The sequence below is a fragment of the Micrasema longulum genome, unplaced genomic scaffold, assembly GCF_059751315.1.
Source record: "Micrasema longulum isolate JH-2025_06_02 unplaced genomic scaffold, ASM5975131v1 h1tg000576l, whole genome shotgun sequence".
NCBI classification, from domain to species: Eukaryota; Metazoa; Arthropoda; class Insecta; order Trichoptera; family Brachycentridae; genus Micrasema; species Micrasema longulum.
In genome coordinates this window covers 114,305-236,200 of record NW_028277772.1, presented here as the reverse complement: position 1 = coordinate 236,200, position 121,896 = coordinate 114,305, and the positions used below count along the sequence as shown (strand labels likewise).

Genomic DNA, 121,896 nt, shown 5'->3' with positions numbered 1-121,896 from the left:
GCAAAACATAACCTATTCGGTATTCGCAAATCCGTAATAGCTGCTATCGTTATCAAATTATTATAATTTAAATATAGCTTCTAGAAATATAATCAATACACATAACGAATCCACCTACAAATGGAGCGTCAGAGTAAATTTTTGAGTGCTACCTATATGAGGTATCCTTTGGCCTTCGGTGGATTCATCGGATTAATTTGCGTAGGTTTTCTATATCGGTAAGCCATATTTTACCGCTTCACTATTTATGTCCTATGGTACTGTCTGATTTTGGATACTGATGGGGAAAATACGCTAAACGGCTTGACGGAGGTGATAAAACCGGTATGGAACCCAAGCTTGTTGGCTGATCCAACAAACATTAAAGCGTTTGTCCATTTCGTGAGCGAATAGATGGAAAATGGGAAGAATGGGGTGAAGGCTAACCATGAGTATTGTATCCCTTTTAAACAATAAATAAATGCTCGGGTACTTGCATAAGTTTTCTGAACTAAACGCTTGCCCGTCTGTATTGTTGTTGTCCCATCAAAGGGAGATAGAAATTGACTTTACGATTTAGAAATTTGATGCACTCTCAAAATTACTAGCTATGATCACCTACTTCTTCTCGGATGTAATTTTCATGTATTTTTTACTAAACTCTGACCATATTGCAACAATACCAGAGGCATGAGATGCGACGAAAAACATAAGGAATATAAATCAGGCTCAGGAGCTACATTTCTCAAAAAGTACAAGTTTTATGAGCAAATACGGTTTTTATGTATGATAGTGAGTCATCGACTAGCTGTTTCAAATATGCAATCTACTCAGTGCGCGAGCATTAAAAATACTAGAAAAACCCTTGAAGATGTAGAGGATGACAATGGAGTCCTGAAAAAGAGGAAGATGAAAGAAACAAAAGAGGAGCATTTGGACAGCAGTATTGTAAAATTGATAGATTCTGTTGTCAATGAAAATAATTGTAGAATGATGTATTTTTAAGCGGTATTAAAAATACATCATTCTACAATTGAAAAATTATGTGATGCTGATTGTGGAGTTCTAGTTTGAGATTATAAAATAGATAATTAATATAAGTCAATTATAATATAATAATATCAAACACAACTATCTTAAATCCCACAGAATTGTTACCCAGCTTTATATTATTCTTCACAATTATTTCAAGTCGCTAAGAATATTTGTCAAAATTCATATCAGGGGACATCCAACTAAAGCCTCAAGTTTATCTACATATCATCGTGATTCATCGACATCGACTTTCTTTTATATTTGATCTTAAAAAGGTTATAAGAACGCTTTATATTCTAGGTTTGAAAAAATATATATATAACTAAACCAAGTATCAAATTATATACTTTTGTACTTATCATGTTTTGACGTAAAGTCTCAAAAATAATTTTAAACCACTCTCGAGTTGTGGTCCCGTGGCTAGTGTCTCGGACTCACGGCTCAATATTCCATGGTTTGAATCTCACTCTACCCCTACTTGATTCCTATTTTCTAATATTGAGTTATTCACAACTCATTGAAAATGGCCCTCAAAAGTAAATATTTGGGTAAATCATAGGAACGTAAATATTTATTTTTCTATAAAAAAAAGTTGAAGAAAATCACATACGTTGTTCTACAATCATGATGATATAATAAGGAAAACGAGCCAAGCCGATCCCGTAGACATGAATCATTCAACTATCTCTGGAAAATCTCCGCTGACTGCAAAACATTCTAAAGAATCTGTTTCCAGTCCAGTCATTTCCAGCATTAATTATAATTTTTAAAATCACCCAATTTCTACAAATTCATGATTAACTGAATATTTGAAAACATTAATTTATAATAACAAGCTTATGATTTTCACAATAAAGTAAAACATTAATAATAAAGTAAATTATACATACTTCATGGTAACAGCTAGCCTTTCATCTGGAGTAATGATAATATAATACAGGCGCCATGGCGCAGTTGATTAGCGGGTTCGATTCCCGCCAGTTGCGAGAAAAATCCAGCAAAGGTTTTCTCTCAATTGGTGTGGGTGTTGTGTATTCATAAAATCCTTCCATATCCTTTCATTCCTACCTGCTGACAAGCCACTACAATAAAGGCTTAGCGAGGATGTACCCATGACTTTCTCTTTTTAGTCGACATTTGAAATGTGTCCACTCACTTCTCAATTTTAACTATTTTGTTGGTGTCAACATAAGTCTTGTCTGTTTTTTTCCAAATGAAAAAAACAAGAGTAAACGACACAAAAAAAACAATAATTCATATCATTATCTTCGCATATTTCGCGAGCAGTATTGGCAACTTTATTCCCTCGATAGAAGGGCGATGTCAAAAATGCTTAGTTTCGTCTACTTGATATTCCATTTTGAAGCCTTTTAATAAAATAAAACAACATATGTAAAGTAAAAGCAAACGCAATATCTTGTAGAAAAAAGTTTCTTTCGAATCATGTATAACTAGGGTTGCCAACTCAATCCACCGAAAATCCAGGAGGTAAAGTTAAAAACAACTAAAATGAAATATTAGTTAGTAGATTGAGATAAATGGATAAATCCAACATATTTTTAATCCTTTCCCGCATTCATTTTCACCAGAAAAGGCGGATGAAAAATACGGTTCTGTGTGTGAAATAGAACCAGAAAATATACCTGTTTTATGGTTGTATTTATCACATTGTATATTATTGTTAATAAAGGTTTATTATTATTGTTATCCTGAATAAGGAGATCGGGTGGAGATAAGTCCGCCTCGTTCTGTAATAGTTGGTGCGTTTACCTATCATTCTCGAAGTCTTGGGTTTGATTCCTGGCAGGGTGGACTGTTTAAACTGGAATGTTTCATTGTCCCAGGACTGGCACCTGAAGCGTAAGATTAATCACCTTACCTTACTTAGATGATTGAAATACACTGAATTTTTACGCTTAGTTTACAAATGCAGTGCCCCTATGCACCACGGGATGCACGGAAAGGGGAATGATGATGATGACATTCATGGTCATCATACAGGAATAGATTAATAACAATAATAATCATGGTTTTCTAACAAAAATAATACTTTATCTACTACATACACACTTAGGTAATAGATTCTGGATCTTGTCTAGTCTGACTAACTAGGTATAACCTGTTTTACTCCGAGTGATTTTATCTGCATGTTGGGAGTCAGGAGATTAAAAAAATATAAACTTATTCCCGGGAGGATCCCAAAATTCCGGGAGGGTTGGCAACCCTATGTATAACCCTTACCATCTTGTTTTACTTATGGTGCTCATTTTTAAATAAACAAACACAACTAATGTTAACACCTAATACATAAATAATCAAAAACTCTACACAGGCTTAGAATTCAAGAAATAAAGAAAAAAAACAACTTTTACTTGATATTTACATTTTAATTTTGAATGCAAGTATCCAATTTTTAAAAAATATTCCAAAATTGTTTTTTCACACCCAAAAGGCATAATTGAAAATAATTTTAAAAGCAAATTGAAAATTCAAATAAATTTTGCAGTCTGGAAGGCAAAGATTCAATTTAATGAATCTCACTTTCTTACCACTCATTCCTATATTGCGCCTTCTATAATGATAACTTGTTTTGTATCAGAACGTTTTATTATGTAATATTTGTTTAACTTGCATTTGTTTGGTTTGTTTTTCAGAAAATCCTTCTTCGGTGATTTGGATGAACAAAGAAAGAGTTTATATAGAAACGAGGATTTAATTGGCAAAAGGTTGATTGAACAAAAAATAATAGAACACAATAATAAAGTTTAAATTATCTCAACCTTTATATGTAGAAAATAAATAATATATTATTTTTTTTGGTATTTATTTAAAACAAATCTCCGAGTGATTCCTCCATAAATTTTTTGTACATTGACATAAACTTAGCAACAAAAGCTTCGAGATGAAAGATCTGCTTGTTTCCTTGATGCATTCGATGCTCGTAAAATGCGGCAAAACTGGCTACCTGACTCTTCATCTGCATATCACAGTTCATAACTAATTCTTTCAACAACCCCCCGAATATCATATCTGCTGGAATTCCATGAACAAGTAATTCATACAACTTCGCCCTGACTTCACCGAGCTTCTTCGGCGATTGTTCTAAAAGAATCATCTTAGCTGTGTCTCTTATGAAAACTTGCCAGTCTGGTTCCGAAATAGTCTGGTTGGCTGTAAAGGGATACTGCTGCACTTTGCAGGCCTCGCACATCAACAAAGCTCTCCTCAAGTTGCGTGACGAGCTCTGCGATATCCTGACTGCCAACTCTGTAGGCAAGTTCAGTCCCTCTTTCTTGCACGTGCTCTGCAGAATGGTTACAATTTCTTGATCCGTCGGCGCGGGCACTCGGATGCCCAAACACCGAGATCGGATAGCGGGAATTACTCTAGACGTCGAGTTGGCACATAGTATAATTCTACAGGTAGAGACATACTTCTCCATTGTGCGGCGTAGAGCGTGCTGGGCATCTTTAGTCAACTCATCCACTTCATTGAGAATAACAACCTTGAATTCACGCTGCCCAGATGAATCCAGTTGATGAGTCTGGGCAACATTCTTTACAAGATCCATAATAACAACACGGTCGTAAATTCCAACATCTGAAGGATTAACTTCTATGTGATAATTGCTGCTTATTGTCATAATTTCCAATTTCTTTTTAGATGGAGTAGTAAAGCTCATATTTTCTTGTCGCAGCCTTTCAACTCCAGACCCGTAAAGTTCCTTCAACAAGCACATGATACGAGTCTTTTTTCCTGCCCCACAAGGACCATAAACGAGTAGATGTGGAAAATCTCCATGCTGAACTAACCTTTTTAATTGTAAAGCCTGTTCCTTATGATAATCCAGTTTTGAAAGATCTTTCGGGCGATGCTTATCTACCCACAAACTCATTTTTCACTAATGTTTTTAATATAAAATCACCTTAAAAAAATTGTAAAATGCTGATAAAAAAATAGCTATTTTGCGTGATAAACTTGATAGCTTAACGAAACCGATACGTTTGCCGCCATTTAGAACCAGAGATTTCTGTTTTTACTGCATTGTATTTTGACATAAAAATCATAAGACAACATTATGTAAATGGGGTACGTTCAAATCCACCGACTTCTATTCTACCGAAACAACAGATCATCTATGGTCGGGGGAGCCAGATTGTTTCGAAAAAAAACCGTGAAGGTGGCTCCACGAGTCCACAAGCTTGCCAATATTTGCCAATGAGGAAGTTCTTTTAAAAACGTATTTTATTCATTTTTCATACATTTTCGAGAAACTTCGCCGTACAATGAAATACTTTAATGTTTACCGTGTGAAAGAAAACATTTTTTATTTCTAATTTCCCGTAGCACTGAACTTCCTGATTGCTAAGCGTCGACAAGCGCAAGCGTGTGTATTGAGCGTTCGTCTTGCCTTGCAGACGCTTACCGCGATTTGGGACGGTACCAGTATTTTGTGCACAGATCAAAGGAAGGCACAGATGACATATTTATATATGCTGTTGGATTGATATCACAGTCATATCAAGTCTTCCATACGCGGGAAAAAAGGTTTGAGTAAAAAAATCGATTTTTCAGGAGAGCCAATCAAAGTTTTGAGTGTGTCTTAAATCGATAAAACAGCTCCCAAATCATAAGGATTCAACTGTTTTGAGTATTTTATGTTTTACAGACTTATATAATTATCCTTAAAATTTTGGGTTTTTTGAATTTTGCATTTATTCTTTTTCGACCATTTTATGACTTAAACGGTATTTAATATACTGTGCTTAAACGTGGCTTAAACTTAACTTTTTCGCGCGCACGGAAAAAGTCATGTCATAATATGTCATCTCATATATATTATACATCTTTGGTTTCGGCTGTTTCGGGTAATTTGTGGGTTAGGGGTAACGTGATTAAAAATAATAATTTACAGAGTAATAGTGTTCTGTTTTAAAACCAACTTGTGTTATGTTAAAAACTCTATCTTCTTGGGCGCAGTGCTCGGGAAAAGTATACCAGTACTCTTCAGGTGTTTTTTTACTATTAATATTTTATTTCATTTTATATTCATCGGCATAATTTTTCTATCCGCACCTAATGGTGCATAGGCCACTGCATTGGTTGTAGTGAAAATAAGAAAGACTTGTAGAACAGCTTTAATCAGCAAAAATGATACATAGTTCTGACTTCTGACGGTAGTGATAACAGAAAAACAAACGAACAACAAGTAATATTTATATTTATAATGTGGCACCAAATTTACCGAGACGATGGAGACCAACTGGTACTGATGTAGAAGTACAAAGAGATGCTGTAGAATTTCTGGAGGAACGATGAGATTTTGACTTACATACCCTTTATTCATTTCGCTTTGTTATATAATTAGAATCCTGAGCAGCAATAACATCATTGTTAATGTATTGGAAAACATTAGTAGATGCAAAGTTGCATAGAAGTTGAAACTTGTTATCTTCTGTCATCTGCTTGATTTCGCCCAGAAAATTAATCCAATGTTTCTATTTTGATTCGGTACGGACACATGTAGGATCCACATCAATTTTTCTGATTTTAGCAGTTGTTCCATTTTGTGCAAAATAAATATTAGTATAGTTGTATGTTTCAGTCAATTCATTCTAGCACTTCATAAATTTTTGCTGATTAAATTGTAATTAACAGCAGCATATCTCAATCACTTTTGTTCCATGAAGGTAATGCGATCAGTCTTACGCTTCAGGTGCCAGTCCAGGGACTATGAAATATTCTAATGTAAAAAAACCTTTTCAAATAAATGTATAATGTTAACCATGTAGTGAATCGAACCCGAAACTTCTCGCATGATAGGCTAAGGTACTGACCATTATGCCACGATGCGACAAATATTATTATACTGCTATACTTTAAAATGCAAAAAAAAAACTGCTTTTTGGCAGGAATTAAATAAATGTTCAAAAGAATACTTATGTAAAAAAAGTTTAATATATATTTTTTTTAAAACTGCGGCTTCACTCGTGTGGTATTAGGGAGAAATTAGTTTTGTCATTTAACAATTTGAATTTTACCGATAGAATAATGCATTTTTTCAAGATAAAAAGTAGCCAGATCGATTGCCGGCCCTCCAGTCTGCAAACTTATTTAAAATTAAAATAAGCTATTTTTCAAATCGAAACGTTGTGAATCCCGGTGGTAGTACTCTTTTATCACGTGAGATTTCGTGTGGCTGTCCTCAAAGCTCTGTTTTGGGACCACTTTAGTGGAATGTATTGTTCAATGATTTTCGCGAACGTCCCCTTGCTTTATCTTGTATGATTCCGGCTTTTGCCGATGATGGATGTATTTTGATTGAGGGCAATAGCCGCAGATCTTTGGAGGGTGACGCAGCTAATGTATTAAATAAAGTATCCGATTGAGGTATTAGAAATAAATCAAGTTTTGCTCCTCAAAAAATCCAATTTTCACTATTAAAAGGCAATCTTGTGTGTCCTCCTATCAAATTCCTGGGCACTTCTATTCGAGCTTCAAATTCGGTTGCAAACCTTGGTGTAATTCTTGAAAAAAAATTGTCTCATACTTCCCTTGCTAGGAATCTGTGAATTCGGGAAAGATGGCTTTCCACAGTTGTCTTTTGAAACTTCAACGATCTATTATAATTTCCTAGGCATCGTATGCTATGCAGCTGGCTGTTGGGCACACCGATGTAAGTTGCAATATTTCAGGCAAATTATTTTACCTTTCTTTTTTTTTCCTTCAATCCGTCAGTGCTTAAAATCTTCTTGGGTTATCCCCGATCACTGGACAACGCGGTTTTAATCAGGTCATGGTAAATTTAATGACAAATTCTTTGTTTTCAATATTGTTAATTCCCCTTCGTGCTGCTGCAAATATCCTAATCAGTCTTCTGAACACACCCTGTGGTCTTGTCCCTTTCCCCCTCTCTGTGATTACCGAATGTAGCTTCTCGCTACTATCCGAGGCCCTGTTATAGGTCCCGTCGAATAAACAGATCTGGTGGCTTCCATTATTCTGGATTACTTTCTTTCAACACAAAGATGCTAAGGCTACCAGATTACAGAGAACTCCTTCGGGCAGTTTTTCTCGTTTGGCAACGAGCAAATATTCCGTGTATGTGGGCACCGCCAAGGAGACTTATGTCCTCAGATGCGGCGTGTGGTGGGCAAGCTGCCAGCCCTCCAACTATCACTTTGTAAAAAATATGACAATCTGTAGCATTGTTATTCTAATCTAATATTAATTCATTTTTCTACTAAGAATTCACTTTCCCACTGGTAGTTTTCCTCAGGGAATAATTTTTTTTTTCAGGATGAAAAGTAGTATTCGACACTTGTCAGCTCTTCGGTTCTCCCTATGCAAAAAATCACATCGATGGGTCCCTCCGTTGTGACGTGAAAGAAACACAAACAAACAGACAAACACACTTTCGCATTTATAATATTAGTATATTCAAATTATTAATGAGTTTTTTTTTTCTTGCAGCTTCTTCATCAAAAATGGCAAGTGCTAAAGAAAATATAGTGTGGATAGACATGGAGATGACTGGGTTGGATATAGAAAAAGATCATTTGCTGGAAATAGCATGCATCATTACAGATAGCCAACTCAATATCTTGGCTGAAAATCCCGAAATAATTATCCATCAAAATGATGACATTTTAAAAAACATGAACGATTGGTGTATTCAACAGCATGGAGAGGTATTTCGTATTTGATACTTATTCAATCAATGACTTTTATTCTTATTTTTTTAATGCCTTTTTTCACCTCCCCACTGGGGTGTTTTAGCCAGTGTCGAGTTGATTTGTATTATTTCCATTTATTTATATATTTATTTGACACTTTAGATACATATACAATAAATATACATATAAGGGCGGGCATATTGCCTTAAGGCAATTTCTTCCTACCTACCCAAACCGTTCAGTTTAAGAAAATTATAAATACATGGACATATTGAATCTTACAATTTTATACAAAAATTAAAAGCAGATTAAGAAAAATAAATATATATTTTTAAAAAATTAACACTATACTATGAAGAGTGGAGAGGGGATGGGGAGGAAAGAAGAAGGATAAAGGAACAATTTAAATATTTAGATAGTGACATTTCAATCTCGACTTAAATGTAAATAAAGAAGGGGCGTCTCTAACATATTTACATGTGTGTTGGTAATATAGTATACAAGTAGTGTGTTAATTCAGTACCTACTTATCACACTATATACAACGTATCACCAACAAGCCACAAAAAGTGATTTGGTGGGAATTTAGTTGTTTAAATTTGAAATGTTATAAGTGCATTATGTATCTTGATGTTGATAAATATTTTTTTTTAAAAAACAATTATAGTTAGATATTAAAATAAATTTTTTATACAAGTTTATTATGAGGGAACAGGATAGTTAAAATATTAGTAGGGAGTGGAATGTTGAAATTGGAGAGGTCAGATAGAAACTCAGCATAACAATAATTTATTAGGCATCCAATAAAATAGAAACACGGTTTAGATTGAGATCCTCCTCTAACTGACATTTGCACATGGCAGAGTCTAACACATAGATTCTGAACAAGTGAGAACCAATACAGTAGTGTCCAATGTACATTCCTTATTATCAAAGATTTTAAAAAAAAGATTGTCTGCAATGCATGTCGATCAACACTATAAAATTATTATTTGTTGTGAAGATGGATCATTTGACCTGAAACCTATGATTAATTCAATGTTATTTAATGTATATATCTACCCACTTCATGACCAATAAAGATACTACATAATATTACCATTTTATTAGTGATGTAAGCAATGTTAATTATTGAAATACGAGTTCCAAGATTATTTATTTTTATTTATCGAGTGATTTATTAAAACCATGTACTTTTTACAATTTGCAGAGCGGTCTCACTAAAGCTTCGGGAGATTCTACTATTGATGTTAAAACTGCAGAAAACCAGATATTGAAATTTATCAAACCGTTTGTAGTGAAAGGCAGAAGTCCGTTAGCTGGCAATAGTGTTTATATGGACAGATTATTTTTAATGAAATTTATGCCAAACGTCAACTCATACCTGCATTATAGAATAATTGACGTGTCAACTGTAAAAGAGTTATCTAGAAGATGGTATCCAAGTGAATTCAAAAATATTCCTATGAAATCATTTCAGCATCGCTGTCTTCCAGACATAAGAGAAAGTATAGAGGAGTTAAAATATTACAGACAAAATGTATTTAAATAAAACAATTTTAATAATTTACAATAATAATATAACAAAACAAAATACTGCTTTTTATTTGAACCGTTGGGGTGGAACATTTATAGCGCCATCAGGAATCCTGTTACTACGACGGCGGCAGCTAGCATGGCATAGCCAGTGCTGTAGACCCCTTTGATAGTCAAGAACCGTCCGGTATCCCAGAGCAAGTGTCGGATGCCATTACACCAGTGGTAGCTTACTGGGAAGGCCACCAAGAATTTAACGGTGAAGAGAAGTGCCGGGGAAAGATTCATACTTTCCAACATTGTGACGTAGTGGCTGATGTCATTCGGCAGTGCCAAGTATCCCACTCCCAAAACAGTCATGTAGGTGGACAGTGCCATACCTGAAACAATTTTAGTAATTAAGATGTATATTCTGTGTCTGGGCGGGTGAAGAATACAGTGAAATAGAACCAAAGCCCTGGAAAACTTGCTGACTTAATGGCTACTTAGGTATAAATCCTGAAAAATGAAATTGAGTAGAGATAAGTCTGCCTTAAAGTGTAATGAATGGCGCGTTCGCCTACCTTGTTTGAGGTCCTAAGTTCGATTCCTGACATGGTAGATGTGAATATTGGTTTTTAAGGTAATTCTACACTAAGATGTAATATTTTATTATTCCTGGACTGGAATCAGAAGCCTAAGACCGATAACCTTCCATGTAACAAAAATGTTCAAGATACACTGTGATTGGAGTAAAAATGCAGTGCCCTAATGCCTCACTGGATGCAGATAGGAAAACGATGATAGCAACTATTTTTATTTATAATACCAAAATCATCCTTTTCCACATCCGCTCTTAAGTGGAGGACACACATCACCAGACGCCTCCAGGGGACCCTATCGTCAGCCAGCACTATCACCTCTTATCACATCAATCCCGCATCTCTTCGTTCTGCTGAATAAAGCCGAAAGATCGTCATCGACGGCCTTCCAGGACGGCGGGAGCCCGCAAGCATAAAGAAAAGGCAAGTTGGGTTTAGGTTCTCCTGAGACGTGCGCAGCACGCGTCTAAGCCAGGTCCACCGCCACATTCTCAAAACCCTCATTATAGAAGACTGCTGTGTCCATTCTCAGACTTGTTGGTTATGAAATCGAACCACATTATGCCTAATATTCTCCTCAAGCATTTACTCTTAAAACTCAGAAAATTGTTTTTTTTTTGTTCTTTTAGCAATAAGTCCACCAAATGACATATATTTTTTGTATTTGAAGATTTAAATAAATAATTGTAATCAGTTTCTCACCAGAAATCCTATGTGATATGGACAGCATACTGGTAACCTGCGGGGAGTAGATGGTAAGATGTGGCGACTGGGGGCGGCCGATTCGGATGTTTTTGAGGTCAAAGTCCTCTCCTTCCTCCACTTTGGCTTTGTGGACATTCATAGTCACCCCGCGGCACATAATGCGAGGAACGATGGTACCACTCGGCAGCACATGGGAATTGAGTGCACGCCCGAACAGACAACTAAAATAAAATGATTCATCAAAAGAAAAAACTTTATGGATCAATGTAAAATCCTTCCCGAGAAGGTGATCCGTTCATGTTATTTTATTTATTTATAATTTTAAAAACCTGATAGGGTTATATAAACAAAACATATTATAAGTTTTCAGTTAGGGCTCTACTTTGGTACAACTTAATTTGTCAGCATGCGTCGCACTCGGAGTATAAACACAAGTTGGTACATGATTACAACACCAGGTTTACTAGTATGGAAGGGCTCGCTGTTCCTAGATATTGCAATAAATATGGCAAATGGACAATGCAATACAGTATACCTAAAATATTTGACATGTTACCAAACAATATTAAAAATACTGAGTCAAATACAGGAGTGAAATGTATGCCCAAATTATGATTAATCGAAAAAAGATTTTTGTATTAATGATAGTTTTTAGTTTTTGATGGTGTAATAAAATATGGTATTATATGTAATGTTTTTCAAGTAAAATTATTATTAATGTAGGTTAAGTATGAATAATGGAAGCAATTTATAAGAACCTGCTGACGAGTTGTATTTATACAACTCAGTGGGACTTTAATTTAAGACTATTATGTAAATATTTTTTTTTTAAAAACATTTTTTTTAAATAAGGTGAAATCAACTGGGCTTGGAGGGGGAGATTTAGAAAAATGAGAACTCTCGCCCTCCATACAGCAGCCCGGCTCTTTAAAGACCTGGGTTTGAAGGGCAAGAACTGATTCATGGAGACCTATCACAATAGATCTTCACAGGTTGCAATGACGTCAGGAGTTTTTTTCAGTCATTTCAAAAAATAGAATAGAAGTCATATTATGTTTAGTGTGGTTAGAAAAGAAATGCTTAAAAAGCATTGGTTTTAGATAAATTAAATCAATCTACATTTCTGTTTGTTTGCTTACATGTGGAGTCGTGGAAAAGGTAAGTACCTGGCGTAGTTTGAACTATGTGAATCGACAGGTTATAGACTACACAGATAAGGTACAGCCTAGGTTTAACTGAGTTACACAGTTTAAACCTGTACTGTGCAAGTAGGTTCCCTACAAGACCTTGAATGATTTAAAATTATTGATAGTATAATAATCAACATTGACTATGTTTATAGTATACTATACCGAATTATATTGTTTATTTATTTACACCTTTTTATCAAAAACAGAATTTTACGTTCACTTTATAGTTTTAAATAGTATTATTATTATAAAAGCAAGTAGTAACAAAAATAAGAAAACCTAAGATCTTTAGAAAATGAAAATATGGATGTGAATTTTAGGTTAGAAAAGAAGTTCTTAACTAATCAAATAAAATACTTTAAATTCATACTCAGAAGAGTAAGGGTCGCCTAAAGTGTATTGTAATATATTTACAACGCTTACAAAAAATGTATCACTGTGAGCAACAGCTGTCACTCATGAAATTATAATCTGGTGCATTACATAACGAAAAACTACAGGTAATAATAGTCTTTCTAGTGTAAGATGAAAGCATCATATATAAAAGTAAACATTAATATAAAACGAGATTATAACGAACAGCAATCTGTTAAATATATTTCTTTATCATATTTATTACCTTCTCAATAACATCGACATGTCAAAAGCGCGGAAACAATCTTTTTTTTTAAATTCAGTTATGTTGCCAGTCGCTAATACAGAGATTACGCCAAAGCTTCTCATAATGAGAAAATATTATAGCCTTGAGTTTTTTTTAATTTAGACTAGGAGAAACCGGGGATGAAAGTAACAAACTAGTTTTAAAAATAAATTATTTTCTCGTTCAAACATTTCTGCTACTATTATGCGCTTAGAGTATATACATATATATACTCTAAGATTATGCGTATTCTCTACTCTTCTCTCGCCTCCATCGTTGCCAACTTCCGTGAAGGTAAAATAGATAGATTCAGAAAAATAAATTGGTAGATTCATTATCAGCTAGAAGTGTCGAAGGATGGGAATGTCAGGAAGGAATAGATTGTTTTTGTGAAATAAAAATAGCAAGTAAATCGTATAGGTGTTGGTAAAATATAGAATGGGTTTTTTTTTCAATGCTTTATATTTCCTTAGATAAATAAGTTATTTTCAATACTTGTCTTAAATATTTAAGTAGGAAAGTCTGCATTTATGTTTCATATCACAAATAATATTTTTTGAAAACATGTTCGAGATTATGCTGGTAATTTCTGGTATCAGGTTAAAGTTGTTTTTTCCATGTAATATTTTAATCATATTTTTTAGGTGAAGGTAGAGAAAATAGAACTCCATTTGAAAATAAAAGAATACCTACTAAACAAAAAGAAAGAAACTGTCAGTGTCCGAGATGCTTCTGCTTCGGAGATTGCCCTACTCTTACAGTTAAAACCCTTTTATTCCCATCAAACTCTTCTGCTGAATTTTCCGTTCTAATTAAATTAACAGCTGATTTTACAATATGATCCACCACCAACCTCATCCACCAAATATGATTTGTAACTCAACTCTGACATCTACTTCATCATCTAGTCTGGGCACTCAACATAATTTATTGATTTAGCAGTTCCATCTTCTTCTTTAATTACTGAACAAAGTTCAACAACTAATCTTATGATATTGAATCCATATCAAAAGCAGGACATCACAAAACAATGGAATGGGAAGGATATGTAGAAAATTGGCAATAATGACACCCAAACTTAGAAAATAGAAATTTACGAAGAAGTAAGAAAACGGAAGGCTACACCAGTTAAAAGGTCTGTGATGAGTAATGCATAGAATATTGATAAAAAAAATTGTTTTAAAAACGTATAAAACAAAAGAAAAAAAGATAAAAGTAAAAGAGACGAAGAATATTTTTGATTTTTGTTGAACTGTTTTCAAACACTAAGACAGCTGAAAAGTGGGTGCGGTGTTTATTAAAAAGCCAACTGCGGTCTCACGTAGCTTGCACTTATAATGAACTGATCTACATTTAGAGATTTTTTTTGTGCAATTCCTATATTTGGCTTCATTGAATATTAAAAAATATAAATAATATTTATTTTAGCATTGTTTAGTTTTTTTGCGTAGCATCGACGCCATATTTTTACGTAGCATCACGTGTCTAATCATGGTCATGAAAGTCCGTGAATGAATGAAGGCATGGCAAGCAATTACCCACGAATCGAAATGACACGCTTTTTTAACGCGTCTATTTAATTACACGTCATTGCGGGTTCAAATAAGTTTTTTTTAATGCATAGGCACACTATTGACACGATTGGTGACTTTGTACGATCAAATTGGTAAACGAATATTTTTTTCTACGAACCAATAAATTTTAAATTTAATAACATTTCGCGTAAAAAACGGAAGGTGGAGGAGAAAGACAAGTGGACTGATTCATTCGTTCAAATGTGTTTTAAACCTGATTAACGTATTATCCATGAAGATAATGCATCCGAGTGTATTTCAAATTAAATCATCCTCTAGCCCTGTACCACCCTGTACTAGTGAAGTAATTGATAGTATTGCCCACTACAAAAAACATAGTGTCAAGCCATTTGATTGGTTGGCAAACGCGTGTAGACTAGGCTTTAGAGATGCTAAAGGGACAGGGGAGTTTATTTACAATTCCCTGTTGACGTTTTCTTATATTTTCGATTATTAGTAAATTCACGTGTTTTTTTATTAAACTCTTATGCTCAAAACGTTGTCCAAAGTGCACCCTTTGTATTATAAATGTTTTTATAATTTCCACTTATGTTTATTTCGACAAAAAGATGGTTGGAAATCGTCGCTCCGCCGATTCGGCGGCCGTGCTAACTCCAGTTTAGTTTCCCCAAATACCCAACTTGTGTATTCTTTTTTGTAAGTGTTAAATTTTACAATATTTAACTGTATTTGAGTTGACGACGAATAAACTATATCTCAACTGTTTTGTGACAGCACAGCTGCAACTTCTTAAAAAAAAATATTGCATGGTTGTCGATTAAATTTCACACCGATTTCACGGCCCCCAATTTTTTACCTTAAATATACCCAATTTGTACTATTATTTTTGCAATCACTAGATGAATTAAACAGTAGCGTATGAATTAATACAAGGCAGTGGTCACAATGATCGAAGTAATATTTGTCTAGATGTCGGAATTACAATCGTGTGTATTGTATACTCATGTTTCCATTGTGTTGAATACTTTACATAAACTTTGGATTTATAATGAAAATAAATCTGTTTCAAATATGTTATTTTATTACTTACTTAATTAAACTTTGTGAAATATGTCTATATAACAATAACATGAATCAGTACAAGGTATTCTTAAATAGCTTAATTTGCATAATTTTTTTGTACAAGTAAAGTGGTGAATATTAAAATAAATTCTTAGTATGTTGTTGGGTTCATAAATCTGTCAATAACGAACATATCGCAATCAACACAAACACATTTAAATGCGGATATTTATTTTTTGTCTGTGATAATCATAGTTCACCCGTGAAATGATTATCATGTGTTTTAAATTAAAAATTAATTTCCTTCCAGGTAGGAATTGACATATTAAGTGTGTGGAAAGCCCCATCTCGGATTAGTTGTATTGGCTTATGGTAAATATGGCTTCTCTTTCTGCATTTTCCCCCTCAAAACTGTTCCTTGCACTTAATGAATCTCGATGTTCCACAAAAATACCAGACTAAACATGTGGAATTAATGTCTACAATTTATTCTTGATTTCACTAGCAATGGAAAAGTATTCGAAATTTCTTCTCGGTAAAACAATAATTTTATTAAATGGAAATAAATGTAAAATGACATTATGTTCCTTAAATATTACTATACACTGGAACCTAGTATGCGCCCAGCCGCCGAACGGGCTGGATGTGGAATATAGTTCCTCTCCAACTTTTGCTTAAAATTTGCAAGTATGTCTGTAATTGTTAAAAAACATTGAGTTAATATTTAGAAGCCGCTAATGTGCAGAAACGCTATAAGCATCAAGTGGCGGCCTCCGTGGTGTAGTGGTCAAGACGCTTGACTCACGCACGGAAGGTTCCGGGTTTGATTCCCGGTGAGAACACAAAAATTAAAATGTGATTTTTCTCAAGCCTGGGTGCTCTGTGATGTAATTCACCACTGTAATTAGGCCTCCTGGCCTGTTGTGGTGCAAAAAAAAAAAAAAAAAATGTAAAATGTAAAAAAAATGTAAAAAAAAAGTGAAACAAAAGAGACTATTCATGTATAGCTATGTTTTAACAATTTTTATATTGCGCGCTTTATTCTAACCAAAATATATTTAAACAATTTGAACTCGTGATTTTATAACCATGCTCCGGTTAAAACTGCTTAAGAATGTGTTTATTTGTGACGATAAAGTGCCTAAATTTAACTATCTAGAACAGAATCCATATAATATAATAGCGCTACTTGTCTATGTTTTTTGAAAAAACAAATAATTATTTTTTATATTATCATATAAAATTACTCAAACGTCATACGTAATGGTTTCAAAATAACACAGTACAAAAATTAAATCAAATTTTATATAAAAAAGGTAGAATATATAGTTAACATTTTCATTTTATTGAATAGAATACTTAGAAGAAATTTTCATACGATGATATTTGTTTTTTTATCCAGCGTTGTTCTTTTTTAGTATATTTTTTTTTTACATAGTACTGTGTGGAACATATCCCCTGCGTAAAAAGATGTTCCAGTGTACTTCCCTAGATATCTTACTAAGTGAATAAAGGGTAAAACATGAAATAAATTAATGAATTAATGATGATATTTTAGGTAATTTGATCAAAATTTTTGGCTGAATATGTAATTTCTTTTAGTATATATGAGTTGTGATGTTTTATTATATTCAGCCAAATTCACTTATGACCAAATATTGACAACCAACAAAACTTGCAACAACAGTGTTGTGAATATTATTTGTTTTTTTTTGGGTTAAAAATGCATTCTATCACTAGAATATTTTTTCAATCTGAAAGTATTTTAAGCTATAATTATTTTTTTATTAGGAAATGGCGTCTCAAGATGTACAAGCCGGCCAACAGCACCAGACTATGGTCGTCTCCGTACCAAACTCCATGGGACAAACCCACCAGGTACGACTCCTACCTGTTCCTTGCCTTGCCACTCATAGCCCTTAAACCGGAAGTGTTTTTTTGGGGACAAGTCAAATGCTTGATGTGACGTGTCAAACTCAGTGTACTCGCCAATGCCACTCGCGAATGTCCGCAAGTGGCGAATGGAGCTCATGCTCCAACTTGTAAATGCGGCTGTAGGATTACAATGAAAGTGCCCATCCTTTCCTAAAACTGTATAACTACTATACCAGCGACAACGTATGGTGGCATTTTTGACAGATTACAATACTATTGTGACATTTTTTTCCTTTAGATTTTTGATATCAATTTTTGAATATTTGGATCAAATAGCGTGAGTAGGAATTGGGTTTACATATTTATGACTAGTTTAATTTAATGCTGACTAAAAATGCGGCATTTTTTACTAACCCCGCACATTCTATTCACCTCTATAATTATAATAATAGTAATAGCAATCAGTAATAGAAATGTTCGGCATAGAAGCGCCCACAACAATGAAGTAATTCATTTGTTCTCTACACTTAGCTGTCAATATTTACTGCACCTCATGAGCATGCAAATGTCAAAAGTGCCATTATATGTTACCTGCCCTCATAATCAAAAAGGCAACTACATATTTGCAAAAATCGTATTTTGAGATATGGCACTTATAAGTATTTGTCAACTTTATGAACATTTTTAAAAACTGTAAATAATCATAGGTAAAAACACAGCATGTCAATTGTTTCTAAGCATAAAACCTGTGTATGTCATATCTACACTGTGTTTTTGCTTATGATTCTCTAGATACTGTGTTATTGCTTAAATTAAAAAAAAAAAAAAAAACAACACCGTTTTTCATTCTGAAATATTTTATTTACTGCTTTTTGCTTTATATCAAATGGTTCAAAGTTTCTTATAAAACAATATCTCATATTTAATTCATTTTATGATTTTTGACAAAAAGCTGCCTTCTTGCCCACGAGGGCAGTATAGTGTTTTGCACATTCAATATCAATTTTTCATGGGTTACTCAATTTTGAACCGGTTCGAAAAGACAGAACTCTTTTAGCTGTGAAGCTACATCTCAAATTTCTAATAGGCGGCTTACAGCTCACAGCGGTACATTGTGAGTTTCGTTCGATTTGTCGAAAATTAAATATCAAGTCAGTTGACTCAGCGCGATAGCGGTGATTCCGTGCGTACATTTATTTTAGCTAAATGGTGCGACCTGTATCAATCAGCTCACTGTCATAGTCGTTTCGTGCCTGAGCTCGCGACTCGCGGCAGTCCCGTCGAATAGTGTGAGCTGATCTCCGAGTCTGTTCAAAACTCCAGCTCAAGTACTTGAGCTGCGAGCTGAACTGTAGCTTAAAAAATAATCTTTAGTTACCCATGCCTACTCTGGGGTTGTGAAAATCATTAATTTTTCAGGTTCTCTGTATTTGCATGACATTACAATCAATATTTTGTGCAAACAGTTTTTGTTATAGGCATAAAAAATAATCCAGATTAGTATTGCAAGATTTAATTCCCTATTCTATCTGAATCAAATATACAGGTGTGTTCAGAAAATAAAAGGAATTTTCATTTTAAAAATACATAAATTATTAATCTGTCTACATTAATGTTGTCGCCTTTGTTCTTTCAATACATGAATTGCTTCACGCAAACGGTGTTGAACTTGTAGGTAGTACTTCTTATTGACCGTTTGACCTCGTGGCAAGAATTCATGATGCACTATGCCATTAAAATAGAAGAACACAGTGAGCATCACCTTTACGTTCAACCGCACATGTCGAGCCTTTTTCGGTCTTGGCGATCCAAAATGCCTCCACTGGGACGATTCAGCCTTAGTTTCGACGGCATATCCATAAACCCATGTTTCGTCACATGTTATAACACGTTTCAGTAATTCTGCATCGTCATTGACTTCATTTAGTGACACCTGAGCAACTTCCATTCGCCGCTGTTTTTGTTCTAAACTCGACAATTTTGGAACAAATTTTACTGCCACGCATTTCATACCCAAAATATTAAAAAAAAAATCAGGACATATACCAACATCATCAGCGACTACTCTGATTGTGATTCAGCGATCGCTCATAACGATTTCATTCACGTTTTCATCAGTTGTTGGTGTGCTTGGGGCGTCCGGGCCGTTTGTCTATATATAGTTGGATAATTTATATAGCGCCATTTTTGTGAAAATCACCTCAAGGGCGCTTGTCATCTTCAACATCTTCACGGCCATCTTGGAATCGCTTATACCACTCGTAAACTCTTGTTTTACTCATAGCAGACTCACCATAGGCCTTTGTTAACATTTCACACACTTAGTTACACTTTATTTCATTTTTTAAATAAAATTTTATACAAATTCTTTGATTCATTTTTTTTAACAAATGAATATTGCCGAGCTCATAAAGACATGTCTAACCTTAGCGATTGCCACAGACAAAGTAAACAATGAATAAAGCTGAAAATTTTAGTATACTTCAGGAGCATGTATACCAATATAATAAAAACATTGACTATCGGACTCTTCCGAACCCGCAAAATAAAAAAAATCCTATTTTCTGAACACACCTCGTGATTTTGCTGATAAATAATAATTTTATTTCCATTCTCTTTGTCTTATTTTGCTTCTATACTGTTTTTGATATTTTTATGTTCCATCATTGCCAGTGTGGCAGCAACCATTGTGTGTATCGTTACATACTATTGTACGCTGACACAATGTGATTAATAAATATCAAACTTGTTTTCCAAACACCACTTAGTATGGTATTTTGGAATATTCTGGTAAACGTATAATCTTCTCAAAAATGTACAATTTTAAATTACAAGAATTCAAAAACATTTAAGTTACTTATTAATTTTAATAATGTAAATTATGTATATAAATTAGGTAAATATGTTTAGTATACTAACTTATGTTTTCATTTATTAATTATTATTAAAAAATATGTTTTCATTTATTGAACACATCATATCAATAATTATTTAAATTCTCAAAGATACCTTCCACGACATTTGGAAATTAAGTATTAAACAAATGAATTCCGCAATATGATTTTGTAATTATGTCTAAGCTATTAAAAATCTTGTTTTGAACAATTATTTTTTCATTTAATTTTTTCAATAAGTCTTACTATTTGCTTTCTTATGCTTTACCCAAATACTTCAATTTTGCTACAAGTTGTAAATAACTCACTATTAGAAGATGGGAATCAATTGGTGTAGAATGGGATTCGAACCTCGGATCTCTGATCTGTGAGTCCGCAATACTAGCTACGGGACCACAACCGGATTCGTTTTATTTATTAAACTCCTTGCACAATTTATACGTATATCAACGGGCTTATTTCCATTAAGAAATATCTCCCTACCAAGCAAAAACAGACTATTCTGGGTTGTTTATGGTTTGTGCCAATTGTAAATCCGTTTGGAAATTACGGTTCCCTGAGTCTTCAACTATTATTACAGTTGGTGGGCGGTGGTATGCCCCAGCAACAGCAACAGCAGCAGCAGCAGCAACAGCAACAGCAGGGGGGCGGAGGAGTGGGGGTGGCACCGCCCCAGGGGGGTGCGGCGGGGACTGGTGGCGGAGGGGGCGGTGGCAGCGGGGGACCCTCCCCCGCCTCGGCGCCTCCTTTACCCATGGCCCAGCTGCAGCAGCTGCCACACAACCAACAACAGATAAGGTACCCCATTTACTTACAGACTATTTATTTATTTTGAAAAATTTTCAACAGTTTTACATATTTATAGTTAACATTAAGAAATATTCTATTGACTAATGTAGGCTTCCACAAATTGTAGAAAGTAAGTAAAGGAGTATAATGCAAATTCATTTTAACATATTGTTGCCTCGATTAGAATATAACATAAGTATTTTTTTTTCTGTATTTGATGATGATTTAATATATTTCGCTGTTCAAAATAGTATCCATCTCTGTCATTTGAATGAAGAAATTGTTAACAGAAAAGAGATAAAACACATTTTAAGAATAACGCGTATTTCAAAAAAGATGTATATTCCTTGGAATAAGTCAGTAGAGCTGTAGTTTAGTCAGTCAGTCGTTCCCTTTCTGCACCTAATGGTGCATAGGGCACTGCATTGGTACACCAATTGCAGCGTATCTTGATCATTTTTGTTACATGAAGATAAGATGATCAGTTTTACGCTCCAGGTACCAGTCCAGGCACTAAGAAATATTCTAGTGTGAAAACACCCTTTTAAATAAATATTTCATATCAACCATGTCAGGAATCGAACCCGAGACCTCTTTCATGGTAGGCAAATGCGCTGACTATAACGCCACAAGGCCGACTAGTTACGCCATAAAAACAAAATATTTGGTTAAAAAAAAAAACACTAAAGTTTCATACAGAATGACTGATTTATGATGTTTTTATTGTCTCCTGCGAAGTTATCATTTAGTCATTTACGTTGTATTCAAATTAAGGAGACGTGACAGGGTATGATGATTACTAACAGGTGTATAGTTATTCCAACAGTGGCAACGACTGGGGTGGGGGCCGTGTGCAGGTTATACAGCAACCTCCCACGTACCTTCACCAGGTGTACAACACTAACGGGCAACTTCTCGTGCCTTCCAACATTGCGCTGCATCCCGGAATCAACCCCCAGCAGATACAGGTACTGTACTCAGATTACACGGGCGTCTTACAATATTAATCGGTTCGAGAACTCAATGCTATTACTAGGTAACTTAAATATCAGCATTTTTGAGTTAACCGCTAAAAACACAACTTTATATCCTCCATAAATGCTATAAGTTAGTGGTTAACTCTATCTATTAACATTTTATTTTTTTAATCGCTGAGCTTCCTCATTTGTTTTATTTAAGCATTCTCGGTACATGTAGTATATAACAGTGCAAATGGTGATTTTATTTACTGGTAAACTATAAAAAAATATCATATATTTGTACCTACATAGGAGGTACATAATATAATGCAAGTAATATATACTATAAATTGATATTTTTCTGTGGTTCTGTGTGATATAACAACTTTCATCCATGAAATCAACTCAAACTATGTAACTTTGTGATATGTTATATTATGTAGATATATTATCCATTACTTTAATATATAATTCACTAAAAAATAAATAAAAAATACCACTATGAATTCAGTCGATATTAGGTATTCAATTGAAATGTCAACTGGCCGCATTTTTCTAGTAATTAATAGTGCTAAAAATGGCCGCATGGAGCGCTATATGTCCTGCAATATGACGCATGAAAGTAATTATGGTCTTATGTAAAAAAAAACATCTTAATGAAAAGTAGTCCTTAAGAAACAATGTTTGAAATACTGTTTTCCAAATCAAGAATCTTCAAATAATTTGTGTAATCTGCAAGTTTAATCTAAGAGTAAAAACCCGCACTGGGGTTAATACATTCAAAATATAGTATACTTTTATGTATGAAAAAATAAGCTGGAATAATCGGCTAGTTTCTTGGCTCACCGTAGGCGCGCTTTATTCAAATTTATATTTATATTAGGATAAAAATACGAACGGTGGAAATGAAATTTATTTATAAATTATAAATATTATAAATATTTAAAATATTTAACTAACTAACTAACTAACCATCACGCCATTTCCCCAGAGGGGTAGGCAGAGAGGATAGAACGCCACACCACTCTGTCCTGGCACACTTCCTTTGCTTCCTTCACATTCATACATCTTCTCATGCACGCACGTCGATTATTCCGACTTTTCACATGACCACTTTCAAGAATTTGTTGTACTTGATCATGCCATGTCTTTCTCGGCCTTCCTCGACTTCTACAACCAGACACATTCGCATCATAAATCTTTTTAGCCGTTCTTTCATCATTCATTCGCTCCACATGACCGAACCATCGCAAAAGACCTTTCTTAATTTTGTCGATAATGCTTAACTCAGCCTTGCATTCTGCTCTAATTTCGACATTAGGGCACCTATCATACATTGTTTTTCCGCACATTCGCCTGAGGGATCGCATTTCAACAGCATTCAGTCTACTTTCGTCCCTTTTTTCCAACTCCATGCTTCGCTTCCATACATTAGGGTTGGTACCAGAACTCCATTATGAACTGCTAATTTAGCCTCTTGCGATAGACACTTATTTGCTACGACAGACTTTAAGGCACCATTAACTCTGTTACCGGCACTAACCCTCCTTTCAATATCCTTGTCCATATTTCCATCTCTAGTAAACATACTACCCAGATATACAAATTCTTCGACCTGTTTCAAACTATCTCCATTTACTACAATCTTACATTCAGTCATAGTTACATTTCTTTCAAAGACCATGACGTTCGACTTTTGCACATTCATTAGCAAATCACTCTCCTTGCACACTTCGTAAACCTTTGTAACCAAGGATTGCAGTTTATTTATAAATTATAAATATTATAAATATTTAAAATATTTATAAATTATAAATTTCAAATAAATGTTAACTATTTATTTGTTTTTCTGTAAATAAAGTTACAGTTAAACATTATTATGGTTAGTCAAATATAATGATAAGCTGCGCATAATCGCTTCTATACACGGTTCGCCCCTGGTATATAGCATCAAAAATAAATGTAATAAAAAATCTATTCAATTATTATGTTTGTAATTAGTTACCATGGCCCCGATTACAATAGGAAGTTAAAATTTATCTTCAATTTTATCTACAAAGTAAAATTAAGTTTTCTGTATGAAAAGCAGAATATGCATACAATTTTTTCTTCTAAACATATTCTATTATAGGTTACGGGCGAAGATACTTTAAATTTTCATGCAGATATACTAATTTTCGTAGACAAATATCGGTTTTTTATTTATAGACAGTAGAAGATAACTCTGTTAACTTCCCATTGTAATTGGGGTCCAGGCACAAAATTGTAATGACTTACTACTCTTCAAAGCCTGACATTGTTATTCTCATTAAAGAATTGCACCGTATCGGCGTGGGATTGTTTAGCATTCAAAGCAGATAAAATTATCTTGATAATTGGTCTGTGGCATTTACTAATAATGATTTTACATTGTCTCAAAGGTTATAGCGGCCGGGAAGGCATTTCAAGGGGGTCAGTTAGCGCCACACATGCTCACCACGGCTCAGGGAAAACAAGTATTGCAAGCTTCACAACCTGGTAGGTTTTATTATTTTTTCTGACTGATAAAACCATCAATTGATTGCATCATGTTTCATCCCCGTATTTCTTCTTTGTCACCTCTAATAGATATTTTCAACTCTGTTGTGAATCATCATGTACAGATCGGAATTTACAACATTTAAATTTTTTGACAGATACATATAATAAACTTTGTATTATAGATGAAAAAGAATTCATTTCATGGCTGATTTTAATGTTTCACCTTATATGTACTTTATCATCAACGGCAATTTATCACCACGTAACTCAATTTGTGTCAATTTTAAAGGCAAAATATTTTTTTATGAGTTGTAACATTTAAATCGGGTTCGATTCCCGACACGGTTAAAATGAAATATTTATTTAAAAGGGTGTTTTCACACTAGAATATTTCATAGTTCCTGGACTGGTACCTGAAGCGTAAGATTGATCATCTTACCTTCATGTAACAAAAATGATCAAGATACGCTGCGATTGGTGTACCAATGCAGTGCCCTATGTACCGTTAGGTACGGAAAGGGAATGATGATGACATTTAAATCTTACTTTACAATTGTATATAATGTTTTTTTGTTTTGTTTTGTTTTTACTGGAAATGTTTGAATATATTTACCGCCAAATAACATAACTAGATGACTTCGGTGGTGGTTTTACGTGCGCGGTGATGAATTGCCATCGACGTTATGTTCCATGTTTGACTTTAGCATGTAATTCCCATACTAATCGCAACCATTTTTGCACTGATGACTTTAGATTTAACGAGACAGATGGTACAATGCCCTATTAATTAATCTTAAACAATTTTTTCATCATCACTTTTGAACTGATCATCAAATTATTATTCATCAAACATTTCAACCAACTGTTTTATAAAGTTATGTTTTTACCTAATTATTATAAATCTAGCCGTTCTCTGACCTCTTCAATCCAGAGTCATCCAAACCTTTTCGTCCCCGTTCTTGATCTGAATATATTCTATTTCCTAAGACGTATCTATACAATGTGTAAACATACTTAAGATTCCAAGTTTAAACTACATTTCTACTGATATTTTCAGTGAATTTTTCAGGTCTCACCTTGCAGGATCAAGGTTTTTACACACTATTTATGATGTCATTAATAGTTGTATCGGATGTATTTATTTGAGTTATGTTGTCTTTTGTACCTGTTCGTCGTTGTGATTTTATAAATTTGTACTCAAATACTTCATTATTTGTCTTAAATATTATTTTATTTATTGGCTGTGCGCATTTTTTTCAAAATTTCTATATCTTCGACTAATTATTTATTATTTCTGCTTTGGTTCGGCGTTCACGATATAATTTTTAAGTGTTTAAAAGTAATTTTGTTTAAGACAACTCAATTTATTATTGTTTGGTCAGTATGTTATTTAAAATATAATCTTCAATAAGTTAGCTTATCAACTCGTCAAGGAAGTCAGATTAAAGATGTAAATTTAATTTAATATTTCAAAAAACAAATTTACTGTTATGACCGACATTTCTTGTTTCTATATCTCTCTTCACACCCCTTATTTGATACATTAGTTTGTTTTATAATTTTATATATGTCTTTCAAACAAATCTAAATGTAGTTTTCTGAATGTTTGTAAGAGAAGTGACCCAAATTTATTTCTCTTCGTAATATCATAAACTATTTTTTATTTAGTGATATAACACAAACATCAGCTTTTTGCAAGGAAGTTTCGCGTTCGATTCCCAATAAAACATAAATAATGTGAATTTTCTTAATTCTAGATATTCTGTACACTAATTCACTATTGCGACTTAACTTCATGGCCTGATGTGGCAATAGAAAAAAACTGAACTCGATTATATTCTATTCTATTACATATTTTTAAATTTGGATGAACTCTCTGTATTGCTAACAATCAAATTAATCATTTTGGGCCATTTCTCGTTTGTATCGTTGAGTGAACGGCATGAGCTTAGCATGAGTATGTTTGGCGTGAATGATTATAATATCAATAGATTTTAATATATTCAAATCTAATCTATTATTTATTTTGTTAAATATTGATGTTTTGGATAACTTCAAATAATCAAAAATTATTTCACCCTCTTCCATTAAAAATCTATCTCAATACTTTTCTAAAATGCATACATTCTCGCATTATGTAACTTGTATAATTGAATTCAGAATTGTTGGATATTTTGCAAAATATTGTGATTTTTTGCATTCAAATTTTTAAAAAGGTTTTTTTGTAATTCCTCAAATTAATATTGTTTTGTTTGTTTGTTTTATTTACAGTCAGTCACTTGTAACCCTTTTGGATAAATAATACATAAAAAATATATGCTTTGATTTTTTTGCTATAAAATATGAAATTAAAGGTAAAATATATGTATCTAAAAAATTAAAACATATCTAATAATTTTATTTTATCAGCGTCTTTCCCAGGTTATGCCACAATACCTACCACACAGAATCAGACGTTTGTTTTTTCTCCTTTGAGTGTGATCAGTTCACAACCCAATATCCTACCGGCACACTCCCAAAACAATTCGGGATCACCATCACAATCGAAGCAGGGAGATTTGCATAAGGTAACATTTATATTTTCATATGGTAATTTTTACCTGTAGAAGCAGCAAGTAGAAAAAATAATCGCAAATTCATTTTTCTTTTATCAAGGATCAAATAAGTGTCCATATTACAATATAACTGCTGTTGGTGTACTCGTAATGGTTATTTGTGAAGGAGAAACATACCGGTAATCCCATAAGTACCTGACCTGACGTATAGATGGCGGTTGTTTGGAAAAAAATACTGTGGTCAAAAACACCAACTTTAAAAAGCTCAAGTTCAAAGTTTCAGGACATTACGTTGTTTAGTATTTGATTAACAGCCATCAATAGTAAACGCTCTCGGTGAATTTGTAAACATGGAAAAAAATGTCATCGTTATGTGCTATGATACTTTAATATAAAAGGTCTCAGTCCAACCGATATCAAAGCCTAACTAGATTCTATTCTGGGGGAGTCTTCTCCTTTTTTTACAACAGTAAAATATTGAGTGGCAGAGTGTAAACGAGGCCATACGAGCTGCCAAGATGAATATCACAGTAGCCGACCGAATGAGGCGATCATGCCAGAAATGATAAGGAAAATTCACAAAATGGTGTTGGGCGACCGTCGGACTGAAAGTGCGCGGGCTAGCAGACATGGTAGGAATTTTCAAAAGTTCTATACATTGCATATTGACTTTGGAAATGAGAAAGCCGTGTGCGAGATGGGTTGAATTACCATTGACGCCGATATGTTTATACAATTTTGTAACATACAACATAATATTTGGTTTGGCCTTTGTAATTATGCATTCTTGTTTTCATAGGCCCAGGTAATGGGGGGCCAGAAAGTGGGAATGACCACCACTACAAACAACCAGCAAGCTTCTCACCAACAGGTTCAAGTCTCGCAGCCTAGTGCACAGATACTTAGTCCCTTGCAGGTAAATACTTCTGAATCCTATTTGTTTCTCTCCTTTATCAACTCTACCAATTATTTTATAATTTTATCTACTAATTGAATTATGTTAAGTTTTCCCAGCATCTAATATTTTTAATCCAAAATAGTGGCACCAATTTTAAGTTGAATATGAATTTCACTCTTAGTTTATATCGATCGTCCAGTCAAACGAATGAAAAATAAATATTTTAATATAGTATGCAGTTTTATGCCAAATTTTCTTAATTACGTGTACGAGATACTTACAATACAAAATGCCACAACAAACTTCAAGCGCAAATCAACAATCCATTCTAGATTTAGGGTGGCCATTTAATTTAATTTTTCTAATTTTCTCCAAACTTGTAATTTGGAAATGTCTGATTAATAAACTGGTCTATCTATATGCAATAATAAAAAGGGTGATATTGCCCGCTGTATAAACCTGTGCCCATTTGCAAAACCAGCAAAAAATGTGTAAGTATTTATTAGCTTATAAATGTGTAATGATTTGTCTTTTAGCCTGGAGGACAGACTGTGCAGTTTGCCCCATGGCAGGTTTGGGGGGGGATGCAAGCGTCGCAACTCCTGGCTCCCAACCCAATCTTCATTAGGGGCCCGGGTCAGGGGGACGCCAATGCTCACCCCATGTTCATCCAATCGGCTCAACCCACCCAGCAGACTATGTCACATAACCGTAAGTTTCTCTTTATATTAACCCTTCCCTTACTGTGCTAAAAAAATCCGCGCGTTCCTATGCTGTGTAGTCAATACACATGGATAAATGAGAGATTTAAATTTTGCAAAATGAAATATTCATAGGCAATAATTGCTTCAATCAACTACATATTTGAAGTTCATAGTGACATACACCGCAAGACAAAAAAAATTACGAGTTTACCTGCTACCGCGCCCCTTGACTTTACTGAACCCTTTTTCTAAGAAATCCTTTATCGATACCTCTTTCTTTTGTTTAATAAATTAAGGACACTATGTGTCACCTTTCTACAATATTTACATTTTAAAATGTCTCAACAGTCTTGTTTTACCCGCGTTTGAGTGAACATAACACAACAATCATGGAAAGTGCAAAGCAAATGTCGATTGCGATAAAATCCAAAATAATCACATTGTCGCAAGAAAACATATCTAATTGTGAAATATCTCGTCGAGTTGGGTATTCAGAAGGTGCAGTGAGGTTTTTATTAAAAAAAATCCAAGAAACTGGATCCATAGAACGGAAAAAAGGAAGCGGACGGGGGCGCGTGACATCTGCCCGAGATGATCGCTTAATAAAAAAAATTGTTATGCGCGATCGATTTTTAACGGCACCTGAAATACACGCAGAGGTGCAGTCTACCAGCACATCAACATTTTCAGTAAAAACAGTGTCCAGGCGGCTGTTGGAGCATGGTTTCCAAGCACGGAGTCCCGCAAAGAAACCATTACTCACGGACAAAATGAAGAAGGCTAGACTGGATTGGGCGAAAGAGCACCAGAATTGGACCTTGGAGGATTGGCAAAATGTTGTTTTCTCTGATGAATCAAAATTCAACCTTTTTGGTCCAGACGGCAGAAAGATAGTTCGACGAAAACGTGGGGAAAGATATCATCCGTCGTGCGTCACTCGAACCGTTAAACATTCACCCTACGTGATGATTTGGGGGTGCATGACAGCATACGGTTTAGGACCTCTAAATTTTGTACAGGGTACGATGAATGCCATTCAGTACAAAAAAGTGTTAAAAAAACATATTATTCCAACAATCGAGGACATTACGCAGTATACCGCGGACCCAATTTTTCAGGACGATTCTGCGCCGTGCCATAGAGCCCGCACTGTGAGTACAAATATATATATTTTTAAATGCATTTTGTGACCACATGATAAATAATTTATTGTTTTTTTATAGATCAATGAATTCAAGGAGAAAATTGGCTTAAAATCGTTGACGTGGCCCGGGAATAGCCCTGATTTGAACCCGATAGAAAATTTATGGGCGATTATGAAAAAAAAAGTCGGGAAAAAAAAATCAAAAAACATTGAGGAATTAAAAAAAAACTTAATTCAAGTTTGGGAAGAAGAAATAACATCAGAAATTTTAGATTCGCTTTACGCTTCTCTAAATAATAGAATTTTACATGTTATAAAAAATAAAGGTGAATTCACTAAGTACTAAATATTTTTAAATGTTATAAATATGTTTAAATGTAAAATACTTTAATTTAAAATAAAGCGATAAGAACCTACTTCTTAAATATGAATTAAAAAATAACATGTCTTTTATTATTCCATCACAAACACTCGACCATAAATGAACCGTTATGGGTCTCTAAGGTTCGGGTAATCTGATACCTGATATATAATGGCAATTTCTAAGTACAATTCATGAGTAAGATTTTTTATTTTAACCTTGAAATAACGAGTAGTCATCACATATGTCAAACAATATAAAAAAAACTAATTAAATATCAAGAATAATTCATTATATGTCAATTTTAGTTTTTTTTGAGAACTCGTAAATTTATTTGTCTTGCGGTGTATTTAAAATGTAATCGCTAAAAATATTTTTTTAAATGCATTTGCCAAAGCATCATAGACATAGATAAACAAAAAATAATAATTATGTTCAAAAATGGGAAATCAGGGGTGCAATTAATTTAGTGAACGCGCATTTGCGATCGCAGGCCCTATGGCATGGTATGCTCTCCCAGCAGAAGTGCGAGGCTGTATATTAATTAATTTAGTGAACGCGCATTTGCGATCGCAGGCCCTATGGCATGGAATGCTCTCCCAGCGAGGTGAGAGGTGCGAGGCTGTAAAAGTGAAGTGATGTTTCGGAAAAAACTTAAAACCCAATTGTTCTCTAAATCATTTGAATAAATCCGTAGCATGTGTCAACAAAATAAATTGTTTTGATTAAATTACACATTTAAAAGCTTCAATAAAAAAAAAATGAACTATAGAATCACTATGTAAAGCGCCCTTGAGGTATTATATTACGAAAATGGCGCTATATAAGTTATCCATAATAATAATAATAATTATGAATCTTCTCTATCATATATCTATATCAATTATGATATTTATTTTTTCCATGCGACTAATTTTTGCTTTATATATGGCCACACTGATGATTAAACTTAAAAAAATATGAACACTTGAAATCAAACATGATGATTTTCATTTAGAACATTATTGCAAACTTAGGTATTACCCAAAACACTTAATTAGGTTAAATGTAGGTTGAATTGACCAAACCATATTAGTTTTATTTCCGTTTTTGAGGCAGTTTTATAGGCCATTTGACATTTAATCATTAGTGTGGCCATTATAAGCCGAGAATATCTCATATTAGATACAACCAGCGAATTAGAACATGCTTGGATGATGTACTATGATGTACATGAGCTTAATTCTGCTAGTGTACCTGTTAATATTATGGGCTTTTCCCTCTTAGTCAGTGAGCTGTTGTGTGTTTCAGCCACATTAACCTTACCATGTAGCGTGCAGCCCATGGGGGGGCCCGCTGTGTCAGCCGGGCAGGGGCAGCTCCTGCCCCCCAAGGGGCGCGAGGGGGGCGCGGGAGGTGCAGGGACCCCCAAGGGTGCCGGGGGCACACGCCCCCTGTCCAACATCCTACCCACTACGCAGGGAAGCAGCGTCTCCACCCAGACACAAGCCATGCAGACTGCCGTAATTTGCTAATTTTTCCTAATTTCAAACCTATTTGTACGGAGAATATTTCATCGCCATTCAGGCAAAAGACACTAACCCTGAAAAAGTTAGTTTTTGCAAACGTCATCAAGTTAAATTATTTTTCAGAAAGTTTCGTTAAACCGAATGATTTGTTTTTCACTATGTGCCTTTCAATAAAATCTCAACATGCATAAATCACTAAAGGTAGATAGAATTTATTGTCAATTAATGCAGATTTTTATATTTTTTAAAGTATGACAGTTTTCTTCTTAAAATCAACATTTTGTTTGTGTTTAGGTTTTTCTATTACAAAACTTTTTTTAAAAAAAATTGTTTTTAACCACAAATTAAGATCGTACTCTTAATTTGAGATGTCAATATTATCTATCTGACAGAATAATGTAAACGATGAATGTAAAATGCTTTTGTATCTCAAATCACCTGCTCTTTTTATCAACTGAATTTCTATTCCCTGAAAACTATCAGAAGATCCAAAATTATATTTTTTAAAAATATACAGTACTTCTCTTCCGATTTATAACTATTCCTTTTCTAATCACATCTTCAAACCTAAAATTTTACCCTCCATAGGCATTAAAAATAATTCTAATTCCGTATCTTTATTTTACTCAATCATTAAAGATGAATGGAAACACTGGTCATTGAAATTACATGGATAATTGTACTGGATCTGCATTTCTATTCCATAAAAATGGAAATTATTCCCAGTGCATTACAGTATTTATGTACATAGGAGTGCATAGCCATCAGAGAGGCTCTTAAATATTTTGACACCAACAGCATAAATAAAGCCAAAAAAAAAACAATATTATAAGTTGTAAGTAAAGATTATAAGTTTTTGTTATTATAATTGAAATATATAATATGTAAAGGTGGCTGCTAAGCAGACAAAAGTCCGCGGCAAATCTGCCGTTGTGAGGACAATGGGAGGAGCTGGTGCTGGTGCTCACAAACAAGATGCTGCTAATCAAACTAACAATAAATCGGGAATTCTTCCAAAACAGTAAGTCATTTAATATAATTAAATTATCAAATACAGTTTCACCGAATGACGGGGAAGCTCAGCAAATATTTATATTTACTTTTTTTTGTAATATGGCTTTATAATATTGTACAATTTGGGCATCTAAAAAAAATTAACTACTTTGAAAAGTCACAAGTTCATGTGGACACGTGTTAGCAGTAACCAATCAATTATAGCATTGTTATGTTGTTGTGATAGATTTCAGGTTTCCAGCGGGCCATGTTTTTTTTATGTTTTGCGTATTTTTACATATAGCTGGTACAAATTAGCAAGTATGGGGTTCTTTTTTGAAATGTCAGAAAAACTCACCAACTTAAACTCGTGATATCGCGGGCGGTGTAATTTTGAAGTTTCAGTGGGGATTTTCAAAATTAAATAACTTTAAAAAATCATAGCGATGATAATACGATAAATAAAAATCAATTTTAAAAAGAAGTTTAGTTTAGTATGATAGTCTATAGAATCAAAAAACACTTTTGGTGTACACAAAAAAAAAAAAAAAACTAACTTAAAGAATTTATGCTTAAAAAACGAAATAATTATTAGATGACATTTGCTTATTTTCTTAAATAAAAATATAATTTTTATGTTATTTTCATGTTTTTATTATTTATAGTATGTACATGATGAGTGCCGGGCAAATGGTGCCAGTCCCCGGGCGAGGTACTCCAGACAAGAATCACTTGAACAAAACTCAGCAACAAGTCCAACAGCAGCAACAACAGCAGCAGCAGCAGCAACAGCAGCAGCAACAACAGCAGCAGCAGCAGCAGCAGCAGCAGCAGCAGCAGCAACAACAACAACAGCAACAACAGCAGCAGCAACAGCAGCAGCAGCAGCAAGCCGTACTCATACACCAGCAACAAGCTGTATTGCAACATCAGGTAATATGTTGTTTACTCTCATGCCCAAAGTCCCAGGTTCTAATATCGACAAGGTCGATATGAAGTATTCATTTTAAAATGTGTTTTGACACAATTACTCGATGATTGGAATGAAGTAGTTATAGATTTTGAAAAATATGAACAAAATTGCATTCATAATTCAAAACCTCAAAAATCCTCAAAAATTTAAGTGCCCTTTTGCTTTTATAGCAACGATTTCAGTCTCCGAACTGGATGTGAAGCATACGAGTTATGAGTGATTATCATCTTACTTTTATCTAAGTAATATTGTCAATACAACCGTAATATTATGTCATAAGCCACTAATTCCAAATTTTACAACATTACTTCACGAATAATTATGTTCTTATTGTCCGTTTTGAGAATAAATAAAACATCCCACATAATCCCAGTTATTAATCTCAATTAACAAGCCTGAGTGTTCTGAGCTGTAATTGGGCCTCCTGGCCTGATGTGGTGCAAAAAAAAAAGAATATTTCATTTTAGACATACATTAAATTGTTTTTGTGGCTTATGACATTTTGCAAGACTGGGTAGCCACCGATACACTGAAAAAAATGTTTGTATGGTGGCTTGCAACATATTACGGTTGCATGGATGATATTATAATAGACAAACTGTATTTGGTGTATAATGCTGTTTTCTATGCACCTGTTGACTTGATGTCTCTTAACTTACTCATTTTTATTATAATAGTCTGCAGCAAACACCGTTTTCTGTTTCCGTCTGTAATATTAAATGATCATGTTTCCTACAGCAACAGCAGATGATCCAACAGCAAGCTCAGCAGCAGATAGCTGCCCACTACCAGCAACAGGGCCAGCAGGGACAGTCACAGCACATGCAGACCAAGAACATTATGGGTATTTTATTATTCACTATAGCAATTTATTCAATATTTCTTATATCGCACCTGAGCGATAATAATAGCTTGAGTCCGAAATTCTCAGTTTTAAGTTAAGTATGCAAAAATGTTTCTGAATATATTTTCTATCTTCACAATTAAAGGCATAATTTAATGTCAATGTTATACTATTCAAGTAATAATAGTGACACAATGACCATTATGCTCTTGTTGTCTCTAAAAACATTTAAAACTACATGGCACAAATGAGTGAACTTTTTTTGTGCCTTTTGTACTAAAATAGGCCATGAGGCCGAATTACCGTGTTAAATTGTAATTTCATGCGCACAGAACACCCACCCGAGCTTTAGAAAAATCATGTTAAATTTTTGTTTTAGCAAATGAATATTAGTTTACTGAGTGTGTGTGTAACTGCTGTCTCGTAAAAATGAGTTTTTTTTTTAGTTGTGCCACTGTTATCCCGGGGTGCAATATTATATAAGTTTATTTACCAAAATACAAAAACTTGTAAATTAAATGTATGATTGTGTTAAAGCATAATTTTTGAAAAATGCCTACAAATGATAAAATGCCTGTGTATTAATTGTTTATTAAAAAAAAAAAAAATATATTCAAGCTAACACAGGTATACTTAAAAACTTAGAGTAGGTACATCGGTTTTTTGCAAAAAATAAATACATGCATATATTCCAGTACTAAATCAAATCATACACACATATCATTCATAGTACAATAATCACAACAGGTGCTTATTTGTGTCTTCTAGACCTCCTGCTTTGATTTTTTTTAGTAATTTCAATTCTTTGATAGAATATTGACGGACCTTGGACCAACATGCAAATAATATTTATCTTGTGAGCACCACCCAACCGTGACTATGTAGATCTATTCTGATGAGTTTCGATTATTCTAATTTCATCCTCTGAGTCTAGATCTTTAAAGAAGTGAGGGGCGAGTGCATTTACATATATAGCTAGATCTCGTTCTCGGAGCCTAAGTCCTTGAAGAACCAGACTTAAATGAGAGATAAACACTCATACCCAGCTTCAACCAAGGACTTGAGAATCAGGTTTCATTTGTGACATAGGTGTACTTTTTCTTGCTTTTTATTACAGAAAAATTCCTAAATAATCCATAGCCGATTTCACCGCCTTTAAAAAAACGAAATAGCAAAAATAGGACAGTATGAATAAACAATGCCTTCTAGTACCCACAGAATGTAAGTGGGTGACCGTGAGAATGTAAGACCGGTGAGAATGTAAGTGGTCTGGGGAAGCATGTTACTGGAGCTTCTTACGAGTTGTCATAGGCAGCTCTTTAGCAGTAGGGCAGTGAAGGACTAAAGCCATCCTGCCATAAGCAATTTAGAGACTCTGCAGTACCTACCTGTCTAAATATCATTATTTACTTATGAATTGTAATAAGTGACCCTTAACTTGCTCCACATTTATGAATAAGATAATGTTTTTTTAGGTATGACAATTCCAAACATGCAACAAGGCGGGATGCCCGTGGTATCTATGAACCAGGGAATGCAGATGAGTGCCATGCAACAAAATATTCCCATTGTTCAGCAAATACACCCGGTTAGTAAAACATATTTTTGCTAAGCTGTTAATCATTTTATGTTAGGTACTGAAATATTGTACTAAAATGATTTTTAAAAGTTTTGTTTTTTTTTTATTACTTTGCGTGTGACATCTCAAGTTCTCTTCCCCTTCTTCACAATGAATTCTGCTGATTGGTCAGTTGACATACCGGAAACCTATCACAACTCTCGTATCATTGGTTGATTCGGAAGAAATAGTGACGTCATTCAAAGTAGTTCATTTTTATTAAAATAATTTTTAGAGTTTTTTATCATGCATTTTCAAGAAACTTCGCTGTACAATTTAGTGTTCTAATTTTTATTACGCGTAAGAGTACATTTTTATACCCAATTTCCCATAGAGCTTAACTTCCTCATTGGGATCTTCCTGGATTCATTTATTTTTAGCAAATAATTTATATTAACAATTTGTTTGAAATAACTACAGTATCTCAGTTAGTGCGGACATAAAAGATATTTTTTATATAAAAAAGAAATATTAGCGTTCTTACAATTTACCCAAATATTTCAATTTTGGTGACTATTTTCAACGAGTTGTAAATAACGCACTATTAAAGAATGGAAATCAATTTGGGGCAGAGTGGGATTCAAACCTCGGACCTCTGATCCGTGAGTCTGCAACACTAGCCACAGGACCACAACCCGATTGGTCACTTAAGATACTGTGGTGATTTCAAACATAATAGTTAATAATATATTGTGGGCTCAATGCTATAACTAGATTGTAATTTCAAAATCAGCATTTTTAAGTTATCCACTAAAAACACATCTCTGTATGTTCCTTCATGAATGCTACAAATATACAAGTTGTACATTCAAATCATATTATGATGACTTCACATTTTGTTTATTTATACGCTCTACAGGTTTTTACATTTATTAGCAATACATTCAAGTGTAACACGAGTATATAAATTAAGTTAAAAGTAAGAATAACGTGAGAAAGACTAAAAGAAACAATAATAAGTTAAAAATAAGGAAATACACCGGCATATATATTATTATAGAGATACATAAAAAAATAAAGAAACATTTAGTAAATAAAGAATAATATTATTAAGTTTTACATAAATTAATTTATAGCCATATTGAGCCCATAATATGATTTAAAATTGATAATCACAAAGTTAGTTCATTGTATTGATTGAGTCCATTGCGGGTGAATTAAAATGTCATATTAAAGGTGGAATAAGCTCATTATATTACATATCTGCAGTCAATATAATTCAAAAACCTTTTATTTTCTGGTTCTTTATGTACAAAACATCCATGTTGAGTAAAAAGTAATAGGTAAAAACCTTGTAGAGTTAAAACTTTGAATATGAAAATTTGATAATTTTGTTTGTTGGTTCACTTCACCGTAATGGGCTCAGTTATTTTAATGACTTATTTAAAAATGAGTAGGCGAGTAATTAAAAAATGTGTTAGTAAATTCATAAAAGATTCATTAAACGGTTAGTCCTCCGCTAGTCTGTAAAGAATAATTTGTTTCAATGCTGATATTCAGTTTGCTCCCGGGATGATGGTGGGGGAGGTGGCTCCCCTACCTTCCCAACCCCCCGCCCTCCATACTCAGGTATCCCCACCCCTCTTGTACTTTCTCTTTTAACACTCCGTATTCATAGTCACCAACTGGTCCGATACAACACTGAATATACATCAAGGATGCTTAAATCAAAGGAATATGTTTGTAACAATTACAAAAAAGATCTGCAGACCCTTCCGGGCCAATAAAATTATTATACTTTAGAAAACTGGCAAGTATTTAATAGCATTTTAATTAAGACTTTAAATTTTGAAAAAAATATGCTTAAAATCAGAGACTTAGGCTGGGAATAGACGTCGAATAGTCTAATCCGACTGTTGGAAGGCATTCACGCCATGAATCTGTTGAAACTGTGCATACACATGTAACAGGGCATGTTACTTTTCAAAGTCAAATTTTTCTAATAACTGTAGAATCTATTTTATCGTTTTATCAAATATGAGCGTCGTAACCAGTACGCTTACTCATACCGGAGCTCCAGCCGATCAGAACTCTTCTAGAGCTCCGGTATGAGCAAGCGTACTGGTTGAAATGCTCATCTTCGATAAAATAGATGCTATATTTATTAGAAAAGTTATTCTTCGAAAAGTAACAGCTAACATGACTTGTTACACACATCGGATCCGACAATCAAATCCGACATCCAACTAGAAAACGTTGCCCGAGCTTCGCCGATTTTATTACTGATTCGATTGTCTGAAGGTGCGCGGTTTCTACTTTTACATAGAAGTTAATCACATCAGATTTTTTCCTATTTGTCAGTTTGCAAATCTACTTACTTTAAAATTATCACTAATTTTCCCTCTGCAGGTATAGAAAGTCTCATGCGTGACAATTGTGTCTTGTTTTGTAAGGGATAGTGAAGTAGTTTGGTATATTTCAAATAGAAATGATTTTCCATGGACCTTCTTAAACTTAAGGGATGAATACGATAGCGGTGTTTCTTCTTTTGCGTAAACAAATATACAATCGCTAAAAGTTCTGTGGTATCTGTGTTCACTTTCGCAAGTTTTTGTTCGTATTGTACACAACTAGAACACTAAGTGTTTTGCTAGACAGATCAGACATGAGAATCTGATGTGTATTTTTTTTCGGATCCAGTGGTCTGATCAGACAATCAAAGCAAAATCTGACATTTATTCATATCTTAAAGGAGTTTATTCTGTAATTTCTCTCGAACATGTTTCGAATCAAAACGTCATAGAGTACAAGTCAGATTTTATTGGCTTTCAAAGCTGGTGTATTAACATCCTTTATGCTCGCGTTGGAAGGAAATCTTGTATGGAGCGTGGTGTACATTCGTATGATACCCAACGCAAATCATTTGAAATGATTTTAGTACCATATTCTATTTATTTAAACGTCCCCTTGATACATATTGACAATGGACCCGGTGGGATTATCGATTTGGTGAATATTTATATAGTAATCAATGTTGTTTTTTCTCAGTTTCGGTTTTATACTTAACAAATATTTAAGGGACACTAAACTAATGTATACTTTTTAAAATAAAAATCTGTGTTTATTTAGCTGATGATGCAATTATTAAGTACAATATATAATGTCTCATTTATATTGCTGATTATGAACTAGGTGGACGTACATACATTTTAATTACATATTTTATAGGCGAAACTTACACAATCTTGTAAATGCCGAACATGTTAATTTTGCATCTATGGTCGGTAATTTATATCTGTTATTTTAAACATTTACTTAATTCATTAATTATATTTATGCCATAATGTCATTCTGTAAAAATATAATTATGTAGATGTTCATCTAGTTCTTGATGTGCTATATATTGACAAATATTTAAAATTGACAAACTGTAAAAAATAATGAATTTTTAAAGTTTTTTTATGTAGCCAATTAGACACAGCACTCACATAAAAGGGAAATATCACTCACTACGAATACCGATAAAAATATTAGAAATGGATTTAGAAAAATTAATTGTATTTTCAAAATCAATATGAATATTCTGAAGAAATGTTTTTATACATAACTTTAGAAATTATAAAAATATATGTCGTTAGAAAAACGCGACATGTCTGGTATTGATAATTGTGATGTCAAGATTTGTGATGATGTTCTATAAAAATTTACATGTTTGCGGGAATTCAAAATTACAAATTTTAAAATATTTTTAAAAATTTATAAGTATCAAAAAATTTTTTTTAATTGACAATATTTTATCAAATGTAAAAAAAAACATGATATTTCCCTATTGTTTTGGTTATTTTTATGTTGGTATGATAGTAAGGTTTAGTTAAAATTTACATATGTTTTTTAATTTAACTTCTCAGTGAAATTTGTTATTAATATTTTTAAGGGCTTATTAATAATGCACACACATGAATTTTATGTTGCTGTATTTTTGTTAAATGTTTAATCAAAATGTATTTAACCGAAATATTCTAGCTATAAGTTTTTAATTGTGTATATTGTCTGATTTCTGGCACAATTTGGTAACTACATTTTACTCGTGAGATATTGCACTTTTAAAGTAAAAAGCTCATCCCAAATCGACAATTGAAATAAAACTGCGAGCTGAATATTGTAAAATATTCTTTTTTTTTTAATAAAGATTATTTGTCGCCATTTATGTAGACATCTCATTGTTCAAAAATGTGTAGTTACCAACTTGTGCCAGAAACCCGACGATATGTTCTAATATGTTTTCATTTGGTTTTTGATGTACTGCTTTACCAATATTTTACCTGCAATATCAACTATGATTATGCATATATTATTAAAATTAAATTGATTGAATTTCATCACTGAACCAAAACTTTTCTCCTTCCATCAAAATAGTTCTTTATCAGCAGATTGAACTGTAAATAGTGGAATATTAATATAGCCTCTTGGTGTAATGGTCTGAATGTTTAACTACCATGCATGAAAACCTGGGTTCGACTCCCAACAAAAGCGTCATGAAATATAGAGGTGTATTTTTTCCCCGGTCCAGCCTGCATCTAAAGCAATTGGTTGATCATCTTGCCTTGAATGATCAAGACACGCTGCAATTGGGATAATGCCATACCCACCATAATACGTTGCGTATAAAATAAGAGGACAAATATTATTAAACTTTAGGTGTAAAAATATATATCATATATATTATACGCTCCTATATAAAGGATTACAGCATATTTAGTAGCAGGCAATATACAAGATGTCGCAGCTTAATTGCTAATGTTTCTCTAGAAATCTCATAAAAATGGTATATTATAGAATGCCCTGAACAACTCTGGAATGCTGCAGAACAGCCAATTAATGGGGGCGGGTAGCCTCCAGGGGGCTACACTACACACGGCACAGGGTCCCATTATGGCCCTATCACAACCTCCCATCATGTCGCCACAGGTAAGATCGCCCTATCCTTGCTCACGTCTTCAATTCTTTCTTCCATTATTTTATTTTTTAAATTTATTTGTTTTTCCCACTTATTTATTTATTTGTAATACATTATATCAGTGAGCAGTGAGCTCCCATATAGGGACAAAAATGCAAATTCTAAGGAAATATTTGAATTTTTTACATTGAAATATTGAAAAAAATATTTCTTATCTTTAAAACAGTATTTTCGATGTAAATAATACATAAAATCCGTAAATAGATAAACATGTAAAAAGATAGTTATGATCCATAAAAACAACATACCATAAATATTTTGTCATTCCAATTTCACTGTAATCGAACTTTTAATAGGTTATTTTTTTTAATCCAGTACATGCATATAATATAAGAAATGTAATTAAAGTTAATTATTAAGTACGTACATTGGTATTGTTTCAATAAATGTTGCCAATTCCCACTGGCCCATAGGCATTTTCCGATGTATCAGATGCATATATGTATCTGTAAATTGATTGCAATTAGTTTAAAAAGTAGAATGAATAATTGATTTTTATTTGTGAATTAACGTCGCATATTCCTCGGCCTTCTCTTTAGTCCGGTCAGTAATCCATTTCAGAACCGGAGTGTTGAACCTGCTATGTAAGTTCTCCACACTCTATAGTTTTGGCGTTAGTACCATTTATGATTTCCTTTTTCATTAATCCAGTTTTTATTTTTACCTTTGTTTATTAATGAGGTTGTGAGCTGTTTGAACTGCATGTCCAACAGGTAACAGGCTTTCGGGAGTAACACCGAAGTAACATTCACACCGACCTCTGTTTTTGTATCTTATATTAATAATTGTAGACAAGAAGAAATGTAGGTGCCCCCTCCCCCCACAATACTGCGGTTGAAGCCACCGATGACAGTCCTAACAGCTGTGACCAGGGAGTTAAGTCCGAAGCTAATAGGTGGACAGACTCACACCGATCCTTCTCTCCCCTTCAGAGATTTAGCTTTATGGTAACAATACACACAGAATTACTATAGGTTGATCGTCATAAGAACATGTATGGAAAGAGATAGAAAAGGCAGACGCCGGACGGTCAACAAACAAAATAATCACCGTGCAAATTTAGAGACAACATTAATATTCAAGTCCTTTTTGCTATCACAATAGTTATTATAAATTAATTATCTGGTAGTTTCCTTATCGTTTTCCCTGACATACCATTTTAAAACAAAATATAATGACAACTGCAATCTGGTGGGACCACCCTTCCTTCTCTTTCTGCGCATCTTCTCACGACAGTTGGGCTAAAAATGAATTATTTAATTGTATGATGGCGTATTAAATATTTGCTCGATAGATGAGCCAGACGGGCTTGGCCTCGCCGCAGGGAACACTCCAGCCTCCACAGAACCCCATGAATGTACTCGGGCAGCAGACACAAGCCGTCATGTCGCCTCTCCAGTCTCCCGCTTCCTCTCCGGCCCAGTTGCAGCAGCTCAACCAGCAGATGCAGCAGCAAATGCAACAACAGCCCCAGCAATTGCAACAGCCGCAACAGCAAATGCAACAGTTGCAACCTCAACAGCAATTGCAACAACCTCAGTTGCAGCAAACGCAACAGCAGATGCAACAACCCCAGCAGCAGCTCCAGCAGCCTAATCAGCAGTTGCAACAGCAACCTACTCAACAGCAGTTGCAACAGCCTAATCAACAACTGCAGCAAACAAACCAACAGCTGCAACAGCAATTGCAGCAACCTCAGCAAGTGCAGCAATTGCAACCGGTTCAACAGCAGCAGATGCAGCAACAACAGACCCAGTTGCAACCGATGATGTCACCGGACCATCAGCCAATAATGTCCCCCGCTCCTGCCACTACGAATGTAAAAATTGAATCAGATTCAAAGGTATTTTCCCAAACATTATACACTATTTTTAGTAATAATATTATTATTTAAAAATAAATATTATTTAAATTTATTGAAGGGAATATGGAAGTCTAAGCATTTACAGAGTAAATGTAAATGCCCAGACATCCATATTTCTTCTCAATAATGTTTTTTCCTCTCTGTTGCAATAAATTTAAATATAAATATCTCCCTAGGGAGGAAATCCAACCAGTCTGCAAGCATTTGGACATACTCAAACATTGTTGAATTAACTCCCTAAATTAAGTAAAAGAAGAACTATAAAAAATTAAAAATTGTTTTCAGGCGTTGCCTAGTAGGTGATTTGGTTCAGCCGGATGAATCTTACCCACACAATAAAGGTTTCAGCTCCTTTACTTCACAAAAGTCAACAGATGGAAGAGTTGAGGAAATGTGGATGTTTAAACATGGGCAGAATGGTGAATGTTACACAGTGTGTAAAGTGGCCACCTTAACCAGCCACTGACAGGTCATAAGCCCTGTAAATGCCTAGACTTCCATATTCCCTTCTCAATAATGTTTTCCCTCTGTTTCAATAAATTTCAATATAAATAACTCCCTAGGGAGGAAATCCAGCCAGTCTGCTAGCATTTGGACATACTCAAACATTAATGATTATGATAAAATTATAAATAAACTTATCAATGAAACTTCTTGGTTTAGTTTTACTTTTTATTATTTTGACAAACGAGCGCTTTCGCCTAAGTAGGCATCTTCAAGACTGGTGAATTGTTTACAACATTTACAGTTTTTATACTATTCTTAACATATTTTGGAGATAAGATCAAATAAGTATTTTAACAGGGAATATACTAGCAGAACATTATTTACAATGTACATTTAAAAATATCCTAATGATTTTTTTGGAAAATTGCATTTCTTAATTTAAAAAATAATTAAGATTAAAAATAGGTTTGGCCAACAAAACTATATGCACCAGACACGGACTAGGGAAGCGGCTGGATAGGGGAGAGGTAGGGGTTTGTGGAAGGGATGCTAGTCTGAGACATTAAGGATTGTTTCCATTTTTCAATAATAACAACAATTTTTTTTTCCATATTTAGTCCAACAAAAATTTGCCATGTTCTTCTGAAGTTTCGCCGTCTGGCCCTGAAACACCTCATTCTTCGTATTTGTTTTCTCCTTTATTCCCTCGATTGAACACAAATAGAAGGTGGTGTCGAAAATGCACACTTTCATGTACTTGACATTCCATTGTGAAGGCTTGTAATTACAAGGATGAAAGTAGGCTGAATGCTGTCGAAATGCGATCTCTCAGGCGAATCTGCGGTAAAACTATGTACGATAGATATACAAATGTCGAGATCCGTACATTATGTAAGGGTGAGATAAGCATTATCTGAGAAAAGAAAGGAAAAGAGCTCTGCGTTGATTTGGACATGTCGAGCGAAAGAACGGCTATAAATATTTACAGTGTGAATGTTGATGGATGCAGAAATAGAGGAAGACCGAGAAAGGCATGGCATAATCAAATCCAACAAATACTTAAAGATGGACATTTGAAAAGTCAAAATAATCGGCGCGCATGCATGAGAAGATGTATGAATGTAGAGGAAGCTAGATCTGTATCCTCTCTGCCTACCCTTATAGTGAAACGGCGTAATAGTTTGTAGTTGTAAAAGTAAATACAATATCTTGTAGAGCAGAAATTTTTCTTTCGAATGACCTCTACCGTTTTGTTTTACTTTTGGTGTGCATTTTTCAATCTGAAAAAAACCTAATACAATTATTTATTAGCATTGAACATTCAATCATCTTTATTTGAATGATTCATCTTTAGACAACTCTGCCCTTTATTTATGATACTATTTTACTCACGGTGTTCACTGTATTTAAGATTATCAGTATCGGACAGACCGTGTTGGAGCCCGGCCTGATAAGCTACGAGGTCCAGTCCATTAGTGATACGATGAGTGGGCCCAACACCAACGCTAGCCAACCCGCCATGTCCATCCTCCACCTGCCCCTGACCACCTCCATCTCGGGTTCCGTGGTGGCCGGTGCGCCTATTGTCTCCATAGCGCAGTCACAGACCCAGACAAACACCACACCTTCCAGTGCGATGGGTAAATTAACACTAAATTGTTTATTATTATTTACTAGCAGACCCGACAGACGTTGTCCTGCCCAAACGTTGGCTTGCCGGCTATTAGCTGGTTCAGCAAACGTTTCGATATTAAAATTTTCGATAAACTGTATATTAAGTGACATTTGACATTGAGTTTAATATTTCAATCTTTTTGTTTTGTCATTGTGTGATTTTCTGTTGTCCAAAGCAAAATAAAAAAGAGTGCAATATCTCGTTATTTATTTATTTAAATGTACAATACATCACTACTGCCAATTACAATGTACATAGATTATATATGTAATTAGGTATCTAATAAACAATAGTAAACAGTGAGGAATAAGTCAACTTGTACATATATATACATATATATATATACATAATTAGAGAAGAAGAGTCTAAAACTGGTAATCCCACCGTGGAAAAGATCCACATCTCTCGGTAGGCTGTTCCATAGACCAATCATTCTCCTCACAGGCATCAACAACGGTAAATTTGTCCTGCTTTCTGGAAGAACAAATTATCTGTGTTGCCTAGCTCTTAAATAGTTGCTCGGTACATATAATTTTATGAGCTCCGAAATGTTGGGATTGTAAATTAACCCGTTCAGAAGTTCAAAGGCCATCATAAGCGAGGCAATGCTCCTTCTGGCCCGTCTGGCTACAGCCTTATAAAATCAAGCAATCTCTGCCAGCGCTGTTATTCCGAACGCTCTCGCGGCCGTAGAAAACAATTTCATAGCGCGTATTTAGTGTGTGAGTAATAATATTGGCTTTTCTTCTTGTTGTAAGGACAACAACAATGTTACGTGACGACAAATTATTAATATTTGGTCAAAACGAACCGCTCACATGATAAATCTCACTTACAGATATGGAAAAGAAACCAGATGTCCTCAGTATATCCACCAGCACGTCTACTGTGTCCGGTGGGGATCTGGATCCGGGGCTGGAGAAGGTGGCGCGGGAGTTGTCGGTTATGGTCAGCTCCAAGGTGGAGAATCCAGAGTCACTGACCAGCCCGCCCGGCCTCCCGGACAGCGGGAAGAAGACTGAAGCAGTAGCTAGCAACCAGGCGCAATTCCAACAAGTCCAAGCTAACCTAAATGTCATGAATCACGTTCCGACATCCATAGGTAAATTAAATAGAGAGCTAGAGAAATTTTGATAGATCAAAAAGTTCTTATACTAAAAAAAGGAAATACGGATTTTTTATGTGTTTTTACTTATTTATTGTTTATTTGGATAACAAACAGCTACACTGCTATCATAAGCAAAAAGGCAGTTATTTGCTAAAGGTATTTATCAACTTTATGCTAATTTGAGAAAACTGTAAATTGTCATAAGTAAAAACATAGTATGACCATGGTTTCTAAAGCATGAAACCTGTGTGTGTCATACCTACACTGAGTTTTTGTTTTTGGATCTCTAGATATTGTATTATTGCTTGAAAAACTTGAAAACATTATATTGTTATTTTGAAAATTTCTTGTAGAAAATTCATCAGCATCATTCCCTTTCCGTAGGGCACCGCATTGGTATACCAATCGCAGAGTATCTTGATCATTTTTGTTACATGAAGGTAAGATGATCAGTCTTACGTTCCAGGTGCCAGTCAACCATGTCGGGAATGCGCTGGTCACTACACCACGAGGCCGACAAAGAACATTACCTCATTTTGTGATTTTTGAAAAAACTGCCTTTTTGCATATGATAGCAATAAAAATATAATACAGGTAACCTCCGTTGATCACGACCCCGGTGAGTGCGGATTTGTCATAATGCGATATTTTTCGCAATGTAGTGACGTTCTTATTCTTAGAGGTGGGGGTCAGTGCTGTGCAAGCTACCGACGTCACTGCGACCTGTGAAGATCTATTGTGATGAAAGGAAACCAAAAATAATCTAAATGATAAAAATTGGTGGTAAAATTACAGTTGTAGGTAGGGATTTTCAATTGCCTGAGTCTACAGTGCGATCAATTGAGAAAAAAAAAGCGAGAAGTTGTTTTCAAAGCAAGATCAAGCTTGCATTGCCTTAAAATTAAATTAAAATCAGCTGAAAAATATCCGAAAGAGTTCTGTGAAAAATCCTCCGTTGATCGCGAAATTTCGCTTATCGCGGCTATGTCCAGAACACATACCCCGCGATCGACCGGGGCTACCTGTATATAAAAAACAAAACAAATAAGCAATTACAGGTTTTCACAAGTAGCACCACAGTAAGATAATATTATATTCTCCAAGATAATAGTAATAAGCAGCGAACTCAATCCATAAGAATAAAATACATATTACTCGGAAAACAAACGCTGCGCACTATTATGATTATTCCCAAATTCCATATTTGATGAGTAAACAAATGTGAATTTTGCCTATGAAGATGAAACAAGAGTATGAAGAAGAGCGTTATTTTTAAGAATTTTTGGAGAAATATTAAAAGAGCTTGGATAGTAATTCACCATCATCATTCCATGTCCACTACCTAGTTGGAGCATATGGTGTCCACAAAGATCCTCCAGGCATCTCTGTCGGCTGCCAGCTCCTGTGCATCCTCCCAAGTCAGGCTCGCGTCCCATAGTTCTGACATAAACTGCCGACGAACAGTTAGCAGTGGACGTCCAGGACCTCGAGAACCTGATGCCTCGTAAAGTAGCCAAGCGTGGTTAAGGCTCTCGGGAGGCATCCGCAGTACATGGCCAAGCCAACCGTATCGACTCCGCTCGATGACAGTTGTCACCGGACTTTGTTGCGTCCGTTCTTATTATGGATAGTAATTCAAGACAGATAATCGTTGGACTAAGTTGCTTCGCATAAGAGCACCGTTTTGGCAGCCCTCTTGAGTAAAGCAGATGGCCTTCATTGGAGAAGTGTCAAAGGTAGCTTATATTATTTTTATTGCAGGTTTGCAGAACTCCAGTGTATCAGATAAGCGTCTCCCTAAAGCTATGGTGAAGCCAAACATCTTGACTCATGTCATTGAAGGGTATGTCATACAGGAAGCATCGGAACCGTTTGCGGTAAGTGCATTAGCCATTGTATTTTACTAATTATTTCCTCTAAAATAAACCTGTCAATGTGAATTTTGCATAAATACTAAGGCCATTGACATTTCATGTTTACCTTTTTTAAAAAAAATTCAAAATGATAAATAAGATGTGACATAAAGAAATAAAATTGTTAAATCAAGGAACATCAAAATATAACTTTACTTTGGTAAAAATATGTACACACATTTTTCATAATTTCATTTTTTTCTCACGAGGCAAACAAAAATACTCGCTTATTGAAAATAATAAAGACAAAACATTAATAGTTTCACAATATTCCAGGTGAACCGACCTTCGCGTGAATGGACAGCCGAACGGGAACAAACTGCACAAGAAAATAACAGAGATTTACCAGGTTCTCAAGACAGGGGTAAATTTTAATATTTATTTTACTTATAATTATTCTTCATTATTATTGAAATTGAAAAGGATGTTTGATTAGAGTGTATTTATGATTTATTTAAACATGTTCCTGTAAATAGAACAAAACTACATTTCAGTCCTACATCATCTCAATATCCATAAAATCTTAAAATTATAACTTTATAGTCTTGTTTTTTTTATTTCGGTATCTACATACACACTAGTTTAATTTTTCATAATGAAATATTCTATTATTTTGGTACTTAGACTACATTTTCAGTTTCCACCTGATAGTTCTATATTATAAATCGGGTTGTGGTCCTGTGGCTAGTGTCTCGGACTCACGGACCACAGGTCCGTGGTTCGAAACTCACTCTATCCCAACTCGATTCCATTTTCTAATAGTGAGTTATTTACAACTCGTTGAAAATGGCCGTCAAAATTAAATATTTGGGTTAATCATAAAAACGCAAATATTTAATTAAAAAAAAAAAAAAAATTGATTTATGGTACTGTTTGAATTTTAGGGAGAAAGATGAACATCGCATCTAATGCGGGCATCACCGGCGTCCAGAGAGTTATAGAAGACAAGTGCGAGTACTGTGGGAAGTCCCTGAAGAGGGCCAAGAGGTTCTGCAACAACACCTGTAGCCGGAGGCATGATGCCAGGTAATAGTTTAAACCAAAGCAGGTTTCTCTAATTGAGAATATGTCGATTTATGAAATATTTAAATAGAAAGATGCTAAATGTAATTAAAAAAAGAGTTTTTTTTTATTGTGTATCATTTGTTGTATTTTTAGAAGAGGATCAGCCACTGGTACATCAGTTGATTCTAACGAAGAACTGGGAGATTCAGAGACACAAGATTGTAAGTAGCTCCTGTATATTATCTTTATCCATACGCATTTCTAAATATTATTAGAATACTTTCCAATTGAAAGACTACTTACATTCTCTTTACTCGCAGTATAAATTAAGGTTTTTTTCTTTCTTAGCTGGTGGTCCAGAAGCGAAGGACCTTATTAAAACGTCCCCGTCATCAAATACCGAAGATGCTTCGAGTAATGGCAAGGAACCTCACGCAGCGCTTAAATGGAATGTAAACCAAGTGTCAGAATTCATCCGAAGTATTCCCGGGTGCGCTGTTTACGCTGAAGAGTTCATTCTTCAGGAAGTAGACGGTGAAGCTCTCATATTAATCCGGCCCGAACACCTCGTTATGGCTATGTCGATGAAATTAGGTCCAGCGTTGAAGATTGTGGCTTCCATAGACTCTTTAAGACCCGATAAGGAAGATTCGGAAGAGCGGAAAAGGGCTGCAGCGCAACAAGACCCCGTATGGCCAACCAGCCCACATAAGAAACTTAAATTCACTTAGTATTAATTAATCTCTGTCATAATTACGGATGCTGTTGTGAAATCGTGCTCGATAATCGTACGCGCTTTGAAATTGGTAGTATAGAACTGAGGTAGAATATTCGTAAATCACTTACTTTAGACATAATCCGAGTTTCATGAGCGACGTCTGAATACTAGTTACTGTTAAATTTCGAGAATTTATTTCTTAAGCTAATTATTTACGTAGCTCTTATGTGACATGTGTCTTATGGACACAATCGCTACTCGTTCTTGTGATTAACTAACTAGTTTATCTTGTGATGATTGTATTTTATTAAACATATCGCTGCTTTGAAAGTACAGTGAATTGCTGGAAAAATAAACCTACTGGAGATTGTGGGTAATAAAATGCAGCGGTTAAGATCGCTATTTTCCCTAGACTGGTGTACAACTTTGCTTCTGCCGTTTTTTTCAACCGCTACGTACTGCTAAAGCCATGTACAGGAAAACGCCGCAAGCAAAGTTGTACACCCAATAGTTTGTAAACATTTCTTTGTATTGCCGCGAGAATGAATTTACTTTTTCCAAAAATATCTGAACAGCCAACAAAAATAAACAATGAAAAGATAAAGGCCATAATAAAGAGAAAAAAGTATCTATGAGTGCATTATATTCATTCAATAAGTCGAGATTTGAAACAGCATTCTTAATTTCATAACCATGCGTATGTACAAATATATTTTAAAATCCTGTAACTTGTGAAGAAATGTATTTGAGATTGTTTGTAGTGACTCTGCTTTGTCATTCTGTGAGAATTTAGAGCAGCGGTATGTTTGGATTAAATAGCAATATGAATAGCTATACATTAGAGGGCACCTGCCCTGTGACATGTGCCAATATCATGATTACTAAAATGTTAATTAAAATCTTTTTATACTTGCGTAGTTTATTTGCCTTACAGTATAGTCTTGATACCTGCTACAGAAATAAATTAAAGAAAATTGTGTAATATTTTATCAGTAATACCTGGCTGGAAACCTGATGGCTACCTCAGTGGAGAACATTATGTATGTATGGGTAGTATGAGAATTGGAGATGTGAAGGTAAAAATAAATACGTATGTATACACATTTTAATCAGAAAAAAAAAAAAGTATTATTTCATCGTATGTCACATAAATTATTTTGTTATTTTTTTTCATTTATTTTACAAACAATTGTAAGCCACAAAATAGCTTTTTTTTTTAGTATTTCTGAATCCATTTGTTTTTTATAAGAATTTTTAGAAAAATCGGTTTTGGATATCATATGATCTTAATAACTCATATCTCCAAGTAAAAATTAATTTAACAATGTCATTTTATGCGTTGGAATGATTCTACAGATTATGCGGTGGTAGAAAATTATGAAGTTCTCATTAAATTAAATACTAATTCTAAGAGCAATAATGTAAATTTCTTAATGTTTTTGAAATTGTATTTAGATGTCGAAGGAATATGGCGCTCTTTTTTATAAATCATTTATTTTGTGCATTTATGTGTGTGTGTATATGATATTTAAAATGGTGATTAATGAATTAAACATGATATGTAAAGGAAACATGTGATGTGTCATTGTACTTGAGCCTTATTCAGTGTCTTTGTCTTTCAATTCAGTATTAGAAAGTGATCAGCAATACGATTTTCTATTTCTACTGTTTCCATCGGAAGTGAAACAGAAAGGATAGCGGTTACTGGCGAAGTATTACTGTCAATGAAATTACTCAAATCACGTATCAAGATTTTACAGTATTCAAAATGAACACGTCATTGTATCAAGTATTTCTCAAAATAGTCTTTATTCTTTTAGGTGAAAATTACCTGTGATTAAGATGAGATACGGGCTGTCATTTTTAAGAATAAAGGGTGCTATACAAATCAAAACAGTGATACTTTTTGTACGTTCAGTATATATATTCTTATATTATAAAGAATTCTTCAGCTGTTACAGCTGCAATCGTTCCAATATTCATTTAGAAACAGAAATAATCAAACTTAATTCTACTACTCAGGCCTATATTTACATCTAAAATAGTGGTAACTATTTCTGCTTTTTTTAAATATCTATTTCAACAGCTCAACTCGATTCTAAGATTACATATATGTATCGTATAATATATTAGTTTAATGAAAAGTCCGGAGCATAGAACAGTTTCACCGTGTTCTCAAGTTATGTAGACGTGTTTCGCCACAAAATTTTAGCTGTAAGCGATATCAATCGGAAATCATGAAGTCGTCATTAGGAATTAATCATATTCGAAATTAGGCATATATTATATTTACAATTTGTACATTTATTTTTTGCCGTAAATTATTTGTCGTCATTTTATGTAATGTGTGTGTTGAATGATTAATGCAGTTTTAGTATGTAAGAGTGATTTTCTCAAGTTAGATAAATATACCATTATACTTGTATGTAGGCAGTTACCAATACCCCAACATGATTTACAGAATGTTAAGTTCATCCTTTAGCAAAACTTTGCCGGTTTTGGTCAAATTAAATCTCACAAATGAATAGTCAATAAGGATATGTTTGGAAGATGCATCGTGGATTTCTTTAGACTAGTTAGGGTTGGACGTATAATGGTTTCTATCGGTACTTATCATTGTGAACTGTTGAAATATAAATATTCAGCTTACCTGCCATGTTTCATTTTGTATGGTGAAATGACTAGCGAGTACTGAATTTGGACCTTAAGTTATATGAAATTAACGCATACTCTACGATTAGATTTAATAAAGAATTATTATTTGTTAGAGCCCAGCTGGCAATGGACTTGAATTCACATGTATTTGTGTTTAATTTTATTTTAAGATTGACGTATTGTTGTTAGATATAAGTTTCGTGTAAATATTATGAAATAAAACTTTTTTACAATAGTAGACATAAAATTTAACTCGTGTGTTTTATTTACTTTGTATTGCAATAAATATTACAAATCAGAATTTTGTTATATTGGCAGTGAGTGCACATCCGTTAAGGTGACAATTCGTCATTCTTACTGCATATTTTTTATTTATTTATTATAATATATTAATTATCATTGAAACTAAACACTACCTCCTCATCCAACCCCAGGAAGAACTTCCTGACAAACCTAGTCGTGGAGAAATGGAATGGCCTTCCTGAGAATGTGATTGGTGCTAGTTCAGTTATATTCAAAAACTGCCTAGATGCACACTTCAATTTATAATGTTTAATAACCATGCACACTTGGCATAATAATATGTAACATGGAAAGAAAAGGAACACCTGTATACAAACAGCCATTCAAAGCCGAAACCTAACCAACCGAGCAAGAGGTAACATGCAGTTAACAGATAATTACTCCTTTGAGGCATTCAACCAGTTCAAGTACTTAGGCTCTCTTCTCACAAAATGTAATGAGGAAACAACAGAAATAAATAAACTAATATCGGCAGGCATCAGAACATATTACTTCTTCCCGCAGTGTTAAAGTCCAGAAACGTCCATAGAAAAATTAAGATTACTCTGTACAAGACCATTATTAGGACTATTGGCGTACGGATGCGAGGTACTGACACTAACAGTAGTCTGTTAACACACTTCGATGCATGTAATTGAATTTACATAGGCGATTTAAGGGTTCAACAATGTTTGAGTATGTCCAAACGCTTGCAGACTGGCTGGATTTCCTCCCTAAGGAGTTATTCATATACCCCCTAGGGAGGAAATCCAGCCAGTCTGCGAGCATTTGGATACCCCTAGGGAGGAAATCCAGCCAGTCTGCAAGTATTTGGACATACTCAAACATTGTTGAATCAACTACCTGCTAAAAGAAGTATAAAAATTGAACATTTGGGCAGAATGGTGAATGTTACACAGTGTGTAAAGTGCCCACTTAAACCAGCCAATGACAGGTCATTCCATATTCCCTTCTCAAAAATGTTTTCCCTATCTGTTGAAATAAATTTAAATATAGATTTAAGGGTTAATAAAATATGCCTCCAAGGAAATGTGGTCAGGGAAAACTACAAAATAAAGATGCGGATGTATTTTATATTTTTTTATTCAATGCAATGTATGAGCAAGTTAAAATAAAATGTAAATAAATCAAAATATTATATCTATACTAATATTTTGTGATAAGTGTCTCAAAAAATATACTTCTTAATTGGAATATAAAGGAAATTATGTATTAAGAAACAAAGTCTATGAAACATGATGCTAAAAGCTTTCTAGTAAATGATTTAAACAATAGAATACCATCTAACAGCTTTAGGTAAATTTCAGAGAAGATTAATGTTTTTCCAAATCGGAAATCCTCTCCTTGTGTCTTTTGAGGGCTTCCTGGTGGCGTTTGATCTGCTCCTCGTGGAAAGTTATTTCCTTGGTCAATCCTTGTTTCATTTCTTCTATTTGCTTCTTTTGCTGTTGAACAATATTTATATTAATACTTCAGATGGTATAAAAACTAGGTATACATTTTGTTATGAACCAAATAGAATTATAATAAAGAGATTAAATATTAAAATATAATTCCACCAATAAATCTCTATCTATATGAGATATATTTATTATTTACAATTAATATATATATATTTTTATAATTCATGATTGTATTGAACCTGGTTATAGAAGTACTGATCTTCACGTGCCGCTTCCATCTTCCCAAAGGAACCTCCTGCATCCCTGATTGAGCCACCGCCGCCGCCCCCCTTACCAGCCCCTGAACCTGGCTCCCCTAACCCCGAAAACATCCTGAAATAATAGAACAATTCTAAGAGAATAATATTCATGAGGAGCTAACCATTTGGTTTAAATATTCAAATAAAGGCATGCATAACTTTTTTCAACATGTGTTATTATTTGTTATTTTTTTGCGAGTAATTCCATCAGCCAGCCGCAAATGAAATGATATAAATTACTTTTACTGAGTGTTTCCAGTTGACCCTGTCGTAAGATACAAATATAATAATGTATTTCGAACTTACTTCCAACTAAACTATGGTATTTTGTTGCTCACTTACGCAGTATTTTATTTATTTGTTTAGGTATAAGTAAAATTTGAAGGTCTCTCAAATCTATTAATAATAATGTTATTCCAGCTTGATTGGGCGTGTAGTGCAATAAACCAAACAGCCACATAATAGTAATAATAGCCATTAATATTTTTTTAAAGTATCACAAGTTAATGGTCTTAGAATCCTTTTCGATGAAAGTCTTACTTTTATTCCTCATATTGATGAAATTTTTAATAAAGCTATGAAATGTTTAAAAAAAGATTTCAATTCACTCAAAATGCTGTTTGTTGCATTAGTTCGTAGTAATCTAGAAAATAATTCCGCGAGTTGGTCTCCATTTTATATGTCTCACCAGAATAAATTGGAAAAAGTTCAACGTAAATTCTTAAGATTTATAAATTCTAAACTATCGATTCTTCTCGAACAAATTATTAATTTAAAAACATTATCCAGTGGAGGGGCAATTAGTGATTTGATGATTTTGTATAAAAATTTTAATGGCTGGTTGGATATCCTTGATTTAACAATCTTCATAAAATTTTATGTTCCTATAACTCGTACGCGACAAACACAGGCAGCGCTTTTTATATTAACAAATCTAGTACTAATTATTATATTCACTCGCCTTTTCAGAGATTACAAAAACTTACCAATGAATTTAGATCTATCGATATCTTTTGCTGTTCAATATCGAAATTTAAAGAAAGTCCTTTATTAATGGTAGAATAATTTATTAGGTCACTTAGCCAATTTGTGCTTGAGTCCCATTATTGTTTTTGTGCTTTAATCTATTTTATTATATTTCCATTTGTATTTTTATGTTTAATTATTATATAAATTATTACTATGCAGTTTGAAGTAGAAGTAGCAGTTTAGTTAGTTTTTTTGCAGTTTTAATACTTACCATGTATATTTTTCATAAAATAAAGGCCCGCTGGGGTGTTTAAAATGAATAAAACAAAATAAACAGTAACAAAGCAGTAATTAGGAAAAAATAAAGAAAAACATTATTCACATCAAAATTAAACAAAATGATAAAACAAATAAAAAAACTAGATAAAATGATTATTTTAAACACCTTTTTTTCCAGAGTAAGTCATTTCTTTCATACATAATATTTTCAAACAACCAAAATCATAAGCAAACGAGTGGAGGCATATATTTTTTATGAAAATATATATAATAGTTAAATAGGTATAGGTACTTGCTTCAATGTGCAGACTTCTTAGTAGGTACTAGGTACCTAGTACCTAACTACAAACATTTTCTAATAATGAAGTGTTCACAAGAGGTCTACAAATACCAACTAGTTATAGTTCTACATTATCTCTGCCAATACCTACTAGGTCCAAAGCATAAATATGTTTTATATCTCAGATTTATTACCGCAATGTTGATTATCAACTCATGATTTGAGAAATATTTTTTCATATTCCAGGATTTGCAAAAATTTTTAATTTATAAAGACAATGTCAAAATGTTGTGATTTATTTTGAGGTTATGTTTTCTTTATTTATTCATGTAAGTAGGGACAAAACTGGGACTAGACCCCAATATAGTGATAGCATTAATGATCTATTTTTACATGCACCATGCACCCAACTGCACGCACCGTAGGCAAGTGCAGGGCGAGTGTATTGATGCATATAATATTCAAGAATAGCTCGATTTGATGGGTGCGATAAAATGTGGTAAAAAAATAGTTCGATTACAAGCGGAATCGGAATAGAAATCAAACGTTTGATTTCTATTCCGAAGGTTTTTTATCAGTAAATGGTTCTCGATGATTATGCAATGATGGAAACGTAGCCACACAGAAATCGGTATAGAAAATATTGGTTATACCTGACATTATTAATAACAGGGTACATCCTGCTGGAAACCCTGGTAATATTGCTCATCTTGAATGATTCGTATATTTGTAAACTGGGCCAAAGTCAAGAGATTTTAGTAAATGCGCAAAAACCTGTAGAACGACAGCAATCGAATACCGGGCGGCCGGCCTTTTTTATGTTAAAACTGCCATCTATTGCAGAATATTTTAAGTGATATCTAATTCTAATTCCAGCAGGGATTCAAACCTCTATAAAAATGAGGTAAAGTGGACAAAATAAATCAAATAATAGAATATTTTTTAAATTATTACCGTCTTTAATCTAAATAAATTTATTCAAATTACATACAACTATAAAAACTATTCTTATAAATTGGAAATACGCATTGGCATAATATTCAGAAATAAGTTACTACGTATTTAAAAACATTATTATTTTTAAATACATATGTATATTCATTGATATATATGTATACATTGAATGCAGTACTAAGCGCCCGTTTTATGTTCCATTCAACCAAGTTCCCGAACCTAATTTGTAGTCAGTAAACGAAAAGCAGCGTATAAAGGCGCGACGTGTTTGAATTCATGCGATAAACTGGCATAGACAGTTAATGTTCACGCGACAGCGCTCATTTTTCGGAAAATAATTTTGAAATATCGTTATATAAAGCATCATCTCTGTTTAATTATACCTCAGTGAGTATATTGTACTTTCAACAGTACATTTCGACCACTGACATATTAATACATATAAGCGTCCTCATTGAAATATTAATACTCATGGACATGCCCTTTAATTATTCTGTTCTGCTAATAAGGCGTTCTATTCTCTCTACCTACACCTAAAATTGCAACTTTTTAAAAAAAGAACAACTCAAACCTGATAGAAGAAGTAACTATCATAATCAGGATGAAAAGAAACAACTTGTTACTTTTATTTCTTATTCTTGATTTCCCAAATTCAAACAATCAAATATCTGTAATGAGAAACACGATTAAGAAGTAGATTATTTTGAATATTAAACGTAAAGACAGGTCTTCATGTTTAAACATTTAAGGCAAATGAGTTGATAAATATCAAACACCAATATGTCGATACAATTTTTTTGGACATTTGTTCAAAAAAGTATTAAAAAAATATACATGATCATTTCACTACTACTTAAATCAAAACCTTATAAAAAAACTCTGTTTTAATTCAGAAGCTAGCATGTCCACATGGACATTGTGGTGGATTGTTGCGGACATACTGGCGTTTGTCATTTATCAACTAAAATATTGAACATAACTTCTGTATTCAAAGAAATAAAACTTATTGAAAAGTATCAAAAACTTACTTTTGTCTTATTTTACTGACACCTATACGATTTACTCACAACCGTCCAGCACAGAGTCGTGGCGTCGTGGGCATTACAGAGATGAGAGAGGAGTAGAATGTAGGATAGATGCATAATGGTAGCAGAAATGTTTTTACAGTAAATGTAATTATTGTTAAAACTCGTTTGTTACTTTCATCCCCGGTCTCCCCTACATAGAAAAATTTAACAGTTATCAGTCTATGGGTATATTGGATATGTATCTGTGGTCAAGAAGAATATCAAAAGATCAAAACTGTCAGTACACAGTACACAATCTCTGCTTTATATGTGTATAATCTCTGCCCAATGCTGTCACTGTCATTAATGTCATTTTCATTTCAAAAGTCTAATGTCGATAATTATAGTTAATTTGTAAATCGTATTTAAGGTGTAAAATGTCGTAAACTTCTCGGATGTTTACTGGCTATAATATTTATCTGCAGAAATGACAATTTTGTAAACATTCCAAAATGTGAAAAATAATATATTAAAAAATTTCGAAACGGTGGAGCTTGCTTGAAAATTATTCAATTTACATATCAGGCATAGTAATTCGTACGAATTTCGAATGTAAAGATAGTTAACTTGCTGCTCTGTGTAAAGTGAAGTTCAAATACTAACAAGGTACTTACTAAAATTCAATAAATTATTTGGAGGTTAAATTTTAGATTTATCAATTTTTTGTCGGCTAAATTAAAAAAAATAATTATTTGCTTTTAAAAAAATCATCAAAAGCCAAGATGATAGTGATAAATTTATTTTTCACTGCATTTATATGTTTATTTGCCATCATGGGAGACTATTTAGTTGCAAATGCTGATAAAAATATATATATGAAAGCTGTCATTGACAGCACGATTCACGCGTGTATTGCTTTGGTGATATGGCTTTCTGTCGGCTTTCAAAGAAAGATTATTACAGCAACAAATAATGAAATATATTGGCAATCTTCTTTGTGCGCCTTGATAGCTTTTTCGATTGATGCAGACCACTTCATAGCTGCTAGATCTTTGCAGTTAGAGGTAAATATAATTAAATTATCTTTTATTTTAATAATTTTGTTATACAATACGGGACAAGAATAAATATAAAATGTAACAATAATTATTTTAGAATAATTTCCCAAAGAAAATTTTTCTGTGGCAAGTCAACGTTTCATAAAGTCAACTGGTCAACGTCGATGCATAAAATTTCTAATAAAATTTGTCACATATGGAAAACTATTGTCTAAGACACCTAGTTCCTGCTCAGTAGGTACTTTATTCACAATCAAAATAGTAGCTTCTTTATTTTTTTACAATTTTTATCTCTTTATTTTATTTTCATTTCAGGATGTGTTTTTGCTGAAAAATCGCCCGTTCTTACATTGTACAACATTGGCACTTGGGATTTCTTTTACTATTATTGGAATGTCACATCTTTGGTCATCAAATAATCTCCATATGTTAGGGTGGATTGTATTTGCAGCGCTCACAAGTCATCACACGAGAGATGCAACAAGACGTGGTTACTGGCTCTATCCATTTGGTTCCACACCCCCTATAAATTATTGGCTTTATATTCTCACTTCAGTTGTCCTACCATATATGATTGTTTCAATTTCAGTCCTTACTAAACCAGATAAAAGTTATAAAATAATAAATACAGGAGAGTCTTACATTACGGTGTAAATTACATTATTTTTTATTCAAGTGAATTTTTATACCTAACACATTATTAATTTATTTATATTGTTTCTGTTATTATGACTTTGTATAATTTTATTTAAATATATTTATTTTGCAGTAATTGTACGTATCTAATCTATCATTTATAATATTGTCATTGCGCTGGCAATACCTGTTAAGTGTTTTTTTTTAAGTTTAAATTTTTCATTAAGATTATACAATATTGTTTCAACTTAAATACATTTTTTAAATGAAATTGTCAGCCTTGCGGTGTAACGGGCAGCGCGTTTGCCTACCATGCAAGAGCTCCCGGCATTGTGGATATGAAATATTTATTTAAAAGGGTTGTCCGTGTCCAGGGGGATGAAGAATACAGTTCTTTGTGTAAAATAGAACCAGAATCCTGGAAAAGTTCTTTTAACATGAACTAATCGAGTGGAGATGAGCCCACGAGTGTGATGGGCGGTGCATTTGCCTGTCATGCTTGAGGTCTTAGGTTCAATTCCTGGCCGGGCCAACAAAATATTCCTTCCAAAAGTGGTTTTACACTGCAATATTTCATTCTCACCTTTAATTCACGTAACAGATGATCGAGATACACAGTATTTGGTGTTTCAATGCAGTGCCCTATACACCACATGGTGCGGAAAGGAAAATGATAATGATGTACATATATGCTTACAGTTCTGAATTTTGACTTAAATACTCCATTTGTGTATAAAGAATTAAACATTTTACCAGTTCAGGGTATTTAATGGAGCAAAATTATTATTATCCAACAGATGTTCAGCTCGATGTATAAAAATAAATTAAAACACAGCTATCTAACAAGATTTACATCTGTTGATGGCATAGTTGTACCAAAATTTAAACATAAATATGGACAGCGTACATTGGATTATATTGTCCCAAAAGTATTTAATATGTTGCCACTTGACTTGAAAACATGTCATAATAAAGATAAAATTATGTTTTTATTACGAAAGTGGTTAATAGACAGAACGTTTCCATATTAATTTACTATATACATAAAACATTCTTTTTTTAAATTTTTTTTAAAAGGAATAACCCGCTAAGCCTCTATTTTGAGGCTTGTCAGCAGGTGGGATAGGGGGGATATGGAAGAAGGTAATGAAAAATACACCACAACACCCAGATCAATTGAGAAAAAATCTTTCTTGGATTTTTTTCTTGCAACTGGCGGGAATCGAACCCGCGACGCCAGTTTCACAGATAGCCGTCTAACCAACTGCGCCACGGCGCCTGTCTATCTATTATTATTTTTAGTATTTTTATCTCCCATTAAATACATTTTGATTATTTTCTTTTTAACCTTTTCTTTCTTTCTTATTTTATTTAAATATTTCAGACCTTAGTTTTAATAGATATTTTTAATTTATTATTTTTATTCTTTCTGTAGATATGAATTTAAACTTTCGATTTACTTTGATTTATTTTATATCTTGTTTTGGTTACATTTATGAGCACCTACTATATTTTTTCTTATGTTTAAACTTTATTCAAGTAAATGTCTATTATTTCAATTTAATTATATCAATTTTCTCTATTTTCCTACTTTTAAAAAAGTATTTTAAACCATTTTATCTAGTTTTTTTTTTCTATCTTCTTAATAATATGTTTTATTTTTTAAAGCATCAAAAACAAAATAACCTATGTTAATTATTTGTACAATATTATGTATGTACTCTACATTTGATTCTTAATTAAAACTAATGCCTGAGCACCCGATGACAAACTATTATTTAATAGTTTACCGTGACAAAATATGATTAATACAATATTTGTGTTTGTCCAAATGTTCGTAGACAAAAGACTGGATTTCACCCCCTCGGGAGTCATTAAGATTAAAAAATTACAACAGGGATGGAGAATACCTTAAATAAGGGAATATGGAAGTCTAGGCATTTACAGGGCTTATGATCTGTCATTGGCTGGTTTAAGTACCATACCATACCATAAACTCGTTACCATAAAATACATATTGTGTTTATATATGTATATATATATGCTGCTTCGCGGTCAAACGGTCAGCGCATTTGCCTACCATTTCCCAGCAAGGTTAACATGAAATATTTATTTAAAAAGGAGTTTTTACACTAGAATATTTTAATTTTTCCTGGACTGGCACCCGAAGCATAAAATTGATCACCTTACTTCCTATGTAAAAAAAAAGAACTAGATACGCTGCAATCAGAGTACCAATGCGCTGCCCTATGCACCACTGGGAACTAAGACGGAAATTATGATAAGTAGTGATAAGAAATAAATCTTCGTCGATTTATAGGAGATAGGTATATGAACACATGCTATATTATGAAATTGTTTTTTAAAAAAATGCAATAATTAAAACAAAAGATTATTAGTAAGTGTACTTTCCAAGCAAAATTAATTTCAGCCATAGTTAAAATGGTTCAGCCTGTACATCCAGATATTTACAAAATATCAAATTGTTTTTGGATAAATGTAGGCCACGCTTGAATATGGTTTTTGGCCACTACTTTTTTTTTATTTCACACATTGATCACTTTTAAAATCCTCTAAAAGTTGTATGTTTCCAACGAAACATGACATTTTACGACCGTATAAGTCATACACAGGTGCAGTGATACGATAGAAAACCAGCTAGCTTATGTCTACTTAAATTATTTTTTTTTTATAAATTCTACACTAGATATATTTACATTATTTAAAAAATATTTTTGATTGTCTGTTCTCTCTTTTATGGTAAAAAAAAAAATACACATATATATATATATATAAATCAACGCATGGGCCATTTAAAAAGCCTGCGTGGGTCAGTGTCTGACCCGCGGGTCATAGTTTCGCTATCACTGCCTTAGGCGATCAACGCGACTCCCTTCACCTGCAGTATAAGAGTGGTCACTAATTCGTAATTACTACATAGGTGTATTTGCAATGTGTTAAATTTTTGAGAGTTTAAAATAAAAAATAATATCTGCCATACAGTTATTTAAATAGTCATATGTATTATTATTATTATGTCCAAAAACATTATCAAAATATAATTTATAGCATTATTCATCATTAAATAATGAATGTATTGAATATTTATGATCAACGTGTCTGTGCATTTCATATATTTAGATTCTTTGCAGTATAATAATTAAAAATTATAACAAAATTATTTGAAATAAAACAAGATTTTGAAATTTATGAGTTTTTTATTAATAACATACAATACAATTTTATAAACTACGATACCAGAAGTTAACAAGTATATAAATAATACATTTTTGTGTAAATATAACATGGGTTTTAAAAAATGGTCTACGGAAGCTCTATTTTGTAGCAATACCTACAGTTTAAATCCTAGAAATAAATCCACTAACAGATAAACCAAAAAAAATATTCCTTAAAAAACCATAGTTCTAACAAAAAAATAAAGGAATGCAAATCAATTATAGTACATACTTGTTTCAATAATGAATAAATCTGTTTCACGGTTGATTTATTAAAGTACCTGTTTTAAATAATTTTTGCAATTCATCTATATTTTAAATAATGATTCCACTATCTATCAAATGATTAGACCTTGTCTCGCATTGAATAATCCTCTAGCTTTCTGTTTTTAAATTAAAGTAGCTAACACATTCATCACCAACCATGATGGACTAGTTAGTATAATAAATAATGTAGATAAACAGTTGTTTATGTATTACGATTTTTTTTTAAATATGAATAATTGTGAGCTGAATATGTACAGAACCTTTTTTATTTCTTATTATCGGTTTACTGTTTTGGAAAATGAATTTTTGTTTTCTGTGCACTCGCTAAATTTCCTATGTTTTCAGTATTTTTGAACTATTCTATAGCTTTTTAAACTATAATAAATTTCAGTTGTGGTGTAAACTTTTATCAAATATTGATTAAAAATGCTCTAGTTTGTGCAAAAAATATATTTACGTCAATATTTTCTTGCATGTAAATATTTTTTCTCAATACACAATGATTATTTTTTTATAAAAAAAGTATTTCTTTTGTGTATTATTAATTTAATCATTAAAAAAATATCCAATGTTTAAATACATTTACAAAACATATTATTCAACTATTTCAGATCAATGGAAGAATTTCTTAAGGATATGGAGAAGTTTAGACTAAAAAATGTAAGTATATTAAATAGAATTTCCATACTTAAAAAAATAATAAAATCATGAAAAGTAATTTAACAACTACATATGTATATTTAAAATAATATATTTTTAAAATTTGATTGATATATATTAAATAAAATATATTATTTGTTTTTTAAATGTTATAAATAATTTCTGTGTTTAAAATTGGCACACAAGCGTTAGTAAATATTTTTTGAAATATTATTTTATGTAAATTCATCTCGGGTCGATCTTTTCTAAAAGCTGGAGAAAAATCTTAAAATGTAAAATTATGAAAGCCCGGGGGTATCTCTTCGCTTTTTTAATAAGAAAATTCTTAGCACCTCAAATTTACACCTTCTCTTTTACTTATAGTCATGTGCATATTGTTGGTCGACGTCCATTGCCGCCAATCTACAATTTTGATAAAAAATATATTTTCTTATAGGGGGATTATAAACTTTATTGGATGTTCCCTAATCATCCGATATGCGTGGGACCAATAGTAGGAAAGCTTTCTGAAGAAGATTAGTACTGCGGATCGGAGTAAATAATATATTAGATATGATTTTAAAAACAGTTTTTACTGTCTCCTGGAAAAAGATGATTTAGTAGATTGGCGGTAATGCATGCCAACTGACAATAAACAAATTATCAAATGTTAATATTCCTACAATCAAAGTCAATATATGCATGCGTATACTATTTTTCTTTTTAATATTGTTTTTTATGTAATTTGAAAATAATACAACACCCGCCCTTCTAAAAAGACTAAATGGTTCATCAGGTAAACACAAACAAACTATTCTCTCTCTGGTTTCGATTTTCTGAATTGGTTTAAAGCAAAGCTCTGCATCTCCTTTGCCATTCCGGTCTGTCTTGTGCGGCCCTCTTTAGGTTTATATATGACCTGCAGCTCATATCTTTGCATAAATCTTCGAGGTATTCTCGGCGAGGGTGCCTCCTGTAGTTTGTCCCCTCTATTACCCCATGTAGGAGACCTTCGTGATGCACTATGTGACCAATCCATCTAGCAGTCATTTGGAGATGGTCTTAAGCAGGTGCCTTCCTCCTTCGATTCTACTAAGAATCATTTGTGATGTGCTCTCTCCAGGGAATTCCCGGAATTCTTCTATAGGACCACATTTTGAAAGTCTCATTCGAATAGGCACCATGTTTCGCAGCTGTACATTAAGACACTCCATACATAGGTCTTGATAGGGAGCTCCGTAGTTTCAGGTCTAATCTTCTTATCTTAGCCATTGCATTAGTTGCATCTCAGCAATTAATCTGCCATAGTTTTACACAAATAATAATTACAATGCTTTTGGTTTTTATCAACAAAAACACATTTTGGTTGGGAACGGTCAAACAATAAGTGCAGTTAACAAAGGTAGATAAATATGATTTACGAAGGTGAATAAATGCAGTTTACAAAAGTACATCAATTAAAAAAGTAGATTTTTTATATATATTTTTTTTATATGGGAGTTGCTTTATTATTTACCTTGCTTATAATATACAAGGTTTATATTTCAAAAAGTGGATTTTTCTGCAAATATCTTAAAATTTATCTAAACTATTGGGATCAGGAGGGATATATTAATGTGGGCTAATCAGGAACTTCTCAGCATTTGCTCACGTGGAGAGAAAACCACTTAAAACTCTTCAAGAGAAGCCGGCCTGTTGGCAGTAGTCAACAGGCCTTCCGTTCCACTAGAGGAGTGTTCGGCATTTTGTTCCCTACTTTGGTTTATTTTACCAATTGCCTGCACTATATTGATCATGTTCTTGATTACCCTATCACTATAAAGTATAATAAATAAAGTAGATAAATGCAGTTTATAAGTGTAGATATATAAAAAAAAAGTGTTTTGTTTAGTGCCCTCGGCACGGGTAACCCCAGTGAGGTCACATTATTTTTATTATTAATTATTGTTTATAATGTGAAAAAAATTAATAAATAAATATGCAGTTTAAAATACCAAATAACTCAATTTTTTGCTAATACTAATAAGTTCTTTACCCTTCGCAACCACAGTAAAATTGTCCAAAATTATTTGTAAAAAAATAATATTCAAAAAGTTTTTTAAATATTACCAGTACTACCTTCAAATGTCTTCATTAATCAAATGTTACCTTATTATTTTTTCAATCTAAAAAAAGTAGTTCGGATGAGAAATAGTTAAAATGATCACCAATACCCGTTACACGGAACAAAGAAGCTTTACTGCAAGCAACAAAATACCTACACATGTATTATTTAGTTATTATTCTTTGCTTCAATATTTTTAGCCCCACCTTTTTTTATCAGCTCACCATGTTCTTTATATAGTACTGGTTTTATTTCTCCATTTTTGTTTACAGTATTATCTTTATTTGTGTCTGAAAAGAGACTACCACCATGCTGTAATAAAGGAACTTGAATTTGTTTGGTATCTTCACAATATTCATAATCGTTGTTGCCATCTTGGCTATATATACTATGTTTTCGACTTCTTTGCGTGACATGATCACTTTTCTGTGAAGGAGGTCGACTTTTAGAAGAAGCATCTTTATTTACTGGTTTTGGAGTTAATGTTTTTTTTTTACCATCTATAGTTGGCTTTTCAGCTACAATCGAGGCATCTTGTACGTTGTGTGAATACAAGCTGTCTACAACATTGAGAATTTTAGTTTCCTGTGATTTGAAAACATCTGTTTTAGATACATTGTCATTTTCATCATGTTTTATAATTTTACTATCAATTATTTCTGATTTACTATCATCTGTTTCTGGTTTAATATTGTAATTAGTTTGATCATCTATTATATTATCTAATGCTTCTTTTAATAACACATAGTTGGATGATAGTAAACTGTCAGTGTCTTTATCGCGTTTCTTTTTATTTATTTTTCCTCTGGCTTCCATTTTTTTATCCTTTCCTTCTATTTTTTTATTATTTTCAATTTGTAAGACTTCCGATTTATGTTCATCTTTTACATTGGGTTTTTCAATTTTTTTGGTTGTTTTTTGTTTAATTTCTTCGGCATTGGTATGGATTAATTCTGATGCATGTTGGTCTTTGAGTGGGATTCCTGACTCGTAAATAATTTTGCTTCCAGAATCTTTTCTTGGTAGAAACTCTTCTTTGGCTTTCAAAGTAGATTTCAGGGCCGATTTTGTGTACGACTCTGAAAGTACTTCAAAAATTAGTTGTACTTTTGACTATTTTCACGCTACTATCAAACCTACTAAAGTCTATAATTATCCTAATGCTTACAAAAAAGGCCATAGTATACTTACATATACATTGACCTCTCCAAAGTCTCTTCTCTGGCTTCCTTTTCTTACACCATGATAATTATATAACTATACACACTGTTAAATATATATTTTTTAAGTGTCTTTTTTTAGTTTTTAAAAAGTTTTTTTTACGAAACCTTTACAGGTTTACCTTAGTCAATCTGCTTTGCTTTTGTTAATAAATAAATAGTTTTAAAAAACACATACCAGATTGTGCACTTGAAACTCCCGGTTCTCCAATCTCAACTTCCTCCTCTAATTCATCTATTTCAGCTTCCTTAAAAAATAGATCTAAGTATTAATTATTGACGAAACATATTTTGTACCTTAAAATTATTGTCTTGAGGTTAATGATATTATATTCTGTGAGGTTTTGGGAACATTACTTTGAAAACGGCTTTTACTGGGTAAATTGTTTTTTTTTTTAGAAGAAATAGCTTTAGTTTTCAGCAGTTAACAATATTTATTTGGTCATTCAATAGAATATAATTGTTGAAAGAATGCAGTATAAAAAAAAAGATGAAAAAATAGCAGTTTTATTTTTATCTCCTGAACAATTTAAGATATTACTGGATATTAACTATGTAATTGAAAACTTACAATATTTTTCAAAAATGATTCTTCTGCATCATCCAGATAGTTATGTGCCTTGGGTTGTTCTATAGCTGATTTTAATAATTCTAGTTGCAACTTAATCCTTTTATTTGATATCTGTAATATAAATAACATCAATTATAATAATACTAGTACTTTATTCTTTGTTTATTTATCAGTAGGTTAGTATTTTACCTTAGACTTGCGTGAAATATGAAGTTACATTTTGTACTAAATAAAAACATTATTTACCTTTATGGCTTCATTCAAAATTTTGATGATGTCCATGTTATTAGCTTCTTTGTGAAATTTTTCACTTGCCATCAAAATGTACAACAGTCTAGCTGCATACGAAACGATTTTTTTTTCTTTCGATTGTAGTAGGTCAGCTAATAAAGTAAGTAATTCCATTGACATTGGTTCCATCAACTGTCTTCCTTGGCTATTAACGCATACATTTATTAGTAACCCTAAACTATGAAGCAGCCGATAAGCTGATATAGTCTCTTTGTTTTCTAGTACACTGAATAATATTTTCTCTGAAACTCCTGGAAAGTCATTTTACATTTTTATTCAAGTTGAAAGTTTACATGTATCTAAGATTGAAAGTAGTAACTTTTTAGTCACCTGCATTAATCAAAGCTGTTTGTTGATTTTGTCTTGTACTTAGTTTGTGAAATGTTGCCACCAACATGTCTTTACAAATTATTTCTGAAGAAACTCGCATTGAATACTTCTCAAAGAAGTATTTTTCTAGACTTTTTAATGTTTTCAGATTACTAGTCAAGTAATCTCGCCCTCTCCACATGGAACTCATCGTATTTAAAAACTTGAATATGTTTTGCTATAAATACAAAAATTAATAATATGGTTTAGGATTGTTTGAGTATATCGCTTAGTATGAAAATGTATGACTTTACCTGCAAAATAAGATCCCACCCATTTATAATTTCTGTTGGCATCAAAATATCCAATATAGTTTGATCACACTGTAAATCAAATATGTCATTATCTGTGTATGAAGCGAGCAGAGCAGACCTTTCTTTAGCCAAAGTGTGTATCAAATTCTGAAAAATCAAATTTAATATAATAGTTTTGATATTGAATGTCAATACATTCAATGGACTTAGTTACAACGAATCCCATTCCATTTTTATGAAACTTACCAGTCTTAAAGATTGTAAAATTTGTGATCGCTGCTTTACAGAACCTTCAACTAAATTATTTTTTATACTGATGAAGTCATTTTTTATTTCTTTAAACGTTTCTTCTTTTAATTTCGGTGACTCCATTTTATAGGAATTTAGCAAAGCTATTTTAGTAGGATGTTCAATATTTTCTCTATTTTTACGATGTGAAAACCTCTCTTGAATTGGATGCATAACACCAGATTGTTCCCTCAAACCAGTGGATAAACTTTGTAGTTTGGCAATAGTAACAGATATTTTCTCTGTCGGAGTATTAAAAATCACTTCGTCATTTGTATTGTTTACTTGGTAGCTACTTGATCCTTTGAAACTAGGACTGAATTGTTGTTTTATTATAATACAAGTCTCAACTGGACTTAGATCATTTTGTGGGAATGCCGAATTTTGTGTCAAGCTACTTCGTCTTTCTTGTATTGATCCTTCGGGTATAATCTTTATAGACAATTCAGTGTTATTGTCTTCTGTTCTTCTACCTTTTTGCTGAACAATAATTTCATATGGCCAATTAGAGTGGTTTTCTTCATTAGGATCTTGCTCGGCTTCACTCTGATCTAAATTTAAATTCATATTTTTAGGTGTAAATACATTATCAGAATCCTCATTGATTGAATTATCATATGGATTATCTAAAGTATAATCTTTGTGTGTTGAATAATCTGTATCACTTTCTGGGTGTTTGACAGTATACGAGTTTTCTGTATGGGTTGTTTGATTATCGTGAGTGGGGTTGCTTAGACAAGATTCATTTTTAATGAAGGCTGAACTTTCATTTCTACTCATACGAGATGTTAAACATACGTTCCGAACCTCTACTGAAGGTGAAGGACATCTCGAAAAATTAATAGGACTGCTATTGCAGTGTATTTGGTCTCTAGTTTCCTTACAATCATTCGGGTTCAGCAAAATCTCGAAGCTCGGTTCTTTATAAATTAAAGGTACGGAACATTTCTTTTCTTGAATTGGTATAGATTCGGATTCAGATGTAAAACTTTTTGTACATGTAATTCCTGGTTCTGAAAAAAGTGTATTTACACACGATTCTGTATTTGTGCTGTATTTCCTTTGAGTTTCTTTGTTAAATGAGAATGGTGGTTTACTATTTCTATGAGAATTTACGTCATGTTGTTCAGTGTCACTTTGAATTTGAAAACTAGGATATATTTCTCTTCTAAATTCTCCCGTGTCTGTTGTTTCTTCTGAAACTACATAAATACTTGTAGAAACTGTTAAATATGTAATTTTTTTTATAAATAGCACACTAATTTCAGAATACTTTGAGAATTAATTTTACAAAAGCTATATATATTAGTGATGCAACAGAAGTGTCAAGCAGAAACAGATGTAAAAAGTAAATTTTATCAGAAACTGATGTCAAAAAACGTGCAGAACTTCCGCAGTTTCGGAAAAATATATACAGGATGTTCATTAAATCCTGTCACATCCGATACCACAATGATCAGTGTGAGAAAGAAGACATATTGGCAAATTAAAATAATTTTTTAGAACGAATAAAATTGAAAAAAATAAAATATCAAAAAAAGCTAATGGTTGCTTACTTCTGCAGAGGAGAAACGAGGAGGGAGGAGTAAGCAACCATTTGTTTTTTTAAATATTTTATTTAAAAAAAATATATTTCTTCTAAATATTTTTTTTAATACGCTAATATGTCTTCTTGCCCATACTGATCATCGTGGTTTCGGATGTGACAGGGTTTAAAGAACACCCTGTATATACAGGGGTAGTCGCTCGAAGTGTTACCAACTTCACGCTGCTGTAGCAACCAAATGGCTAATAACAGTGCGCTCATGTTTTGACACCTATCAGTCTGTTATATTGTCAAAAATTCTACGGAAGCATATCGTTTTTCGTCTCAGCAAAAAAAAGTTATCGAAATGGAATTCAAACTCAACAGTGTTATTGCTCTGTATTTAGCTGGAAAATCGCAACCAGCCGCCATTATTAATGAAATACGACATTTACATGTGAACAAAATGTTTATGTATCGGATCATTTCATGTTACAATGATACTGGTAGCATAAAAAAACGCCACGGAGGTGGACATCTAAAAACAGCAACATCGACAAAAATGGTTCGTAAGGTGAAGGCCAGATTTCAACGTAATCGACGACACACTGCAGTTCAATTGGTGAAAAATCTCAATGTGTCTGCTCGTAGCATGGGACGCATATTAAAAAATGAACTACGATTAAAGCCCTACAAAATAGAAAATAGGCAAGCTAGAAAATTTGGTCTTTTTGCCAATGAAAAAATTCTTAAGGTTCAGCAATATCTAATCAAACAAAACTATTGTGTTTGGTTACAGTGCAAATAAAAAAACAATTTAGACCAGCGAATTGCTCTGCGAAAGCAAGCGCCTGCATCAGTGATGGTTTGGTAACTGCCACAGGACGCTCACCACTCGTTTTCATTTAACAGGAGGTAAAGGTAAATCTACTGTGAAAATATTTTAAATGATGCGTAAAAAATTCAGTAGAAACCATTGGACGTTTCAACGAGACTCTGGACCATCCCATAAATCCCGTGAAACCCAACGTTTTTTACACCCAGCTTCATTTCATCACAATAGTGGCCTCCATATTTCCCGGACTTCAACCCAATGGACTTTTTTGTATGGTCTATACTAGAAGCCAAAGTATCAGCTAAAAAATATGAGACGCCTTAAAGATTGCTCTTTGCCGAGAATGGGACGAAATACCATCAGCCCACATTCGCGCAGCATGTAAAGCCTTCTTGGACAGACTCGATGCTTTTATCCACGCTAAAGGTAGCTACATCGAACAATAACATTTTTTAAAAAATTAAAATGTTTTTACTATATAAAGTTTTTAAATTGTAAAAATCTAAATTGACAAAATTACAGAATTTTAAATTGGTAACACTTCGAGTGCCGACCCCTGTATATCGGCCTTGTTAGGAACCAAATTAAGGACCTTGCTTATTAGCTAAACACAGTAACTATTAGCAGACAAATATTTATATTACTATGAACAATTCGTGTAGATCAAATCATATTTACCAGATGTGTTGTAGGTCCTTCTAAAATTTCCATTTTTAAGTGGTTTTTTTATTTTGAGAGTAAAAAGTTCTGGATAAATTTCCATACATTTATTTAATGTTTCTTCTAACTCGAATTGATTTCCTCGCACTGTATTCTCTAAAGCTTCAGTAAGCGCGCTGGTAACACCTTAATACAATTAATTGCTTTATAAAAAGTAATATTTTGCTAACAGTATTACACTAAATTGAAAACATTTTTTGTAAAATTATGAAAACCCTGTACCATAAATTTCTAACAATTTTTGCGTTAAATAAATATTTGGTGATTTGTATGAGCAGTTTTCCCAACCCTTTTTTGAGCCAATAAAAAATTCAGTTAATAATAATAAACTTTTTTTATTTATTAACGGCCGTAGTCAATTTGTGCAAGTTGTATAACATAGTTACAAAGTAATAAAATCTGAGATACATATTAAGTTTATAAATCTTACATTATGATGTACACATAGGCACTAGGGTGGTCCTTATTTTCCGACTTTTGAAAAATTGAGTAGGCACCTCGTCATATGATTTTCTACCCTAAAATAATGATAGTTACGTTTTTTTTTGATAGGTTTTAGAGGTCGCTACCATAAGTCAAAAATTCTGAAAAAAACATTGTATGGCCACTTGACTATGGATCCGGCTTATTGACTCTGGCATGTCCATTACCCTATTTTGAAGAGAAATAGCATACATAAAGACTCTTTACAGTTAACCCCTCTCCCTTTCCCCTCTTATCCCTTCCCCCTCTCCAACTTCTTTCCTGCGCCTACGCATCGAGATTCGCACCTCAGCTCGAATGCAGTCATTAGCGAGAGCGCATGCATTTTGTTTCTCCAACCATTCGTACTTGTTTTAAATTTTCATGGCATCCAAAAGTCGTGGCGGGAGTATATTAACTAGAAATAAAACCAATATTTGGTGTAGCTCGAAAAGACACAATGAATAGCCACTTAGCTGCTAGTCTTGATGTTTCTAAATTAAGTGATAAAAAAGCTTCAGTTGTTGTAGCATCTACTTTGAAAAGTGCAGGATCTGACCCTTTAGAAATTCATGTTAATAGATCTTCTATTCGTCGGCAGCGTTTGAAAAATCAATAGCAGAGTCTCTTAGAAGGGAGTTCAAACGTGATTTGCCATTAACGATTCATCGTCTGGCAATTGTGGTATCAGGACTTGTAGTCCATCAGCTTCCAGCGGTTCCAAAATTGGATCGTGGAACAGGCGAAGCATGTGCGTCAGCCGTTTACAAAACAATAAATTAATGGGACTTGAGCGATAAAAGAAAAAGTTTATGTTTTGACACTACAGCTGTAAACACCAGTTCGAGAAATGGAGCTTGTGTTCTTTTGGAGCAGAAAATGGAAAAAGATATGCTTTGACTGGCTTGGCGCCATCATATAATGGAAATTATGTTAGAAGCTGTAGTGGTCAATCGCTCGGTCCTTCTAGTTGCCCTTATATCCAATTGTTTAAAAGGTTTAAGAAGAACTGGGACAAAATTGATCAAAGTGATTATAAAACAGTAATTTATGATACCACGTCCTTTATTATTCATAGAAAATGTTGCTGCAGACAGGATTTGTTTTGCTCAAAAATAATTTTAAGTACGATATATATATATATACGTATATCAAAGAGATGTGCTATTGCTTCTCTGTATAAAGACAGCACAGCATGTGTTAGGGTAAACGGATCATACACATCGTGGTTTGACATTCATAAAGGAGTGAAGCAGGGATGTGTTATGTCACCATGGCTGTTCAACGTGTATATCGATAACTGCATGAAAGAACTGAAAGGCTTAAAAATGGGAGCAAAAATGGGTGATTTAAATGTCAATTGTCTTTTGTATGCTGACGATGCTGTACTCCTTGCTAACAACAAAGAGGAACTGCAATTCTTCGTAACAAAGGTCTACGATGTATGCAAGAGAAGCGATTTGCTGATGAATGTCGATAAATCGAATGTGATGATTTTTGAAAGAAATGAAAGTATGACTAAATGTGAAATCACTGTGAATGGAGTTATACCAAAACAAGTAGAGGAATTTGTGTATCTGGGAAGTATGTTCACTAGGGATGGAATGACTGAGAAAGATATTGAAAGGAGGGTGAGTGCCGGGAACAGAGTGAACGGTGCACTTAAATCGACCTTGGCAAATAAATGCTTGTCACAAGAGGCAAAATTGGCAGTTCACAACGGAGTCCTGGTCCCGTCCCTGATGTATGGGAGCGAAGTATGGACTTGGAAAAACAGGGATGAAAGTAGGCTGAATGCTGTCTCTCAGGCGAATGTGTGGTAAAACTATGTACGATAGATGCACAAATGTTGAGATCCGTAAGGAGTTCTGCGCTGGTTTGGACATGTAGAACGAATGGACAGCGAGAGAACGGCTAAGAATATTTACAATGCGAATGTTGATGGATGCAGAAATAGAGGAAGACCGAGAAAGACATGGCATGACCAAATCCAACAAATACTTAAAGGTGGACATGTCAAAAGTCAGAATAATCGGCGCGCGTGCATGAGAAGATGTATGAATGTAGAGGAAGCGAGATCTGTATGCAAAGATAGAGTGTTGTGGCGTTCTATCCTCTCTGCCTACTCTTACGGGGAAACGGCGTGATGGTTTGTCGTGTTGTTGTTGTATCAAAGAGAAGACTATAAAGAGTTGCTGAATCTTACGATCATTTACTTGGGAGGAGTTTCTAATAAAGGAGTTTCATTTAGGAGGCCTGATGATGTTCACTGTGTTAGATGGATAGCTAAAGCCATGTATTGCTCGAATTTTTGTTCTATTTAAACATCAGTTTAAACTGACGAAAAAGGAAGAGAAAGCAGTGAATGAAATATGTATTTTCACAGTCATAATAAATTTAAAATACTGATTTCAAGCCTCTGTCGGATATTCAGCGCCGAGAAACGACTAACAATTATTAAAAGACCTTGCGTCCTTTGAAAATATAAACCAAATAATGGCCAAAGTCACCATGAAAAAAATACTAGGCAATTAATAGAACTTGTCGGAAGAATTTGTGTCTTTTGCATTTTTTGACAACAAACTTTCAGTTCAAGATATGAAAAAAATTTGGTAGAAGCACTAAGAATTGAAGGTGTAGAGGGTTGCTCAAAAATAAAAAAGATTCAAACACATCACTGAAAAAAGAATACAAGACTTTGTGACTAGCTACTCTTTACGATTAGATTAATTATAATTACTGGGTATCTCATCAGAGTTTTTGAATAAAGATGTTGAAACTTGGGAGGAAGACTCTGATTTTGAGGCTGCAAAGAAAATTGTCCATTCTATGCGGGTAGTGAATGATATTGCTGAGCGCGGTGTTGCTTTAATGAAAGAATAGATTAAATTGATGATAATCGATGAAGAGCAAAAACAATATTTGCTTTTGTTGGTAAAAGAGTACAGAAAAAAATATCCTGATTCAAAAAAATCAACCCTTGTGTCCTAATCATAAATGATTTTACATTAAAAGGGTATCCTTATTTGTAATCTAAACATTTATTTTGCATATAAACGTTTTATGTAAATAAATAAAATTAGTGATTAATACAGTGTTTTAATAAGAAAATAAAAAAACTCTAACCTTGGTAGCGACCCCTAAATATAATTATTTAAAAATGAAAAAAATACAGGAGTATTTTTTTAGGGTAGAAAATCAAATGAAATAGTGCCCTCTCAAAAATTCAAAAAGAAAAAATTTACCCATATAAGGACCACCCTAATAGGCACATTATGTATGTTGTATTATATGCTTGTATAAATAAATTGAATTTTGCATATTATATTTCCTATGTACAATTAAATGAGTATGACGAACTAATATATATATAGTAAGTATGATTGATTGTAAATAATGTTTCAGGGGTATCAAACTAATTATGTTAATTCTCTCTTTGAAAAAAAAAAATCTTAATAAGGGTGTACATATAAAACAAGATATTATGCTTTAGCCAGAAATATTGCTATTATTATTTCTTTATACTTAGGAAGTGACATATTCTAGATATCGATATGGTCTGCAAATTCATTGCTGAGGTTTTGCATTCGATGTAAGTATAGGAGTATTAAATCCAGACACTGTCCGGCTGTCATTATAATAAAATGGTTGATGATTTCTCACGTTTAATGTTATTTAATGACAATTCATGATGGAAGTAATAAAATATATTTTGGTATAAGTTATGAAATTAAACACTTAGTACACTTCCACTAATTTGTTAGACTAATTAGCGCTTTCACCCCCTAACAAACATTTTTAAACTGCTAAATAATACAGTATTGAAATCATTTATACAAAATAAAATACTATCTTAAGTAAGTACGGTTAAGATTTAAGTTCAGTTACATACCATTAGGACTACATACATATGGTGTATTTTGTGTTTTCATAAACTATAGGAGTAGTTTGGTTTGAAAATAAATAGCAAGAATAAAATGCTGAATTAGGTCAGTGTGTAAAGATATAAGAAGCACCCAGGATTTTTTTTGATGGGGGTTTTAAATTTTGTAGATAATAAAAAGGCCAATAACAAAAAAAGCTCTGTTTGAACCTTTTTTATATAGATCTGTGTTAAACCATTTAACCTTTTGTCGAAAGATGAGTTTTGTAGATATTTTTTATACTTTGTAAAACAGAAAAAGTTATTTAATTTTGCGCATTAGACACAAGAAAAAATGCGACTATAGTCAACAATGTTTTAATATTTTGTAGCATAAGCGTTTTTTTACAATATGCTAAAGCGGTTACGACATCTTTTGGGTATTGGTCTTTTTTCAGTCTAGCAATGGCTCTGTACCAAAATTTAAGTTCCACTTTCAGTTCGTCAAGTCACTTCTATAAAACTTTACCATATCTTCTAATTCTTTAATTGTAGCATCAGAAAGAACTTTGAAATCCAACAAATACTTATTTATGTTTTAAAAATCTTCCTTTCAAATTATTATAAAACTGTCTACTAAAAATTGGATATATATTGAAATGCAATGGTAATCTTCGACGCTATCAAGATTTGTATTGCATCTTTTTGTTTGAGAAGTAGTAATACGTGGGTTATTTTTAAAAGTTTTTTTCAGCTTTTTTCTGAGAATAAGGAACTTCAGTCTTACGGGAAATCGGATACAAAAAATGTTTTCTTGCGCGCGGTAAAAATTAAAGCATTAAATTGTATAGCCAAGTTTCTTGAAAACGTTTGAAAAAAATAAAAATAATATTTTAATAAAATCTCACTACTTTAAACGACGTTACTGGTTCATATGAACCAACCAATGATGTGAGAGCGATGTTGGATATCCGGTTGGCTTACCGTACACAAACCAATCGGGAAAACTGACAGAGAAGAACCTCTGACGTCACACGCGGAGGCGTTTTAGAAATACAAAACTTTAAAAAATCATAGCGCTGATCATACGATATATAAAAATAAAAATATATTTTTTTGGTTTGGTTTATTAGTCTATTAACAAATATTTTTTTTTTTTAAAAACACCGAACTTCCTCAGTCAATATTTTTTTTAAATTCCTTTTCTGCATTTCGTCTTAAATTATTTATTTCTTGTTCAGTATCTTCTGCTAAATTTTTTGCCTTTCTTCTATCAATATTATGTTGTTGAAGAAGCTGACATAAAAAACTACTGAAATTAAATTTCGGAGGGTTTATGACCCCCAAAACTCCCCACTTTAGTGTACCATTGAAAGATATAATTTGGCAATCTAATGTCTCTGTACTGAAAGCACATGGTGGCAAATTAGTTAAATAAACTAAAATTGTGTTCTTACCGAGAAGCCTTCTGTGATTATTTTCCAATTTTTTTAGTTGACTTTCATGTGACCCTTCTTCAATGCCGTCTTGTGTATTTGTATTTTTATTTGGATACTTTCTTTTGTTTTTATCTAAAATAGTATTAAATTTTAAGTTTATTATTTACACTACTCTAGCAGTTGGCGGTTGAAAAAATATTTAACATTATTTTGAGTCTATCCAAATTTTTGTAACAAGAACTGGATTCTACCCTCTTGGGAGTTATTCATATTTATGTATTACAACAGAGATGAAGAAAATTTATAGAAAGGAATATAGAAGTCTCAATAAGTCTCTCGACAATGACAGGTCATAAGCCCTGTAAATGCCTAGACTTCTATATTCCTTCCATAAAATGTTCATCTCTGTTGAAAATAAATATTGTTTAAATTTTATAAATCACTAAGTATTGATTTTTAAAATGCACCAGCCACTTCAAATGTATTTTTAGAAAAAATATAAAAAACATCTTGTTTATAGATTTTGAGTATGCTTAAATCTTTGTTGACAAGTACTGGATTTAATCCTCAAGGGATTCTCAAGATTGACAGATATCTCAATAAAGACATTGATATGTTTTAATTACACCTCACTGAATAAAGATAGATAAATTCCAAATCAACAGATGGCGATATAAATTTTCAGAAACTCGTATGTAAATATTTCCATGCCGATAAACATTATATTCCAATAAACTTTCAAGGGTAGAAGAAAGTGGATGTTTAAACAAAAGCAAAATACTGAATATTAGACAATGCGTACAGTGATTTTATAATAGGTCATAAAACTCTTGAATTAACATCTCACTGGACTTCATTAATTTCTAATGAATTTATCCCCTACCTATTGATTTATATATTGAAACATTTCTTAGAACTGAAAAAGTATTATCAAAATGCTGATGAGAAATTAAAAAAGTTTAGTACTTTGAGTATGTAATATTACATCAAATACAAGTATTTTTTATGAACTTTATGTATTATTATTAAAAGGTTCTATAATTTTTATCCATTAGATTAATTATAATTACTGATTAAATGGCTCACCCATTTTGAGAGTTGTGCTTTGAAGTTCTGATCTTTGATGATTGTTGGGAAGAAAGAGGTTGCCAAGGTAGCATGTTATCAAAAAATCAATATGTTGTGTTTTACCTCAAGGAGCAAAATGGCATTAAGAGTATTGATTAATTAACATTCTACTTTGTTTACATTTTTAGCGTAAACACTACATATAAACAAATGTATACGATCAGTCACACGCAGAGGGAATACTGCTCTTGAATATATAGGGAAAAAAATATTTAAAATAAAATGGTGTACTTAAGTATGATCAAAGCCTTTTTCCTTTACTACCGTCTGATAGTCCCATTTACAGTATGTAGTGAATGTACAGTTCTAACACCCAGGCTTGAGAAAAACCCGGAAAACATTGGCAGCCTCTGGTGTAATGGCTAAAATACTTGACTCATGCGTGAAAGGTTTTGGGTTCAATTACTGATGAGAACGCAAACATTAAATGTGATTTTTCTCTAGCCTGGGCGTTCTGTGCTGTAATTCACCACTGAAATTTAGCCTTCTGGCTTGTCATGCAAAAAAAATAATTTTTCAACAAGTAATAATAATATATTTATTTGGTTAAAAAAGGGCACATTTACATAGTAATATAGAATAGACTATTTTTAATTCTATGATAAAATACAATATATTAAAAAAAAAAACATATTTTGTCATGGTCATATAACAACGAAGCAGTTGATTTTTTTCAACTTTACATGAGAGCAGTTAAAATGATTTTTTTACACTTTATGTTACGACTTGATAAGTATATCATTTGATACTTCAGTTAGTTCCATATATATATTTTTTTAAACCTGGAGAAAAAAAGCCTTTGACTTTTTCAATATCATATATAAAAGAAGTCAATGTCGCATTTTTTGCACATCCATCTTTGTTCTGCGATCCCGCCGATTTATCTATTACTTTAAATAATATAAAAAAATGCATATTTTTTGATATGTTTGTTTTTATTACATTTATTTAAGTAGGTAAATCTGTACCAAGATAGATGCAAGTTGTATGATATGTGTGGTGGGGTTTAATTGCCACAGCTCTGGTGTGGTGTGCATAATATGCATATTTACGGGTGTGTATGACTGCAAGTATTAATTTATAGAAAAGTTAATTGATTGTTAACACAGGGAATTCTTAGTATGTACATGTAATATTATTTTGTTTCAGGTGCCTTCAAACATTTTCTACATTCCAAATTTCATCACAGAAGATGAAGAGTCTATGATTATATATCAAGTTAATTCAGCACCAAAACCAAAATGGACACAGCTACTAAACAGAAGACTGCAAAATTGGGGGGGGATTCCGCACCCTAAAGGAATGATTGCTGAAAAGATGCCACCATGGCTGCAAAGTTATTTGAACCGTATTGACGCTTTGCAACTTATGAATGGAAAGGTTCCCAATCACGTGCTAGTCAATGAATATTGTCCCGGACAGGGGATTATGCCCCATGTAGACGGTGATTTGTTTTATCCAACTATCACGACAATATCCTGCGGCTCTCATACAGTTTTGAGTTTCAAAGAAAATATTAATATACAATCAGAGTCTGCGGACAAACTTACTCCAGTCTACAGTTTGTTGGTTGAAAGGAGAAGTTTATTAGTTGTCCAAGAAGAAATGTACGAAAAATACTTACATTTTATAGAAGACTCTTCGAAAGATATAATATCACATAATATTGTAAATCTTAACAATTGTTATGGAAAATATGAACTCCGGGACAATTTAGAAAGGCAAATCCGAATTTCACTCACAATAAGACATGTACCGAAAACATCCAAAATTATGATTAAAATTTGATTTGAACTAAATCTTTTTATTTTTTCTTTGTAAATATAGATTTCAAAAAACCATTTTAATTAAATTCTCTGGCAGCTAAAGCAAGGATTACATAAAGATATTTTGAGTATGTCCATACCTTTATACACAATCACTAAATTTAAGCCTCTATTATTAAGATTGACAAAAGGTTCTCCATCTCTGGAAACTAAATTAAACTTGAAGCCGATCTGTAATAATATTGTGATGTGATGTCAGCATAAATCAAATTTCAGGTGGTGTCAGTTGATCATTTTCTCAGTGACACTTGATTGCAGTACAGGACAGATAAAAGATAATAGTAAAAATATGTGAAAAAAGTGATTAAACAGTATACTATCCACTTTATTGTATAGGAGGCATTCACAAAAATATACACAAAAAATATGAATATGCATCATATATAAGGAATATTAAAAATAACAAATATTATGAAACTTCCATTGATTCCATTTGATTATCTACGCTTGCATCATCAACATCATCCAGAGAAACATTCAACGTTTCATCGGAATCTCCTTCCTCAAGCAATGCCTGAAGTTGATGTATAGAAGTAATCAGGACGTGGAATTGTTTTCTTCTTAATTCTAATCTTTTTTTAAACTGTTCCTTAGTAGACTCCAAACTCGCCAACTCTTTTTTGCTTTTATCCAATTTATCCTCAGTTTCTTTTCTATCTGGCTGTTCATTAATAACTTTAGCTAAAACATCATATTCTATTCGGTTTTTTCTAATTGTCTTTGTATGCTTTAGTTCAGTCTTGCTTGTTTCTATATGTAACTTTGCAAAGTCTATTCCCTTCTCGATGGTGTGTGACAGCTTTTCATAATTTTCAAGTTCAGAAGCCATCATCTGAGAGGAAAGTTGAGATTTCGTCACTGCGAATTCACACTGTGCTAACTGGGACAACATTCTGTCATGGATAGCTTTACTGAAATGTTAAAAAATATACATCTTGTTTAAATTTTTAAGACAAAAGTGAATAAAGAAAAGTGTATTGCAATAAATATGTTAAAACATAAATATTCAGATGTTTCCAACATAAGTGGCATTTAAGTCAATTTTAAAAGTTAAAAGTTTGAGGTTATAATATTATGGTGGCATCATAAACTTTGAGACTTTCATGGTCAAATATGCTATATCTAAATGTAATGAACATTATGCTCTAGAAGTTTCCTTTAGTGAATTAAAAATAAACGCTAGAAAGCTAATTCGAACAAAAAAAATACAAGTTACCTTTCTTCAGGAGATTGGTCAGATGTGTTACACCACTTAATAAGGGTCTTTAATAAGACGTTAAGTCTTCTGTCGTCTCCTGTACCATCTCCATCTATAAGAAGGCGTCGTCTGATCACATCCTCTAAAAAAACAATTGGAATTAGTATTCAAATTATATAAAACGGCAGTTAGCCGTACTTTGATACCGGTAATTAAGGGTGTTAAAATTGTTTAATGGAAACTAGTATTTGAAATAGTTTGAGAAAAATCAAACCTTCCGACATTTTGCCAAATTTAATCGCTCTGCTGTCTCTGATGTCAGATAGTTAAATACAAATTCGAATCAAACAACAAAACTGCTGCAATAATAAAGCGACGTAGAAAATCACAGATTACACACACCATAGATATATTGAAGATACATATAATAATATCATATAAAATATACAGCATCATAGACATAGATAACGATATATGTTACAACCTTTCTTCTCCCGAGAGGTGTAATAACTGAATATAATTAAAATCTATAAAGGGTGATTCATTTGAAGACTTTTATTTTTTTGATCCGACTATATTTTTGTCCAAATTAGTTAATTATCTTTCTTTTAATTATGTTTTAATTGACTTTAACACAACATTCATCTTCAGAAATATATAATAATCGTCCATGCTCATAATTTACTTCATCCGTCCATATACACCCTCCGTATCATAAATTATAATATATTTTTACCTTATTTTTTCCAATTCATTATGTTGTAATTATAAGAACTCTTAATTAAGTATTTAGGTTAATCAGTATCATAATTAACATTCCCAATGTCTAAATATTACCAATAAAAACATATGTAAAGATATTTCTTCTTCGTCTTCTGATTCATTTCCCCCGTGATACGTTCGATTCTGGAATATTATTTTTGAACAGCGTAGCATGTATTGTGTGAAATGTGATTTTTTGAACGCTCGTTATATTGTCTTTTGTTCCGAGTTCTGAGCGATAATTTCTAAGCATATTATTTCTGTTTTGGCCATGGTTTTCAGTTTCGGTTCTGGCGAGTTTTTTCAGTTATACCAAGTTATACTTTAAGTCAGTCAATTTCAGAATGTTTGATTATCCACTGATTAATTATTAGTTATCACATATTTATAGTTTCATTGCATTCAAGCATTTGCAACTAAAAGACCTGACTTATACATCTTATTGATGAGGCAATAACAATGAAAAAACGGTCCGATGGTCGTCTACCTGTGTTGGATTTGCAAACCGATCAACCCCACAAAAGCGCTTTATGGCCAAGTATGTTGGAATTATCGTTACATATTAATGTTTTAAATTAATTTATGCATTTAAAAACTCCTTTCTAGTCTTCTCTACTCAAAAAGATCGCCATCCCTTTCTGCTGTCCAAGTTACTTTTCAAACAGAGATTTCTATTGTTTTAGTTAAACGAATTAATGCATTTTATTCCTAGATAACATGAATATGGGTTCTCCATCCAACGCCAATAGTGGCAGCGGAGCTCTGGCAGGACTACTAGGAGATTATGGCTCCGATAGCAACAGTGAAGATGAAGCATTACCGAAAGCGCCAACCATTCCTGATAACATGCCAAATTTACACCAACAACCGAGTAAGCATGCACTCCTAACACAACTCTATGACTAAATGTTATTAAATATAGCCACTTACCGATTTTTTTATGCCCACTGGTTTCGTGATGTACCCGTCTCTTCGTCAGGACACCAATTAAACTAACATGCAAAACCCACTATACAGGGCGTCCCAAACTTATGGGACATGAAGGGGAAGTACCTTAAATATCGTAGATAGTGTATTTTGCTGAAAGAAGACTTTATGTTACTTTTAAAAGTTAGTAATTCTGCATTCATAGATTTTCTAAAAATTACTTGCTTCGTCTGGGAATCGAACCGACTTAAATGTCAAAAAAAAATCACCCTACTTTTATGATGCCAATCGAAAGAATAGCTAAAAAATAATAACTTTGCTTAAGTAACATAGTATTTTAAAAAAGCTACTTTTCGAACTTCGTCGTCGGCAATAAATAACTTTCTTGAAATTTGACTCAATCATTTTACGTTGTTTCTTTCTTTTAAAATACCATGTTACTTAAGCAAAGCTATTATTTTTTAGCTATTCTTTCGATTGGCATCATAAAAGTAGGGTAATTTTTTTTTGACATTTAAGTCGGTTCGATTCCCAGACGAAGCAAGTAATTTTTAGAAAATCTATGAATGCAGAATTACTAACTTTTAAAAGTAACATAATGTCTTCTTTCAGCAAAATACACTATCTACGATATTTAAGGTACTTCCCCTTCATGTCCCATAAGTTTGGGACGCCCTGTATACCTTCACCATAGTTGCACAAAAATATAAAACCAACACATGTATTTTAAAAAGCAACCTTTTTTTATTAAAAAAATTGTTTTGCTTATTATGCGCAAGGCCAATATTAACTGCAAAAGGTATGTTCTAATAAGCAACCCCTATGTGCACTGATTAGGTTATGACAATATTTTATGTTGTGGGAGAAATAGTTGAAAAATGAGGGAGGTGATGAAGGGAGGGGTGTGAGTTTAATAGGAATAGGGTGACCATTACAATTGAACATAGTATAATGGGCTATCTTAAAGGTTTGATTACCGATCAAAGTAGCAATATTTTTTAAAGCTTTCCTAATGTGAAGTATTTTCGTGTTCCTATGAAGAGACGGGTACATTTCGAAACCGGTATACATAGAAAAGTCGGTAAGTGGTTATATGCAAATATTTAATGACATTTAGTAAAATGTTTGACCACAAAGTTAATGCTTTAAATAATAATAATACAACTCTATGAAATAAGATTATAATAACTATTTTTTTGTAAATAAAGACTTGCATTATACAATTAACAGTTTTTATCTGTTGTATTTTGCATTTTCTCAGGTGCATGATTTAGAATTTTGTTTTTTCGACCATAGCAGACTGTTATTTGCTAATTTTTAATGTATTTCGGAATCTTTCTTTGCTCATAACGATGCCACAAAAATGTTCAATTTAGTAATGACTTAATTTAACTGGTTGGTAAAAAAATAAAATACCAGGGCCGCGATTATAAACACTATCTTAATCAGTACATATCGAGACATTATAAGTAAAATAATAATATTTATGTACGAAGGTGTGTATATTTTTATAAAAATTTAATGGATCTTCATCGGTAACCGGTAACCTGTAATTGAACTTATTTAGAAAAAAAAATCTAAACATGTCATATTCTATTTTTCATAGAGAAAACTTAATTTTACTTTGTAGATCAAATTGAACATAAATGTTAATTTCCCATTGTTATACGGGCCCAGGGTCCTGATTACAATGGGAAGTTTAAAGTATCTTCGTCGGCAACCTATAATTGAACATGTTTAGAAGAAATAATTGTATGCATATTCTGCTTTTCATACAGAAATCTTAATTTTACTTTGTAGATAAAATTGAAGATAAATTATAACTTCCCATTGTAATCGGGGCCCAGGTATGGTAATTTACAAGGGATTACTATTTAATGTCGGCCTCGTGGTGCAATGGTCAGCTAATTTGCCTACCATGCGTTTAAGAGGTCTTGGGTTCGATTCCCGACATGGTTGATGTGAAATATTTATTTAAAAGGGTGTTTCACACCAAAATATTTCATTATCCTTGGACTGGCACCTAAAGCGTAAGACTGATCATCGTACTTTCATGTAACAAAAAATGATCAAGATACGCTGCGATTAGTGTACCAATGCAGTGCCCTATGCACCATTAGGTTGCGTTATATTGTTGCGTATTCATCAAAATTGACAAAATAAAGCATGAAAAAAGTTAGACAAAAAAAAACTTTTTATCCATTTTGACAAAAACACAACCGATTTTACTATGACCACCTAAACATCATAACCAACAAAAATGGAGAGGAAGCGTTCTCCTGTAAAATATTGTTTTTGTCGGTTACGATGTTTTGCCAACCATGGCTCGATAAATTGAGTCAAATCTTTCTAGAACTGAATTTAAACCTTTTGGAATTATACTTTTTCTGTTATAGTTTCTGTTTATTTTGATTTAATTTAATGTATTTATTTCCCAAGTTTGGTCCATGTGTGTGGACCCATCCAGCGGCTTCCCTTACTACTGGGAACAGATTACTAATACCGTTAGTTGGGAACCACCACCGGGTCTGGCTTTAAATCTTCCTTCGAGTGCTACTTCCACTGGTGAGTACTTCAGTGGCGTTATATCATCGCCAAATATTTTAATATATCATAAAAAAGTGTTATTATTTGTGGATATTAATTAAATAGGTAGATACACTAAAAGTGTCTAACCAGGCTGCGAAGAATTATAAGCTGTATGTTTTTTCCCCTTGTCCTAGTGAAATGAAGAATATAGTTATGTGTGCAAAAATAAATCAAATTCCTGGATAAGAGTTTTCATCTCCATGGTGCTACTCAGAATTAACAGATAAAAATCCTGAAAGGTAAATTGATTGGAGAATATTTCACCTCTCGGTCTACTAGTTAGCACCTTTTCCTACCATACATAAGGTCCTGGATTCGGTTCAAGCAGCTATGTGAATGTGAATGTAATTAATATTTAATGTGTGGTTTAAAAAATATTTCACGGTCCAGTATGTCGTATCCCAACTCGATACGACTCATAGAGTTAGGGATACGTTATTATTTATTTGTAATATGTATTGGATTGGAGTACCCTATGCACTATTAGCTGTGGACCAGGGAGTAGATAGTATAAAGTTTCGGCTTGTCTAAGTTTAAACAAGAAAATTCCCGCGAGTAAGATCACAATGATTAAATATGAATTTTAAAGCTTTTGGATAACTTGGAATCACTGACGGTTCCTGACCGAAAACATTGGCAGTGCATTTTTTTACATGTTGTCAACCTGTATATTATTAAGTTCAATAATATTATAATAATATGATAGGTCTGACGTGATAAACGAGCACTAGTATGACAGCCCGCGCATCGGAACTAGAAACGCTAAATGCGCCCAATAGAATACGCACGTTATAGTCAACTAAATTTGTACAAATATCATGTCATTACGCATGTTCAAAGTGACATTTCAAACAAACTTCAAATCTGCGCATGCGTCGGCAATGCCCGGAATATGTACTTCTCCCTCTAACGCACAATTCATTGGTATGAAGCATTGTCTGTCTCGCTTAAATGATGATTTTAGGAGATATAATATAGTTCTTACAAATTTAGGGTAAAAGATTGTGCAAAACAGAATATGCACTGGGACGATTGCGCATGCGTAGACAAAATGAGAAAATCGTCCGCTAGAGTCGATTTCGCTAGATCTTTTGGCGCTAGTATTGAATATTATGATGTTTACGTGTATAATATTGCAACGAATCCCTGTTTCTTTTTACCTACTTATAACATATTTTTACTATCAATAAAATTACTCATTTATTTACACAAATTTTTACTTGGCAGTGCACTGCACTTATGCACATACTAAGGAACCCCCTTTGCTTGGAATATTTGATTACTGGAATGAATAATATTCCAGTCAGTTTAAATTTACTCCAAAATTGCTTGATAATTCAAATGTTTTGGTGACAGTTCGTGGATTGGAAGTATAATTAATGAATAAGATTTGATGGGGATAGAAAGTAAATTACAGATGCAGCATGAATTTTGTCTTTAACATAAATGTATTGACGTGCCCTTTTTCAACATTACAGATAACATTTTTATTAATATATAGGCGCTCACATTTATTTTATTTTATAGTTAAGACGGTGACAACCCCCCAGGTTGTACCTCCGAAACAGACAAACCAACGTACCCAGAAATCAGGTCAAAGAAAAGCTGCCCCCAAAGAGGACTCTTCCAGTGAAGAAGAAATAGAGTAATATTTTTATTTCATTTGTAATATTTGTAATCTTATCACTTCCTTTGTATGACACTTTTTCACCTATGGGGTGAAGGTGCTATTTTTATTTTTTCTTATTTGTCTTTTCCACCAGGGAAGTATTTACATTCCCCAATGACATTTTCCCCATTAGTGATGTTTGCATATTTTTTATGTAACTTCATTGATCTTTTGGCTTTCATAAATAATGATAATGAATAGTAAATCCAATTGGATATATTGTGCACATCAATAGATTAAAAAAACACATAAAACAAAACATAAAATCAATTTCTGCTTATTATCTACATATTGAAGCATCTGCATATTATCGTGTTAAATGTTTTCAGGACAGTCAATTAAAAATGTTTAAAAGTGTTTATTATAAATATAGCTTTCATTTAAATTTCTTAAAAATTATAACAAAGGTAAATTTACAAATCTTTAACCAGCTCTCCTAAAATGTTGATGTTTTTAATATACTATAGTTTACATAGCTGCCATCATTATATTATGAATTAACAACATATTTTTTTTACAGGAGAATAGAGTTGATAACATCATATTACAATTCAGATTCTGGTTCAGAAGATGAGGAAGCTAAAAGAAAATCTGTTGTACGAGTGTATCCTCCGATTGCGAAACCAAAGTCAAAGGATAAAACTAATAAAACCAATACATCAGTCCCAAAGGCTTTTGGCCCTGAAATGCCTAAAAAATTTGGCCCTGAATTGCCTAAAAATTTTGGTCCCGAATTGCCCACAGATTTTGTTCCTAAACCAGTAGCTCAACTGCCCGTCAAATCTTTTGGTCCCGAATTACTGGTTGACTTAGAACCACAAAATGGATCCAAATTATCCAGTGAATCTGCCGAATCTGACAATGTAACTCCACTTATTGACCCGAGTTTTTCAAATAATGTTGATTTAAATGTCACCTTAGATTCTGCAGTGAAGCCAGATTTGTTAGTAGCGTCTACTGCTCCAAATCATGAAACTTGTCAAAATATTCAGTTAAAATTGATAGATTCAGAAGCCGATACAAAAACTCAAGAATGTAACAAAATTGAATCCATTACTCAAGAAACAACAGTAAATGGTGAAAATAAACTAGAAGTTCAATCTGATGATGTCGAACATGATAATGTTATATCTCTTAAGGTATGTTTTGTGTTTGATCTTAAGCTTTTACAAAAATATATGCCTGTGATGATAAAGTTGAACTGAAAATTGGCTGGATTACACAATTATTATCAGCCAATTAAGTGATGGTTAAGTTTTCAATCTGAGGCTTTACATGATGATACTCTGGTTAGAGTCTCCATAGCTCGATGGTTTGTTGAGATTCACCAGAAACTGATTACTAGTAATTCTCTTATGATTGTAATTTTTTTAAATGTATTTTTATAATCTTAATTTTTTTTGCAGTTATCACTTGAAACAAACAGTAAAAAAACTGAAAATGAGTTCTTAGATAGTAAAAGTGCAGATCCTACAGAAACTGATAATTTGGAAGACTTAATGGAAGCTAAGACCAAATTGCTGAAAAAGCTCGGTGAGCTTGTACCTAGCGAAATAAAATATCTTGTCGGGTCTCCAAAAAGTAGTTCTGCAACAAATTCCCGTTGTCAGAGTCCAGTAAAGAGTCCCCAAACTCCAGTTGGGTCCCCTCCTCCCGCCAAGAGTCACACAGCCCTCGATATGGATGTAGATGATTTAATTGCGCAAATTGAAAAAGAGCAACCCATTGATCAGCCGGTCAATTCTTCCGATGCTTCTGAGACTGTTTGTTCTATGGAATCAGCTTCCAACAAATCTACTTATACTGCAGAAGAGACATCGCAATCGAAATCAGACCTGCCGCCTTTCAAGCCGCTATTTCCGAGTGCTAATAATATAGATGAAATACCCCCTATAATAGCCAAGGATGAATTAGCTTATGATAAGCAGAAGATTAACACATTAGCGGAAGAGTCTCAAGAACCAGTAAGTAATGAAAACAAGTTACAACAGGTGATTGATCCATCTTCAGAAAACAAATTGTTCAATAAATACGAAGTAAATCCATCTGAAAGTGGAATCGAGAATGCGGCATTTAAAAGAAAAAGGAGGATCGCTTTAGATGTGTTGCCGGCCAAGAGACACGCTCTTAATGAAGAAGCTCCTGTGGCCAGTTCATCCGAGGCTGTACCAATGCGAGATTTGAGTTACACAACGAAATATGCGCAGAATTTTGAATCATGCGGTGAACGTATGGGTTTGGGATTTCAACCCGATCTAAACGAGAGAGATTTCAATACAAAGAAAACAGTTTATTCTGAATTCAAAAAGGGAAATATTATGTTCCATAAAGGAGAGACTTTAGTGCCGACAGTAGCAGAAAGTGAAGAGAAATTAGAAGATGTTGATTCTGTGGAGGATAAGAAAGCTTTGATCGAGGCTAAGTTAAAATTCTTGACTCAGAGCCTTCCCCCTGTACCACCTCTTCAGCAGCTGTATATAGAGCTCCAGGTAAAACTAACTGCATACTAATAGCATATTTGATGCCAGGTTCGAGGGGTCTTAATGCAAATACTTTTGACTCCTAATTCTATTTTTTTTTGTCTAACAAATTTATCTCTTTTTTTACTAGAGATAAATTTAATAATTAATTCAGAAAGAACATTTGATTAAAAATACTGAATTTGTCTCAGTACCTTTTCACTAAATTTGACTGACTTCTTCCAGCTCCATGTTATACAAACATAAGAAATGGTTGTATGGCATTTAAAATGGTTACCCTATTCTAGTCATCTTCAATATTTGCCCTTTTATTAAATACTAGCTGATGCTTTGCTATTGCTAGATTTGAGTACATACTCGTGTTTGATATCAATTATTGAATTTGGTTAAAATTAAATATGCACATATACAGTATTATTTTTGTGTTTCGGATTACATAAATTGTGAGCATATGCGGTGACGGAGAATTTTGATAAATATGTATTTGAACATTGTTTTCCTGTCACTGTCTTAAAGATGCCTCCCGATGCTATGCGAAAAAGACAATTGCATTCAAAGAATCTGATTGGGATCCATAAAAAGCTAATTTTGTTTGTAAACATTCAAAAACAAACTTTTTTTATTCACAAAAATACAACATCTTTAAATTTTTTTTGTATATGCTTTCTCGTCGAATGCAGCCCTGTTAAACTAAGACTAATACATTTACGCTCCTTACGTTTTTCTACCTAATATATTGAAGATTTAAAAAACTATAAATATGCCCAAGGCGAAGCTCATCATTTTGGTGAAAACCGCCCGTAAATCGGTCCAGTAGTTATTCAGTCTATCGAGGACACACATACGAACATTGCCTTTTATATATAAGGTACTTTAAAATTCAAACCAAATTATTTTACTAACTGCTTTCAATTTTCAGACCCTTTGGGCTGTTGCCAAGTCCAGTGGACTAAAGCCGTACCTGAACGGTTGGCTGGATACGGCGGGAGCTGAACTCACAAGGCTGGAACTCAACGCGGCACCACCCCAGTGGACTTGCACATTCAGCAGGTACCCAGACTACTCCCAAACCTACTACACGCACACACGCTGTACACCATTGGTGTTCATACACTAACTCATTACATTTCTTAGATTTTCACGGTCTGGTACCGTTTTTTGGGTGATTATTTTATCAATGAGTCAAAAGTGCTTCTTGCCCACGTTTAGGACAGCTTAGCAGCATCCATAACTAAACAATTAACACTGCAATGCTGTCCGAAATGTTAGCGAGAAGTGCTATTGACTCATGCCATAACATTTCGTAAAAACGCTAACAGAAGATTCTAAATTTTCCTCATTTAAAAAAAATTATCTTCATTTCTTAGACTTCCGAAGGCATTTATAAATGATTATTTTTTAATGCACAAATCTCAATCCTTTTAACAATAAATTTTCTTCTGGATAATTCGTTGGTTTTAATGTACTTAATACTGTTTTTGAAAGCTTTTCTTTCAAATTTCACTAGAAATCAACACAATACACCGGTTTATTTATTAAAAGCTAAAAACTTGTTCTTAAGTAGTTTTTAGTGAGAAAAATACTTTCACTTTTACTTTACAAATTTATTGAAAATTTTAACAAGAACGATTTAACACTATTTGACTTTTTATATCTATGTATTATGTACTTATTATGTTATATCAAGTTTTTCACAGTTAGTAGTTAAATAATATGTAGGTACTTTTAGTTTGTTTTAAAATACATGTCTGCAAATATTAACTTTTCAGTGAAAACTACGTATAAATATGTAATATATATTATAAAGGAATAATAATTCATGCGAAATATTTTTTTTATGCTTGAAAATGCCTTTGATTTTTTTTATTTATATTACATATTAAGTTATTATTTTAAAGGATTTTAAAAAATCATGTAGTTTTCATTAATTGATAAATACTATTTTTGAGGTTTGCCTAATATTTTGTTAAGTAAGAAGAAATTTAATACTGTTGTGTAAAGTATTATTAAATATCTTCACATCAGTAAACTTTTTATTTACAAAAAAATATACACACTGCAGTTTTTCCTTTTATGTAGGTACATAATATCGTGGGTATACTGGCAAAAAACTTTAACTCAAAAATCCCTGTTTTGAGAATTAAAGCTTTTATGTTTTTTTCCAATTTAATTCATTTATATCTTATTTAATTGCATTTTGTGATAATATTTAAATACACTAAGATGTTAAGTGCTCATTTAAGAATATATTTTTAATTTTTCTGTTCCTGAATTTTCATTAATTATAGTGGATTTTTAAGTATATTTCCAAAATGGTAGCACTTTGTGTTTTTTGCCAGAAATTTTTGTTCTGGCAAAAACCACTAAGTTGTACTTGTGTTTTTTGCCTGCCAGTTCATTGTTTAAAACTGAATGCTTCACTTTCTTTTAAATACATTCTCATTTAGATTAATCTTTGAAAAAAAAAATATTTTCGACATTATTATATGTGTTTTGTCGGCCTCGTGGTGCTCCACTTCTACAATAACATCTTCAAATTGAACAGGATTTTGTTTTAGCTTTGCAACTTCATTTTTTAAGTCATAAATTTCTTGTTTTAAAATGGGTATTTGTTGAATACCCTCCTGACATTCTGGGCAAAGGTACTTCAGAGTACGATTTTTTAGCAGGAAATATTTAAGTTCAGTAGCCGACAATTCGGAGCACAAATCACACAGCTCATTGCTGCAGACATCACATTTAATTTTTGAATTGCATTCGTCAGACTTTTTTTTGCATTAAAAACAATCCATTTTACTGTCAACTTTTTTCTTTTTCTACAATACACGTTATAAAAATCTAAATTAATCTTGGTATTATCTTTATTTTACACTTAACTTCTGTTTTCTTGGTCAATAACACGATTTTACTGTCAAAAATATAAAATTTATTACTGAGATCGAAACAACTAACTGTCAACAGATTTGATTGACAGATAAACCTCACCTGTGTTTCTCGTGGCGTTGAGGTACTATCTACTTATTAAAAAAACATGTTTACAATACAAGAGACAGTTTATTACAATAAAATGGCACATAGAGGGAGGCATATACAAGGATTCAAATAGTTACATGAAGACAATGACACCTTATATTTATAGGGATCTGGATCGCTAGCCTCAATTATTTTTCTAGGTTTGCACACTAATCTGCCGGCTGCCGATGACGTCGCGATCTTTCTCGAGCTCGCGGCGTCATACAGTATGAACTATTTCCTGTTTCCGGGACGACTGGGCACTATGATCTTGTGAGATACATTTTAGGTTGCGGTTTACATGCGCGTTTTTTTGGATGACAGTTTGCGTGGGTTTTGTTCCGGATTTTGTTATAAAGTGCAAAAATCTAATGTATAAAAAAATCCAATGTACGTGACCGGGCTATTTATAGTTTTGGGGCTTTCTTTGTTGCTCCCTCCACTTTTATGTTGGAAAGTGGCGTGATCTGCTACTTTGTTTACTTTCAAGACAAAGGGTTTTGGCGTGAATCCCATCGCAAGTTGTGCCTCTCATTGGCTGTCGTGTTTATGGTCTAGGCCATAGACTACAAGTAAAAAATTAAATAAGTTCTCATTTAATATGGGATATATGAGGTATGTTGTATGTACTTTATTTAAACCGTTTGTCAAAGATTACTTCTCGACACAATTATGCAACTCTGAAGGAATAATTTTTTTATTGCACATATTGACAAGATCTCTTTTTTCCTCTTGACTTAGCGGTTGCTGCGCATTGTATGCTTTTTAGATATCAATGTAAGATGGTCCTTTATCGTTTGTTTTACGCTTATTACGATTTCCTAAAACTTTTATTGTTTTACATTCCTCAGTATAATCGTATCTATAGAATTTTTGCCTGGGGTAAGGTTTTCGTATTTTAGACACTTTATTTTCAGCCAATTTACTTTTTCGTTTTGAGTATTTACTGACTTATTTTTTATCAAAACATTAGACAGCGTTTTTAAATTAAGCATGTCTTCAAAACTCAATTGTGTCGCTTCATAACGTTAAATTTATCTTTAAAACTTCAGATACATGATATTTCAAACGACTTGGTGTATTTTGCCAGTTTGTAAAAAAAACGTTAAAAACTTTACAAAACTTCATCAATAAGTCAAAACCGCATATTTTTAAGTTAAAGTTTTTTGCCAGTATACCCACAATATATGGTTTATTTTTTTACATAATATTCACACAAACCAATTTGAGTTTTTTTTTTGCTTAAGGTTTTTGTAAATATTTTTTTTTGGATTTTTGAATAGATGAAAATGTAATTACAAATAAAGGATATGATACGGATGGATTTTCGAATAGATGAAAATGTAATTACAAATAGAGGATATAATTATACACCTTGTAATTTAAAGCTGTGATGTAAACTGTGATATTTTAAATAAAGTTATTTGAACTGTTTAAATGCTTTATTAATGGATATTTTCCACATTTTGTTATTTTTTCCATCAGCAATATCTGTATAGATTGGTTTAATCTTTTTTGAAGTAGTTTGATTTTTGTTTGAATTTTCAAACATCGAGTTTAGTATATTTTGAATCAATTTACTTATTCAATTTAAATTCACCAAGACTTAGAATTCTTGTTCAATAAGGAATTACGAAGAGATGCGATGGATCACCTTAATATCAGTACACAATGACTGCATCACTGTGATCATCAGTCATCGATGTGATCTCTATTAAACTCATAGTTTGAAAAATGGTGAAGCATACGGTTCGGAGATAGGAGACACAAGAAAGAATAAGATGCTGGAACTCCAACAGCGGTAATGATGTATATTTCTATGCTGGTAAGTTGTTTGGAATGTTATAAAGGATTGGAAATAATTTTTACTATTAGATTTTATGCTTTGTTCTCTGTTATCAGGTCAAGAACGATGGCAAATGGGCTCCCAAACTGACAAGGATTTAAATATAATTAATAAAATGCTTATTAAATAGCTATGTAAGTTGACCATCATAAGAAGATGCACAGAAAGAAATAGGAAAGAGTGGTCCCACCCAATTGTGCACTGTATCATCAATTTATCGTATATAAATCGTAGTTTTTGTTACCTGCGTACACCAGTCTTACACTTGTGCCAGGTGCCAGTCCAGGGACTATGAAATATTGCAGTGTAGAACACTATTTTAAAAATAAATATTCATGTAAACTATATCAAGAACCAAACGTGCTGACCATGAGCCGAACACAGTATAATGTAGCATAATATGCTTGCAATCTGGTAGTGATACCCTTTTCCGCTTCTTTCTGCGCATCTTCTAACAACAGTCGACTTATGTATTAAACAAATTAAATCATTCATTATTGAATTTGCAAGATAATAAAAGCTGTCTTCAGCATAAATTTCTCTCTATAAAAAATTTAAGTGGATAAGCCGATTGCAATTATTTTAATGGTAGCCTAAAATCTTGCCCTTTTTTTTATTACTTGTTCAGTTTTAATTTTGCAGCTCACCGCAAGAATATCATTAACATTTTCGCTATCAACTGGTATACTTATTTTTGAGTCTACGTTAAATTTAACACTTTAATTTGGTATTAGTTGATAGTGAATCCAACATAATGCTAAGTATTTTTTTTTTGTTTCCAATTTATATGTCACGCTTAACATTTCAATTTATAGAAAATTATTTCAGTAGCATCTTTCTTTTATCATTTCTTGTCTTCTTGGATATTTGTGAGGATAATTAATTTAAACAAATGCACATATACACAATTACATCAGTATACATCGCATAAAATTGTATATATCATTGGTATATAGTTAAAATAAGTTAAAAATACAGTTAAATGTCATTTTTTGAGCTGTATCAACTGATCCTCTAAATCCTCTGAGATTTAGTTTCAAAGTTATCATGTATTATAATAAAAGCCCCCTTAAAGTTGTACTTAAATAAAGTGTATTCTGGTGAAAACCATTTATTTCTTTATGTTTTGGATGTTTGTAGCACTAACTTTGTGGATCATTGTAATATGTATGTATATAATATTTTGGTTTTTTACAACATATAAAGTGGTTCACAAAATTGAGTATTTTGAATTTTCAAAAATATTATACCATTTACCAGTTTAAAAAAAAATCTCAACTGAAACAATTTAAAGTAACTAAGATGGTTTCATGCATATGTATCATGTCCAAAATATGAATAAGGAAGACTGGAAAATACTTTTGTCGAGTAAACATTAAAATGTTTGTTTTTTTAGAATAGGCAATAATGCATTTATCAGTATACCGATAATATTCAGAACCATAACAAACGGTATAATAATTATTGGATAATTAGCTAGTCAGTATTAAAATCACAATTAAGTCAGTATTCAATAATATAAGCATGTTAGAGCAATGCGCTGGTTTAGCCCTTTGATTTCTGACAGGATTTCTAGGTCCCATTTAATAAAATTTTACATTTAAACGTTCACTATTGATTAATTACGCACTGCAACATTTTTCTACGCGCTTACGAAAAAAGAACTGACATAAAATATGGAAGAAAACGTCAGGACTAAGTCCTTTTAGGAAAATCTTACAAAAAAAGTATATTTATAAAATAAAAATAGAAATTTTCTCTAACTCTTCTCTTCACCATGTTTTTATGAAAATAATCACCGAGCCTACAATTTTTTTTTCAAAATTCTCTAAATGAAGAATTAAAATAAGATTTTTTGTTTGTTCCTGATTGGTATACAACAAATTTAACAAAAAATATTGGTGATCAATAAAAACTATTGAATTAGCATTAATAAAAATAAAAAAATTGTTGTGTTCACCTAAATAATAATTAAAAAAATAATAAATAATGTTGGTTTACCTAAATATTATAATTTTGAAGCCATTTTCAACTACTCATAAATAACCATGATAAAAGTCGGAATCAAGTTATGATAGAGCGGAGTTTGAACCTAATACTGTCTATTCATTATTACAAAACTCGTGATATTCAACTGAAAATGGCCTATTTCACACATATCGTCTAAATCCACACAGCACAGTAAAATTATGGTGGATTGACATCTATAATATTATTTTGTATTTATTAAAAATTGATTCATCAGCTGCTTGCCATTGTGATTGCGTTTACCTCGCATTAAATAAACAAATATAATTTAAAAAATTATAACAGATAAACCATCATCCCCTTTTTCCGTGGGGGTAGGCAGAGATAATAAAATGTTGTACCACTCTGTCTTTGCATACAGATCTCGCTTCCTCTACATTCATACAGCTTTTCATGTATATGCGCCGATTATTATGAGTTTGGCATGTTCATCGTCAAGTATTTGTTGGATTTGGTCATGCCATGTCTTTCTCAGTCTTCCTTGATTTCAGTACTTCGCATAATAAATCTTTTTTGTCGTACTTTCGTTGTCCACATGTCCAAACCAATGCAGAACTCCTTTCTTGATTTTGTCGATAATGCCTATCTCAGCCTTATACAGGGTGTTCATTAAACCCTGTCACATCCGAAACCACGATGATCTGTAAGAGCAAGAAGACATATTGCCACATTAAAATAAATTTTTAGAACAAATAAAATTTTGAAAAATAAAATTTAAAAAAAAGCAAATGGTTGCTTACTTCTGCAGGGGAGAAACAAGGAAGGGGAGGGGGGAGTCTGATACACCACTGACCGTGGCCACGCCCCTGTCGCTTCTCCCCTGCAGAAGTAAGCAACCATTTGTCTTTTTAAATATTTTATTTAAAAAAAAAATTGTTCCTAATATTTTTTTAAATATGCTAATATGTCTTCTTGCCCATACTGATCATCGTGGTTTCGGATGTGACAGGGTTTAAAGAACACCCTGTATAATGTATGGATCTCAAAATTTGTTCATCTATCGTACATAGTTTTACTGCACATTCACTTGAGAGATCGAATTTCGGCTGCATTTCATCCCTGTTTTGCCAATTCCATACTTTACTCCCATACATAAATTGGGTTGGCACCGGGACCATTGTGAACTGATAATTTTGCCTTCTGCGATAAACATTCGTGCCATGTGGATTTTTGCCATGGTGTTAAATGGCCAATTACGCGATACCACGCAGTCGTCTCATGGTTCATACGTGCACCGATGTCCAGTCTAAGTGAATATACTTCAGTCATAAATAACCACAATAGAAAATAGGGATCAAATTGTGACAGAGCGGAGTTTGAGCCTACGAAATAACACAGATCTTCAATCCGGTTCTTTCAATCGATTTCTTAAGAAATAATTTTCTGTAATTTGGAGTGTCAGGCGTTGCTTGATGATGTTGATTCTGCCTTGTGCGCGCGCCAATAAATCACTGCTCCGTGTAACCGGGTGTGTTGTGTGTGTAGTGAGTCGGGTTGCTACGTGTACGAGAACGAGGTGAGCGGCCAGCAGCAGTGGCAGTATCCCGGGCTGGAGGACATGGACATATGCACCACGCCCCCGCCGCCGCCCCCGCCCCCACCAGAAGAGCCCCCTCCGCCGCCGCCCCCGCCCCCACCGCAGATCTCCACCAGGTATGAAGAAATCAAATGTGGAATTTGGGCATAAAAAAAGTACTTTTACGTGTTAAAACTTTGGGCATTTGTACGGCAAAGATTCTCAAAAATAAATAAAAGTAGGTTTATGTGGGCTTACCAATAAATTATAACGTTATGTTCCGACAGCCGGTAACAGATTTCTGGTTTTCGGGGTAGCCATTTTTTTCAACGTTTAGTGTGTTTTAATGATAGATGTGCATATTATGATTTCATGTGGTTCAACTTTAAATGTCAGAAACAAAACAAACATGTTTGTCGTTCCTACAAACTAATTTGATCATGTCAAACGATGTCGTAGAATGTCTGCAAGTTAGCGGTTCGTACAATAAATGTCAGTTGAACCCGCAGATATATAAAATCTCTAGATATGTGTCGTAGGCGTGGTCTCAGGAATAGGGAAATATAACTTTAAAAAAAAAATATTTTTAAAGTAATAAAGGTCTATGAAATACTGTCCAGTAAAAAAAAAATTTTTTCACTTGTAAGTAGCACAAAAAATATTTTTAAATTTGTAATTTTGAATTCCTGCAAAAACAGCCACTCCATTGGCCACGCCCCTTATTAGGGGCGTCACGATTCATGTTTATTTGTTCCTGACCATTAAAATTTGTTTAGAACATTGTCACGAATCTTGACATCACAACTATCAAGGCCAAACATGTTGCATTTTTCTAGTGACGTATTTTGAAAAAATTATTTCTTAAAGTTATGTATGAAAACATTTCTCCACAATATCCATATTGATTTAAATAATACAATTAATTATTCTAAATCCATTTCATATATTGTTATCGGTATTTGTAGTATGTGATATTTTACTATTGTTCATGTCCAAATTGATCTGCTACCAAATTTGATCTGCTACCAAATTTGATCTGCTACCAAATTTGATCAAACCCGGTGCAGCAGTCACTTCAAACTCTCAGCTGCGCACAAAGCCCCTGCACATTTTGTAAATGTCAAATTGTGCAGTGAAACCGTGCACAGATAGAAGCCAATATAAAACTTTTAGAAATTCAGCATCTCAAAGTGTATAAATAACGCTGAAACATCTATAATGTATTGAATAAGTAATGTGTCGAGCAAAGGCCGCCATTAAAACTGACATAGCATGCAATTGTTTAAAAAAAATAGTGATGCGAACATAGACAAGCATAGGACATAGAAAACCTTTAAAATTCCTAGTCATTTTTTTTGCTTTGTAAGATAGTCAGTATAAAAAACAGCATAACTTTCTCATTACTTATCAAAATTTAATTTTAATTTTTTCTAAAAATTATAATGTACCTTGACCAAGAAATTTCAACTAGTATAAATGTTTTTATGAATCGTTAATAAGAAGGTCGTCTGCTAGAGACAATCTCTTTAGACCATTAATTTGCAATACAAATAATTTGTTACACATAAATATTATGATTGTAATTTTGCAATGCTGTTCTAGTCTTCCATCTGAGCCTCTTCCCCCGGGGACAGTGTCGCCCCCCTTGTCTGCTCCCCCTCTGCCGCCCCCGGCTCCTAAAATTACTAGTGAAGATTTGAAACGAGTTAATACACAGGTAAGACAACGTTTTATATTTAATCCTACCTGTCTTAGCTACCTAATGATTCCGAATAAACAGATTTATAATAAAATAAATATAAAACAACTTTGTTTTTTAATCACTTTTTTTTCTACGGACCGGTTTCAAAGCTACACGAGCTTCTTTATCAAGGTATACTTTACTAATGAATTATATCCTATTTTTTTTTTACAGTGATAATTAAATATTACATTATTGATACATATTATGGAGCTAATAAGTCAAGTGTTTTTGTCATGTTGTTCTTTTAAAGATAGGAAGTGTGAGGTGAGATGGATACGATCTTTAAAACTAGACAGGAGTGGACTAAATAAAATATTGCTTATTTGGTTATTTATAATTTTTTTCTTATTATGAATCGCTTTTTTAATTTCGAAGATTTCCAAGTTGTCTAAATTTAATATTTTATTTTCAATATGAAGAACTTTTTAATCCAGTGTCTTTATTAAACTTATGATTATTTTCTATCAGATAGTTTACGAATTTCATTTAGTTTCATTTAGTTTTTCAAATGTAGATTGAATCACAATCATTACAATTTATTGGTATATGCCAGATTTATTACATTTATGGAAACCGGTTGGTAGGAAAAATAAAAAATAAGTGGTTTAATTCAGTGCTGTTTTTATTTATTTTATTACAATGAATAACCACAAAGTTAGTGCTTTAAATATTAATTTTAAACACATTTATTTTTTATAATAAAGTTGCTAAAGTGTCGATGCATTATTGACACCAGCATTAATATAATGTGTTGGGTTTTTGTTCTCCTTGTTGGTCGCACGGTATTTGAGTTTTATATAAGATTAATTCTGAATAGACGGTATTGGAATTTACGGGAGTTTTTTTTATAAAAAAAGATAAGAAATCTTAATAAACAAATATTTTGTATCGACCCTCCCAGGACTCGAACCCAAGACCTCAAGCATGGTACCTTTTTTAAAGCTAAATTTATTACCTAAATACTACAGTAAAACCCCTGTTTTACGTTTTTCAAGGGAGCAACAAAAAAGTGTAAAACCGAGGAAAACTTTAAAGTGAGGAAATGAAAAATGTATGGGAAAAATTAAATTTCATTAAAATATAATTATTGTACAAGACTATACTTAATATACTGCAGGAAAATTGTAAGAACTGTCATGATTGGGGATTATTCATATTTACAAATGATTTTATAAAAAAAAAAATGTATTTTTTCAAGCAATACTACAATATGTTATTTTTTATTGAATGAAAAAAAACATGTTTAAATAATTTTATCTGGGTATTTACCTTTAAAACACGAAAATAAAAATTTGAATTTGCATAAAATGTAAACAAATTTTTCCCTAAATATTGGGAAAATTGATTTATTATATGGTATCACTTTTTTTAGTATGGCACCACAAAATTACAATGGTCATTTACATCGCGGCAATTTCACACTTTTATGATAACTGTTTAAACTATCTCCTTTTCACATTATGTATATAACATCAAATAATATTTCTATTGCCAATTTTTTAAACATTCTGCATCGTAATTTGTTGATGTAAAGACTAATCTTCCTAAACATGCGTCAACTGCATGTCACTATTTAGTCAAATGTCAAAATTGGACACTTAAACAAAATGGTCAATTACACTGCACCTACTTTGAATTTAGTTTGAGACAATAATTTACACATTTTTTTATTTACCTCGATTTTATTTTCCATTCACGCGGCGGCGCGCGGCTCGTCTTGTCTTTTGACAGATCTAATGAGTTATGGAAAAATTTCGACGTAAAACCGGGGTTATGAAAAACTTTAATTGGGGGAATATTGAATGAGAATGTATGGAAAAAAATGGGACCTAAATATTTTGGTGTAAAAAACGGGAAAACGTAAAATTGAGGAACGTAAAAATGAGGTTTTACTGTATATATATATCTATAATAACAATAAAAGTACGATCTTAATAGTACGTATTGTATGATCGTTATCTATAAACATTAAAAAAACAAAAAAATATATATACAAAGACTTGTAATTTAAAGACATACAAACAAATATGATGAAAGAACTTTATAAGTTATCTCCTGCAGATTTGCAGATGGAGCACTTTACGTAGGGCACATCGAATTCTGCAATGACCTTTTCCAGCAGACTTTCACTAACAAATTTGGATGTTTCCTTATCCAGATTGGATGTTTTCCACCACCGCCCCCGCCGCTCTCAATGGAGGTCCCGCCCAAGGACGAAGCGCTCTGTGCTGCTCTGGACAGCTTCTACTCGGACCTGGCAGACCTGGAGACTGTGCCTCCCGCCCCTGCCCCTGCCCCTGCCCCGGTCCCCGTCCCTGTCCCTCCTCTCCCCGCCACAGCGGCCCCCAGGGTGGCGGTGCCCAACGCGGGTCTTGAAACCAACCAGGATAAAACTAAGAAGAAAAAAATTAAGGTGTGTTAAAAGCTTCAACATAGCACCCTTACCTGGATATGGCATTTATTTATGCATTCAAAATACATTTGTTAACACATTTACTAACTTAAAAAAAAAACTCTTTGATAAAAAATTGTTAAAGAAATAAGTATAATTAACATATTTCAACAGAGAGCACTTCAAGAACATTTAAGAGAAGGTAATATAGAAGTCTAGGCATCTACAGGGCTTATGACCTGTCAATGGCTGGTTTAAGTGGCCACTATACACACTGTAACATTCACCATTCTGCCCATATATGAACATCTATATTCCTTCAATTCTTTTATCTGTTGATGTTTGTGAAGTTAAAGAGCTGAAACCTTTATTTATTCGGGTGAGATTCAACTAATTGAATTATTTCGCCTACATTAGGCAATGCCTAAAATGTTATTTTTTCAATTTCTATACTTCTTCATGGACTCGGGTGGATTTATCAACAATATTTTGAGTTTGTCCAAAAAAGATTACAAATGTTTTGTACATACATAATTGATAATTCCGTTTCTATCTCTCTCTAACCGTGTTAAGCCATAATAATTAACAAGAAAAAAATGTACTGTCCGCAACCGGTCGTGCATAGGGCACTGCATTGGTACACCAAATGTGGCATATATCGATCATCCGCTATATTATTTGTTTATTTTTGTTTCAGACTAAAATATCAACTAGTGGACTCAAGAACAAGTCTGTTTCTAGTTTGGTGGAGAAATGGAAAAAGGTTCAAGAAACATTAGATAGCTGAACCAATGTGTACTTTTTTATTTCAAATAATAAGAAAGAATACATATTTATAAGTTAAATAATAAATAGTATGACGAGTATTTATGATGTATTTATTTAATGCATACTGTTTTGTATAATAAATTATTGATATTTAATGGTTTTTATTTGTTTTTGATTTATTCTGTGTTAAAAATTATATGAGGAACCATAAAGAAATCTCACATTTTTGCACAAATTCCCATTCTATTTATTTTGCCGATGCGTTGCAAATGTAAGTGCACAGTTGACGGGGATTTGACTCTGCGATAATTCCTCAATTAATCAAGGCGACTGGGGATTTTATTATGTCACTATTAAGTTTTGAAGGCCGTCCAGATTTAGGTGCATTTTTCAGATTTCTATTACCTGATTTGAACCTTTGAAGTAAAAATTGACATCTACATGCTGTTAGCACTTTGCCATTAATTTAATGGCGTCTGGCATTCAAGTCCTGGTATCACACAGTGTCTGATATGTCCTTTGTCAATTTCTGGTTTGGACACTTGACTCTTATTAAATATAGATTTTATTTTATTGACATGTTTACTCCAAAACGGACACAAACTGCACAAGTGTTCAAGAACAGCAGGTCATAAAATGCGCGATTTATTTATGGTCACCATAACATCGATCACCTTTATCTCTTTAGATTTCTCATTTCTTTAAATGTAGATTAAAATGAGTTGAATGGGGTTGTGGTCCCGTGGCTAGTATTGCAGACTCACAGATCAGAGGTCCAAGCTTTGAACCTTAGTCTACTGCAACTTGATTCCCATTTTCTAATAGTGGGTTTTTACAACAGACTGTAGCTGGGTTGCCAGCTCTCCCTCAATTACCCCAAAAATATGATATCAATTTTTTATTTAATTTTCTGATTCCCGGAATGCGGCTAAAATCTCTCAGATTAGATTGCTGTATGGTGATTACTGTTTATTGCAAAATGTTTGTGAAACTGTTGCAAGTGAAATGAAGGGCTAGACGATTTAAAAAAAAATTGTGATGATTGTAGTTAAAAAAAAAAGTTGCATTTTGTCCTAATTGCAAATGCTGTGCTTAGCGTGTTTTAAGAGTAGTAAATCAACTTTTGTCAAAAAGCCGTTTGGATTCGGCGCGCAGTGTAAAAAAGTACAATATTGAGAAAACATTTCCACAAAGCGAAGTTCAGTGCTACGGGAAATTGGATATAAAAAATGTTTTCTTACACGCAGTAAAAATTAGAGCATTCTATTGTACCGTGAAGTATCTTGAAAATGTATTAACAAATGGATAAAAATAAATTACTTTGAATTGCGTTACAAGTTTTTCCGAAACAATCAATGATAGTGTTGTGATAGATTTTCGGTTTTCAGGAAGCCAACTCACCGACCAAAACTTGTGACGTCACTGGCGGAGGAATTTCAAAATTACAAAACCAACCCTATAGTGCTGATAATACAAAACAATTTTATTTTTAAAATATTTGGCTTAGTTTGATATATTAACCAAAAAATAAAAAAAATAATAACCAAACTCCCTCATTGTGACAATATTTTTCATTTATAATATTTTTTTAAATTAAGTTTTTTTAAAATATTATTTCATTTATTTTTTTTATTTAAGAAGGTAAACGTAAGGTAAACAGAAAATGTAAAAGGAAAAATAATGGAACCCACTAAACCGTGAAACCGGCTTGTCAGCAGGTTTCTTATTTTTCCTTTACAAAGAAAAAAGTTTAAGAAATGATTTAAATTAAAAAATTAGAAACATTATTAAGAACTAAAAGCATACATATTTTTTACACAAAATTTATTTACAATAAAATAAATAGATGACTTAACATAAAATAACAATCAATATAAAGCCTTGTTACATATTAGCCATTTAATTATTTTTTTCTCAAAAGTTTTGTCAACATTTTCTTTTAAGAACTAAGGTTCCTAAGAACCTTATTGAAAATTTTAGGGATTGTATAATGAAGTGTTCTTTGGCCATACTTGTTTACAAACCTCGGTACTGACAAGCCTTGCATTATGTATATGTATATACCTTTTCTGGTAGGTACTATCAAACCAATATCTAGAAACAAATTTAATCAATAGAATAGCATTTACGGACAGGCACCCTTGCTTTTTAAAAAGTTCAGGTACCCCTTCCTTACCAATTCTAGCTGATCTGTTGATTAATTTTAGAGCCGAGTTTTGTAAAAATAGATTTTTTTAATGATGGTTTTACAGGAAAGGCCCCAACTGGTAATACAATACCTAATAATTGATTCGCTAATGACTGATAAATAAGTCTTAATGTTTTTATTGGAACAAAATATTTTATTTGTGAATACATATTTTTATAATCTGCGTTATTTTTTAAAAATAAACTCGTATTTGATTTCAGTTGTTTTAATTTTACAATACCCCTGATTTTCGGTCGATTGAGTTGGCAACGCCAGCTGTAGCGCCACTATGATGTTGATAGCGCCGCGCCACCTATCGGGTATAATTGTCTACACTTATCACACGTTCCTAAAACGGTTATAACAATGAACAACAGATGTCATTATTGTTAGTCGACTTTTTTTTTATTTATTGGTGTAGGAGGCGCTTCTTTTTTTCCTTTATTAGGCCCTCTACCAAAACATGATAACATCGGCCAAAAACAAGTTACATTGTTTACAAATTATAATAAACATAATAACAACACAAACAGAAAGGAATAACAATATTAACACGAACAATAGACATAAAGAGTATATGTACAAGAATAAAATAAAATGATAGTCTTAATAATAATACGCGCGCACTTTGCCTAGTGATTTTGTTAATAAATTCGTTTAAAAAACTGAATAATTTTAATGCCAGGACTTTTTTTCTTCTTTCATGTTCTTTTTTTATTTTTTTAATTTAATATAATATAAAGTTACAGCGTGTTAACAAAAAGAAATACATAATAAAGAAAAAAGTACAGAAACAATAAACGAAACGAAATACCACACCAAAAAAAAAGCATCCTCTTGTGCTTGCTGTGGGATTACAATATTCATAATTTAAGTACAAAATACACATATATTTTAAAAAATAAATGAAGGTTTATAATACATTTTTTAAATAAATAAGTGCATACACATATGCATGCAAATGAGCATGCGTGCGCACGCATGTATAATTACACACACATATACAATATACACGCACACTTACTCACACGCACATAAACATTCATCCACATACATAAATAATATAACACGGTGAAGAAAACTTTAAAATAAGGTTTTCAATTTTTATAAAAATAATGTGGTGTAGATAGTTAGAAGTTTGAGTGACGTAAAATTACGTTCATTATTAGGAATCATGCAAAGAGTAAAAATGTAAATAATGTACACAAATGTCTAAAATAGGGTGTCAAAAATATTGTCAAAACATTAAAAAAAAATATTTCGGTGGTTGATTATGTTAGTTTTGTTTTGGTAATGAATAGGTACTGATAACATATCAAAAACGTTTTTATTCTGTTGTAAAAAAAATATGTTTGAAAATAAATTAAATTAGGGGAGAATGAATTCTACCCTCGATTTAAGTATTTGTATACGAGTGTTCTCATTAGATATCTGCATGCTAACGAGAGGGGGCGGGTGGGTGGAAGAATGCTATAAACTACCCCTTCTGTTTTGTTTTAGTACGAAGGTTGTACGACTGCTTCAACCTTTTCATTCAAATGCGTTTCATTATCCTAGAAAAGTGCAGATCGGCGGGCGGTCGCCATGATTTACACGACTTGCTAAGTCCTGATATAAAATAATTTTGCTTAATGAGGAAATTTAGCCGCACTAGAAATTGGACACAATTTTTTTTCTTGCGCGCGGTAAAAATTATAGCATTAAATTGTGCGGCAAAGCTTCTTGAAAATGTTCGAAAAAAATAATAAAAAATATTTTAATAAAAACGCACTACTTTGATCGACGTCATTGAGAGGTGAAAAGGCCATTAAAAAACGAAGAAGAAGATCGACGTCACTGGTTCATGAGCCAACTAATGATATGAGTGTTGTGAAGGATATCCGGTTGGCTTGCCGTAAATGAACCAATCTGAAAAACTAACAGAGAACAACCTCTAGCGTCACACGTGGAGTTATTTCAGAAATATAAAACTTATATATTACGATATAATTTTTTTATATTTTTTTGGCTTAGTTTAATAGTCTATTAAGAAATAAAAAAAATAAAAAAAGACACTGAACTTCCTCATTAAGAAATAGATTTATTAAACTGATTAAATTTTGTAAACCGTCTTCTTGCGGTCCCTTTTTAGGTCCCCCTGACGTTGGCGATCACTACAGCGAAAGCATCTCGGTCCTGCGCTACTTTTGTATTCCGCGTCAGGACAACAGCTTATTGGATGTACTCGCCATAGTGATTCCTGGGAAAAGATGACCAGAGTGGTTTCCCGTTGCCTTCTCTGGTGGATTTTTCTGTCGGGGTCACCTTCCCTTAGCTGGTTGGTTCTGGTTTGGAGGCGCCAGAAACTCGCCTTTCATCCCCTCGTTATCTGCTGTGATCACACTGTTATGAGTGTGATCACATTGCCCATAAACTGCAATTTAATTTTTAAAAAATTCATATGTTTTTTGTTTTTTCCTGCTCGCGTCGGTATTTTTTGAGCTAACCATAATACACCAACCAATGTTAAACATACCTAAGTAACAAATCGAAGGGAATGCTCTTTCTTCTAAAACATTTTAAATAACCCTTTACAAAACCAAGCACATTGAAAACTTTATACAACACTTTTGTACGCTTGGAGTTTGCATACTTTATACAACTTGGAATTTGCATCCGTTGTGTGGAGCCCACAACACATAACAAACATAGAAAGGATTGAAAAGGTTCAACGAATTTTTTTTGAATACCTAGATTATAAAAACGATAAAACGCTTTGCACTTACAGCCAATCTGCTAAACAAAATGGATTTTTTCCCTTGAAAATATACGCACTGTATCTAAATTATGCTATTTAAATAAATTATTAAATAATAAAGAAGACTCTTATACTCTCCAAAATTAATCTTAATTTCCCCTTTCGCGTGACAAGAAATAAGTATTTATTTTATCTGCCAGTCTGTAGCACTAACTATGCACAACACTCTTTCCTCTTTCGTTCTTGCTCGAATTATAATGCTTTTTTTTCATCTATTGATATATTGAACACGCCCTTTAATTTATTTAAAAATAAATTAAGAATGATTCGTTCTGGTTGCGATACGATCCCACTTGCTATTTAATGATGCATACACTTACACACACCTCAACACTTACTCCCTCATACACACAAACACACCTATACACTTACTCGCATACAAATACACATAAACACACCCTTTTTTGTACCACAATTTAATATGTGTGATTTTTATTTAGAAACTTTGCTGGTCTGTCCTTAAACCGTATCTTTTTTATGTTATTATATCATTGTTTGTTTCTGTAAAATAAATAAATAAAAAATTAAAAAATATTTTAACCTCAAAACCTACGTCGGTATTTTTCATATTCACTTGCTTGCGATTATTAATTTCGGTTTGAATCGAACATTTCGCTTCTTTTTCGAAAAAAATCATACAAATGACATTCATAAATTCAGCCATGAATATCTTTTTTTCGGCTCAGTAACGTATTATTTCAGCGCCATTAAACACTTAAAGGAGAGGAAAATTGTGTATGGACGATTGCTCGTAAAGTATCAAATAACTTCAGTAGATTTATCAGCGCACATCACTTCATTTCTACTTTTAAAAATATATGTATTCATTGCATATTTTTATATGACAGCAATCCCCTCGTGATTTTGTTTTATACTTACCCATTTAAAAGTTCAAATCGCCTCACGAAGAAAAGCTGCAATCGAAGATCTTGAAAACAACAAGTTGTGATTACGGCTTTCAATCTCAACACAAATTTGAGTCTAAGAAGAGACTCGGAGACCAAGTCTTTTCGAGAGCTCTAGACTATTCGATACTAACGATAATTCGTCAAAAAATAGTTCATGTAATATATAAATGACATCATAGCACTGAATTTGTTGCAACAGAGAGGGAAACATTTTTGAGAAGGGAATATGGAAGGCTAGGCATTTACAGGGCTTGTCACCATTCTGCCTATGTTTAAACATCTACATTTCCTCAACTCTTCCGTCCGTTGACTTTTATGTAAAAGAAGAAGTATGAAATTGGAAAATTATTTTCAGGCATTGCCGAGTAAGTGCAGTTGGTTCAACCGGATGAAACTCACCCGCATGATAAAAGTTTCAGCTCTTTTACTTGATAAAAGTCAACGGGTGGAATAGTTGAAGAAATGTGGAATTAACTAGAATCTACAAACTTTAAAATAACTTTTTAATTTTTAAACAACTTTCATTTGTGTTTTTTTTTCCATCTCTTTTTTGTACTTTAATTAATAACCTTACATATAATTACTTTATAATATGGAAACTTCACTGGTCCATTAGAGTTAAGTTTAACTGTGTAAAATATAAAACTTTGTAACTGTACTGTATGTTTCCTAAATAAAAGAAAATAAAAACAATAAAAATAGACACAATGGTGAATCTTACACAGTGTGTAAAGTGGCCACTAAAACCAGCCAATGACAGGTCATAAGCCTTCCATATTCTCTTCTCAAAAAGGGTTTCCCTCTCTGTTTGCAACAAATTAAGAAATAAAAGAACTCATAATATCACAATATAAGTTGGGCCTATTATTGTTTCGGCTGGCGCAGTCAAGAATACATTAGGCAGCGGCTACGTGTGACGTAGAATACCATTTCGTGGTACTGAAATATCGTGAAAAGACCAATAAAAAGCGTAAAAACCTTTCATGTGTACAGGGCTATCGGCGGTTTCTCGTTCATACAAAATTAGAGTACGCTCGCTGGCGCGCGGTACAAATAATTCAAGGTAACCCGATTGCTACAAGGGGTGGTACGAAGGGATGAATACCCTGCGTCTCGAGGGGTGAGAACCTCCCCCAACAAATGGGGGAGTTAAAATGAAGCTACCCCCGACGCGTTCAGTAGCATAACTGACGCACGTCGAAGCGCTCGCGTGCACCGGGCTCTTTAGCGCACCGCGTAAAATTTTTGACTGTATTCCCGATAAAAAACGCATTCGTTGTTAATGTTATTAGATAAAAGTGGTCAAAAGTAATTTCAAATTGTTTTATCTAGAGTTGATTTGTGTAAAACATTTTAATTAGTTGATAGTTGTTAAGATTTATCTAGTAATAATAATTTGTATTGATGTGAACTATTTGTAAGATTATGATTTATTAGTGTTTTGGAAAAATTATCCTAGAATATTGGTTGCAGTTCTGTGCGAAGATTTTGGAAAAAGTTTTAAGTAAAGGTAAGTAATTTATTATTTATGTATTTTTTAATTTAATCATTTAATTAAAAGTGTCATTTAGTTTCGGTGTTGAAATACGGCGTTTATTGGCAAAAAAGAGTAAATATAATTTATTTGCTATACAAAAAAAACCTACTTATTGTAAGTATGTAGGTAGTTAACGAAAACAATTTGACGTGTGAAATTGCAATCAAACATTCATAGTATCATCACTAGTTACTAAATTACCTGTTCTACAGCCACATACATGTCATATAATATGAATATATAATAATAAAAAATATAAAAAGTTTTAAGAAAAACATGATTTTTAAAAAACATGCATAATATACACTTAGGTATAAAATTATTTTTAAGTTTTTAAAGGACATTAAATTATTGTTATTTAAAAAATCATTATGCGTGATATGAAGGTTATTATTTTTGAGCGCAGAAGACTTAATTTAGTCATTTTTCCAACAAGAAAAATAAAACTTAAAATAATTATACGCAATCCGCATAATTAAAATATTCAACAAAAAAACAATATTAAAACTACGAATGGATTAATACCATTTCTATTTTAGCATTAATTTGATAAAGACTATGTGCGAATAAAATAGGTAGGTGCGTACCCATTTTTAAAAATGATGTTCTTTTTTTATTTTATTTCCTAATTACATGCCTCGCTAGCCATGTATCGAGGCAGGAATTACTAATTTTGTCAAAACACATTACCGCATTCCTCCCGTGCGATTTGAACGTAGACCTCGATTATATCTTCCAGAAGCGTAGGACCGAATGACCTTACCTTAGTACTTTTGATAAATATCAACAATATTTTGAGTCTGTCCAAATTTTTGTAGACAAGGACTGGATTCAACTCCCTGGGGAGCTGTTAATATTAATATATTACAACAGAGATGGAGGAAGTTTTTTGAGAAAGGGAATTTAGAAGTTAAGCATCTACAGGGCTTATGACCTGTTATTGGCTGTTTTAAGTGGCCACTTTACACACTGTAAAATTCAACATTTTGCTCATATTTAAATATCTATATTCCTTCAATTATTTCATCTGTTGATGTTGATGTTTGTGAATCCCTATTGTCATATGTTATTTAATTTTTCAAATAAATTAGTTTGCTTTTGTAAATCTGATAGCAGCATTTTCAATATAAAATTTATAAGCATTTCCTTCAGGAATGAAAACGGTGGATATCAAGGAAATGTCAATAGGAAGTTTATATCTAAAAAGTTTTTTTTTGAATTTCCGGTAACATATCAGAAGGGGAAAAGTTTTTGGATCAACGTTCACGCCAACTTTTAAAAATAACCAAAAACTTTCAGACAGGTAAAATGACAATACTTATCATATGAAAATATTTTATCACCAATTAAGTTTAATGTACCGAAAAAGACAACTCGGCCAACCTACCAATACTGTGGCAACAATACTTCGACATCATATTATGGTAAAAATGCAGTCATCAATAGACTTTATACTCTGGCAATAAGTACCAAGACTTTGGGTGATTCATTGAACGTGAAGTTTATTACATATAGAATATTTAAGTTTGTAAATGAAAATTCTTGATGGAAATTCATTGTAATTCATTATATAAATAAAAGACGAGTGATACTTTAATCCACAAATTTGGAATATCCAGTGACCGGTTTCACCGCTTTCGCGACATCTAAAAAAAAAATAAAAAAACTTAAACTCATTAAAATAGCATTGTATCAACTCATTAGTTAACAAAAAAAAAAAATTGACAATGATCCTTAAGATAAAAATAATTTTATTTAACTTACTTTCATATGATTCTGAATTATCTATCCTTATCTCTGATGTGTATAAATACATTGAACTCCTTAATAAAGATACCAGTCTCGAAGATGTCGCGAAAGCGATGAAACCGGTCACTGGATATTCCAAATTTGTGGATTAAAGTATCACTCGTCTTTTATTTATATAATAAATCACATATAAAACGTCTCTTCTTCTGTATTTCATGGGTAGGAGAAGCTAGTAGGTACCTAATAGTTCTAGATAACAATGTATTATTTTTACGATTTAGTACTTCTGTATTAGAGTTTTTTTTCTTTTTTCGTTTCATTTCTTGATTTTATTTATAAGTACAAAATATTTTCCTTTATCATTTTTTAAAAATCATTATATATAAATATACACTATTTACCTAAGCAGTTGTTTTAAATAATAATAATTTTTTTTTTTTTATCGTTTAGTGTTATTCAAAATTGTTTTCTTAGTTTTTTTTACTGGCTCAAAACATTTCTATTTTGAAATTATTATTTTTTATCAATATTTTTATAACTGGTAATAAAAATTTCACATTGTTTATCATTTTTAGACTTTATTAATGAATAATTTTGTTTTAAATGCTATATATTACTTATAATAATTATAATTACATGTTGATATTATATTATATACTTGACTAATGCACACCCACATAAATAGCCACCAACACCCATGCATACATACACCAAAAAAATATTTACACATAAGACAATAATTTAAATTATATTTAATATAACAAATGTAAAATATAAGAAATGGAAAATATGTAAATAATAATAAAATTAATTAAATATCTGCTTCTCTCAATATTTCTATGACTTTTGACTAAAATTTACATACATTGTCATGAAAATATCAGCCTCGGTAAATCTATTGTTATTTTGCTCGCATATTCTAAGTATTGTAGATCGTTTTAAATAGTTCGTTGACGCGTTGTCTATGTAAAACAGTTGTCTGTCTAGATAGAACACGGAATGGTAGTCTTTCAAGTAGATTAGAGGAATAAACTCTGTATTAATTTGTATAAAAATAGCTTTACTATTTCTGTGTAAAGATTTTGTCTTGTCGGTCTAGATGGAACACGGAACGGAAATCTTATAAGTAGATTAGGGGAATCAATTTTATTGTTCATTAATTTGTATAAAAATAACTTTACAATTTCGTCGGCCTCGAGGTGTAATGGTCAGCGCATTTGCCTACCATGCAAGAGGTCTCGGGTTCGATCCCCGACAAGTTTGATATGAAATATTATTGAAAAGGGTGTTTTTACAGTAGAATATTTCATAGTCCCCAGACTGGTACCTGAAGCGTAAGACTGATGGCCTTACCTTCATGTAACAAAAATGATCAAAATACGCTGCGATTGGTGTACGAATGCAGTACCCTATGTACCGTTGGGTCCCGAAAGTGAATGATGATGATGATATAAATAACTAGTCAAACATTATCTTCGATTTTTAAGAGAGTTTATTCTATGGTACTGCGTACATTTAACATAGTTAAGCCAGGGTTTTTTTATGACAGCGGTGCCCGTATTTTATCGGCCGTAGTGAAAGGTGATGCGGTGGACAGCCGTCGTAACGAAGACTAGAGAGTGGGTCCCTAGAAAAACGGTTTTTTTCAACACCGTTTAATACCGTTTTCCAAGGAAACCACTCTCTAGTCACCGTTACGACGGCTGTCCACCGCATAATCGTTCACTACGGCCGTTAAGATACGGGCACCGCTGTCCGAGGAAACCCTAGCTTTAGTTGAGTTAAGGTTTAACCGGTAGTTGACCCGTTCAAAGCCTTCTCTGTATAATTATTACTCTGAGCATATTTAAAATTTAGATGTTAAATCTATGTTATTTTTTTTTCTTTTATTTTTTTATTAATAAAACATAAAATACAAAAAGTACATATTATACTCCCAGGAGTTATTAAAGAAACTAATTTGGGACCGTACATAATTTTTTTTTTTTTTTTGACAATACATAATATCATAATGTTTAAAAAGGCTATAAAAAAATGGATAGTGGAGCTAGGTAGAAGTAAAATGGACTGTCTCATTCGCCCATACCAATATTGAATCAACTGCGTGTATAGCTTATGTTAGGTTTTTGTTATTTTCATTGTGTGTTTTGTAATATAAATAATATAAATGTACATAAATACCTTGTTTTTAAAACTGTCTGAATATTTGTTAATTATCTTCGTTTTTTTTAAAGTTAGTCTCCTTTGTTTATTCTCAAATGTAATTTAAAAAAAGTGTATTGTTAAGTGTTCTCGGCACGGGAAACCTCAGTGAGGTCACATTATTTTTATTAATAATTATAGTTTGTAAGCAAAAAATATGAATAAATAAATACATATTAATACATCCGAAATAGAAAGGAAACATTATTGTATAAGAAACCTAAAACACAATATTTTACACCATCTATATAAATTTCATTAATAATTATCACTATTACATTAATAATTATCACTATCAAAAAGATTTAAGAAATATTTTTTAATTGCGACTGGATTTTTTATTCAATTTTTCGTGTTTCAGCTCATCGGGCAGTTTATTATATTCGGAATGGCCAATATTTTCCAGAGACCTACTGCCAAACTTTGTTGAGCGAAACTTAGTCACTTAGAGATTCCCTGAGTAACGCGTATTGTAATTGTGAATATCATGACCAAATGTGTATTTTAAATTTGAGTGAGCAGAAAAGTTTATGATATTTAAAATAGTATTGGTTTCATTTCATTTCATTTTTTTTTTGCACCACAACAGGCCAGGAGGCCCAATTACAGTGGTGAATTACATCACAGAGCACCCAGGCTTGAGAAAAATGACATTTTAATTTTTGTGTTCTCACCGGGAATCGAACCCGGAACCTTCCGTGCGTGGGTCAAGCGTCTTGACCACTACACCACGGAGGCCGCCATGGTTATGACATGCAGTGGCATTACTTCGAAAGGAAGTATCTTTGTTTGTCGGTAGATATCCTTGACATGGGAATCCCATTTAAGTCCAAGAATTTTTCTTAGAGCTCTGTTCTGACGATCTTGTATTTCCGAGATCTGATTTTTGCTAGCAAAACCCCTATTTTTGAATTTATCGTATGTACCGTGTTATTTCGAAACCGCGAAGAAAGGGGTTATCTTTATTTTCTGCGGCGCTGAAGCTGAAAGTTGATATCATTATTTTTGTATTTTCTATTATATTGAAAGTTGATCCGAAATCCAAAACACTATTCGCTTCGGCCGAGTTAGTTTATCTTTGTTGGTTTTTTGTCACCTCATCCAATTTCGTTTTTATAAATCGGATTTAACCGAGGGTTTAACGTTTGACCCCGTTTAATCGAAAGCCTTTCAGTGTAAGTCTCCTACACTGTCAGTCAGTAGCGGTGCGGTATAAACCGAGATTACCAAGGGTTGGGAAAATTTCTCGAAAATGCAATGAGGAAGTTAAGTGGTTTTTTAATTTTTTTTATTTGTTTATTAACTGTTAAACTAAGTCAAAAATTTTTTTTTTCAGTTTTCATATACCTATCGTATTATCGGCGCTACGATTTTTCAAAGTTTTGTATTTCTGAAATAACTCCGCGTGTAACGTCAGAGGTTCATTTCTGCTTATTCTCATTCAGTTCTTCCTATTGGTCCAGAAGCATCAAGCAGAACGGAAATCTTCCATAGCTCTCAGATCATAGGTTGATTCACATGAACCAGTGACGTCATTTAAAGTAGTGCGTTTTTATCAAAATATTTTTTATTATTTTTTCTGTACACTTTCAAGAAATTTTGTTTTACAATTAAATGCTCTAATTTTTACCCCGCGTAAGAAAACATTTTTTGTATCCAATTTTCGGTAGGGCTGAAGTTCCTCATTGTTTCCAGTACCTTACTTTGCGAAAGCAGAGTTCTAAGTAATATGTTTTAAATCGAGAACCTTATGAATTTAACTTTTTTTTTTAATTGTGATATTTCCCTATTGTCTTTGAAACGTGGTACTACAGGAGGATATTTAGAAAGCTCCTGGGTGAACATAGTCCGAAACGATGACATTCTCCGACGGATGAAAAAAGATTAACGTAATTGAAGACCATAAAGCAAAGAAAACTTGAGTACTTTGGGCGTGTGATGAGGGGCGAAAAATATAACATTTTACAAGTCATTCTACAGGTAAAGATTGAAGGAAGATGCAGTGCAGGTAGAAGGCGCATCTCTTGGCCAAAAGCTTGCGTGCCTGGTTCTATTGCAGCAGTCTATCCTTGTTCAGGGCAGCTGCCAACAAAGTGAGAATTGCTGCGATAATTTTCAATCTCCATCGAGGAGAGGATAGATAAGACGAAGAATTATGTCAATTTACATAGTTACGAGCAAAAATAAATTTTGATAAGGTTGTTTCTGCTCTCCTGCAAAAGGCCAATTTCTACATACTGCAATGTATTTCTGAAGGTGAGATTGGAAAGCATTTTTGAGAAGGGAATATGGAAGTCTTAGCGTTTGCTGGGCCTATGACCTGTCATTGGCTGGTTTGAGTGGCCACTGTAACATTCACAAATTCTGCCAATGTTTCAAAATCCATTTTTTCAATTCTTATCTGTTGATTTTTGTGAACTAAATTAGCTATTGAGAAAATGCGCATTTAATAACATTGTATAATCATAAATGTTAACGAGAAAAACATTGCGTGATTTTTAATAAGGTTCTGTGCTGCTTACCAAAAATATAACGAAATGCATAAAAAAAACGTTGTGATTGAAAAATTACCGTTGTTTATTCACTAGATATTAAAATATAAAAAGATTGGTGATCAGTAAATAAACATTTTCAATTTTAGTTAAAATTAAGAAAACTGATAATGATGATATATACTGATCACTTTTAGCCAATTTGGCAATTGTTAGAAAAGGTAATTCCTCGATAGATAAAAGTATTTCAAAATCGTTATTTTTATTGTTATTTTCTCTTATTCTATTTTTTTTTCATAATTAGTTAGGTTTTATAAGTTTTAATAAAATATAGAAAAATTTTACTTCACTTTTTTATCGTACCAAAGCCAAAATAAATACATTGATATACTTAGTGTTCGACGAAAATGTGGAGACTTGGGAACAAAGAATTAACATCGGCATTTGTTTAGAGACTTTCAATATATTTTTAATGTAGTTTGAATACATATTATTCAATTTGTGCCTGTGGCGATAGGCAACCCTATCTCTTGTCTATCTGTGTCCAGAAACGAAGAAAGTAATACCTCCTTTACCGGTATTGGACGTAATGGAACATTTGACGGTCTTCTGAGTCGATAAGGGCGTCTTTTCATACGTCACCCCTCTCATACACGCATAACCAGCCAACACGAATACACACATACGGCTTGTGTGTATTGGAGCACCCAAATAGCCTCATGTGTAATATATTCAGTCCACTTACTGCACGCGAGTAGGAATTGTTTCCCAAAACCTGCTACCAAATGATTCACGATACAAGGGTTGACGAATATTTCAATGTTGACAGGTGTATTTCGAAGGAAAAAACATAAGATAAAAATAAAGGTAGACGTATGATGTAATAAAATAAACCACAGATTACTTTTTAGTATTTTTATTGCGCTGTTGTGAAATTATCTTTGCTACGATATTTTATGAATGTCCAGCTCTTTGTAGACGAATACATTTTTAAACCACCGAATATTTTATCTAAATAAAATAATGAGAAGAAAATCATTTTTTTATTTCGTAATTCTTCTTGTTTTTCCACATCCGGTCCTGAGTGGAGCATGTGAATATCATCAGACGCCTCCAGGAGCTCCATCGCAGGCAAAAATCTTAAAGATTGGATGAGAAATGAAACGACAAGGTCTGTCTGTGGTGTTGAAGACATCGTGAGGTGGAGAAGAAGCAGAATGCTGAAAATATCTGCAGTAGAAAACTAACATGAAGGCCGACAAAAAGATGGAAGAACTGCTGCATGTTAACATTTCAGGACAGCCCACCGTCACAAACAGGACATAGAACCTGGCTCAACAGGAAGAAGAAGAAGTTTCCAGGAGCACTCTCGCCTTATCTCGCCACATCAATCTCGCGTCCTTTAGTTCCGCCTAATAAAGCCGAAAGATCGAAAAAGAGGCAACGTGGGATAAAGTTCTTCCGAGGCATCCGTAGATCGAGTCCAAGCTAGGTCTACCGACGCACCCACAAAACGCTCGTTATAAGAGGCTGTTTCGTGACTTCAATGTTAGTTATGAAATCGAACCACCTTATACATTATATTCACCTCGGGAACTTACTCTCAAAACTCAGAAGTTTAGTGTTTTGAATTTTGGTAAGGTGCCAAATTCGCACCCATATAGGAGTTCTGGCAGTATACAAGAGTTTAATTGGCATTTAATTTTGATTGAGTAGAGGTCCAGACAGCACGTTTATTGTTTAAAGTTATTCCAGCAATTCTTAGGTAGGTTGCGAGCTTTTTATGAATGCCATTATCCTCAATTATGTGAACTCCCAAGCTGTCAACTTTCTTGATCCTTTGCCCATACAAAATGTATTGAAAATTTCTTGGCATATTAGTGTAGGACACCCATATACACCCCAAAAAATTGTTGACATTAGGTGTTTTATTGTTTTAGGGACAATAGTTTAAATTATATTAAACATAACAAATGTAAAATAAAAGAAATGAAAAATACGTATACAATCATAAAATTAATTAAATATCTGCTACTCTCAGTATTTCTATGATTTTTGACTTATTTTTACATACATTGTCTAGAAAAATATCAGCCTCGGTAAATCTATTGTTATATTGCTCGCATATTCTAAGTATTTTACATTAGTTTAAATTGACGCGTTGTCTGTGTAAAACAGAAGATTTTGTCTTGTCGGTCTAGATGGCACACAGTATGGAAGTCTTTCAAGAAGATAAGGGGAATAAATTTTATTGTTTATTAATTTGTATAAAATTACCTGGTCTAACATTATTTTCGATTTTGAAGAGAGTTTATTCTATGGTACATACTTTTAGCATAATTAGAGAAGTTAAGGTTTAACCGGTAGTCGACCTTTTAAATATTTTTTGTTGGACCCTTTCTGGTATATTAATTCTAGAATTATAGTAATGTGACCAAATAGGAGTATACAAAGGGTAACCAGGCTATCTGAGAAAAAATATCTGATCCGTGCTGGTCATAAAGCCAATCAATAAAGGCCCAAAGGTTTGATTAATATTGACTCTAAGGGCTTGCTAACAGAGACCCAAAGGTCTGATCAATATTTACCCTAAGGTCCTACGAAGTGAGGCCTGATTAACAGAAGCCCGGAGGGCTGATTAACCGAGGCCTATAAGGCCGAATTTCCTAGCCTGAAACAATCTTGTATTTTTCTAGTACTATTTGTTGATATTATAAATTTGACTTAATCCGTGTCTTTGATATTTGTGTTTTTCTTAGTTCATGTTTTTATATTTTACTGTATTTCATGCCAACATGCATGAATTAGGCTTTGTCTGTTAAAAAAAAAGGAATGAACTCTTCAGTGTCCTAAACCTAATATTTGTCTACAAACGTTTTAGAGACACTAAAAACATGATAATCAATCCATTCTTATTATTTCGTGATTTGTATCGAAAACAAATTCTAAAGTTGTATTGTAAAAAAAATTAAGTGCATTTTGATTTTCTTTACATAATACGCATAGGGTGGAGAGTTCTAGTATACCTTCATGTACATATATATTCATATAGGTAAGGTTAAGTGGTAGGACAGCTTAAGGGTTGCAGGTATCCAAGTACCTAAGGACCTGTACATCTTTTGCCAGCCTGCTATCCCGTTACACTAAGGGTTTGTCACGAAGGGTTGGTATAACAGAAGGAACACACGTAAACTAAACCAAGGGGTGGTTACACTACGTGTAGTGAGGGACAAAGAAAAACGTTGGAAAAGAAAACCTAAGTTTGAAATAAAGAAAAATCACTATTACTACCAAGATAGATTACCGCGTCGGGTCGGGATCAAGAATACAATTATGCGTGTAAAACAGATTCTGAATTCTGGACGAGTGTTTTTGACTCGATTGATACTCTCAGGTTAAAATCCTGAAAAAGGAAATAGAGGAGAGATAAGTCCGCCTTGTAGGTGGTTGGAGCTTTTGCCAACCATGCCCGAGGTCCTGTGTTCATTTCCTGACAAGGTCGAAAAGGTTGAACATTTCATAATCTCTGGACTTGATCTGAAGCGCAAGACTAAAAATCTTGCTTTCATGCATCAAATGACCAAGGCAAGCTAAAAATTGTGTGTCCTACGCATCACCTAATGAAGATAGAGAAATGATGATGACGAAAGATGGTAAGATTTGTGATGACAGCAAAACGAAAACCCTGTATTAATATTGCTGTAAAATTATGCAAAATGTTAATTAATCTTAATCCTACAATGCTGAACGTAGACGATCAGCTACATACCGATAATCGGTGTATAAAAGTGATTTTAAACATTTTTTCATTTAAATTTATTTATCACTCGGCGACTGGTTTATTATATTATATACATAGTAGCCATTATAATTTATTTTAAATAGTCGCCGCCAAAATTTTTCGATAAAATTTTAAACAAAAAGAGAGTTGCACGTATTCTGTCAAAAGTGT

At 32.9% G+C, this 121,896-nt stretch overlaps 10 protein-coding genes and 1 pseudogene across 16 annotated transcripts; 6 read left to right on the top strand and 5 right to left on the bottom strand.

Annotated features, from left to right (window-relative positions):
* The first annotated feature begins 270 nt into the window (after nt 1-270).
* LOC148280481 (uncharacterized) lies at nt 271-1,090 on the top strand (annotated as a pseudogene).
* Nucleotides 1,091-3,713: 2,623 nt separating this feature from the next.
* Nucleotides 3,714-5,339, bottom strand: RfC38 (replication factor C subunit RfC38). The gene has a single exon (XM_088228291.1). It carries the CDS (start codon nt 4,907-4,909, stop codon nt 3,842-3,844), a length of 1,068 nt encoding a protein of 355 aa, XP_088084417.1. The 5' UTR covers nt 4,910-5,339; the 3' UTR covers nt 3,714-3,841.
* Nucleotides 5,340-5,423: 84 nt separating this feature from the next.
* Nucleotides 5,424-10,612, top strand: LOC148280479 (oligoribonuclease, mitochondrial). Of its 2 annotated transcripts, none has more exons than XM_088228293.1 (3): nt 5,424-5,562; nt 8,488-8,705; nt 9,901-10,612. In XM_088228293.1, the coding sequence occupies exons 2-3, from the start codon at nt 8,502-8,504 to the stop codon at nt 10,240-10,242; spliced, it is 546 nt and encodes a 181-aa protein (XP_088084419.1). In that variant the 5' UTR covers nt 5,424-5,562; nt 8,488-8,501; the 3' UTR covers nt 10,243-10,612. The 2 variants fall into 2 exon arrangements, with proteins under 2 accessions (XP_088084419.1, XP_088084418.1); XM_088228292.1 differs by lacking the exon at nt 5,424-5,562 and adding an exon at nt 5,697-6,025.
* On the bottom strand, nt 9,459-13,538 carry LOC148280478 (succinate dehydrogenase cytochrome b560 subunit, mitochondrial-like). Its single transcript, XM_088228295.1, has 3 exons — nt 13,322-13,538; nt 11,510-11,733; nt 9,459-10,606 (listed from the first exon to the last, which is right to left on the bottom strand). The coding sequence occupies exons 1-3, from the start codon at nt 13,423-13,425 to the stop codon at nt 10,320-10,322; spliced, it is 615 nt and encodes a 204-aa protein (XP_088084421.1). The 5' UTR covers nt 13,426-13,538; the 3' UTR covers nt 9,459-10,319.
* A 1,727-nt stretch (nt 13,539-15,265) lies between these two features.
* On the top strand, nt 15,266-50,850 carry LOC148280477 (uncharacterized). 6 transcript variants are annotated; one of them, XM_088228309.1, is made up of 25 exons: nt 15,290-15,573; nt 16,250-16,311; nt 17,731-17,817; nt 21,289-21,506; nt 22,324-22,465; nt 24,877-24,973; nt 26,034-26,066; nt 27,386-27,543; nt 28,331-28,447; nt 28,966-29,140; nt 31,929-32,140; nt 33,037-33,167; nt 33,805-34,072; nt 34,851-34,956; nt 36,432-36,544; nt 41,351-41,482; nt 42,323-42,478; nt 42,826-43,374; nt 45,254-45,482; nt 46,356-46,619; nt 48,387-48,502; nt 48,815-48,902; nt 49,423-49,564; nt 49,697-49,764; nt 49,892-50,850. In XM_088228309.1, the coding sequence occupies exons 2-25, from the start codon at nt 16,309-16,311 to the stop codon at nt 50,272-50,274; spliced, it is 3,987 nt and encodes a 1,328-aa protein (XP_088084435.1). In that variant the 5' UTR covers nt 15,290-15,573; nt 16,250-16,308; the 3' UTR covers nt 50,275-50,850. The 6 variants fall into 6 exon arrangements, with proteins under 6 accessions (XP_088084437.1, XP_088084435.1, XP_088084434.1 ...); XM_088228308.1 differs by having other exon boundaries at nt 22,312-22,465; XM_088228311.1 differs by lacking the exon at nt 26,034-26,066 and having other exon boundaries at nt 15,266-15,573.
* Nucleotides 50,851-54,284: 3,434 nt separating this feature from the next.
* On the bottom strand, nt 54,285-57,304 carry LOC148280476 (ATPase inhibitor mai-2, mitochondrial-like). Its single transcript, XM_088228296.1, has 3 exons — nt 57,103-57,304; nt 54,862-54,994; nt 54,285-54,664 (listed from the first exon to the last, which is right to left on the bottom strand). The coding sequence occupies exons 1-3, from the start codon at nt 57,156-57,158 to the stop codon at nt 54,533-54,535; spliced, it is 321 nt and encodes a 106-aa protein (XP_088084422.1). The 5' UTR covers nt 57,159-57,304; the 3' UTR covers nt 54,285-54,532.
* Nucleotides 57,305-58,720: 1,416 nt separating this feature from the next.
* LOC148280473 (putative RNA/DNA demethylase ALKBH6) lies at nt 58,721-81,113 on the top strand. Its single transcript, XM_088228304.1, has 3 exons — nt 58,721-59,076; nt 64,219-64,267; nt 80,464-81,113. The coding sequence occupies exons 2-3, from the start codon at nt 64,223-64,225 to the stop codon at nt 81,100-81,102; spliced, it is 684 nt and encodes a 227-aa protein (XP_088084430.1). The 5' UTR covers nt 58,721-59,076; nt 64,219-64,222; the 3' UTR covers nt 81,103-81,113.
* Nucleotides 59,076-60,245, top strand: LOC148280475 (transmembrane protein 267). The gene is made up of 2 exons (XM_088228307.1): nt 59,076-59,474; nt 59,784-60,245. The coding sequence occupies exons 1-2, from the start codon at nt 59,193-59,195 to the stop codon at nt 60,120-60,122; spliced, it is 621 nt and encodes a 206-aa protein (XP_088084433.1). The 5' UTR covers nt 59,076-59,192; the 3' UTR covers nt 60,123-60,245.
* On the bottom strand, nt 66,413-79,318 carry LOC148280474 (uncharacterized). Its single transcript, XM_088228303.1, has 10 exons — nt 79,273-79,318; nt 78,205-78,318; nt 72,382-72,549; nt 69,302-70,545; nt 69,056-69,202; nt 68,763-68,979; nt 68,388-68,683; nt 68,142-68,252; nt 67,749-67,818; nt 66,413-67,429 (listed from the first exon to the last, which is right to left on the bottom strand). The coding sequence occupies exons 1-10, from the start codon at nt 79,274-79,276 to the stop codon at nt 66,519-66,521; spliced, it is 3,282 nt and encodes a 1,093-aa protein (XP_088084429.1). The 5' UTR covers nt 79,277-79,318; the 3' UTR covers nt 66,413-66,518.
* A 331-nt stretch (nt 81,114-81,444) lies between the features above and the next one.
* On the bottom strand, nt 81,445-82,770 carry thoc7 (THO complex subunit 7). Its single transcript, XM_088228306.1, has 3 exons — nt 82,613-82,770; nt 82,357-82,480; nt 81,445-82,051 (listed from the first exon to the last, which is right to left on the bottom strand). The coding sequence occupies exons 1-3, from the start codon at nt 82,620-82,622 to the stop codon at nt 81,550-81,552; spliced, it is 636 nt and encodes a 211-aa protein (XP_088084432.1). The 5' UTR covers nt 82,623-82,770; the 3' UTR covers nt 81,445-81,549.
* Nucleotides 82,771-83,340: 570 nt separating this feature from the next.
* On the top strand, nt 83,341-104,225 carry LOC148280471 (uncharacterized). Its single transcript, XM_088228302.1, has 11 exons — nt 83,341-83,638; nt 83,813-83,971; nt 86,467-86,592; nt 88,144-88,261; nt 88,806-89,424; nt 89,692-90,774; nt 91,685-91,815; nt 99,137-99,304; nt 100,770-100,884; nt 103,070-103,324; nt 104,001-104,225. The coding sequence occupies exons 1-11, from the start codon at nt 83,560-83,562 to the stop codon at nt 104,088-104,090; spliced, it is 2,943 nt and encodes a 980-aa protein (XP_088084428.1). The 5' UTR covers nt 83,341-83,559; the 3' UTR covers nt 104,091-104,225.
* Nucleotides 104,226-121,896: the final 17,671 nt, after the last annotated feature.

Coding starts and splice junctions, on each gene's coding strand:
- RfC38 (XM_088228291.1), bottom strand. CDS start 4,909: ATGAGTTTGTGGGTAGATAAGCATCGCCCGAAAGATCTTTCAAAACTG.
- LOC148280479 (XM_088228292.1), top strand. CDS start 5,965: ATGTTAAAAACTCTATCTTCTTGGGCGCAGTGCTCGGGAAAAGTATAC. Junction 6,026..8,487: donor AGTATACCAGTACTCTTCAG/GTGTTTTTTTAC, acceptor TTTTTCTTGCAG/CTTCTTCATCAAAAATGGCA. Junction 8,706..9,900: donor GTATTCAACAGCATGGAGAG/GTATTTCGTATT, acceptor TACAATTTGCAG/AGCGGTCTCACTAAAGCTTC.
- LOC148280478 (XM_088228295.1), bottom strand. CDS start 13,425: ATGAGAAGCTTTGGCGTAATCTCTGTATTAGCGACTGGCAACATAACT. Junction 11,734..13,321: donor ATGTCGATGTTATTGAGAAG/GTAATAAATATG, acceptor ATTTTATTTTAG/TTGTCTGTTCGGGCGTGCAC. Junction 10,607..11,509: donor CATATCACATAGGATTTCTG/GTGAGAAACTGA, acceptor AAATTGTTTCAG/GTATGGCACTGTCCACCTAC.
- LOC148280477 (XM_088228308.1), top strand. Junction 26,067..27,385: donor TCTCACCTTGCAGGATCAAG/GTTTTTACACAC, acceptor TTATTTTATCAG/CGTCTTTCCCAGGTTATGCC. Junction 48,903..49,422: donor ACCAGGTTCTCAAGACAGGG/GTAAATTTTAAT, acceptor TTTGAATTTTAG/GGAGAAAGATGAACATCGCA.
- LOC148280476 (XM_088228296.1), bottom strand. CDS start 57,158: ATGAGCAATATTACCAGGGTTTCCAGCAGGATGTACCCTGTTATTAAT. Junction 54,995..57,102: donor CCTGTTATTAATAATGTCAG/GTATAACCAATA, acceptor CTATTATTTCAG/GATGTTTTCGGGGTTAGGGG. Junction 54,665..54,861: donor ATCAGTACTTCTATAACCAG/GTTCAATACAAT, acceptor ATTGTTCAACAG/CAAAAGAAGCAAATAGAAGA.
- LOC148280475 (XM_088228307.1), top strand. CDS start 59,193: ATGATAGTGATAAATTTATTTTTCACTGCATTTATATGTTTATTTGCC. Junction 59,475..59,783: donor CTAGATCTTTGCAGTTAGAG/GTAAATATAATT, acceptor TTTTCATTTCAG/GATGTGTTTTTGCTGAAAAA.
- LOC148280473 (XM_088228304.1), top strand. CDS start 64,223: ATGGAAGAATTTCTTAAGGATATGGAGAAGTTTAGACTAAAAAAT. Junction 64,268..80,463: donor AGAAGTTTAGACTAAAAAAT/GTAAGTATATTA, acceptor ATTTTGTTTCAG/GTGCCTTCAAACATTTTCTA.
- LOC148280474 (XM_088228303.1), bottom strand. Junction 70,546..72,381: donor AAGGACCTACAACACATCTG/GTAAATATGATT, acceptor GTATTTATGTAG/TTTCAGAAGAAACAACAGAC. Junction 68,980..69,055: donor GGTGGGATCTTATTTTGCAG/GTAAAGTCATAC, acceptor TTGTATTTATAG/CAAAACATATTCAAGTTTTT.
- thoc7 (XM_088228306.1), bottom strand. Junction 82,052..82,356: donor GACCAATCTCCTGAAGAAAG/GTAACTTGTATT, acceptor TTAACATTTCAG/TAAAGCTATCCATGACAGAA.
- LOC148280471 (XM_088228302.1), top strand. CDS start 83,560: ATGAAAAAACGGTCCGATGGTCGTCTACCTGTGTTGGATTTGCAAACC. Junction 83,972..86,466: donor AAATTTACACCAACAACCGA/GTAAGCATGCAC, acceptor TTATTTCCCAAG/TTTGGTCCATGTGTGTGGAC. Junction 89,425..89,691: donor ATAATGTTATATCTCTTAAG/GTATGTTTTGTG, acceptor TTTTTTTTGCAG/TTATCACTTGAAACAAACAG.